General features: G+C 40.7%; 4 protein-coding genes and 1 pseudogene across 8 annotated transcripts; 2 read left to right on the top strand and 3 right to left on the bottom strand.

Annotated features, from left to right (window-relative positions):
* Nucleotides 1-26,128: 26,128 nt before the first annotated feature.
* On the bottom strand, nucleotides 26,129-39,875 carry LOC147302295 (insulin receptor substrate 2-like). 2 transcript variants are annotated; one of them, XM_086281759.1, is made up of 3 exons: nucleotides 36,869-39,875; nucleotides 36,202-36,683; nucleotides 26,129-29,047 (listed from the first exon to the last, which is right to left on the bottom strand). In XM_086281759.1, the coding sequence occupies exons 1-3, from the start codon at nucleotides 39,538-39,540 to the stop codon at nucleotides 29,043-29,045; spliced, it is 3,159 nt and encodes a 1,052-aa protein (XP_086137885.1). In that variant the 5' UTR covers nucleotides 39,541-39,875; the 3' UTR covers nucleotides 26,129-29,042. The 2 variants fall into 2 exon arrangements, with proteins under 2 accessions (XP_086137885.1, XP_086137886.1); XM_086281760.1 differs by having other exon boundaries at nucleotides 36,202-36,680.
* A 5,625-nt stretch (nucleotides 39,876-45,500) lies between these two features.
* On the top strand, nucleotides 45,501-57,657 carry acp2 (acid phosphatase 2, lysosomal). The gene is made up of 13 exons (XM_086281653.1): nucleotides 45,501-45,685; nucleotides 47,566-47,661; nucleotides 47,990-48,076; nucleotides 48,335-48,395; nucleotides 48,486-48,577; nucleotides 48,666-48,764; nucleotides 50,205-50,294; nucleotides 50,902-50,985; nucleotides 51,078-51,126; nucleotides 53,517-53,605; nucleotides 53,781-53,887; nucleotides 54,005-54,180; nucleotides 54,290-57,657. The coding sequence occupies exons 1-13, from the start codon at nucleotides 45,596-45,598 to the stop codon at nucleotides 54,433-54,435; spliced, it is 1,266 nt and encodes a 421-aa protein (XP_086137779.1). The 5' UTR covers nucleotides 45,501-45,595; the 3' UTR covers nucleotides 54,436-57,657.
* A 248-nt stretch (nucleotides 57,658-57,905) lies between these two features.
* On the bottom strand, nucleotides 57,906-72,910 carry gpr137c (G protein-coupled receptor 137c). Its single transcript, XM_086281652.1, has 8 exons — nucleotides 72,167-72,910; nucleotides 65,165-65,214; nucleotides 64,753-64,860; nucleotides 64,462-64,600; nucleotides 63,636-63,785; nucleotides 62,065-62,190; nucleotides 61,849-61,973; nucleotides 57,906-61,759 (listed from the first exon to the last, which is right to left on the bottom strand). The coding sequence occupies exons 1-8, from the start codon at nucleotides 72,539-72,541 to the stop codon at nucleotides 61,477-61,479; spliced, it is 1,356 nt and encodes a 451-aa protein (XP_086137778.1). The 5' UTR covers nucleotides 72,542-72,910; the 3' UTR covers nucleotides 57,906-61,476.
* Nucleotides 72,911-74,573: 1,663 nt separating this feature from the next.
* On the top strand, nucleotides 74,574-91,183 carry txndc16 (thioredoxin domain containing 16). Of its 4 annotated transcripts, none has more exons than XM_086283368.1 (20): nucleotides 74,574-74,994; nucleotides 75,261-75,431; nucleotides 76,710-76,792; nucleotides 76,875-76,948; nucleotides 77,950-78,024; nucleotides 78,246-78,367; nucleotides 78,859-78,949; nucleotides 80,958-81,126; nucleotides 82,751-82,920; nucleotides 83,004-83,064; nucleotides 83,155-83,266; nucleotides 83,388-83,534; nucleotides 83,885-83,944; nucleotides 84,311-84,509; nucleotides 84,732-84,868; nucleotides 85,869-85,947; nucleotides 86,270-86,411; nucleotides 88,304-88,491; nucleotides 88,600-88,790; nucleotides 90,562-91,183. In XM_086283368.1, the coding sequence occupies exons 2-20, from the start codon at nucleotides 75,275-75,277 to the stop codon at nucleotides 90,750-90,752; spliced, it is 2,448 nt and encodes an 815-aa protein (XP_086139494.1). In that variant the 5' UTR covers nucleotides 74,574-74,994; nucleotides 75,261-75,274; the 3' UTR covers nucleotides 90,753-91,183. The 4 variants fall into 4 exon arrangements, with proteins under 4 accessions (XP_086139494.1, XP_086139493.1, XP_086139492.1 ...); XM_086283367.1 differs by having other exon boundaries at nucleotides 83,155-83,299; nucleotides 85,872-85,947; XM_086283366.1 differs by having other exon boundaries at nucleotides 83,155-83,299.
* A 38,128-nt stretch (nucleotides 91,184-129,311) lies between these two features.
* LOC147302291 (zinc finger MYM-type protein 1-like) lies at nucleotides 129,312-130,839 on the bottom strand (annotated as a pseudogene).
* Between the last annotated feature and the right edge of the window lie 10,083 nt (nucleotides 130,840-140,922).

Genomic DNA, 140,922 nt, shown 5'->3' with positions numbered 1-140,922 from the left:
CTGTAATTAATTACATTTAAGCATGTGACTTCATTGCAGCTTAACCACAACGCCTTTACCTGACTGCTCTTTTTTTTCTATTACAGCCACAGTAATGTGGTTGCACAAGCTCAGTTTCAAAGATAAAAGTGAAAATAAGATAAAGTGGGTAGGTTTCCAAAGGCTGATAGATTGTTACTCTTTAGTCTTACCTCAAAATTCTTACGAATTTCTGTGCTGTTATATTTTATATACGGCAGGAATAGATATCCAAAAGTCACGTTCTAGTCCATTATCTGTGCTTACTTCATGTTTTTGGTGCTGCTGCATCACCTGAAATTCCTCAAATTCACTGTTGTTTACACTGTTGTTTGCACCGTTAAATGAAGCATGTTCTTGAAACCCCCGCGTCTAGTGCACCCGCTGTAAGCAGCAGCCCAAGGGCTCGGTCTGATATACATCACAGGGCTTACAAGCGTACGTGTTTTTCCGTACAGTATGTACCAACACGTACAAGTGCCTAATTTGTGTTCCCAGCAGTGGCTGTCTATACAGAGTGAGCAAAAAATAATCCACGCTTGCCAAAGCCACGTTTGATGTTGTGCCGCCGCCTCGAGACACAAATGAAATCCTCACCACATAATCTTACATAAATGTCAGGAGAGATGAGGACAGTGCGATCCTGTTTGTCAAAATTGCAGAGCACAGAATTTTGTGCGAGGCCTTTTTTCTCTCTTTTTTTTCAGCTGGCAAGGCGAGCCAGACAGAACCAAGAGATATTAGGATACATTAGACATCACTGTGATTCTGGAACTCTTTGATATCTGTCTGTCTTCCCTGTTTACTCCCCTTCATAACATGCTGTGTCATAACAGCACCTCCCCTCTCCCTCTCTCAGTTGTTATGAAATGCCATTCCTGTGAAATCCCTGACTGGACAGCAGGCTAACCTGTAACCTGTGATTATGTCATGTAGCATAATAGCATAGGGTTCAAGGGGTCAACACAGCAGCACAAACCAAGAGACAACAGCTAGTTCAGCCATAAAACAAGGCAGATGCACCCCTGGTAGCCAGGGTTAGATTATTAGAATGTGAGACTGTGAGACTTGTTTTTAGGAGCTAATTAAGTCATAGAAGTCATTCAACAACACTCGTCAGGTCCACTATCAGCACAGTAGACTTGTGTGAGTACATTAAAGGGAGGTGACGGGTTAATGCCAAACTCTCACTGATGCCTTTTATGCCTTAAACTTAAGCCCATTCAGACTAGTGCTTTCTCATTGTGCTGCTGCTTTTGGTGCCGCCAAATACATTATCCGAATTTATTAATAAAATTCCAGATTTCACACGTCAGGATCTAAATTAGATAGCTTCTCTCCTCTGTCTGTTCTACCGGAAATTAACTATGATAAATCACTGAAAATCTAGCTGATTTAGCTGATATTGACTCATCAGTGCTTCGAGGTACGATCGCATTCAGAGCAACAGTGTCAGGAAAGACGAGGACAGGGAGATTCTGCTTTGCTAACTTTCAAAATATTATGTTAAGTTTTTGTTTTCCAGCTAGTGGTGTGGAACTATGGAACTAGTCTTCAAGCGAGAAGTGGTGTGTCTATAGTACAGTGGCCCTGAAAGGTCAAACGCATTGCAACTTAAAAAAATACCAACAAATCCCACCCCCAAAAGAAAATGCTGCAAAAGCACACAAAACACATCAACTTTGAATGAATGGAAATAAAAAATTTTCTTGAAAACAAAAGTACAAACTTCCTGTAAAGTTTATTCCACAGAGCAAACCATATTATGGTTCTCAGAGGTTGTCATAAAGGGGAAACTAATTATAAGAGCCCAAACCATTTTTTTGTACCGCGCTGTATATCAGTCTAGTTTCAGAGACTTCCGTAGAACTGAGTATTGAAGGTGCTCAAAGATGTGTTTTTAACTGCCGACTCTGGAAAAAGTACTGTTTTAAACCTTTTAGGCTTCTTTTAGATTCAAGTGAGCTTTTGTTAGCTCACTTGAATCTAACAAGGTATCTGTGAAAGGTATCACATTCAAGTGATACCTTTCAGCCCAAAAGCATCACTTGAATGTGCCTCAGGGCTCGATTCTGGGGCCTATTATGTTTGTGTATGTTATGTTTGTATCCTATTTGTTTTCAGCCTGGGCCCTCACTGTTTACAACCTTGCATTTATTTTTTTACTATTTCAGTAAATGACCACGAAGGAAGTCTTTGTCAATAGTAAAAGTTGTAAAACTAACAAAAACACAGTTAAAACTCCAAAAATGTATGCACTTCACCACATTTCTTTCACGAGGGGACTCAACTCAGCTGGCTGCCAGCTGGTTGTATTCTGGTTATTTTCCTATAGAACATGAACGTTGCTTAGCAGAAATCTGATAGTTAAGTGTTTCTGTCTATGTAGAGAGGAACAAATGTTTGATTTTCAGTGATTTATCATAGTTAATTGCTGCATTATCAGTAACAGATTGCATGTACTTTTCAGCATGACCCCATTCAACTGCAGACACACTATTTCTTATGGTAATATTTATGGCAGGTTAATAATCTCATTTTGCAGCAAAATGAATAACTACAGTGAGATAACTTTATCTTATTGTATAAAACAGATACTGACAAAGTTGAACTTTGAGGACATATTCGAAATGTTATAGATTGTGATATATCTTCCTGCAAAACCAAGAATATCAGAAGAATGTAAAAATCACAATGATATTGTATTGCTAGTGAAGTGTTGTGACAATGTTGTATCATGGGGTGTCTGGTGGGTCCCACCTCTAGTATTTGCATTGTTATTCTGTCCATTTCTAATGTAAAAGCAACACTGTACGGAGTTCCCTGTATTCTCAACCAAGGCTCTCTGCAACATACATTTGCACTGTTGTCATTTATAATGCCAGGCTTCTCCTCCCATAAGGTGATGTTGTTGATCTCACTGACGCTGCTGTAATTGTTATCTGCTGCAGTCTTACTATCTGAATGTTTTCTATGAACTCAGTGACTTAAAGAGCTTTGTCGTCAGGAAGAGCTGCTCCCATCTTGACCTTCAGCCTAAACATGACGCGCTAACCTTCACTCGCTGATAATACGCACAGTATCAGCCACCACAAAGAAGTCAAGACATTACCCTTTAATACATCTTATGTAACCTTATACTATCACTGGTCCTTCTCTAAAGTACGAAGCTCTGCACAAACAAGTCCTTACGTAACATTCAAATTAATGACATTTCTGAGGGACAAGGCATCTTGTTTGGTGAGGGGGAAAAGCTCTGATGCGAACGCAAGGGGTTGTTCCAAGACAGTAGGCTGTACACTTTGAACTTACTAACATACTGTTGGCTACTTCACTGCTGTGTTGTTTACTTTTATAACAATTTATTGTGTTTAAACTACAGTTCCATCATAAAAACATGAACCTAGATATTTACGCTCCTGTGAAATGTTACGATCAGCTCAGGATTAATTTATATAATAATTATATATAAATTGCATATACGTCGCTCTGTGTTATTGACATGTTTTTGTTTTCCTCAGGCCGGCACTCTGGCCCTGCATGTGTGATACCAGTCTGGGACACTTGGCAGTGGCTGTAATCCAATGAGCAATTGGAGCGACTACAATCTGGTCATTTGTAAACAAACATTTGCTCGCAGCCTGTCTGGGTGGCCCAGAGCAGCACTGTCTCAATGTTTACACTCATTTGTATTTTGAAAATGCCAGACTATGCATGTCCAGGTCTGTGATACTGTTAAAGTCAAGCAATATTATAGAGTTAAAGACTTTAATCATATTAACATGTGAGCAAACCCTCAAACAGCCCATTAAGAGCAAGTCAGATTCACAGATCCTATGCGACATTACCTGCTAAATGATTTTTAGTTTGTGTTTAATGAAGTGATTTCTATCAATTACTAATGCTTTGTAGACTTATCTATAAAAACCCATTGTTGTTTCTCCTCCATATTAATTGAAACTTACTTAACTTCTTACCTTAACAGCATCTGCCTAAGCATGCTGTTAATGTAGCATTTTGAAACACAGTAAGTCCACTTCCTGAAATGATTTCTCATTCCTTTTTTCCACTGAAACTGATAAAGAACAACCCATTAGAATATTTTTGACTGTACAAAGATTGATTTGATTCAAACATGTAAAGGAAAATGGGAAAAAAACGCAAAGACTGTATATATATATATATATATATATATATATATATATATATATATATTTATTTATTTATTTATTTATTACAATGAGGGAAATACTCCAACAATGCAGCAAATCCCAGATTTGGAGGTGAACAGGGTCCAGCATTCTTGAGTTAAATCATTTTTCTTTCTCTTAATGTATAGTTCTGAAAATATTTTCATAGTTTGTGTTGCATGTGTTGTAAAAAAACAACCCAGTTATCGATCACAGCACAGTGCGTAAATTCTGACTTCCTGATTCACTAAGCAAACTGCTGTTCACGGGTTTGGACATTTCCATGGTAACAGTGACCTCCACCAGTCAGTGACATCGCTGTTTCAACTCTGCTGTAGCTCTTTTTCATGACAAAGTGAATCGAACGCTCTTTTGTTAAAACAAGGTTGCTATCATGCAGACTTGTGTTTCTACGGGAGCACAGATCATCATTTCACAATGTCACACCTCCCACTAAATCTGCTTTGGATGGCTACAAGATTATGGCTTATACTCAAAATTCCTTATGGAGAGCCAGAAGTTTCCATAATTAGGTAAGAGGGGGGAGTGCTTTCCGTTCCATTTCTGCATTTGTTTCCTTAATGGTGTTTTATTTTAAATATTTCAGGCATTTAAGTATTTTATGAATGCAAACTTATATGTGAGGTCATGAAAAATAACAATTTTGATGTGACAAAAGTCAGTCCTATTCACCCTATTGTCATGTGTAAAATAATTATTTAGTCATTAAGTTGTTTTGTAAAAATTCATAAAGTTTTGACCTATGACCATCTTCAGCTTCAGAGCATTGCAACAGTGTGAAAAGCCTTTTAAGAGTCAGGTCCATGTTTAGGTAGAAAATAACATAACTGTCATGGTCCTGGGTCGTTGACCCAGCGTTTTGTGTTTTGTGATTATTTCCCTCTGTTCTAGTTATTCTGTGTCCTCCCCCCTTGTGTCCGGTTCGGGTTCTAGATTTCCTGTTTTGTTCTGAAAGTCTGTGTCTGTTGTCATTGTGTTCAGCTTGTGTCCTCCAGTCATCATGTGTATTCAGATCAGCTGTTCTTCCCTCCTGTGTGCGATTACCCGATTACCTTGTGTGTGTGTGTGTGTGTGTGTGTGTGTGTGTGTGTGTGTGTGTGTGTGTGTGTATATATAGTGGGTGTCGGTCTGTGTTCGTTGTCGGCTCGTCTGTGTTTCTTGGTATCCTGGTCCTTGGTCTGCGTCTCTCTGCTCCGCTCTCCGTTTTGTAAGATTTCAGGTTTGCTCTTTAGTTTCTCCCAGTTTAGGTTTGTCATTACTCATGCTTCATTGCCTGTTTTTGCCACTGCCACCGTGTAAATAAACTTCACTCGTATCATCAGTTTGCTGCATTTTGGGTCCTCCTTTTCCTCCACTCCACACGGCTCACTCCGCCAGCCGTGACAGTACGAGCCGACCAAACATGGACCCAGCGGCATCCGCACCTCCCGAGGAGCTTCGGGAGGAACTAATTGACTCTGTTTCCAGGTTGGTTAACCTATGGCTCGAGCATGAGGGGGAAGAGTGTCTCCGCGCTGTAGAGGCCAGGCTACAGCAGCTCATCTCTGCTCACTCCTGGCTGCTGGACTCTCTTCACCCGCTCGCACAGAACTTCATACTCAACGAACTGCACCTTCACCCACCAGCCGCTACCGCTTCCCAACTCAGCCCGGCGGCGAAGATTTTGCCCGGCCCGCCGGAGGTTTTGCCCGGCCCGCCGGAGGTTTTGCCCGGCCCGCCGGAGGTTTTGCCCGGGAGGAAGCGACGATCGCGCCGTCGGCGCATCACCCCACAGCCGAAGACTAGGACTTTGGAACTGCCAGCTGTGGTGAGTGAAAAGGACCCTTTTTCTGTTTTGGACTGTGTGTCTGTTTATTCCGGGGCTGTGTTTTTTGAGTCGGCTGCCCTGCCGGTAGCTCAGTTAGCTGCCCAGCAGCCACTAGCTCAGTTAGCCACTCAACCGTCACCCCCATTACAGTCACAGCCAGACCTATTAGACACTTGGTTACAATCCATAGCTCAGTCAATAGCTCAGTTGACAAGAGACTCATCCGCCTTATTATCACCTATTCAGCCATCGTTGTCACCAACTCCTCCTGCACAACAAGTTAAGTCCATCCAACCCGGAAAGAACTATTTTTCACCTGTTCATGTCAAGCAGAGAGACACACCACATAATATTGTAATCAGTCCTCAAAAGCTGGCCAGCCCAGAGACTGTGACACACTCCAGGGCCTCCCCAGAGGCTGGGTCCCAGCCCCCGGCCGACTCTGGACCCCTGGAGATTAAGAAGCCAGCTGAGGACTGTATCCGGCTGTCGCTGCCCGAGCTGGGTCAATGCTCTGTGCAGCTGCAGTCTGCCTTGTGTTTGCCAGAGGCCCGTGTGCCTGCTGGTTCTGACCCGTACCTGCCAGAGGCCCGTGTGCCTGCTGGTTCTGACCCGTGCCTGCCAGAGGCCCGTGCGCCTGCTGGTTCTGACCCGTGCCTGCCAGAGGCCCGTGCGCCTGCTGGTTCTGAACTGTGCCTGCCAGAGGCCCGTGCGCCTGCTGGTTCTGAACTGTGCCTGCCAGAGGCCCGTGCGCCTACTGGTTCTGACCTGTGTGTTCCAGGGGCCCCGGTGCCCACTGGTCCAGAGACTGTTTTCGCTGGGGGGCCCGAGGAGCCCGTCCAGCCTCCTGCTTCGCCTGCTGGGGGGCCCGAGGAGCCCGTCCAGCCTCCTGCCTCGTCAGCTGGGGGGCCCGAGGAGCCCGCCCAGCTTCCTGTCTCGCCAGCTGGATGGCCCGAGGAGCCCGTCCAGCCTCAAGACTCATCGGCTGGAGGTTCAGGAGAACCTAGCCAGCCTCCTGCCTCGTCAGCTGGGGGGCCCGAGGAGCCCGTCCAGCCTCAAGACTCGTCAGCTGGGGGGCCCGAGGAGCCCGTCCAGCCTCAAGACTCGTCAGCTGGGGGGCCCGAGGAGCCCGTCCAGCCTCAAGACTCGTCAGCTGGAGGTTCAGGAGAACCTAGCCAGCCTCCTGCCTCGTCAGCTGGAGGGCCCGAGGAGCCCGTCCAGCTGCCAGCTGCAGCCTCATCATCCTCGCCAGCTGCAGCTTCATCCACGCCACGGGCAGCAGCAGCTTCTTCCACGCCTGCAGCGCTACAGTCTCCGGCTTCCACGCCGTCGCCTGCTGCAGCCTCATCATCCTCGCCAGCTGCAGCCTCCGAGCCTTCATCCTCGCCCGGTGCAGCATCGTCATCTGCCTCGCCTGGCCCGGCTGCAGCATCGTCATCTGCCTCGCCTGGCCCGGCTGCAGCATCGTCATCTGCCTCGCCTGGCCCGGCTGCAGCATCGTCATCTGCCTCGCCTGGTCCGGCCTCTGCTTCAGCCTCGCCTGGTCCGGCCTCTGCTTCAGCCTCGCCTGGTCCGGCCTCTGCTTCAGCCTCGTCTGGTCCGGCCTCTGCTTCAGCTTCAGCCGCGCCTGGACCAGCCGCTGCTTCGGTCTCGTCTGGTGCTGCGACGGCCACGCCACCTTCGGGTCCCGAACTGCCGCCTCGACATCGGCGGTCATCTACCAGGCCGCTGGTGGAGCGTCATCGTCAATATGGACGACCTCCTAGACGCCGCCGCTGCCTTCCGCGCGGTCGGCCTCCAGACTTGTGTCATCGTCGCCATTGCTGTCCGCACGGTCGGCCGCCTGAGCGGTTTCCTCGTCGCCGCCGTTGCTGTCCGCACGGTCGGCCGCCTGAACGGTTTCCCTGTCGCCGCCGCTGCCGTGTGCACGGTCGGCCCCCTGAACTGCCTCCACTCCGCCACCGCCGCCTTCCGCTCGGTCGGCTTATGGATCTACGTCGCCGACGTGGCTGGCCTCAGAAGATGAACTGTCCTGGACTTCTGAGTTGTCAGCCTCCGGGCCGGCCTCCTGAACTGTGTTTTGTTCTCGTGCTCCAGCATGTGTGTTTTTGTTTTGGACAATTCTCTCGGTTCGCTGGAGCTTGTGTTGGTCCCTCCGTCCTGGGCCCCCGCCGCCCGCCCTGGGTTGGTCGTCTGTTTTTGTTTTGGGCTGTCTGGAGCCAGCCCTTGGAGGGGGGGTACTGTCATGGTCCTGGGTCGTTGACCCAGCGTTTTGTGTTTTGTGATTATTTCCCTCTGTTCTAGTTATTCTGTGTCCTCCCCCCTTGTGTCCGGTTCGGGTTCTAGATTTCCTGTTTTGTTCTGAAAGTCTGTGTCTGTTGTCATTGTGTTCAGCTTGTGTCCTCCAGTCATCATGTGTATTCAGATCAGCTGTTCTTCCCTCCTGTGTGCGATTACCCGATTACCTTGTGTGTGTGTGTGTGTGTGTGTGTGTGTGTGTGTGTGTGTGTGTGTGTGCGTGTATATATAGTGGGTGTCGGTCTGTGTTCGTTGTCGGCTCGTCTGTGTTTCTTGGTATCCTGGTCCTTGGTCTGCGTCTCTCTGCTCCGCTCTCCGTTTTGTAAGATTTCAGGTTTGCTCTTTAGTTTCTCCCAGTTTAGGTTTGTCATTACTCATGCTTCATTGCCTGTTTTTGCCACTGCCACCGTGTAAATAAACTTCACTCGTATCATCAGTTTGCTGCATTTTGGGTCCTCCTTTTCCTCCACTCCACACGGCTCACTCCGCCAGCCGTGACAATAACTGGAAGCACAATAGCCCGCTTACAGCCCCACTCACACCTGCAGGCGTGTCTTATTTAGTAAGCATTATGACAGGAAATAAAAGGTCATGCTCTGTTTACAACCATCTTACATTAATACAAAAATTGTCACGTTTATGATGTTCGTTGAACTCCTTGTTGAAGCTTATCACAGATTCCACCCCACCTCCACCCTACTTTATGTTGTTTCTACAAGCTGGCTTCAACTGTTTCGCACCTGCTGGTGATGTCAGAGCGATGGGGCATAGAGTTGTTTACTGGATTTGATCAGCAGGTTGCGTGTGCAGCTTCTTTGCGTGCTGCCGACCTCCATTAAGCCCCTCTGAATGTGTGTCTCCGTCTTACTCGGCCCTGTCTCTGTAAGCTTTAGCCGTGTGGCTGGGATGTTTGACAGATGATTTACTTGGCTGCCATGCAGGCAAACATGCCCCCGATGTTACCTCGGTTGGGTGTTGTCGTGTCACTGACTAGGCTTTCTATAGGCACTAACCCATTCAGAGTAATGGGATTGTTTCAAATTGTGGCAGACAGCCATGTGTAGAAAGATCATATGGGGAATATGGGAAGCACTTTCACCACAGAGTTCTCTTACACATATAAACATATCTGTATATAGAGAACTCATATTTCAGGTTTTATGTATGTTCATGTTTGTAGCTACTGTATGGACATTAATAGTGAAACAACTAGTAGCACAGTGTTCCAACATTTGGAAGAAGTAACTGTTATCACAAATGAGGTACAACACAAATGCTAAGGCAAAAGGAAGCCTGGATGTCAGGTCAGGGGGTAGATATCATCACCCCCACCTGAGATTAGGCACCAAGCCCCAAGTCCAACAGAAGGAGCGTTGAGTGCAAGAGCTGACCTGAAAGATAGCATCACGGTGAAGCCCCACTAAGACTGGGAGAGCATCTGGGAAAAGGACGCAACACATAACAGCAATGCTCAGTGGCTAGTAAAGCTAAGAGCAGACCATAGTAACCTCTCTGAACAGGGGCCAGTAATCTTCACAGTGGCAGATATGCAAGAATGAGTCTCCAGTTTGAAGACTTGGACACAACTGACCATGTGCTTAGTGAATACTTCAGGCAACAGAAACCCAAGAAAGAAGAGGAGCAAGAAGAAGAACCATCATAGAAGGACAGGCCTCTGCAGGGTGTGTACCACCGGCAGAGAGAAGAAGTGGCTGAATCCTAACAGCTGGACAAAGCTGGACTGAAAGACAGCACAGAGACACTAGTTATGACAGCACAGGAACAAGCTCTAAGTACAAGCTCCATAGAGGCTGGGGTCTATCACACCAGGTAAGACCCCAGGTGCAGGCTGTATAAAGCACTTGGTGCTGTGAACCCCAAGCTAGGCAGGTGGCTCCAGCAGATCCCAGGACAACAACCGAGATCTTCATCCAGAAGAACAGAGTCCTATATATATACATATACATGGGTTCTGCGCTATTTATGCATTTATTTTCATCTGTAAACCTCATGAAGTACAGTGCATTGATTCTAAAAGTGACATTTAAAAGGGTTTTCTGTTCAATCTGACCCAATACTAAATTCTTTGCAGGGGGGTGGGGGCATCCAAGAGCCTTTGGAAAGAAATATCGACTTGCTGTGCTCATCAATAGCTCCCTAACATATAACAAACACGTCAGTGGAGTGTTTTCAGCAAACATGAGAGGAAATTTCCATAGATTGGTCAGAGTATAATGGCAACACACACACTGGAACTGGTCAACAACTGCCCGAGGTGCATGTGTTTCCACTGTGTGTGCTGTGTGTGTGTGTGTGTGTATGTGTGTGTTCAGAATGCGTAAGCTAAGTGGGCCTTTATCTTTGTTGTGTGACCTTAAAAGCCCGGTTATTGGTCATAAAAGCGCACGCGTCAGGACACTGTGCGCAGACAGAGTGTAAGGCCTCAGCACCAGTGTGTGCAGTATGTGTGTGTGTTGGAAAGCTTAGCAGTGTGTACACAGGGTTTCTTTATTTGATCACTGTTTAGATATGCTGTGCGTGACACCAGAAAGGCCATATCATTAAAGCTGTTTGTTTGTGTGTGGGTCAGTGTCTGTGTGTGCTGCCCTGTGAGCCAGGTAACAGGGGAAAGTGTACTTTCTGATAGATTAAGCCTTACATAACTCCGCATTCCACTCAGCAGGTAAACAAGCACCAGGACTAAGGTCAAAAACAGTGAGGTACCAGCTCAACTGTGGAGCCAGACGCTGGAGCCTGAAGCACATCCCAGCCTCAGTGACCCACATGCTCACAAACCCAAGCTGTCATTAAAATCTGTATGGCTTAGAAAGCTCAGTAATCAACAGGAACTGTAAGCATCCATTTGCGTAGTCACTTAATTGCCACTGTAGTGCAGTGACAGTCTCCAGCAGAGGTCGAGGAGTGCTTGGAAGAATGTTTGGACATACAGAAAAAGCCTTTATTTACACTGACACACTCAAGCTAGGAAACGTACGGCAACTTGTTACATTGGGAATAGATAGAAAGAGAGTTGCTATAGAAGAAATTCATAGTTAGTAAATCTTGGCTTCGAATTTAACAGAGTCTACGTGCAAGAAAAGTGAGATCACAATTGAACTAACGCTGTGAGGTCTAAGTCACGATTGGTGATGATCCTAAACTAACTTGTTAGCCAAAAGTCACATGAAAGGGCTGACACCGCTCACATGTCTCTTTATTTATAAAACTGGAACCCGGAGAGCAGTTAGCTTAGCATAATGACTGAAAACATGCAGGTAGACTGAAGTTTATAAACTGTGCTTCTACTTTTCTTGAGTAGAAAGCACATTTTACACTTCACCTACACACACATTCATACTTCAGCACTTTTAGTCTATCACTGAAATATCAGTGAATGCATCAGGGTTCAGCATCTTGCCCAGGGACACTTTTCACATGAGGCTCTTTGCTGTGTGTCTTCACTTTAGGTTATCTAATCTTCTCCAGGCTTGGGTAGTGACTGCAGCACTCTGAGCAGAGAATCCCAGACTTCCCTGACCCCGGCCACCTCTTCCAGCTCATCAGAGAGGACACAGTCTTTCCCAACATGTACACATTATGCTTACGTGTGGACGACTTTAATGCACAAGGCTAAGAGGCAGGCATGACCCTGGATTCACATGCACGAGCCTTGCTAATAGATTCACGGAGATGGAATTAGAGGAAAGTATTTGCAGGGAGGGAGGTTTTAACATGATTTGTAACAGGATCAAACTGCATTTGCATCACTGACCAAAACATTCAAGTCCAATCTTCTAAATATATAAATTCATTTATAAATGGTTGTTCTGTGATGTACGTTTATTGTCCCAGTGTTAGCTGTATATATGTCTGCGTGTAGAGCTTTTATGACCATTTATACAATGCTTAAATAAACATTGTGTGATTGGTGTTTATCTGTGCATATGAGCACAAAATAAAGTATCCCAGTGGTATAGTAGCACTGAAATTTAATTAGCTCATGGACACTTTTTGGCAATAGCCTCTACTCTGATCCTTACCAGATGTACCTGACTCCTCAGACTATCAGATATTTTACTCTCACCTTAGGAAACTCACAGGCTTGATGGGTAATTTTCAATGCTCACTATACAGTTATTTTTCAAGCTGTTTGGAGAAATCCAGGAATTAAACTGACAGCTTGACAAATGAACAAATTCAACATAAATCTGACTTTCTGACCTTCTTGGCTTCGTAAATTTCTGGCAACATTCATCGGGCACCAGTTCAAGAACTTTAAGCACTGCAGGATTACCATGGACAACTCGGTGCTGTCATTTAAGTTTAATGTATAGAACCTTTTTTGATAGGTAACTAAAACCATTAAGGTAGCAGTTAAACAGTCTTCACTTTTTGTCATGAGCCTTAGACTGCATTGTAAAGAGAACGATCCACTTCAATAAAAGACAGAAGCTGAACAGCTGAACGTCCTTTGTTAAATACCACATAATAAATTCAGTCCACCAACCAAAGTTGTTGCATAAATGTGTAAACCCCCTTACCCTCATGTTATCAGTTTGAGTCAAATGGCGCACAACCACACACAAGTGCAATCTGTCAGGAAGGTCACTTTACTATTTCCAAGATTTATTTGCTTACATTTAATGTCTTTTATTATTTTCTAATGTAAATAGGTGCAGCTAAAAACCAAAGAAAATGGTCCAAGTAATGCTTGAGGTAAACAGCGAGAGCCTGTGTTGTGTTGTACATGCGTGTTTGCCGATTTTAGGTCACCAACAGTATCATTGTGTGCTAAGGCTGCCCTCAATGTTAAACTGCCATGCTCTGCATTATAGGCTTAAGCTAATGCTCATTAGCAACAGCGTCTCAGTGGATGGGTTACATGCACACATTTTTTGATTGAAAATTTCAGGTCAAATTTTACATGGAAAGTGATTATGATGATTCTAATGTTTGTGTGCATTTGTCTCCTGCTTATCTTTCTTTGATCAACTTCCTAAAAGTTCGCAATCATTGCAGTCCAGTAGTTATTGCAGACTGTTGTTTACAATTATATTTAAAAAAATTTAAAAATGCATTTTTGGGAAGACAAGAAATGTATCAACACATTGATGCCAAGACGAAGAGTGTGTTCAGAACAAAAAACTGCACCCAGAAAGTAATCAACTATTCAATCCACAAGAAGTGGGCTTCATGTAAAAGTAGCTATATGTAGTAAAGACAACAAACTAACTTGAATTGCATTGTCCTCCATTACAGAAACATACGAGGCTAAAGAAACGGGACAAAGATGCAGAGTGCATTAGCAATAAAGAAAGAACAGTATCACACATGGACAAACCTCTACGGCATTCTCCACATTATAAAGCTCCTTAGGTGTGTTCAAATTCCTGAGCATTTACCTCATGTGCATGAAAACATATGCCACCAAATGACTTCCCACTTGAACACTATAGCTTGGTAGTGAAACATTCTGCAAAGACGCCATAGCTAAAGGATTAAGCAGCGATAAAAAAGACCAACAGATTAGGCATCTTCAGTAATAGTGATAGAGAAAACTCTTTATGATGCTCTGCGTACAGCAGCATGGGTCTTTAAAGTTGTTTGCCCTTGGGCCAGTAAAGGTCGGAAACACAGATGGAAAACGTGGATAAGCCGACAGGATTTATGTGCCCGACTGTATGTGTGCACCAAAGTCACCATTTCTCCTAATCTTGCCTTGTGTGTTATGGTTTCTGATAGCGGCAGAGAACTCCACACTTAAAAATCCACTCATGTCATGCACACGCTGTGTTTCCTGACATGAGTGGATTAAGTAAACTGTGCATGGAAGCTGTGCTTTTACTCTATGTTGTGTTCCGTGACTTTAAAGACAATTGCATAATTACAGTGAAGGAAGAAGGAAGAAGAAGCTTGCTTTCATGATAAATAAAGGATTAAATGGGATAAAACAAATGTAGTCTTTGACCTTTTTAGCTTAGCTAGTGACATTACTCTAGGGATGCTACAGTGACTTCTGTCAGCCTAGACTCAAATACATGGATCTCAAATCATCTCCGATAGAGTGCAATTGTATTTTGGACATATATTTATTCATTGTACTGAAGATGACTTCTGATGACTTTCGTGTGTGATCAGATTTGAATTGTCATGCCACCACGTTGACATTTTTTGGCCTTGACTTTAATAGCGCAAATACTTTTTTCCAACCAATTCAGGATGAAAACATTGATGCTAACTTTAAAATTGTTGACATTCACTAAGATGGCATGCTAATCCAGAGGTTAGCTGCAGCAGCAGCTCACTATTGCAGGGAATTTATAACCTGAAACTTTAGCTGGACTATATTATCATTATATGAAACATGAAAAAGCACTTGCTGCTTTATTTTTCAATAATATATAAGAATGAAAACATTGTGGCTAACTTTAAAATTGTTAACAGCCAGTAAGATGACATGCTATCTAATCCAGAGGTTAGCTCTAGCGGCAGCTCACTGTTGCAGTGAATATATGACCTGAAACTGCAGCTGGACTGTATTTGTCACGGTTCTGGGTCGGTTCGACCCAGTAGTTTGAGTTCTGATGTTTTGGTTTATTTTTGAATGATTGTTGTGTTTTCGGGTGCTATTATTGTTATTAGAATTCTTTGTGTCTGTTTGTTCTTGTTTAAGGATTTGTTCTTCGGTCGTGTCTGCTTAGTATAGGTCTAGTTCCATGTGTCATTTTCTGTCTGTCTCTCAGTGTTGAGTCTGCGTCTTTGTGTGATGATTTCTTGTTCCTGTTTTATTGTGAAGGTCTGCGTCTCATGTGAGTGTGTTCAGTTTTACCTCTTGTCTCGTCTCGTTAATTACTCCCGGCTGTGTCCCCCACCTGTGTGTAATCTCCCTGTGTTTCTCTGTGTGTATTTAAGTCGTGTCTTCTGTCTTTGTAGTTGCTGGTCCGTCTGTGTATCTACCATGTTCCTTTCGTGTGTTCGCCCTGCTGTCACTGTCATGTACCATCTTCCGTCTTCCTTCGTGTTCAGGTTCGTGTTCTTGTTCAGGCTCAGTAGTTTAGTTGTCCCAGTATAGTTTAGTTCTCCGTTTGCCGTTTGTCTATTCTTATTTTTGTGTTCAATAAACCACCTTCACCACTGCCTGCGATTGGATCCTCCTTTATTATTTCCACATGGCTCATTTCACTCACTGACAGTATTATCATTATATGAAACATGAAAAAGCACTTGCTGCTTAATCTTTCAATAATATATAAGGCACTTTAGAGCTTTTAGTGATGCTGTATTGTGATTGTTAGTTTTCATTTTCTTCAGTAAGGTACAGTGCTCTCTGTTTCCAACTTGCGATTCCATGTACACATTTCTCTATATCTGCTCAAAAAAAGATAATCAAAATAAATGATGGGCACACCAAACATCTGTATGCAGGGGTCTGTAACTTGATGATCCAGGTATGTATTGTACCATCTTGCTAATTGCAAAATAGGAGGCTAAACCATTCTATGTTCACTTGCTCAAGCCAATGAGCTTATGCTGTTTTCTGCCTTCACTTAGTCTGGTTTCAAAATATATGAATTAAAATGACTATGGCAAAAGTGTTCAGCTTGAGGCTTCAAACTGAGACATGACTAATGAGTAACACTGTGGTGCCTTTGTCTATGTTTTACAGGCTATATGGTTCATGGCTAAACATCTACATCCTAGCATTACTACGCTTGCATGTTGGTGTTCTTGCGCACAGTTTCAAAGATCCCCTACTGTTGCTGTATACACTTAAATTGGCACAGTCAGAAACATTACAAAATTCCAAAAAGGAACCTGAAAACATATTAAATGTTGTCACTGGTAACAACATTGCCACTCTGGAAGTCTTGAAATGGAGCATTAATAGAAAACATAACTGTTATCTAACCCTGATCAGATGGTGTTGATCTCTTAAACTGATTAAAACAGGAGTGAAATGAATGAATAATGGTTGAAGATAATACCTGAAATGAGAGTGGAAGTACTGAACTTCACACTAAGGCTGATGTAAATAGTCACTGCAACACACACACACACACACACACACACACACACACACACACACACACACACACACACACACACACACACACACATTCAGTATCCAAAAAGCAAAGAAGGTTCAAGGTCCCACTGAGAGTTTAAAATGCTATAATGAGAAGTGTAATTACTTATATATATAAATATATTCATTATGAATAATAACATTTGTGCTTTTGTTTAATTATTTAAAAATTGAAAAGAATATATCAAACATGTGTTCATTTTGTCTCCAATCACACTGAATCATGATGCAACAGCTGGAAAAACTGAGAAAGTACAGACTGTAACTAAAGATCTCCAAAACAAAAAGCCATCTAACTATTTTTAAACAGCTTGAGTAAAGATGAAACTTTTGTTATTTGCATGTTACCTATTAGCAAGAATTTGCAAGATAAATACGTGTTCACCTGTTCAGCCTAAGGCCTGCAGTGACTCATAAGATAAGATAAGATAATCTTTATTAGTCCCTCACGTGGGAAATTTGTTTTGTCACAGCAGGAAGTGGACAGTGCAGGCCCGTGTGCGTCAGTCAGAGAATTCCAAGCTTTTCCAGGCTTGTTTTTCCCATATGAAGAACTTGCAAAGACGTGAACTTGACTGAGGTCAAATTTCAGGTAAATTCTTTCCAATGGGCTTTTTTTTCTTTTTTTAAGATCTGAGGTTTAAAATTCCAGAAGTATAAAATGTATATTTAATACATATATAAACAGGCAAACAGAAAACTGACTTAGAGATATTTATACAACATAATGGGAATGTGTGTTGCCATTCAATTTCAGCTTCAGTACATGTGCGGTGCTAACAGTGCTGCTACAGAATTGTAAAGATGCTTGTTACTTTCTGTTAAATGCTGTTAGCACAATAATTGGTGTTTTGGGCAGAAGATTTTTTTTGACTGAAGAGACTTATATGTATTTAACTGAGAACTTGCCTAGCACATCTGCAGTTGCCCTCCTCTTGAACTCCAAAAAAAAACCTCCAAAAAATGTTCAGTAAAAAGAATAAAAACCAAAATTTCTAACTTTTCTAAACTTACTGTTTGTCTGCAACATTTCCACTGATGTAGGTGCTGCTGTGATCCAATCATAGTTAACATTGGCTAATGTTCACAAGTTAGAAATATGACTATTTCTAATTTTCTTATAATAATATTATTATGTCTGTTCATGCTGTTGGCAAAATGATGAACTTAACCACACTCAGAACAGTCAAAATAATGGATGTTGCTTATATAAATAACTAGAAGATAAATATGGGACTCGTTGTTTGTTTTTATACAGCAAAATACCATCCATCCATTCTCTTCCGCTTATCCTTTTCAGGGTTGGTCTGGAGCCTATCCTCTCTTAGGGCAAGAGGCAGGGTACGCACTGGACCTCGACAGAGAACTCACGCAAACACGGAGAGAACGTTCAAATTCCACACAGAGAAACACGGCCTGATTGTCCAGTTGAACTCAGTGAGGCAACAGTTCTAACCACTGTGCTGCCCTTTGCAAAATACATTTATGTAAAATTATGGGACTGCATTGGCTGTGCTTTCTCAGCCCTACACTCACCAGCCAGACACTGTTGACACTCCTGAAGTCTATAATAAAATACTAGTACACAAGATCTTCCTCAGTTAAGATGTTTTTTAATTCTCTTATAGAAAAAAAGAGGATTTCATAACTCAGCTTTCATTATGTTTGCATATTCCTTATAGTTTAACTATAGAGGTCAATGACATACATGTAACAATACATGATGATATGGAGGAAAAAGGGTGATTAACATGTCTTGAAGTCTCATTGCTTTAAATACATTTAAAAAATTATTTCTTCGACTTTCTCTAACAGATAGAATTAGGAAACATTCATTCAAACTGAAATGAGGAGTGTAACCTTGTCACTTTTTAATATTTTATAGCTCGTATTCACAGCAGAATGATGTTGGATGTTGATCTTCTGGGTTGCATGTTAGCTGATCGAGGCTTTATCAGCAAATCTTTCAGCTTGCCAGAAATTTGTCTTCACTTCCTTGTCAGCTGAATTCCCTTTTCCCAAACGGGACTAACACTTCATACACATCCGTTTTGCTTCTGTGAGACTAACATTCCAGCCTTAAACAAGTTTCAAGCATGAGGTAACTGGGTACAGGTTATGTGTTGGAAGACAAGAGGGGAAGAAAACCAGCCTGGAGGCTAGCAAGGTCAACCACAACGTATTCTGTTTTAGCTGAATCCAAAATTAGTAACATCGTAATGCTGCAGACATATCGCTCCCATTCAGCATGTCAGCCACTGAAGGTCACCAGAGATATAAAAATATATAAGCCTAGTTATGTTTGGCTTTTTTACAACTGTTTTCCCTGAGAATTCCCTCTGCAAAACATGTTTACAAGCTGTGAGAGTGTGTCGGCTGATAAGACAGCATGTGGACAAGCAGGCTGGAGTCTTCCACTCTGCTGCCAGCATGGCAAACACCAGTGGGAGTGTTTGTGAGCAGTGGGCAGGACCTGGACTCCACATGCTGTTCAAACACGTGGATTCTGAATGCCGTGGAGCAAGAAACACAGAGCTGTGGACCATCCCTCCCTCCCTCCACCCACACGCACACACACAAACACATGTATGCACAGGCTTCTTCACAGACATGTGCTCCTATTTATAAGAGTAAGACAGAGATGTCTTACTCTTATAAATTCTAAGAGAAATCCAAAGGTTTTAGACATAAATGACTAAGCACAGAATCCAGAGTTTCCTACCTGGGAATTAACTATTAAGAGATAAATAAAGCCAACTGACCTGCTGACCTCCCATTGAGATCACAAGACTAGCTAAAAACAGACTCAGATGACCTGATCACATGACCTCTCACCACTTTTTTCCGTGAATCAGCCTTTAACAATTTAATACCTACTGCATCAAGTTTTTGCTTCTCCAGCCTTTCTTTCTGTGCGATTACCAAACGAAGATCTCAGTTTGTTCAGTGGATGATGTCCACATATGTCCAATATGATTTATTCCCAACAGCCACTCCTCTTTATTGTGCTTTGTGTTGGATAAACAATAATGGTGAAAGCTGTTGTCATGGTGCGGCTGGCTGGGCTCAAAATCCTTATTTTCCTGTTTCTCTAACCCTTCTTGGTTTTAGTCTCAGGAGTTTCTCCGTTGCTGCTTTCTTACACCTGCTGTGCATCAGGTAATCAAGTGTTTGGTGTTGGAATGTTTCTCTGACAGAGCATCATTGCCATTATGGTGAACCTTCAGCTCCCTCTCTTACCCATTGCTTATCTTTGTTTGCCTGCATTAATCCAGCCTCTCCTCACCTCTCCTAGTTGTCAGCTTGATGCTCCTGTTGAAAACTAACTAACTCACCTACTCTGTTACCCACTCTCTGCAACATGTCAGGACTTTTCTGCTTATCTGCCTGCCCACTCTCCACTTGTCACCTTTTCCAGTTCTTGAATTACTGCCAGCTGTTTATATACTCCCACCGAGTCTCCATTCCTTGACAACGCAAGTAACATTGTCTCAAATTATCATGTTTCATCCTGCAAACAGTATTTAGTTTTATTTATACAGCGCCAAATCACAACCATCACCTTAAGGTGCTTTATATTCTAAGGTAGAGGCCCTACAATAATACAGAGAAACCCCTAACAACCAGACGACCTCCTATGAGCAAGCATTTGGCGACAGTGAGAAGGAAAAAAACCCTTTAAACAGGAAACCTGCCCTACTGTGAACAGGTAGTGCTGTCCAATGTTTCAATGAATCATCTACTGATTATATGCTGTCCCCCTCCAACCCCACTATTAGAAAATTAGTTGCCCTCTGACAATAAACACAGTAAACTTTCCAACTGTTCTTTGAGTCTGCTCCTCGGGTCGGCTTTTTGCCAAAACATGATAGTTCTATTGTTCTATTTAATCTGAACATGGCCCTAAAAAAGTCAGTGACCACTGTGGAACTCTCTTGGTTTTTATTACCACTGTTCATTTTAAAGCTCAGTTTTTAAAACCTTACGATGTAACTACAGCCCAGCCCATGCAGCACTATATTAATGATTGACCTTGATTAGCTTCACTGTTTATATTATGTCCACTTTTCACGTTCTGTCTGGGGGGATTTTCGAGATTGATAAAAATGTCTGGGTTTTCCTATATTCCGACAGAGGACCCATGTGTGTGAAGTCATCCCCGAACTGCTGCTTTGTGAGCGCTTGTTCTGCGCTCACAGACGGGAGAGACAGCGTGCAGCAACGCGCCTAATGATGTTTAAAAGATCCCAAAGCGCAAGTGCATCTTTTCAGACAAACTGCAAAAGAAATTTCCCTTGTACCAACCATAGCTGGATTGGCCATCGGGCATACCGGGCATCTGCCCAGTGGGCCGACGGTGATTTTTCGTTTTTACGGCCAATGGTTTTGTTGTTGTTGTTTTGTAATGCTATAAACAATGAAAGGTGGTGGATTGGCCAGATGCTGGCCGGTGTGTAACAATAACTCAGTTATTTGGTGGTGTCTGTGGCGGCGCTTCCACAGAGGCCAGCAGGTGGATGAGTGTCAGGTGAACTGAACTTCAGGTAAGAAGTTATGACCTGCAGTCTATCTGGGTCAGATATAACCCAAGTTTAGGTGGAGTTTATTTTCGTTGTGCTGACATTTTACAGTCAGTTACAATAACTCGTACTGCGTACTAGCTAGCATGACGGAGTTTATATACAGCTGGGCGGATGCTATGATGTTACTGATAGTGATATGATGTCGGTTTGGATATCTGGTGAGAGAGAAACTTGAAGATGAAACCAGGAGATGTCCTTACTGAATCATCAGAGCTGAACAGGTGATGGAGAAACAGGTTTACCTTTTAGGTGACATGAATGAGTTGAAGGGAAGTTATAAACTGTTTCTGAGAGACAAATAACACCAGGATCCTTTTCTAAGTAGCTGACAGCTGGTAACTGTGCAGGGGCGGGTCTAGCAAAGTTTTGCCAGAGGGGCCAGGTAGGGCATTAACAGGGAAAGGGGGGCAAAAATAAATACTTCCTTATTCTCATTTAAAATGTCTGGCTGTTATTAATTAATTATCTGAAGCTTACAACCAAAGTTTTTATCTGATGTAAAATGTACAGAAATCATACATATACCAACAAGACTGTACATCACTGTCACCACAGCGTTTGTTTTCATTCAAAGGCTTTATGGCTTTTCATATAATACCTGGTGGGCCGGTCTCTAGTCAAAATTCCCTGGTCAATTTTTTGTTCCAGTCCAGCCCTCATACCGACCCAGTACTGGTAATTTTTTTTTATGCAGATGAGGCATTATTTCTGTACCATTATTTAATTCCAGAGGTTTTTAAGTTATATTTTTGCACTTGTTGACTTGTAAAAGCCTATATGACATATTTTATTTCACAATTAATTAAACACACAGAGAAGGCATCATTTAAATATGTTAAATATGTTTCTTTAAGCAAGTTCTTCAAGACTGAGCTAAGTGTCCTCCTTTTTGGAAATCAAAATATGGTCACCCTAAGATAGCCCAACTTCAGTAACCCTACAAACGTCACTACTGTCTAGTTTTCTGTCTTCATTTATGTTGGAAGTGATAGCAGAGCTGTACGTTTAATTTAATTTAATTTAATTTTTCAGAAATCTTTCAGTCTGAAGCTTACAACCAAAGTTTAGATGGAAACTAGTGAGCTAACTTCCTGCTAACTTCTAACTCCGTTAAACTTCATAAATGCTGTTTTCATGGATGCCTGGATGTTAAACTTAATTGTTACACCTGGTAGAGCAGAACACTGATCATTTTATTAAAGATGAAAGAATTTAGACAGTTTGTAACTCTCAGTGATGCCACAGTGTTTGTTTGATTTTGGGACCTGAAGCAGAGTTTGGACCTAGAAACAGCTAATGACATCAGACTTAAAGACCTGATAGAGATGGCCACCCCAGTGTCCAGTTTGCACTCAGTCAAAAATGAGAGCAAGAAGAAATTGTTTTGGGCAGAGTGAAACATTAAAAGACCAGGACTAAAAATTAAGCTAACACAGAAGCATGAAAAAAAATTGCAGCTTCTCTAATGGCCACTTGAGGCTTGTCCAAAAAGTGAGTCAGCATATTAAAATTCGTTTTAGACAGTTATGTAAAAACATTTAGTGCCAGGTGCAAAAAAATGTTTGGGCTTTATGGATAAAGTGCCCCTTTTCTTCCCTGTTTGTGGTGGTGGTGGTGGCATTTTTCAATGAGTCATCTACTGTTTATATGATTAGCACTAATAAACAGTATTCACTGGCTTCAAAATAATAAAATAAACAATATGGACTTTTTTTTTAAATCTTCAAGAAGCTTTCTACGTTTTTAATTTTCAAAACATTTCTTGTGTGTTTTAATGCAAAAAGAGTTGTTTTTTCGTGTGGTATTTCTAAAATATATGTCAGTATGTTATGTTTTCATGCGTATCTGCAGTACTATGTGCCTTTATTGCCTCCTCTACGAAGAGCCAGGGCTGGCCACTGTAAGTGGGTCACAGCTCCACCCTGCTGCTGCTGTGCGGTGGAGCTCAGTGAGCCCGGCTGAAACCCTCCTTAGGCTGATTCAGGGAGAAATAATGGGGCCAACGACTCCCAATCCCCTCAAGAGCCATGGCAAAGCACGGCAGCAAGCTGGCAGGGAGGCCCAGTGGAGCACAGGGTGGAGGAGGGTTTCAAAGGAGCAGCTACTGGCTCACTAAGACCCTCTCACATGTTTGTAATCTACAGTGTATGTCACAGAGGCCGTTTTGATTTACAGTGCAGCAGGTCTATACTGTAATTAAGCAGAAATGCCTTTGAAAGTACTACCTGATATGATTACGTCCTATTTGGCTGCATTCTGCACATCAAGGCACTTACTAGTCAGGCCTCAGATATGAGTTTTATTTCACTCATGCTTTCCTTCCAGTTTCCTGTAGATCCCAGATGGAGGTGGACATACATGCCCCTTAAACTTATAGTACTATTTGTAGGCTGAAAATTAATTATCATTTTTGTTGCAATATTCTACAGTCAAAGATCCCAAAACTGATAATCAGTAGCTTGTCTATAAATACAATACATCACAAAGGATCATGTCACATGTACATGTTTGTACAGTACTTTCTGTTGCTAATTCAGCTAACATGCTGCTGTCTCTACATGACTCCTTTTGGAAAGTAATGTCAGCCATGTCTGTTGAAGTCAGAATTTTTGCCATATTCAAAAGAATCTGCAAAATTGAACATGTGGAGCTAGCCACTGGGGCAACCCTTTGTGAAAAAGGGGGCAGCTGAAAGTAGCTTCTTCCTCTTCTACCATCTTCAAAGATATCTACACACAGTTGAGGTTGCCAGGCTACTAAATCAAAGAGAAAAATGATGTTCAGCTTCAACAGCCAGGCTGAATTCTTTGCTGCTTGTCCGTGTGTGCGTGTGCGTGTGCGTGTGTGTGTGTGTTTACATATCTTTGTGGGGACCAACAACCTTATAGGTCAGACTCAAAATGTGGTTTTAGTGTCAGGCTAGGTTTAGATTAAGAGTTGGTATTACACATTCATTTTTGATGGTTAGGGATACGCGGCTAGGGAAAGCCTTATGTCAATTAGATGTCCCTACAAAGATATGAAAACACGGTGTGTGTGTCACACACACACACACACACACACACACACACACACACACACACACACACACACACACACACACACACACACTTTTTGAGAGCAGCATCCTGTAAACTGTATTTAGGAAGCCTTAGCTGTTGTAGCACAGGCTTGAGAAATCCACTCTGTTTAGGAAACTGTTTAGTCCCCTTTGTTGAGCACAATGACAGAAGCGCTGCAGAGCAAAAACCTGCTGCTTTTCTTTCCTTCTCCTGTGGTTTGCCTTTGGATCAGAAATGCCCATAGAAAGATTTTTAAAGAAAAGGGAAAGGAATGATGCTGATTTAAAAAAAAATAAAAATTCAGTTTCAGACAGTCAGTGTGGAGAGGGGTGAGGAACACTGTGTTCCTGCTGGTGGCTTGCTAGAGGGGTCTTATGTAAGGCTGGTTTCTTTCTGGCAGCAGTGCAGAGCCCCCGATGACAGTGTCATACTGCTAATTAATACACACCAGCTAGAGGTGAGTCCTCAGTGGCTGCTTGTGTGTGTGCTCATTTTTGTGTCTACATGGGAGACTTAGAAAGCAATGCTGATTGATTATTAAAGGGTCACAGATGCATTTTAATTACACTGTGAGACCTAAGGTGCCTGTCTGAAACTAGATTCTTATTGGAATATCAGTGTAGTCCAGATGTAATCAGTTTTAATGAAAGGCATTTTCAGTGGTGGACTAATGAGATCACCCTCAGCACACCCACTAAATGTATTGTTGTGGCTACAGGAAAGCTATACAAATACACTATTGCTAATATATTTTAGTGTAGCAACTCCACTGGGGCAATTTCTTTTGAACGAAATCTTTAAAAATAAATGGATTCAAGTTTGAAAGAATAGACATTTCAGGAAATTATTTCTTATCATGTGGAGAGCAAGAATGCAAATTGACACCACTCTCGTGTTGAATCTCCTGACCTTCCAGCTCTGACTACACAGTCTTTTCTGGATCCAGTTGGCTTGGCAGGAAGTCATTGGCTCAGTATGAGCTTCCTGCTTCTGCCTCAGCCTGAAATAAAAACACAGAGAGAAAGTTCTGGCTGGAGACTCCAGCTCTTCACTCTCCACAGGACAGAGAAAGGATATCCTCCTCTCTTCACACACAGTCAGGGAGCTGTTTGACAAAGTGCCAAATATACGATGATATCCCCAGTGTTTCTTTCTTCTTCTTTTATCTCATTAATTTCTTCATTTAAAGTTACGCTTTCATTTAGAGCTGTTAAAGATGTTTCTTAGGATCTATAAACCTTCCTTCCTTTTCCCTTAAAATAAAATGTCTAATAAAAGCATAGTTATTATATGAATTCGGTCACTTTAATGACACATATTTGCAGATATATTTAACATAGTTTTGCACATTTGAACTTAACTTAGATAAATAATGCACTGTGTAAAATAGCAGCAAAAAACATTCTTTGGCATTGTCCATACCTACATAGTTATTTTTACTCTCCATTTTGGCCTTTCACGCACATGTAAACAGCATTTTAGGTCGCTGGAAGTAGAGCTTTTAAAAACTGCTTTTTTGGAAACTCGGTTTGTGTTTTTACTTGTGGAAAAGGAAAATAAGATTTTGTCTTGCAGCATCAAAGCTGTGTACTTTTATTTGGTTTTTAGTCAGATTGTGTGTCATCTTATTGGCCAGTTTTTCTATATGGTTGGGGTTATATCACAACTTGTTTCTTTGGCATGCCTTTGACAGGACTTGATGTTTGTGTTTTCATATAGACAGGGATATTTTCTAAATTAAATTGAGAATACCGTGCCTTAAAAAGTACTGTTGTGAGTGTGGGTGTAATGTTACAAATCATAAGCAATCAAACAGACACTTCTTTCTGGATCAGTTCTAGATTTTGCTGCTGCAGCCTGTCTTGGTTTTATTATCAGCTTGTTAGCTAGCAAACTGTAGATGTAAACAGATATTGCCGTGCAGTTTGGCTTCATAATGATGCATGTTATGTATTATGTATTAAACATATGAAACAAAGAAAGAAATTAGTAATTACTGTTATGATGTAGTTTGCAAGAAATACAACTTATGGTAATGAAAAAATAAGGACAAAAACAGTAGCTCTTTAAATAAATTCATTTATTTCCTTAGGTTTGCTATTCATAATTAATACAGACAAAAGCAATACTCGACTACCAAAATTTATAAATCATTATAATCATCTCTTGTGTGCATCACAATAAACAGTATATTGAATTATGTACACTGGAAGACAACACATTCAAACTGAGTGAATCAAAGATGAGTGGATAAAGAAAAATCTGTCTATGGACACAGAAATGGGGAAAGCGCATTTAGACATGTCGCGAACAGAGTTCCCAGCCATGGAAAAACAAAAACACTTGGCAGAAAGAGAAATGTACAAAGAGCTAAGCAGCTCCTGCTCATCACAATAAAGAAAAAGAAATCAATGCAACATTACATTTGGTTCCACAGTTGTAAACTAGATTTTATTCATGTCACTATTGCATATGCCATTAGGTAAAGTGTGTCAACAAGGCAAAGAGATTTCTATAGTAAAATAGACAAAGATAATTTTTTTTCCCATATAGTCACTGTGAGGGAGAAAAGAATAACATAAACTGTATTTCCCAAAACGCCCCCGTCCCCTCTTTAAAAAAATCGGTAGCCAAAGTCTTTACAGAGGAATATCATCGCAACATATTTTAAATCTAAGTACTTTATGTATATCCAATAGATTTTTTTTCTTTAGTTAAACTCTATATACATAATATACACATTCAAGATTATGAAGATAAATAGATACCACGACTTAGTGTGGTAAAGCTCCAATATTATTTCACTCTTGTCAAAACCATTTGCACATTGTTTCTGAGGTGTTTCCACCAGCTCAACGATACATTCAGACATAAAATTTTACAATCTACTGTACACTAAAGGGGTAGAGAGCCAGTTGGAGTTGCCACAGCAGACGGCACAAAGACCACAGTTAGGATACCGATAGAGTGCTTTAAATTTACCTTGAAAACAAATACCCTAGCGGCCATTTTGGAGGTTCACAGAAAGAGTCTTGATTCAGATTTGTTTTTTCTTTTAATAATTTCCCCCCAACTGGATTCATCAAATTAAAACAAGCCAGTTTTTCTAAAGAGGAAATAACAAATTTTTCCTCTAGCAAATTAAACTGTGAATATTGCAAACAGTAAAGTTAAAGGTTTTGTGTCTACGAGTTAACATTAGCAACATTTGCTAACAGTCCTAGCATTACCGAGCTTTTGATAACATTAGCCAGTTTGCTTACTTCTGAAATTTCTTTAGACTTATTAGCTTTACACAGTATGTTAGCATGTTCAGAAACAGAAAAACATACACATACAGATTGTTCTCTTAGGAGTTCAGACATATATTGGTCTGGAATAAACAGTTGCTAATGGGGGGGTCACAGGTAGCCACAGGCTAATGGTAACTAATAATAGCAAACGTTAAATAGACACATTTGTGTGATACATCTTTGTTATGTCCATTTAGTTATCATTATATTTATTACTATTGCTGACTTCTACTCTTCTTTGCTTGGGCTAATGCATTGTACTGTCACGAAATAATTATTACATAATAATTCAATTACAACGGCTTGCTTTAATTCGTAACCTTATATAATTTTCTTCAGCTAGCTCTAATTTTGTTATACTGTCTGCAAAGTAATCATATTTTCCAGACAGTTGACTCTTCCGTGAGCCTCCGTGGGGGTGTCACATGTGGCTGTGGGCCTCTCTTGTGCTACATTTTCTTTGCTGCCCAGCCCTCCTCCCCCTCGGTGCCCCGTTCCCCTTTTCTTCAGCTCTCCCTTGCCGACCAGATATCGGCTCAACTGCGCTCCCCAACCTCAACAGCTATCGTTGGCTCCACCCCTCCGTTATCACCTCGCCTAGACAATTGTACAGTCAAACGATATCACAGCAGGGCGACCTGCATCGAGCTAAACAGCAGGCCGTAGGTTTGAAGGTAGGAGTGTGTGAGGTTTTCAGGCTCAAGTGACTGAGGAGCTGTGGGAGGTACAGTGCATTCAGATGCCTGGTGTTGTGGGGGTCTGAGCTGAGTTATATAGACATGCATAACTCTTGAAGACATTTAGAAATATATTTCTTTTAGTCCAGCACTTCTGATTGGACAAAAAATAAACTAAGGTACAATTAATAAGAAATTATTAATTAAGAAAATACTTTAATATCAATACAATAAATCAGCTCTCAAGCAGCCCCACAGTACTGTACATTTCTTAAATAATATATAGATTTAATGGTAAACTAGGCATTTTACTTTCCACAAGAGAATAACAATATAGAGATGTAGGTCCAAACAAACATACAATAATAGAATATTTATCACTTGTTTCATAGAAAACATAAGGACAGTATAGACATTAAGGCATTGTGTAGGTCTTTTCAGACATTCATCATCCAAAAATAAATAAAGTATCTAATCTAAGTATACTCAGTGTACCTTAGTATCCTCTCTCCCTTGGCCATTTCTAGGTTTCATTGTTCACTGGCATAACTGTTGGTCGTATTTTTGTCAGAAACACGCACACACATGCAGGCAGTCATAAAACTACCCTCAAGTAAATAAATAGTATTTGGGTACCATTAGACTTCTGTTATTGTCTGACTATCTTTGCTTCTGTGCTTGTGCCAAAAACTGGGTCACAGGAGAAATGGCCTCTAAAAGTGCAGGAGACACACCGATTCACAACACATTAACACACCCATCCACACAAACACACCTGCCCTGCCATCAGCAAATCCATGACATGCATAGATGGTGATCTGCTTGTGTCCCAAGTGTGTATTTGTGATGCCGAGGGTCCACACAGTCTTTTCGGGCTGCAGAGCCCCATAAAAGGGCAAAGTTTGGGTTTTTTTGTTGTTTTTTTTCTGTTGTTTTTTTTTTTTTTCTCTCTTCCTTTTGAGCAGCAGGTCAGTCAAGATGCCAAGTCAGAGGACAGATCAAGTCCTTCAGTCTGGAAGAGATTACAAGAGAGAGAAAACAACAGTTAATAAAAATATTTAACATTTTCATTCTTACAGTGGCTAAGCCAAATAAACTAGTACACCTCAACTTGCACCCTCTAACGATCATATGCATATTTGGTCATTTGCATCCAACTGTCAAGCAAAGCACACTCAAATTCTTGGCATGTAAATCCACGCAAATAAGCCTCACTTTAAGCAGTTTAATGAATGGAGACTTAAAGCCTCAATTTTCTTTGTTTGGAAACAAAATGACTAAATCTTGTGCGAATATCATCCAAGATCTAAGAACTGTTTTTTCATAAAGCACCTGTAAGGTCAGCTGGCCAAACGCTGCTCTATAGCACCACTAGTGGCCAAAAAGACCCACACTGCACCTTTAATGCTGCAAAACATCCAATGACTTGACAAATCTGGTTCTTCGACAATTCAAAACACAAGTTCTTTAACTAGAAAACTGTAACAGTCATCCTAAAAGGAAATGACCCGTGTTAGTAGTCTGATAGTTTCCCCACAAACAACACTGGTGCCAATTAAGCAGCTCTCTTGAGGCAACAGACATGAGGGCCTCTGAGAGAACAGTGTTCACTCTGTACTGTACAGAGTGAACTCATTCACAGGCTCAGATTAGGGTTTTGTGTGTCACAATAACAAGGAGGCACAGGGAAAAACAGCTTAAATATCAAGTGGGTGCCACACACATGGGACAGTTCTGAACATATAGTTTTACACATCTAAAACAACAACACGTTTGTTTTTTTTACATCAATATCACACATGTTGTATAATCTGACTCTAGCCTGGTTATTGATTTAAAGGCACTTTGGTATTTGAAGCTATGCCTCTTATCCACAGAGCTAATGTTGGGTCATTTTGACCTCACATTTCTAGAGCTGCTACTGACTAAATATGAAGATCTTTTGTCCAATAAAAAGTATCCTGCAGCTGAAGGTGTTAAAAGTGTGTTTGTGTGTATGCTGGGCCTTATTGGATAGTAATGTTCTGATCTTAACACACCAGCTGTTTAGCCCAGGAAAGACTTGAAGGACAGTTTGTTCGTGGTGGGGCAAAGGGGCTCATCCACAGCAAGCATAATTACATAATCTAGGATGCAGAAAGATGAGGAGGGGGTGGGTGTTCCTGTCATGCTGCTCTGGACACACGCTTAGCGCAGCTACAAGCGGTACAGCAGCATCTCTAATATTAAACAAACGGAAAGGAACTGTGGCTGCATTTATGCTGCAATAGACGATAAGAATGGAACATTTGTTTTCTTTCTGTGGAAATGCAGCCGCGGTAGGATCTGAAAAAGACAGGGAGCATCAATGTCCTTAAACAGTTTGAGCTAAGAAAACTTTAGCACTGTAAGGCTGATGAAACCCTGGGGAAGAAAAAAAAAAGCCAGCTGAACGACCTCAAATATGCGCAGCGATCAGGCTGTTTGTGTTAGTTCCTGAAAAGCTGCCATTTTTGGATCTGTCATTCAGCGCTCTTATAAACAAGCAGCCCAGTTCTCTTTCACAGAACCACACGTTTAGATCTTTTGAAGATATTTTAGGCCCCATAAGATGATAGTGTAGCTGAGGAGGATGTTAGAGATGTTAATCACTAAATCCAAAGATAAGTCCCTCGATCTTATATGATTTTTCAGAGATTGACTATAATGACGAGATCATTTTACAGTCAGGGTCAGATTTCTGTTGAATTCAGCTTTATAAACATGTTCAAATTCGGACAAAACATCCTAAATGCCCGCACCTTACATTACGCATTCCCCAGCTCCTCTCCATGGAGCATCCACCGGCTCTTGCTGATCTACCCTTGGCCGTCTAATCTTGAGGCTATAATCTCATCTGGAGCCGTGGCTGGTTAAATGTGGGGAACGCTGGCCACGCAGTTATCTAGCAGCTAGCGCTTCTGTCTGGAACATCCCGGCCTACTTTAGCCCCCCTCCTTCTCACTGAGCCGTGACACACACACACACACACACACACACACACACACACCATTGGAAACTCTGACATAGGAGCCTTTGGCATTACGTGTTTGTTCTCCATATATCATGTAACATGGCATTTCTGGAGTTCCTGCTTTGGTTGTTTGCCGTTCTTTGTTATTTTAGTAAGATCCCAACTTCAATTTTCCTCTGATGCAGGTGTAAATAAACTATTTAACAGCCGGCATGTGTGTGTGTTCAAGGGTCAGGGTATAGCAAGAATGGATTGTGCAATCAGGCTAATGGGTACAATCAGGTGTCATCTTTAGGAGTAAATCCACAAATTGCGGAAAAAAAAATAAATGTTTTTTTAAATGTGGCTGTAAAATCCAAACAGAGCTCTTTGTTGGGGTAAACATTTAAAGAGGATGCAATAGTTCCAATGCAACCATTAAATGCACAATTTATCTGCTAGTAATTGTGCCATCAAGTTTTAATATTTCGAATGGAGTTTGAATTTCCTGTACAAAAACCCATTTTTAGCAAAAAAGCAAAACAAGATACTTTTCCCCCCTACCATTTATCTCGTGACGCATAACACAAATCTCAGCCCTTACTTTGGGAACTGAATAACAACCTGGTCTACTGGGCATGCTCTGAGTAACTTAGTAATGCATGGCTGGGCAACTTAGACCGCTTTTGCTTGCTTCCCCCTCTGACATCAAGGACACGAATCAGTGGAAATTTGTGTAACAGATACACAGTGCATGCAGTGGGTGCATTTACCCACTGCATGCACTTTGCAATGACATCACTCACAATACAACCAACCGAATGACGTCAGGGGGGAAGTGGGATTTGAGGAGATGGACGCGGATGTCTCTAATCTGGCCAACAAATTACACACACACACACACACACACACACACACACAGAACTGATACACTCTGTAGCCTGTGGGCGCAGCAGATGGTCTGGGTTGGGGGTGGGGGTGGGGGGGTTAACCGGTTTGGAGTTTGGGTGTGTACTGCAGAGAGAAATATAGCAGGATATATGTACGTTTACCAGGTAGTTTGTATGCATGTGTAAGGGAAATCAGTGTAATGACAGTGTGTAAAGAAAGAACAGGATGGCAGGTGTTTAACCCCCCCCCCTTAACAAACCCATGCGCACTCCGGAAAATGGCCATCTGCCACTAGCACTCAGGAGGGACTTGAAGTGACACAGCAGGGCTCCTTTTGGACTTGCAGCCCCCTTAGGCCTCAGTCTATTTCCCACCTTCTGCTAATGTTTAGTTAAAATTGAAGCCCACAGATAAACACCGCTATTCTAGGTATAGATTTATAACACGTGCATGTTTCCAGTTTTTGGAAAGTTTCACTAGTTTGCTAACTATTTCTGTTTTCAATAAGTGTCTTTCTAGCAGTAGTGTTCCAAAGGTTTCAGACCAAATTACCTTGCTATTATTACAAGTGTGCCACAGAGCTCCATTCCTGGACCTCTTTAATTCATCCAGTACACACACACACACACACACACACACACACACACACACACACACACACACACACACACACACACTATCACTTGTGCAACCCAAAACTGTACCGTGTATCTTAAGACAAGATGACATCATTTCATACGCCATTATTATATAGCTTCCCTTGATCTGGCTATTGCAGTTCTGTTTTGGATACATTTGAGAAATCTCTTGCTAAACACTAGGTTTTTTTAAGCTCAAGGGAGCTCAAGATTGTTATATCACAGTCCAAGCTGATAATAAAGTATACAGAGATGGATGCTGCTTTTAAAAGTTAAATTGTGCATGTCAGAAACTCATTCTGAAACTCATCAGAATGGTGAGCTGCTATGTTGTAATTTGATACAACTGTACAGATGACTGTTATGTCTATTCTGATAAGTATATTAACAGCAGAGAAAGAATTCTGAATGCCCAGTTCCTTGTATGCATACACATACACGTGTACTCAATAAAGCAGATTCTGATTCTGCGCTTTCCAGACTGGAAATAGCAACAAGAAGCTGAGGTTTCAGAGGCAACAGTGCATGGCTTGGTTAGCAGCTGCAAGAAGGGCAAACTTCACCTTTAACAACATTTTGGAAATTATGCTTTTGTGATCACTGCAGTCGTTTTGCATCAGCCCAAAATATGGATCTCTTGTTTTGAATGCATGCAAAGTGTCCAACGTGAACACAAACACATCTGCACCATGAGCATTTAAGCAGGTTATTTCCCCAAAAAGTGATACAGAATGCACTTCATCCATTCCTGATGCTTGTTTTTTTACATAAAGATGCTTGCATCACAACTTTCTGCAAAAAAGATGTGAAATCCACCTAATTTTAAGGAAAGTGTCTGACAGTCAAACAGATCAGGTCCAAACCCACTGCCTAATGTGTTCCCCTCAATGCTTAAACAAAACGTACAGCCGTAAGTCTAGTGAAGGACAATCATATCAATACAGCATTAGGAATGATCTCTTCAATCATCACAGGAAGCAGGAGCTGATTGGTGCCGTCAGATAAAGGTATTAGTCAGAGGTGGTGGAAACAGAGACGGCTGACTTGGCTAATCTGAGTCTGGTACAGAACATCCACCTGGCTGAGCTGCGGCTAGCCAGGGCCGCAAGTGGAGACAGCCTACTTGGGTAAGCGCGGCAGTAAACACCGCCTCTGAGTCACATGGCCTGGCTCCCTGACAAAACAGGAGGTAAACAAACTCCTGATACTTATGCCAGGCATTTAAGCTCACTGGAGGTGGAGCATAGAGAAAAACAAACAAGAAAAAACAACAAACCAGGAAGCAGCACGTCACGTTTTTTTTCAAAATGCAAGGCTGTCACATGGAAGGAGGAGCAATTTGGGTGTTTAGTTGCTTTAATCCTCACTTTAGAGTGAAAGTTACCCACCGGGCCAAACTGCATTTACCTACGAGTATAAAATTAATCAGCAGGGGTGTTTGGCTGTATTGAAAACCTGCAGACTTTTGGGTCAGAGTGGCACACGGTCCAGGAGCCCAGTGTGCCGTCCCTATAAACACGGGATCAAAGCCCTCCGCCAGCGGGGCCAGGTGCCAAAATCCTCCCTTGCAGAATGCTCTGACCTCCTTCACCCTGCTTCACCGCGCAGCAGAGGAACCGGGTAAACAAGGGCTCCCGCTCTCCCAGAATGTACCTCAGTGGAAGAGGGGCCTCACAGATGAGTTTATTTGTTCCTTTAAAAAGCCAGAAAGCCTCCCCTCCCCTTTCTACCGAGCACTCTGCCGCCCCCGCCTCCTTCTCTCTCTCTCTGCTTACTTCTTCTAAGTGAACAGACTAATGAGACAGAAGGGCAGCGGAGTGCACGTGCCATCCTGCCCCATTATGCACGCATTTACTCGCTCTCCCGCAAACAGGCAGGCAGCACTGGAAAACAACACAGCCTACACACTCTCTCTCCCTATGCACATCTTTGCCAAGCATTCAAGGATACAGGCTCCACCGCTGGAAAAAAAAAAAAAAAAAAAAAAAAAAGGGAAAAAAAGAAGAAGAAACAGAGAGAAAAAAAAAAAAAAACACCCTATGTGTACGTGTTAGAGTCCACATGTATGTTCCCTCCCCCTGTCCCCTTCCTCTCCATGGTCAATTCAAAAGCTTTATTAGTGTCATAAAAATATTAGCACTTGTCAAAAACATGAGTTGGGGACACGTGCAAGCCTGCAGAGACAAAAACAAACATGTCACTGTCTCGGTATTGTTACATTCCGCTTTATTTACCAGAGTGCCACTGACTCTCCAAATACTAATAACTTAACAGAACCCCCCCCCCCCTACCCATTTCTACATCCTAAAAATCAAACCTCCTCACATGAGGGGGGGCTTTGTGGTAAAATAAAAGCCACCGTCTGTTCAATCGGCCTGGAGCCAGAGAAAAGCAAACCCCCTCTCACAGCAACTTTTTCTAACCAGCTCAGCCAGGAATGCAGACCATGACATCCAGTTACCTGATGGCCCTGCTTTGTTGTTTTTCCCCTAGTCATTGCTCACAAGGACATGCACATATATCCACTTACACTGGGCCTCACATTGGGGGGTACAACATCCCTCCACCCCCTCCGACCTCTACGTACTTGCAAGCACATGTGAGCTGCATGTCTCAGTTGGATGGCAAGGGTGTCAAAGAGTCACACTTAGCTTTAAAGTCAAAACTGTGCTGCCCCCCACTCCACAGCACTTTTTGTTTGCTTCCCCCATGATCCTTTCGTCTACTGCCCCACACTGGGGCTTTTGTTTTGCTCACTGGGATATTCTGGGACGCAGTATTGATCACAGGATGGTGGGAATAAGGGGTCTGTAGAGGTCACATTGATGTGCAACACATCCTAATGCCTACCCAACTGAAAAACAACAGCCGGAAATGCCTGCGGCTCAGAGAGACATTACAGCTGACAGGAAGCCTCCACTAGGATTCCCGTGACATCGACAACTGGGTTATGCCTGCTAATAACCATCCACAGTAAACCAGTTACATACACTTCACAGATAAATATTTAATGACTTATTAGTTGCTCTGGAATTTTTTTGCATGAGGTTTAAAATGAATCTCTAATTTGGAATTTCTGCCCATTTTTGCAACAAACTTCGACTCTTTATAAGCGTCGGTGGAACTCTGAGCTTGTATTTTCGGTATCATCAGCCCACGACAGCAACAGCGAGGCAGCATCCTGCTCTGTCACGGTGCTTGTTTACTTCACAGCCCTCAGCCTGGTCACGTTTCATAGCAGTCACATGGTGTGTTCACATGTTGTGGGAAATACTGCAAATTCTCTGATAGTGATCTTAAAAGCAGTTAAGAGTATCTTTAAAATTGCTGCTGCTTTCCTCGCTTTATTTGGGCACTCCCAATTCCCAGTAGCACCCTAACATTTAAGCACAAAGAGATTAACTACTCACAGAAGAACTCAAAAGTAGAAGCTTAAAATGAGCACTTGAAGGCAGCATCCGCTGCTGAGGGCCAGTTTGAATTTGAATCTAGAGGAAATTCAAGTCTCTCATATTTTTTTTCCTCCCAAATTTTTCATCTGTGCAGTACCGCTTTCTTTTTAATTAAAGAGATGCCTCCCACATTCCTGAAACCCTTCATTCCCTGTGCTAAAATCTGACTGTTTGGATATTTTATTCAGCAGTATCTGACATAAACCTGACCCACCTTTGGCAGTGGTTGCAGCCTCCTTGAATCCCAGGCAGACATATGGTGAGCTGTGCAATCCATTGATGCCCCCTTTGCAGCTGCTGGTGGGTTTGAAGCCGACCAGGTCCTCACACTTCTCAAGGTTCAAGGCAATATAGTTGAGTCCATTGGGGTAACCCTCTGAGCTCTGCCGGTTCTCAGGGCTGCCGTACTCCTCGTCAGAACCTTCGCTGCTCCGTGACGAGATGTTCTCCACTGAGCTGTGCCTCTTCACGGCGTCGCCACGAGCAAAGGATGCGAAGACCGGGGTCACAGTGGCAGTAGATGAGAACGTTTCAGAGCTGTGGCGCCGGCGTCCCTGTGGATTTGCCCTGATTACCTTGGCAGAGCAGTCAGGGTCCACTGTGGAGGAGGAGTTTGGACCGAGCAGGAAGACCCCAATGTGCTCTGGAATACCCTGGTCTTCCATGGAGCGCATCTTCTCTCTGCTGCCCTGACTACTGGAAAACAGAAGCAGAGAAATTAAGATAAAAATAACTAAAAATGTGACTAAAACTAAATATGAATTAAATTTAAATGACGTTTTGTTGCCACCTGCAGTGAACCAGGATTTTTACCAAAACACACAACCAAATACTTTAAATAAATAATAATTAGTGATAAAACACAACAAACAGACACACACCTTGCTGCGTTCAGAGGTACGAGCTGTGGGGGCAAACTGGTCATCCCAAATGTCATCTCAGTGTAATCATTTTTCACCTCATCACTGAGGCCCTGGGAGTCTTTCTCACTATCCACATGGTATACGCCATCCTCCTCCGAGCAGGGGCACAAGGTTAGCTCTGGGAGTGTGTCCAAGCGCTCAGCAGGAGTGTCAGCATCCTTGGGCGAGTGTGATCCCAGCTCCAGGTTTATGTAGTCTGCTAGAGATGACCTCCCAGGACCCCCACCGCTGGAGCCCAATGATGAAGACTGGCTCTCTGTGGATACGACAGAGGGCGGAGAGAATCTGGCACCACTGAAGTCGATGTTAATGTACTCCCCAGGGCTCCTGGGCTCCCCTGGGAGGGGATGTTCATTCATGCTGGGCAGGGTTCTGAGTGTGTCCAGAGACAGCCTGTTAGGCCTGCCCAGCCTCCCCCTGTAGGAGAGGTTCTCAGCCCGGCTGTGTCTGATTGGGGAGGGTGCTGAGGGGCACAGCGGTGAGGAGTGAGCTGCACTGGGTTGCATCACTGAATAATAGTCAGACTCCCCAGGTCTCTGCCTCAAACTCTGGGGACTCATCAGCACATACTGGCTGTTATCTTCATTCTTGGAGGCCTGCAGTTTAGCAGGTAGTGTGAGGGAGCCGGTCTGATATGCTGATCTAACTGATGTGGGTTCAGCAGCCAGCAGGCCCAAGCAGTAATCTGGTGGAGTCTGGAGAGGAGGTGGGTTTCCAGGGGACATGTTCATGTATTCACCATGCTGATCTGGGCTTTCCATGGAGGATTTAGCGCCACACCACATTCTCATGTATCCGTTGTCTTCTAGGGAACTGGAGGAAGGGGAGTTGGTCTTGTAGCTGCCACTGGCAGCCGCCTGAGGATGCACCCTAGGGTTCACAATCTGCTTCGGTGCAGAGACGCACATGGGGCTCATAGGCACGTAGTTGTCTGCCTTGCCAGACTGAGGTGCTATACCTGGTATCATGGGCATATAGCCATCGTCACCAAGGTTGCTGCTGGAGCTTCTGGATGAACCGATTTCAATATCACCGTAATCCTCCGGGTAACACACTTTGGGTGAGGCAGAGTGGGAGTTCTGTCCGTGGGTCATCTTCATAAGCGTGTACTCATCCAGAGAGGCTGAGGACAACGGCGCTACCACCCTCTGTTGACGCGGTGTGGTGAGGGAGTGTGTTCTTTTCCTGTAAGCCAGACTCTCACCCCTGTTGCACCTGCTCCCATTTACTCCCTCCATTATCATGTAGCCACAGGGGTCACTAGTGTCACGGGAAGGAGGAGTGCTAGACAGGGAATCGGGGGTGTCACTGCGAGTAAAGGGGAGGAACCGGAGTTCACCTGGACTGGAACTGTAATCATCACACAGCATGAAGCCAGTATCGCTGAGAGAGCCCGAAATGGAGGCACTGCAGCTGAAGGGGCGCCTAGCTTTGTCAGGAGTAGAGATCCTGCCCCCCCCTCGTGGAGACATGCTAATGGGGCTGGAGACAGCGGGAGGGGAGTTGGACACTGGCATCGAGCGGCTGTGATGGAGGTTGTATGTGGACTCCAGCATCCTGCAGGTGCGCCCATTGCTGAGGGTGTAGGATCTGTTCAGGGGATTCCCAGAGTTTGGACTGGTGGGACTCCCGTTTACAGATATGGACATTGACACAGGCCGGGTCACACTTCCGTCTCCCTCGCTGGACGTTCTTATCCGACAGGGCGTGACCTTCCTTCCTGGGGATGTGGCTGCCATGCTGTCGGTTCTGGATCTCCTCACCAGGCCCGTCTGACTTGGGGGGGGATTGTTCAGGTTGCGCCGCGTGGGCACAGAGATGGGGTTGGTGCTAGCAGACTGGCTTTTGCTCCTCGGCCTGAACTCAGACAGCTCCTTCATGGCCTTCATGGCATCCAGGATCGTTTCGTGGATGTTCTGTGCCACCACCGAGTCCTCCGCCTGCATCCAGAACTCCCCGGGCCCCGTGACCGCAGAGCGGCCAACCTCTATGAAAAAGAAGCTGTCTGAGTGGCCACATCTCCTGATATTCATGAGCTGTAAACTGACAGCAGCTGTTTCAGAGTTCAGTTTCACAAAGCTGATGGTCCTGCTGGACAAACACAGCCTGTACACTCCAGTGAGGTTCTTCACCTGACCTAAACCTTTGGATTTCAAGTTGACCTGCCATACCTCCTTGTAGGTAGGTGTTGCCGGAGTGAGGAGTCCATAACTGGCCTCTTCAAAGCCAACTAGAGAGGAAGTGGAAGCAGGACTGTCATACACTTTCCCCTCAGCTATTAAATCAGTCAAAACCCTGTACCAGCTCTCCTGCTCCTGCTCGTTGTCTGCAGCTACGGCGAAGTATTCGTCCTTGGTGTAGAGGGCGATGAGGTGCTTGTGTTTGGCGTCGGCGCGTTTGTTTACGCACAGACAGGAGTCCAAAGTTATAACCCGTTTCGCGGCGGACTTGTTTCTCCATTTCTTCTCGCTCTCATAATACTCCAGGCGGGCCGGGCAGCGCTCGATCGGCTCCCGGAGCACAAAAAATCGCCTGTGTCCGTGCTTCTGCTTCCTCAGGTATCCGCACTTCTTCACCCCATTCGTCCCATTAGATAACAGGTGTCCTCCCGTCGCCGGAGGACTTGCCATTTTCCCTCCGCTTTTCTTTTCAAGTCCAGATCGGCAAATTCCTCTTGCTTTTTTTGTTCGAAACTCACAGCAAAACGCAAAATAAAGAAATTATTTATAAATATATAATACAAACCGCTAAAAGAAAAAAAAATCTCTAATCCATTGCAGGATATGTCCGCCACGGCAGAAGCAACAGTGCAGTGGGGACCAGACTGATCTGATCCAGGAGAAAAACAACATGTGACGCTGCTGCTCTAAAAACAGAATAAAACACACAGTCATAAGGGGGCGGGGCGTCCTGCAGGGGCCGTGCCTGTCCGTCACGCCAAAGCGTCGCCGACTATTGGCTGTTTTACTCACTTGAAACAAACAAACCCCGCCTCCCTCCCTGCTTCTCCAACAGCAACCTCTCTCACGCAGAAAACGAAAATACCAGCGAGTCCATTGAGGAACGTGAATTCCTATTTCCCACTGTAAAACGAAAGCGTCACGCACCCCCACTACCTCATCCCGCCCCCTCCGGGGTGTTTTCTTTCTTTTTTTCTGTTTTTCTTTTAAAACACCGACACCTCACTTCAAAATATATCCATGTTTGTCGATGTGATTGGCAGGCCAATTGAGCCCGTTTGGATTAATGGGGGATTTGAAATGTGCAGCATAATGCTGGATTGTAACCCTTTATTTCTCAAGCGGGGACGCTGTAAACAAGCCTGACGTCCCACTTATTATATAAGGCGTGTTGTGGCCTATTTTTATACCTGTGGGTATTCCTATCCAACTGGAACCTCGTGTTTCCTATTTGAGCGCATCTCCATTTATGCTCACATCCAACTGCCCGACTATATTCGGTGATAATTAGGGTGATTAGCTCTTTAAAAACTGTCTTTTTTTAAATGATGGGGAATGAAAAAGCAGAGAATGGTGGGGAATTCGTTGTTTTTTTTAGTCTTGGGTTCGGTATTCCCTTATGCTTATGTTGTACTTTATTTCCAAAATGTTCACACTGAATGAAAAACAGCTATCTCACAGAGAATAGTAGGAAAGGCTGAAGTAAACACCTCAGAGGCTTATGTACGAGCAAATTCTGCGGAAATGCTGCCATCATCTGTTTTCTTGGGCTCACTGCACAGCGTGTGATTCGGGGAAAACAAAGCAAAACTTTCCCTGGATCATATTTATAAAGTGTACGAACAGGAGCAAACCTGCACACAACATTCGGCATTAGAAACAGCTGCAGGCAGCAACAAATGGGACTGTTGTTGACATTTGACTGGCAGCCTTGGCGACAACATGAAGGGAAGGGTGCCGAATACGGTTGTTTTGCTGTTGATGGGAACGACACGTACAGGGTTTATTTAAGCACTCATTTGGATGCCTTTTTCGTGGGCTCTTCCATCTTTAGTGTAAGCTCAGTTAAAAATGCAATAACACCAATTTTACACCTTCTCCAAGTATCATAATCCAAAGCCTAAATTTTGATTTTGTTAATTTTGTCTGATGCACCTTTTAGACCTCAGTACTAATGGATATATCATAGTTTGAATAGCAAAACTATATTCAGTGTAATGCGATTATGACATAAAGAAACATGAAGAATGATTTATGCCCCTAATTTACGTTTTCTCATAACTCACCGTAGACAACTTCGGAAAGCGTGCTCTGGGTAAATATTTGAGAGGTTTCACTTTTATCTAAATGATTTTACAGCCCATCATTAGTTGTGTTTCAAAATAATGTTCTAATGAGGAATAAAAACCTTAATAATACTGACTGAGTGAATACTATACATGTAAACAATGTGCCAAAGGTGTGGTTTACAGTTTTAACTCGCTTGCTCCTATTTCGCTTTCAGTTTATGTCTTAGCTCAGTAACTTTCACTTCATGTTAAAAACAAGCTGCCTGTTTTGTCATGAAAGCAGAGTATGATAACAATAAAGTAATAATGTCATTAACGTAGGATGTTTGAGGATTCTTTCCGGCTCAGTGAACTTTATTCTAGACCAAAAAAGACTTTAAATGGTCCCGATACAACTGAAAGACCCCTTACTTAGTAATTATAGGGTTTTCAACTGCCAGTATTGACAACATTAGGGATAAAACAGAGTGTCTCTTTTAGTAAACATCCACAGCCTACACATCCCTATACTCAAATTCTGATTGTAATTCATTTGCCAAACACATCAGAAACAAAGTTTAATTGATACTAAAGTTATTGTTCCTCATGTTTTCTAGCTATTGTGATAATATTAATTATTCTGAATTCTTTGGGTGAAATTATGATTTTTTTTTTTTACAGTAGATCAAAATAAAGTTTCTTAAAATAAATGTGTTTATTTTTACATTTTTTTAAACCAGTAAAATCCAGTGTTAATAGTCATAGTTGCACTAGTAAAGTAAAACGGTGGCAAATGGAAGACTGAAGGGAGTGTGATACCAGATCAGTACAAAGCTTTATATTTAGCTCTTTTAATCAGTACCATGTGGTGACTTTACTGAAAGGCAAGCAGAGACTGTGCCCCCACCACCGCCACACTGACACAAACATACAAAAACATCTTTTTCCACTGTTAAACAGGACAAATCAGACCTCAAACATAATGTGCTGCCTTTCTTTTATCATCTCGCCAGCTTGCCTGTATGAATGGACATTTTCACCTTTCTGGCTGAAGAATTGCAAAGACTTGTGTAGTTACATAAATATCAAATATATTCACCCAAAATATTTATCATTAGCTCGCAGTGGAGACTGGTGGAGGAATTTCTTAAAAACCATTTTTAAAGCAAAAGAAGCAACATGTAAAACTGCATTACTGGCAAGTTGTACGTAAATGATCAAAACTTCAAATAACTCTTCAGTAGAATAAATGTCTTATATCAGTGTGACAGGGATTGAAATGACTGCTGAAGGTGTTAAAACTGATGTCAAACATTTCATACTTTCATACTGTTTAATCTACAGTGATGCATCATATTCTATAAAGTCTTATGTTTGTATTGGCTAAAAAACACCTTTTAATGCTCTTGGGAAAATACCCCTACACCTTGATTTAAATAGAAATGCATTAAATATTTATTAATAACGAAAAATAAAAAATAAAATATCTGCGTGTGATGGTTAACTGTCAATTTCTGCAGCGTGATTAAAATGGACTGAAAAATGAATGTAGCATGCAGCAGAAAGGTTAAACTTCCAACATTCATTCAACAGAGTGATTTCTCATAGCTGTTATCCTGAACCTGTTTAGTTTGCCTGTTTTATTAAACTGGATTTGACATCTTCTCTTCGTCATTAGGAGGCTTTCTTTGCTAATGTACTAAAGGAGTGATAAGAAGTTTTTCACACTGCACCTCGTCTTCAATACGTCACGCATATTGGCAAAGGTGGTCTTTAAAAGAAAAGCCATCTATTATGATGCTAAACCCCAGACGCTCGTCTGTTTGCTAATGGTTGCTCCATTTTGACACAGTGCAGTTCAAATAAATTTTAGTTATATAGCACCATCACAATAACAGCAACCTAATGGTGCTTTATATTGTTAGGTATAGACCTTGAAATATTAGAGAGGGAACCCAAACAATCTGGTGATTGCTTATGAACAAGCACTTGGTGACAGTGGGAAGAAAGAACTCCCTGTGAAAAGGAAAAGGCCTGGGTTATCAGAGGAGCTTTTTAATCATGAAGACATGCAGCTAGCAGGGCTAAAAAAAGATGCAAATATTTCTCTTGTAGCTGTATGACTTGTTCCATTAGTTATTTACAAAAAAAGCTTAGAAATTTTCAAAATAAGACTTAAATAATCAGAAGACTTTTGGGGGAAAACCTGGTTTTGTTAGAAGACTTTGCATCCATCCCACATTAGAAGGTGCAGCTCTGATTTGTAGAAGTTAATTTCCAAATTTATTAAACATTTAAATTTACAATAACAGACTACACAACAGTAGCCAACAAATTTCATTACAGTAGATGTATTTCTGAAAGCGCTGATGTTTAAGGAAGTTTTTCTCTGTTATCTGTTATCTTCTTCATTGTGGCAATCAGGTCATAAATTAATCCTCTAATTGGAGGTTGGCGGCTCCCTTACTTGGACACTGGCCTTTTGGCGGCACCTCAGCCAACTTGACGATTAAGTTTGTGGCCCACACAAACAGGTGAATTGAGAACTACAGGCAGTTATGATGCCTTTCCAACCAGTGCCATGATGTTACTGTCCTTGAAGATGCCCTCAGACAAAAATTGTTGTAATAGTAAAGGATGAGACTTTGGACCTTCTTAAAAGTATAACAGCTGGACAGGGATCTTTCCATTAATTTGTATGGGATCAATCCATGGGCATTGGAAAGATCCAGCTACAGTACTGACACATCCCCTCTGCTCCCCCGAGTCTCTCTTATCAGCTGGTTTACTACAACCGTGTGCTCTATGGACTCCTTCCCTCCTCCTCAACTGCTGTGCCAACATAGGAGTTCTTCAGAAGCAAATCCATGAAGCAATTTGTAACAATCTTGAACATGAAGTGTAATGCATAATTGTTGTTTATGTTACGAGTTTCGTCCTACTCTTCTGTTGTACTGTCATGTTTGTACTGGTACAGCTTCCTACAAGTATTTTATATACAACTAAACCCACAGATAAATACCTGTTAATTTGCACAATTTTAAGGCCCTCATTTTACTTTACTATTGTATGATGACAAAAGATAAAGAAAGCCCTCCAGCTCTTTGAGCCCTCCTGAGGATCGGTAGCTGTGGTGTAAACATCTTTGAGCTTTGCACTTCTTGCTGCCAACAAAGAAAATGAGAATGGCGCAATTGAATAACAATCTTAGGAAAAGACAAAAAACTCCTGTTACACACAAAATCTAATAATGAACAGATAAACAAACAAACAAATATTAATGTAACTCCTGCATTTGGCTTCCACGTTGCATTTCCAAGTTCATATAAATCCCTGCGCTCAGTTCTATTTATGTAAAGCTATAAAATCCTTTCTGTTGTCAAAAAACACAACGTACAGCAAACTGTATAATGTAAAATAATCTAATATATAAATTGTATAAAAATTATATAATCTATTTATATCACTGAAACTCATTATGTATACTAAATCTAAATATACCTAAGAAATGTCACCATATTTGCGGTGATACTGTACTTTATCCAGTAGCGGTTTTTGATACGGGCGACACGGGCGGTTGCCCGGGGCGGCATAGTGGTGGGGGGCGGCATCACGGGCATCGGCAAAAAAAAAAAAAAAAAAAAATTGCTCGTACTCATGCTGCCCCGACGTCATGCCAGCGCATACTGGGGATGGCATAGGCACCGATCGGTTTTCTATCGCCCATTTGCTGGGAGTAAGGGCGAGGTGCCTGCTGCTTGCGGCACAGGGAGGAGAGGGCGGGGTGGCGGGGGATTCTCTGGCTGGCTGGAGCAGCATCTAATAACCAACTCGCAAAATAAAACAAAATAAAAACAAACCAACAAACACGAAAACACCCGACATTATGATACAGACTTATAATTTGCATGTTTTTTCGAAATTCTGTATGCGAAAAGTGAGCGCGAGAGCCCTCGGTGCGCTTCCTCGCTGCTGAAGTCAAAGTAAACTTTATTGTCATCTCCGCTACATACAGTCCAGTATATAGACAGACGAGACGACGAGGCTCCAGTTACAGCAGTGCAAGTAAACAAACAATAATTATAAGAAGAGCAAGAAAATAAATATACACTTTAAGACTAGGGATAAAGGGATCAATAACAACTTAAAATTGCTGCTCTGTCACTTCCGTTTATCGTTTCGAAATAAAATCTGACCCAGTAATTATGGAGCAAATGTGGATGAAAAATATCATCGTCGGTTTTATGAATACATATGAAAATAGCAGAAATACGCCCACCTCAATGGTTCCTCTTTTTAAATTTAATTTCCTTTAAAAATATTGCCAGTTTATTTTACGACTTCCGATGTAATTCGAGTCTGCTGCTGACTTGACCCAGCGCGCACAAGAGAGGAAATCGAGTCAGTTAGCAGCTGAAGCCAAGACAGGTTAGCGCTCTGCTGACACAGACAGAAACATGGTGCCAGCTGCAGTGCTCTTTGTTTTCACACTGACCTGTGTGTGTGGACGAGCCGCGGCAGAAAGAAAACTAGTGTATACGACTGTGGTGAGTAACGTTGAAGGTGTTGAAACGCCGCGAAAGCTGTGCGGAATTCCACAGTGTGTAGACGGTTGCGGAACTACATTTATAATTTAGGAGGTTTTCTGTAACCATCGGTTACTTGTCAACATGTATAGTTTCCTGTCTAGGAATGACATCTGGCAGAAGTCTTTGGAGTCTTTTAGAAACATCGGCATATAAATAATACATTCACGAATAATTATCATTAGGAAATTAGTAGGTAGGTTAAGTGTTTTGCCTCTCACCAGTAGCTAGTATGGTATTGAACTAGAAGGCTGCAATGCTAACCCGTTCTAAGACTGCACACTGAAGGAATATGTCAACGTCAAAGTATTAGAAATTGTCAAATGGCACGGTGTGCACTGACTTCAGACGAAACCACTACAGGAATCCTCACTACATGCTAACTCTGTTAGCAAGTGTCTATCATTACTTTAGTAAGAAACCTGAGGTGTTGTGGGCTGTAATGTTAATGTCACCGCTGGCACCAGGAGCTGCATGACAGGCCTTACCTTTCTGACGTGACAACTTAGCGAACTTAATGAAGTTGGAATGAGCTCTGTCGATACACACAAACACTTAAAAAAAAAAACCCGAACAATAAATGTGTAAATGTAGGTCACAGTGATGATAGTGTAGAATGAGCCCAATAGTCAAAGAACAGATGCACAAACTACAAAAGAGCCAATATTTACAGATGATCGGGAACACCGGCATGCCTCATTAAAGAAAAACAAAGTGTTTAAGGATAAGGAAGTTATTGTCTTCAAGAGGCAACAATGAGCTATACACTGCAAGATGTACTGTTTTCTGTTGTCTTCCAGTCCATATGTGTTTTGCTTGCTCTATGGGTGGTGCACATTAGGATCTTTTTTTTGCATGTCTAAGACTACCAACTGAAAAGGGAAAATTGCCTGTTTTTTAACACTTTGTGTATTGGGGAGAGCTCCAGGTCACATGTTCCCAATGTGTTTTAACAGGCATTGGCAACAAAAATGTTGCCATAGTGTGAAATAGGAGATCAGGATATACCTGGATTCATTCTTAGAAACTTACATGGAGAGCCAAGACTGTATTGTAGAACAGATAAGATTAGAAAGGGATAATCCACTCTTCAAATAGACTTGTGTAAACTAGAAAGCAGCATTTCTCTAGAGTGGTTTGAAAGCTGAAATTTAAAACCATTTGATGTGTACTGTAGGATGTTTAGGTGGAACTGCTTGTAATAGGATCTCCTTCACTTGAAACTGATCGTAATCAACCCTCATACCAATGTTAGGGTTCATAAAAGACCTGCTTCATAAATACAGGTTTCACTGTAGCCTTCTTATTATTAAATATGACACAAACTGCATTTAGTCGTTATCCGTGCTGTTTTTAGGGGACTGGTGTTAAAGCCATTTGTCCTAATGGTTTGACATTATAGTGTTTGCTAAGCAGTTTCAGGTGTCTGCTGACTGGGTATTATGTCCACCAGTGATACTGATAAAAGTAGAACAAAGGTTTTGTTGTCAGTATATGCAAGATAAGCTGCAGATGTTGCAAACAGTGATGTGCACTGTCGGGCAAATATTTTTCCTAAAAAAAAAAAAAATCCAAACACACACATTTTTGACCTGTTTACTGATTTACAGTTTCAGAACCACCAGGAGTAAGAGCTTGTTTCGTTATAATTCATGCAAAGCACCTTTGGTAGACTTTAAAAATATGTTTATGAAGATGGAAAATAATATTTCATGATTTGTGCGTATAAATGAGACACAGAGCACACTTTGTGCAGCTTTGAATATTTGAAAATATTAAATTAAACTGTTTTAAATGCCAGTTTTTCATGACACTCTTTCTTTAACTTCTGTCCTTTCCAGTTGTTTCGGCATGGCGACAGATCACCAGTCAAAGCCTATCCCACCGACCCCCACCAAGAGAGCGACTGGCCGCAGGGCTTTGGTCAGCTGTCACAGGTATAACCAAGACTGCTTTTTATTCTAATGTAAACTGTTAAATCTACATTTACTACAGCAGGCAGTATTGTGTGTAGTAGAGCTGTCACACAGCTAAAGCTGATACAGAAAAATGTGTTCAGGGTACAAGCTAGATTACTGTTTTCCAAGTTTGTACAAAAAATAAAAGATAAATGAGATAAATACAGGTCATGCAAAATGTTGCAGCCAGGCTCCTGAGCAACACCAACCAGCTGGCCCATACTACTCTGATTTTTAACATACTACATGATTTTACAGTTCTGCTACTTTAGCCAGAGTGTAACTTATTTCATATTTGTCGTTGTAGATAGGGATGCAGCAGCACTTTGAGCTGGGCCAGTTTCTGAGGACTCGATACGAAAAATTCCTCAATGCATCCTACAACCGGCACGAGGTGAGATGGAGCCTCCTTTTCACTTTTAGTCCACATGACAAGTCGTCATGAAGCTTTTATAGTCAAACTGTGACTCTTGTTAATATTTGACAGAAGAGGCCTCTTCAGAGTTCGCACCAGCGCACAAATTCCTGTAATATGACGGAAGAGTGCCTCTGTTTTTGTGCAGTTTGTTTCTTAATATTTAACTTTTGACTGTTGATATCCTAAATTTCAACTATAATACATCTTAACCTGCTTAATGCCTTTTGTCTTCAGATCTTAGTTCGCAGTACAGACTACGATCGCACCCTTATGAGTGCCGAGGCCAACCTCGCAGGTCCGAAGACCTCTTCTTTCTAATATTCATACTGCTGTTTCTGGTACTCTTCTCATTTGGCGTGCCATATTTTTTTCCCCCCTCATCCAGGTCTTTATCCTCCCAGCGGCCAGCAGGTCTTCAACCCTAACCTGAAGTGGCAGCCGATACCTGTCCACACTGTGCCGCAAAGTGAAGAGAGGGTTAGTGTATGAAGTCACTGCTGTTTGAAGTTGTTTATGTTTGCGAAAAGTTAGTCGGTGTCTGAAATATGTCTTTTTTGTTTTTTAGCTTCTCTCATTTCCTTTGAAAGACTGTCCTCGTTACCAGCAGCTGATGAATGAAACCGAACACACGGAGGAATTTTTAAACGTTACTGCAACGTACCAGGTACCGCTTCTCTTCTTTAGTATATCTATCCATTACTGTTGGGTCAGACGTATAGACTCAGCTTTAATTCAAGCGATTTAATATAAATAGTAATGTATTGACTGTTTAGAAATGCACTCAGTTTCATGTTTTTATGCTTATATAATGATAGCTAATTATAAATATAAGGAAATTAAACAAATGGAATTAACTTTAGACGTTTTCTCTCATCGAATGCTGTGAAAATGAGCCACACCTGGCCTTAAAACAGATCATTGGCCAATCACCTTTAAGCATAAAAAATCGACTGTATATGTTTGGTTTTTTTTGTTTTGTTTTTTAAGTGTAGTTTTCCTAAATGATTTATATTTTAGTTTTGTTAGAGAAAAAGTGAAAGCCTGCTTTTCAGTCATGCTGTGATTGCTTTGTTTTCATTCAAATCCTTTATGGTGGGATACAAAAGGGGAAATCGTGCCATTGTCCCAAACGTTGTATAAAGAAAATTTTCACAGAGCAGACTTGTGAAAAACTCAAGTGCATTCTTATGGCTTTCATCGAAATTGAGAGGATTAGCAGCAGCTCGGTGCTGCTAATGAATTAATCAAGTGTGATCACCCCTATAAAAGCAGAGGTTTTGGCAGTTGACTGATCTGGAGCATTTTAGCTATTTTAACAAAATGCTGGAATCTTCCCAGCAAATTCGCTAACAAATTCAGTTAGCATGTTAAATGTTAAAGTTCAGGAGGGTAGAAAAATGGTCATAAAAATGACTGAACAAGTACGGCTTATTTGGAAAGGTTGCTAGAAGAAAACCTCCTGACATGGCAGCATGACTTAGGTTTGCAACACTGTGTTTAAATACATCACAAAGCTTTGACCAAAGTACTAAATGAAGATGTTTGACAAAAACCAAACGCAGTATATCAGCAGAAATACCTCATATCAACTGTTAAGCATGGTGGTGGAGGGGTGATGATTTGGGCTTGTTTTCCAGCCAGAGGACCTGGGACCAAGAACTTCTTTGTGTACCAAAGTACTCCAGAGCTTGGCTGAAACAGGTCTTGTTACAGTACAATTATCCCAGGCACACTAACAATCCTGACAAACAAAAGAATCAATGCGTTGATACAGTCGTAGTCAAAGTCCAGACCTCAAACTGGCTGAAATAAGACCTCAAAGGGCTTTAAGAGAGCTTTGCGTAAACAAATATCCACAAACAAAATGAACTGAAGCAATGTTGTAAAGAACAGCGACCCAAAGAGAGACAAAGTCGTACAGAAAATGATTACTTCCAGTCTAAAAGCTACTGAATCATGGGTGTACTTGGTTTTTCAAAGAATGCATACAATCCTGTGAAAATGTTCTTTTTCACATGACTGTAAATGACTTTTTATCATTGGAGAATAAAGAGTAAGAGTTGGAGGTACACTGTTCACAAGTCTGCTTTGTTCTTCTCTTCAGGATATCATAGAGTTGGTGAGGAACAAAACGGGGCTGAAGGACACCACTGTGGAAACTGTCTGGAGTGTGTATGACACTCTCTTCTGTGAGGTAAGAACACACACACACACACACACACACACTAAAAACACCAAGGGAAAGCCAAATTCTCTGTCAGCCGGTTTGTTGAGTTTTTATTTACAGCAGCAACATGTCAGAGCAGAATAGGCCCAGTTTTAAATGATCCAATGTTTTCTACTGCTGTCAGATATGCAGCTAAAAGAGGCCGTCACGTTGCTTTAGTTTCAAAATAACAGCACCGTGCTAGTCAGGACAAATCTCATATGTCACATGAGTTTTATTCTGATAACTCAACTGACCATTTTGAGGAAACGATGAACAGTTTTGGTAACACAATGTTTGAGGAACAGCAAAGTGCTGCTCACAGCAGTTTCACATTTTTCTTGTCTCACTTCCTGCATTTCAGCCTGACTTTAGGTGGACCGCATGAGCAGTGGCGTGCCACTGTTACACTGTTCACACTTTTACTCTTAGTGAGAATAAAGTAAAGTAAAAGGTGCCATTTATACACCAAATGGTGTTAATTTTCATTTGAGCAGAGTACAGCTGGGACACAGAGTGCAACCGCTGAGTAACTAAGTAGGAAAGTATGAAAAAACTCGTCTTTATGTCTGTCTGTGTTGCCCCCCCCTTCCAGTCTCAGCACAACATGACGGCTCCTGATTGGGTCTCGCCTGACGTTATGAAGAAGCTCCAAAAGCTCAAAGACTTTGGATTTCAGGTAAAAGCTGTGGTTCCATCTCAGCTTTCATTTAAAGTTTCTGATCTCAGTACTGATATTTACTAATATTATCTAATGTGACATGTTTGCAGGTCATATTTGCGGTGCACGAACAGCAGGAGAAGAGTCGGCTGCAGGGAGGTGTGTGTCTGTGTGTGTGTGGCTACCAAAACTAAATTTGTTATGTTTCAGCGTCAGCCTGACAAGAAGATGTGGTTTGAAAAAAAAACAAAACCCCAATAACCCAAGTATGTGTTTGGGTGTCTTGTTAGAGTTTTTAGAAGAACGAAATGAAAAACATGAGAACACTTGTTATGATCAGTGTTGGGTAAGTTACTTTAAAAAAGTAATTAATTACTAATTACTCAGTCAATATTGTATTTAAAATACTTATCTAATTACTGTGTCAGAAAAGTGACTTAATTACTAAATAAGTAATTTAACTAAATACTTCTTAAAATCCCTATACACCTTGAGTGGGCAAACAATAGAAATTAAACTCTTTAAGTAATAAATACATTTTTTTAAAGACGGAGACTCTACAGTACGCAGCAGTAGCATCTCTTCCACAATGTAGCCTGCAATCATTGTTTTAAGCTCACCTTCAGACGCTTTCTGTGCTGCTGAAGTAAAATCAGGCTTTGCCTGCTTAGCAGGAGTTGCCGCGGTGTTATCCATGGATGATGAACAAAGATCACTCAGAAGTGTTCGTCTATGCTCTCGTGTCAGGCGCTTCTATAGATTACTCGTGCTATTAACAGCGGCCGATAGTTTTTTCTCCCCAGGACATAGCTTACATATTACTCTAATATTCTTGTCTGCTTGTTTCAGAAAAGTGAAGAGTCGGGAATATGTCCATTTCAAAAAACAGCCACTCGCTTCAGCCAAGTCCGACATCTTCCGCTTTAGAATACGACTATGCAGCAAACTGGCGCAAAATGACGAGCACCTGCACTGCAACGATGTTAAAGCAGCAGAGTTTACTTCTACGTTTAGAAGACAAATTATTGAAATTAAACAATGATATTCAGCGAGTTTAATTATTTTACAATGTAACGCAAGTACATTGACAGTAACTGTAATTAAAATACCTAAAAATGAACAGTAATTAGTTACTCTACTTTTTCAGTGGAAAAGTAATTTAATTACAGTAACGCGTTACTTAGTAACACATTACACCCAACACTGGTTATGATGCAGGAATACTCGACTCCATCTGCAGTAAGTACAGATAAATAGCACTCTTGGATTGGATACTTTTAAAACTCCCGCCTCTGAGTACAGTGGTATTACAGTTGCTTTGTGTTCGCTCTACAGTACTAAAATATAAATATAGTATTAATAATTTAGCATTAATACACATGAAAAATGATATATTGACACAAAGAAAGCCATTAAACAAATTTTGGAGTATATTTGTGAATTCTGTTTCTAAGAACAGTAATTAGTTCATTTTTAAGGAGAAATCTGTGAACTCTGCACCGTGACTTGGCAAGGGTCTTCTGTATTACTTTTGCATATGTGAAACGTGCAGTTTCTGTAAAATTCAAAAACGGAAATGTGATTAAGATAAGAGCATGCTACAGAAACAGTACGTAATCTGCTCTTACTCTCTGGTAACAAACATGTAGCACTGAGTTATAGAGACAGGACTGTCGAGCACACTTTTAGATTAGATATAATGAAGATTTCTGCTTTCATACAGAGTCAGCCTGTGGTTGTTTACAGCCCAGTTCTGTGTTTTTTAGAATTTAATTTGTGGGATAAGTCACCCTACGTTGGTGTTCTGGGGTTAATCTGGCAGTAGGTTGGAGTAGCATCATGAATGCGATAAATTAAAAACAGCGGTGCTGTTGATTTTCTCATGGTTTTTATATATGTAAAAATATGTTAAGAGTAGGTGAAAAAATCCAACACTAAAGGGAGTATTTGTGACGGCTTGATGATGATCTGCAGTGTGTTCATGTCTGAAGGCGCATGTTGTCCTTTTTTAATCATTTTTTGAATAACAATGGATCTGTGTTACACAAAGTCTTTTTTTTCTGTTCAATTTATTTATACAGCACCAAGTCAAAATAACAGTCACCTCAAGGCGCTTTATATTGTAAGGTAGACCCTACAATAATACATACAAAGAAAACCCAACAATCATATGACCCCCTGTGAGCAAGCGATTTGGCCACAGTGGGAAGGAAAAACTCCCTTTTAACAGGAAGAAACCTCCGGCAGAACCAGGCTCAGGGAGGGGCGGGGCCATCTGCTGCGACCGGTTGGGGTGAGAGAAGGAAGACAGGATAAAGACATGCTGTGGAAGAGAGACAGATTAATAAAAGATATGATTCAATGCAGAGAGTCTATTATCACATAGTGAGTGAGAGAGGTGACTGAAGAAGAAATGCACACAGCACTCACTAGAAGGAGCAATAATTGCAAATGCTGTTTGTTTTTTCAGGAGATTTATTAAATGATTCGAGCTTTCATTCATGGCTACAGGATTAAAGGGATAATAGTATCTACTGTCTGTCTTTCAGGGATGCTGCTGGGTGAAATCGTGAAGAATCTTTCCAAGATGGCCGTTCCAGACCCAAAACAGCAGCTGAAAATGATGATGCTCTCAGCGGTGAGCTAGTTTGAAGACTTATTAGTAACTTTTTGAATTGTTGGTAAAAGATTGTTTTGTTTTTTGACTGAGCCATGTTAGCAGTCTCCCTGTTTCTGGTTTTTGCTAAGCTAAGTAAGCTAGCTTAAGCTGTCCTATACTATTCTTTATATGTGTGTGTCTGTGTGCCTCACAGCATGACACCACTGTAGCCGCTCTGCTGGCCAGCTTGAGCGTATTTAATGGAATACAGCCGCCATATGCCTCCTGTCTCATGATTGAGCTCTACAGGGAAGACAACGGGTAAACACACACGCAAGCATCACAGTAAAACAGACTCCATTGAGTTGATAACAGTATATTTAAGTGGGATGATGGGACTTGTAAAATTGTAAAAGTCTTTGTCTCGTGTCCACGCAGCTCTGCTTCAGTGTCCATGTTTTACCGGAACAACACCAAGGAGCCCCCGTACCCGCTTCAGTTACCGGGCTGCTCCCTTGACTGCCCCCTGGATGAGTTTGTAGCAATTACAAAGGTCTTCATCTCAGACGACAGAGACAAAGAGTGTCAGCTCCCTTCAAAACACACAGATAAACGTGAGCACTTCACACATAATAAAACATGACACACTTGACTGTAAACATTAAAAAAAAAATAGACTAAAACAGTTTTGCACCATTTTTGCATTCTTCTTCATATTTGCAGTGGTCATCACCAGCCTGGCTGTGACCGGATGTGTGCTCCTCGTCCTCATTGTCATCCTCCTCGGCGTTCTTTGTCGGCACAAGGATCCAATAAACAGCCGGGGATACCAGCATGTGATCAACCAGGAAGGCGGAGAGGATTCCTGACAGAAGCACAAACTCCTTCCTCGGAGATCTCCAAATCTTGCATCTTGGGAGACCAGCGATGACGATGAACTTTGAACTCTAACCCACCCGCTCGCAGAAAATTTCAAACTCAACCCAGAGAACAACTCAGCAAGACTTTAGATCCCGAGATGAAAGCGGAGAACATCCTTGGTTTTAACATTCCTTGAAAAAAAATTTTTTTAAATTTGCATCTTTATTGCTAAAGACTGAAAATATAGATTTTTTTAATTGAACGTAAATGAGTAGATTTTAATGAAACGTGTGGAGGATGGGGTTGGGTGTTGCGTTTTAAGAATCCAGATTTTTATAATAGCAGTTAAAAAGACAACAGCTGTGCTGTGAAAAAATTTTTTTTCCTTAATAGGTCAGTCAGAGCGCGGCCTCATTCTGGGCATTTGCAAAATGAGTCATTTACAGATGCTGCACTTAATAACTCCGCGGTGACGTGGCATTACATGGTTAATGGTAAGGACCCATCACACTTACCATAGTTGCCCTCACAAACAGCAGTGCACACCCATCTAGTATACACAGTGACAGGGCTGTGGTCGCGCCACAGTTTGCGCATAATGCTACCAATACAGCAACCATAATGGGCAGTTTATGCACTGTAGCATCATGACTAACTGCTAGGTAAGCTAACCATGTCTTGTCAGCTCCTCTCCAGCACATCACATGTTACATAACCCCACTTGCTTGTTTAGAGTACGTTCAGATTCACCAAGTGCCACACTGGGAAAATATATGCCTTACACAGTCATTTCATGTAGCCATACATTTGGTCTCCATTAGCCCTTCAGCCAGTTCACAAAGAGTTTATTAGCCTTTGTTAAACTTAGTCAAGCAACATGCTGCATAATGATTACAGTTCTCAAAGGTGGCAGCAATACAACCCATTCACAGCATCATGCTTCACAAGTGTGAATCTGAGCAGTAATGCAAGTATGTGCCGCTGAATAAATCCAAAATATATCCTGATGGGAAGTAATTAATCTTACACAATATTAGTGCAAGTCTTACTTAACAACCTGTTTCTGTGTTAAACGTGACAACTTGATGACTGTTGAGGTGTGGAGGTGCACTTATCTGTTTGCTTTGGCATTTGCATGGTGCTTTGCAGATCTGTTAACACAGGATGGGGTAAAAGCTGCAGCTTTTATTAATTTACTAAAGAGGTTTAATCCAGCATATGTCTTCTTGTAATTATATCATTGCATTCTCCTGGATATTTCTAACTGCAAACCTGTGTGTTTGTGCCAGTGCTTTCATTCATTCTGCCTCTCAGTGTGTGTATGTGTTGCTTTTGCACACTGGGGGTAAGGTTGATTCATTTCAGCTTTGGATCTGTTTTGACTCCAGCACCTAATGATCAAGATGCCTTGTATGTTTTTAATAATATGGTGTTTTTTATGCTGTTTGTAATTTCAAATCTTCCATCTGTGTTTGATTTAATAAAGGGAGGTCTGTCACTGAATGCTGCCAAGCACATTGGCAGCTTGGCTTAAGCCCAATGTTTAATCTCTTTGCAGCAAGAAACTAAAATAGTATTCTTGGAATTACCAAGAAGAATCATTAGGGTTTTGGGGGGTTTTTTTGTTTTGTTTTTTTGTTAAAGGTGTAATCTGAGTGGGGGTTTTTTGCCCCCCCCAGCTTCGTTTTTAATCGATCCATTTATGAAAATCTGAGAACTTGGGAACACTGGAAATGCATCTTTGACTCTCTGCCTTATTTTTTTAATACTTTAAGTCATTAAAACCCATTAATGGTATCTCACAATGTTTTACAAAAAGAAAACACCCAGTTTTGGATGAGATTTTCAGACTGCATATAAAAGATGGCCAGAGCTTCCACCCCACCCACCTTTGTTATAGCATTCATGTTACATATTAATTACATTATGGACACCCAGACGCATTTCTACAACAACAAGCATGCACACTGGGTTGTAATGAAAAACCAGTTGAGTCGTAGCAAGTCCATCGGAGTAGGTACTAATGGAAAAGTGCCTTTAGAAATACAGTGTGTAAAATCTCACCACTAGATGTCAGTAGACAGCAGTCGACTAAATTCTGTTTTCTTGCCCCTCCCAGTTCAGTTGCATAATCCTAGTTTTGAACTGGTTGCTGGCTTAATCTTAGTTTATAATTCAATTCAATTTTAATTATATACTGCGACAAATCACAACAACAGTCGCCTCAAGGTGCTTTATATTGTAAGGTAGACCCTACAATTTGTGATCTTTAAATTAATAACTTACAAGGTGCACTACATATATGGCTGTTCTCCAGTGACATACTTGAAACGCAGTCAGGTGGAACGGCGATGTCCATGTTGGTTTTTTTATTCCAGATGGTGGGGCAGCATGGCAACTTCGATAAATCTGTGCTCACTCCTGTGTCTTTTTAATTGATTAATCCTAAGTTTATGAGAATGCGTTAGTTTGTTGGGAGACATAATTACACACTAATCAATGAGTAAAAATGTTTTTCTGTTAAATGGGCTAAAATAGGTTAAATTGTTTTTTTCAGGTAGAAAACCAAGTGGTATAAAAGTCTACTGAAAAACAAGTTTAAGTTCATTTAAAAAACGTTATTCATAGTAAAGTATTTGAAAAAAACAGTTTTAACCTCCTAGGACCTGGCGTCCACATATGTGGACATCACATTTTGGGTTATTTAGACCAAAATACAAAATTTTGCTCTACAAGGGCCTGATAGCCACTTACGAGGACATTATACTGCTACTGTTCTATCAAAATTTTAAACGAATATCCTCATGTGTGGCTCTTATTTTTCTTAAAAACAAAAATAAGGTAATAAAAAAAAAATCTGGTAATTCTTTGTTTTTACATTCATTGGGCCCCAATATGCCCAAATATCAAAGAGAAATTAAAAATGCATACCGTGGAAGAGTTCGGGTCTTAGGAGGTTAAGGCAGCTGAGTGAAAATACACTGGGTTAAACAACGAGACTTCAGTAACCAATAGGTGATGTAACACTGGCTATGTCCATGTTATATTGCAGTCTGTTTTGCATAAGTAAATTCAGGAACCAAATTTAAGTCTAAGCCACGAGGATGTGTACTTTGAACTTGCATTTTGCAGTTATCACAAATCAGTTTAAAAATAAATAAATAAAAGAATGGACATTTGCTAAATGAGCCAAAATGTGCTGTTATTTTTTGTGTGCACAACATGAAAAGAAATTACATATTCCAGGGAAAATGAGACTTAAATCTAATCAGAAATCAAAGCTGTTATGTTTTCTGGTGCTACATCTTGCAGCTCTCTGAGGAATAGCTAACATCTCACCTTCAGTTCGGATCATTTCCATAATCTTGTTAGCTGGTCAATTCTGCTGTGTGTACTCGTAGGCGAAGTCAGAACTGGTCAGATCCATGTTAGCAAACATAATGAGGACCTTCTATACATGAACGATTTCCATCTTAAAAACAGTGCAGTAGGCCTTTATTCAAACATGGTAGTGTTTTTCTTGCATACATCATTAGTGATCTCTTGCACAGTAGGTTACATTCATTATGGCCACAGATGAAACAATTCATAACATGAAACAGTTATCACTGCTTTTTTGTAGCAGGAAGAGCAAACACCATTTTTACACAAGTATTACTAGCTTCAAACGAAAATAGGAAACTGAGTTGTTGTGCACCGTTTCAGAAACATGCATTCTCCACTGCAGCTGGGCCAAAAAGAAAAATGAGAACTTCATTTCTTTCACTGTGTTTCAGAATATCCAGTATAACCTGCTGAAGAAGTGATGAAAGCATGAAATGCAATTGAAACGATTTTATTGCTAATTTGTTCCACAAAAGTGAACCAAACAGACACTTTCTTGCTTCCACCCCCCCTTTTGGTGGTATGAAGTTTGCATGGTCATTTACAAGTCTGTTGAAGTGTTCCAAAACCATGTGGAAACATTTTTTCTTTCAGTCAGAAGAGATTGAGGGATTCTGATTTGTGAGCCAGGTCATAAAGCAAAAAGGTTCCATTAAAAGTGAAGCTTACAGGCTGCAGTCTGTTATGAGATTTGGAACATTTGAAACATTATGAAGAACAATGGGGCAAAAAAAATTAACTGCATAATCTGTTAGACAGTAAAAATTAATGTAGAATAAACAGTAATGTAGAAAAGCATAACACACAGACTCAAATTACTTCACACACCAATTAGAAATTACATAGCCAGACACAATTAACATCATCATTCAACCTTTTCTTTTGTGCAAAAATATTTTCCTTAAGGAATGAAACTATTAGATATGATGACGTGATGGCACATTGATGTTTTCCTTTCCAAAAGGATAAATGGTAAAATACAGAATAAAGATGATTACTGAAGAAAATACAAGGTTTGAGAAGAAAAACCTACATTCAGGCCCTGAAAAGGGTTTTGTTTTTTTTTTTGTTTTTTTTTTGTTTTTTAAATTGAAGGTGAACTTCTTTTCTAAGTGCAAATCGTCGCCTCACAACTCGCAAAGAATTAGGTACCATAAAAGTTTTTGGTCACGTTTCACCGAACCTTTCCCTTCCAAACGAACAGTAAGGGCCAAGTTATAGTCCAATACTGGATGTAGGCCACATATTGATGATATAATCTCCTATGTATGATGTGAGATTGTGATTGAGATGAAGCTATGATATATTTTAATTCTTCTTCTCACATAAGAATATGTGATAGAATTTTTGCTCCAGTCTTACATTTTCACAAATTTTCATTGTATGATTTTGTCCAAGGTTGCCTGGATGTAGCTGTTAAAATTTGTATCCAAAATCAGCAGTTTCATCAACATCGGCATTCTCTAGAAGCCAAGCAGATTTTGTTGAAGTCTGGCTCGGGCAATAATCTGTTAAACAGTCTTCCTCAACCGGGCTGATTCTGTTGAGATTGATACCCATACAGCTGCTACATATAAATCTGACTGTTTTGGGGGTTTTTTCCTGGACATAACTCTTTTAAAAAAAAAAAAAAAAAAAAAAAAAAAAAAGGGGTGCCTATTACAAGTTAAAGAATCAATCTATGACTTCATGTCCACAACATATGTGACTTGTGTTGAAGTAATATCAGCCAAGTTGAACTAGCCCATATTTTTGTAATACCAATGTCAAACACAAGAGGGCACTCTGAGTCAATCAGGCAAGTCATTAAGTATGCATTCGTTTTAATGGCAATCTAGATGCCTCTTGAGGACACAAGGGTGTGGCTAAACAGAAATGTGAACCTAATTCAGTACACCTGTTGTTAAAATGCTGCCTCCTGGTGGTGAAAGTGCTGATTTAACTTTTCAGAGGGTAATGACAAAAAGTACCTTTAAATGTAACAGTATTTTGCAAGTTTTGAAAACTGTAAACTTATTTGACCCAACCAACATTACGTGCCAGTAAAGAAGTGGTTCAGCAGCTTAAAGTAGCAAGGTTTTTGATAGTTTTTGTACACCTTTCTGTTTGTGTGGTACAATTTAACGGAAACATTTTAACAAAAGTAATAAATTTGCCTTTAAAAACAGATTCCTACCAATCTGTTTGGTCAAGGAATTGGTTATGAAAACACATGAAGCTAAGGAATCATTAGCTTCTTGCATTTTCTTGGTCTCTGCTAATTTTCTTGCTAAACAGATTAACAAAAGTGTCAGCACTCTGTATAACCTAGCACTCGCTGAATCAACAGTCACTGGCAAATTAGCAAACGCTAATTCCTGTCAAAACTAGATCTTAAGAGTGATAAACATCTTGAAATGTCTTTTGCAAAAGTACATAATTTAGTTTTCATAGTGAAGAGATACTCCTATGTTTAAAGGGTTAGATTTTAATGGCCTAGCTTATAATGGTATTATGACAAAGGTTTGAACTTTCCCAAGAACATTCTCTATAGCATAAGAGGATTGTGAAAAACCATTCCCAGATCTCAATTGTGGGAACAAATCTCTGTCCAAAAAAAAAAAAAAAGTATGCATATGTAGGAATGTGTAGGCTTACAAGATTTCTGGTTTCTGTTCATAGTCCATTAGCCAAATAGCACTGGCCAGTTTAATTTGATTAGGCTGTTTTTGCATTCAGGTGAACCATCTGCGTGGCAAATAAAACAAGGAATGATAATTAAACTTTTTATTAGCTTCATCTTTTTTTTTTTTTTTTAATGTAACTACATCAGTACACAGTGGCAGGCACACAAAATATTTTTTCCTTGTTAGCTGCTAGCCACACCATTCTCTCCTGCAGCTAGCTTGTCAAAAGGTTTTAGCTATGGCTACAGCTGATGACTCTTGTGTTTGCGTAGCCATTTATTTAATAACGCTTAAGAAATATTTCACTTTCAGAAAAGTGCAAAGAGGTGTTAATGTGCGATAACTGCATACTGAATTGGTTCTTCTTTTGAAAAAGCCCACCTGCAGTGCTGTGCCCTTTCCCAACTTAGCCTACTGCCAATTAAAATAATTGCATTTTTACAATTCTATTGCAAAAACCGTCACATGATCCAAACAATTTGACAAGACGTCCCAAACTCGTCACTGTCATACTGTTGCAGATTCATGATTAGCCACTTTAGCTTACATACCTGCTTGATTATCGTATATATGTCAAAATAAATAGTGTCTGAGTGGAATTGACCAGGAAAGGGTGATGATTTTTCCCAGTCGATGATTGGTTCCAATCTCAAGAAGTTATTGACCAAAATATTAAACAGCAAAAAAGCATCTTCATTTGTAGGCATATTAGCCACTAGTGCTGCAAATTGTTCCATGGTTTCTGTTTAAAGATGGCTATCAAAAAGCAAGTAGTCATGGTGTGCCAACCTTATACCCCCACATTTCTCCAAAATTATTTGGCAAACCAATTATGATGCACAATTTGGTCCAGAGAAAAAAAAATTGTACAAGTACAAGCTATGACACTGTTTGTTAAGCAGAATGCAGACAAGGAAAAAACAAAACATTTTAAGTAATTAGTCCCTCTTCTTTCTTCCCCCCCCTTTTTCTTTTTTTTATCTTTATGACCACTCCACCTTAATTCTGTGGGGTGGTGAAATATGTCTGTGATCCGCAGTGATAATTCTGTGGCGTAGAATAATAGTTACTGTGATGGTGATGGTGGTAGTTGTTCTGGGGGGTGGAGTAGTAGTTGTGATGGTGGTGATGGTGACTCTGGATGTTTCCATAGGCAAAAAGGAGCGGCGCAGTGGAAGATGGTGGCTGCTGGGCAGATGACACCCCTGCTGCTAAAGGTGCATTACATTGGATGGAGCCATACCAACTAGATGCTCCTGGTTGGGGTGTGGTGGACAGGAGACTGAGGATGGGAGAGAACACATTTTTTTAAACGACGAGCTTAACATGATTTAAAAATGGTGACTTTTAACTTCAAATGTTCATACCCACCTGGCCCGATCAGTCCTGTTATTGATGCTTCTGGACAGGTCGTCATCGCTGTCGTACCGCCGGGGATTGTCAAAGAAATAAGCCCTGGAGCTGAAACTATGGCTGTTGATCATGCCTCCTGGAGCCTGAGAGATACAGACATATTTAAGTTTTGTCTCAAATTTACAACTTTTGAAAAAGTTTACATGAGACAGTATTTTTAACTTCTTAGTTTACCAGGTTTTGGTTGGGTCTCTGGACTCTAAAGAAAACCACCACTAAGCTGGTAGGCAGCAACTCCCAGAAGAACAGAATGATCCCAAACACAATGTAGGCTTCACCGCTGATCTCCTGTACGTCAGCCTTTAACAAGAACACGCTGTATTACAGATATTTTCTTTGACCTATAACATATTGAAGGCAGCAAATAACTGAAAAAAAATTAAAAATAATAATAATAATTTAAAAAAAAAAAAAAACTTAAAATATTGAAATAATAAAGAAGGCTGAGAAGCGATGGATACCACTCTGATATCAAAGTTCCAGTTTGTAGCTAGCGCCATGTAGCAATTATCGCAGCTTAGCCTAAATACTGGGAGCACGGAGAAACTGCTAGCCTTTATATATTTAAAAATATGGCTTCCAACTACCTACAAATTTACACATGTACCTTTTTTGTAGACAAAAAAACTCCAAAAGAAACAGTTAAAAATATTTACTAAATTACCAAACCTCAAGTTTCTATTCCTTTCAGTTTGTATGCTAAGCTAAGCTAATCAATTCCTAGCTCAAGCTAAAATAGTAGGTTTTAATTTTATTAATTATCTCATAAACATACGTTTAAAAAAAAATTTCCTTGTTTACGTAATATTAGAACAGATGGGTGGGGTCTCATGGAACTTAAAGAGAGGTTAAAACAGCATATTTCTGTCAGACAAATATCACTCATGAATCATGCAAAGCCTCTAGCACCCAATATGGAATGATATTGTCGGCCAAGATTAGGTGCATGCTAATCTATCATTATCAGCATTTATAATATTAAAAAAAACAAAAACAAAAAGGAGGTGAACCACCACCACAAAACCCCCCAATCCAAACCAAAACCCTTCAACCATGTTTTGACTGTTGATGTTCCATGCTGTATCCACCAGAGGGCAACCTTGATCATCATTGACAGCAATGCACATGTTTAAAACTAAGGAGAAAACAAGCTGAAACAAGTACTGGATTGGTTTATATCAGGTGGGCTATACTTAGTACACACTTATCGAATAGTTTGGCTAGTAATTTAGTGGCAAATAATCTTCATAGACAGAAATACCAAATAATACATATTATCATTAATAATAATAATAATAATAATAATAATAATAATAATATTCACACAATTGTTGTCTGTTATGTGTATGCGTATATCTTCTCGTGATGTAAACTGAAAGTGCTCAGACGCTACACAAAGGGATAGAAGAATATTAGACTGCCAGATTAAGGAAATAATATCAGATTACACTCCTGTTAGAGATCTGTTACTGTTTGTCGTGTGCAGTACCTGCCCACAAAATACACAATGGAATGATTTAAAAAGCTCTGTCCATCTCAAAGCCTGAACTCAGATGTAGGTCAGTTTACACAGACACATAGTTATTTATAGCAAACAAAGCCCTTTACCCCATTAAGTATCATCTTACCAAATCTCCTTAGATGGACTGTCCACACACACACACACACACACACACACACACACACACACACACACACACACACACACACGATATATCTATAACTTAACACACATGATACAGTACCTGATCAGAAACACTGTACCAGCCATAATTAAAGGGACTGAATCGGTCCTGTGGGGTCAGGGCCACCACCACCAGATTATAACAGGCTCTGGACATGAAGAGGAGAATCACCATGGCACCGATGGCTGTCGCTTGGCACACGGATGTACCCTAAAAGAAGAATTTCTGCACTTATTACAAGCTCACGCATCAGCCGGCCAGCTTTCCTGTAATGTATTGTCAGATGTGGGCCACCGATGTGATCCACCAGTACAACAGATGCTTTAGCGTGACAGAAATGTCTGACTACAGCCAAAGATTGAACTATAGGAGAGATATGATATTTTCTCATTGGATTTCTAAGGTTGTGTCCAGAGAAGCACCTTGTTCATTCATTCACTATTCCCTGTGTAAAGGTTACTTTATAGTTTTTATACTTTGGTAGTGTAAAATAATTTCAAATTTTGGGACTTTTGGGAAAGGAGGATAAAATATCTCAATCGCCCCCATGTGGCTGTTTGCAGAATAGCTGATCATATTTTTTTTCCCCTGATAAATTGTTTTTTTACGTTATAAAGACAGTTTATATCATAAAAACAATGGCAGACTCCTGCAGATGGGACGAAAATATGCAGGTTACAGTTTTCTTCACTTCCCAAACAGTGCTGTTGGAAAGTGGATGATCTGAAGACACTGAATGATCAGCATCAAAATTATTAATTCCTAATATCTCACATTGTTGAGTATTAACTGTATTTATTGATTAGAAGAAAGTAATATCAGTGTATCTAAAGAAAAAGCAGCTGAACAATTCATGCTTTTTTCTTTTCTTTTTTTCCCCTTCTACCTTTGACTCGAGATAAACGTTGGCAGATGACATCTTGGCGATCTTGAAGATGCACACAGCCAGAGATATGGCACACAGCACAAACAGACTGTCGTTGATCAGGACCCGGGCCAAGACTGCATGTCTGACACTCCCATCACTGGAAACACAGAGGTTATGCTAATGTCTTTAAATACTGGGATAAAATTCAGAATTAAAACTGTGCTATGAATGAATGTTTTCTCCGTTATTTTCAAGTAAGTAGAAAACATTCAATTGACTGTTTTGTTTTGATTAAAGGTTTTTGTGTACCTCGGGGATTCAGAGTGTTCAAGAGCTCCTTGCACTAACAGTGCACAAGTCAAATTCACCACCAGGAAAAATATACTGAGACACAGGAAGAACAAACGTAGGGGAACCCTGGAGAGGGAAACAGACAAATACAGACAGGCAGTAAAAGGATGGCCAAAAATGTGACGTTATTCACACACAACTTATTAATATTCATAGTGTTGAAGCTGCAATCCATCTGCGCGCGCGCACGTGTGTGTGTGTTTGTATAAAGAATAAGAAAGACAAAAGAGAGACTCTAGCCATTGGCAGAAGAAGGATCTTATGACTTATTCTGAATTCTGTCTTAAATAATCAAGGTTAAAGGGAATACTGCATAACTAAATGCAGTTTACTTAAAAACACAAATATTACAGATTAAAAAGAGACTTACTTGTACTTTGTGAGCTCTGGTGAATACTTGGCTTTAGCTTTAAACATCACCTGAGAAAGAGACAATGATATCACTTTTATTACAATTATAGGGCAGATACTGTACATTAACAGTGTACTTCCAGTCCATACTGTTATCATTGGCATTTAGTATAATAGCTTTGCATGCTGTAGCCCCCTCAGTTCAGCCCATGTCTCAGTTTAGCCCCTCAAGCTGACTTTCTTCTCATTGGCTGCCCCAATGATCGCAAATAAATGATTTAAACAACAGGTAGGTGGGGCTTCAGTGTTCACAGCTAGACATCTATGCCTGACCCAGCCATATTAGGGATACCCACTGTCAATTATATTATATAGAGCCAAGAAAAAGGTAATCTGTCTAAAACCGAGTTTAGAGCAGTTATAGTGACACCTTTTGGCTGAGCCAAAGATAAAGAAAAACATCATAGGGGCAAAGATGTTACTTCCACAGAAACCACTAACAGATATATGGACATATGGCAAGTCTTTTAATCCATGCACTGTTAGCTTTTCTAGTAAGACATAATTTGGACTTTCTAGCTGAAGGTTAGACAGGATCACATTGTGTGCTTTTCTTTTATATATTGTTGATTTTAGAAATTACATTTCTGTATGTTTGGGCATTTTATGACTCACTGATTATCACAGACTGTCCCTATGGAGCAATAAAACTGTTCTCTGACACAAGCAGAGCCAGTACAGCTGCACTTGCAAAACCTCTACTGGTTGGCAAGACTGTCATGTTGCTTTAAATATTATCAAATTGCAACATTCACATTGTAAAGGCAAACTAGATGTTAGCCAGAAACTAAATGCTAATAACAACTACTAACTGCTCTGCTGTATGCAGATGAGTAAATGAAAAATATGTCTATAGCCATCTCCCCCCCCCCCCCCCATTGACACAACAGAACACACTGATCATATAATTTAGAGAGTAGCAACACAAAACATAGACAAGTTCTTCAGGTTGGTCTTTAAAGGTATTTTTTTCAGTTACAGTGTGCACGGGTTAATAACATTTTCACCACTAAGGGTGATGTGTGCCGTTTTTCTTCTAACTTTTGATATTTCTTTGTTCTCTACCTACATTTATGTGCCACCAGTGCACATAATGTGCTCCCAATTATTAGCCTGTTTAACTCTTATGGTTCAAATTGGTACTGCATGACAGTATGACCCAGCCCCAGCTTAACTTGAGTCGATTACTCTCTACAACAACAGAAAGTTAAAGAGCCCCCCACCCCTACATGTCTTTGACTTTTACAGCTCTGGCTAATTTTATAAGCTAATTTTAGATAATTTTTAAACATAGGAACCCGTTAAAATACTTCACCTGTGACAATCATATTTTTGTAACATCATAAAAATTTGGAATATTCTTTAAACAGTAAAACAGCTAAAAATGAAATAAAATGATGTTAGCTGCTATGCAATGCTATGCTATACTATGCTAACTGCTGCACACAGCACAAAAACGAGCTAATAAACTGCTGAGACCTGCACTACACAAGCTATTGACTCTCAGCCACCTTGTTGCCAACATCTTATCAGTAGCTGCCTAAAAAACATTAACCTGTGCCCAAGTCCAGCTTAAAGGTACAAAAGCTGGAACACAGACATCCACTGATCAAGTTCACTCGCTCCTTGGAATGAGTCCCTTTTCATAGATATTTAGCAAAACAGTCTTTATTCAGCGATTATGAGGTACAAACAGGGAAACGCCAACATTTGCCTTTGAGCAACGTTAAATGAAATCATCATCCATTTCTGACATTACTATATGTTACATTTGCACTGGACACACAGGACACTGACCAAGTCAACGCTGAGTTTAAACACACACATGGACACGTACACACATTATCAGTGAGCCTTTTGTGTGAGAATGTAGGCCAGGAGGAGGTAATTGGTAACCTAGAAATGAAGCATCAAGGCAACAGATTACTACCAGGGTGTATACTTTATGTGCACTATGTTTCTGCATGTATGTTATGGAATTAAAAAATAAAAAACCATCTATATAAAATGTCCACTTATCAATACTTTGTCTTTATTAATAAGTAGACAATGAGAATAGTTCAATTTGTTATTGTGTTTTCTCTCAGCATAGGAAACTCATCACTACATTACACTTTTTGTAGGAAGCAGAAAAAAAATGTATAATAATGGGAAGTACATCACATGCCAGGAGTCACAGCTAACTCATCAGAAAGACACTATTTCCACACATGCATGTCACACAGCAGTTGCATGATAATATATCAGACCTCAGCTAAAGAGGCAAGTGAACATTAAACAGTGAGGTGGAAAAAAAAAAAAAATCATTCAATACTGTTTGAAAGAATCGGTCATGTGTTTCAATAGTAAAGCCCTGCAGATCTAAAGGTCTGTGATGATACTATGAAGCTCTTTTTAATGCATTTTCAGAAACGAAGTCAAGTTAAGTCAGAGTATTTGCTGAGAAATGAATGCCAGTCTATCGGCATAGAAAATACTGGGTACAATTTTTAGGCTCGCGTGCAGCTCTGTGCTCTCGTACAGGAGTTCTAACATGAAAAGCGACACAACACACATTTTTAAATACTGCTTTATGTTTAAGAACTGCCTTGCAAGATGGAGAAGTAGTATTTAGACTCTTAAATAAAAGCAATGACTCTGCAAAAGTAGAAATACACAAGTATTAGCATCAAAACATTAAAATACCTAAAGTTAAAATATTCACTATGCTGGGATATAAACATATCACTGGATCAGAATTCTTAATTTGGACCTTATTTTAATGGCGAGAGGATCTGAATTCCTCCTATTATGCTGCATATTTTCATAAGAATCTTATATATTAGCAGGTTTAAGTTTATAAATCTATAAAATGCTAAATATTTCAATTACAAATGTTACAGTAGCCCTGGGGCATTTGTCACGACCCTAAGAGGTCCATACCTGGACTCAAAGAATAATAAATTTCATTATTTTTGACAAGACATTTATCAGTTTGGTCATTTTTCAATAACAATAAGATTTTGTTTCATGTTTTTAAGTGTGGAGTTTTCTTAACAGTTTTTACAGTAAATGATATCGTTTTGTGGGTTTTGATAGTCAGCAAAATGACCCTTTATGAGTCCCTGTCACATGGTTAGTGAAGACGCTTCCAGTTAACCCTGAGTAAGTGTCTGCCATTGATTTCCAGCATTTTTGGCTTTTGTCCCATTTACACAAGACAATATTTGTCTGGGAGTTAATATTAACCAAAGCCATATTTCTGATATCCATTCATGCAAATTGTCACAAGGTAGTTTAATGCAGAAAACAAGCAATAAGCAATCGCAACCCACAAATTCCAATTCTTACCAGCTAACTCTGTTTTATTTTTTGTAACAAGCAAAGTGACAAATAAAGCTGAAAGTTTGTAAAATTATTCAATTCTTTACAAAGCACAGTTGAGTTCTTTGATGCTTCATTGCTGTGAGTAACTTTGCTTACATGCAGGCCAGCTGAGCCACCGCTGGCGTAGAGATAACAATGGTGGTCAAACAGAAGAAGTGAGCAAAAAGTGTTTTCTGCTATTACTGAGCCTGCAATAGTTTACTGCAGAGAGAGCTTTCAGTTTGAGCTGTATACACTATAAGAACATATGATTCAGATATATTACTCAAATCTGGCCAGACCTGGAAATGTTCATTCACTGGGCTGGCCTGTCACATGATATTCCAACATGGGTATATTTAAATTTAGATTTAAATCTATAGTGACAACAAAGCAAAACAAAACTATATGTGACATGATTCATTTTTGTTATTTCAACACAAGGAAATGTAAAGCTAATTTTATTCATATTAAAAAGGAGCATAGTTTGTGTGCATTTACACATAAGCAACAATGACTAATCAGCAGTCATAGGACACCATTGGTTTCATTACCAAACCTCCACTTAGCCAGTTGGATGGGCTTCCTTTTTACTCTCCCTGTATGTAAATGAGACATTAGTGAACCAGCCGAGAGTGTGGAGGTGCTTCTGACCAGACGTCAAACCACAAGCTGGAAATGTTTGTTCACTGGGCTGGCCAGTCATGTGACAATCCCAACATGCGTAGATGCATTTGGCATGGGCAGGTGTTAAACAACTGCGTCCGTGACAGCAAACAGGGACATTTTCTTGAGTCCAATCCACTTACTGCACAGGAAACACTAATGGAGGTTAGAAGCAAATGCAATCCACCTTCTGTCACCCCAGGACATGAACAGAGTCTATTTGCAAAGCTTTCAAAACCAACCCAAACTGCTTTTAACCAGTCCACCCGGAACATGTAGGCCAATGGTGATAACACTGGCCATATTTATTTAGCTGCGCATACATTTTTAGAGGGAACCCCTGCTATTTTAGACACCGCGTAATGAAAAACTGGCTATATCAAATTGATAGCTTTGATACTGTCACTTTATGACAAATATTTCAATAATAAGATTGAAGACACTTTTATATCCATCCATTAAGTATTGATGGAATATCACTATTACTATTTTTAGTAGTAGCAGTAATAGTATTGGCCAAGTATGACATTACAATTAGCAGCTGATTAGCTTAGCTCAGCATAAAGTGTGTTTAGGCTTATTAGCATAACAACTAAAACTGCAAGCCTTAGTTTCTCCAAAAGTAACAAAAACAATTAGGAAAGCTTAATAAACCAAATATACAAGAACATGTATTTTCCGCATGTAAGGTTTCCGCAATCAGAAATGTTCTTACATCTGAGAATGACCACTTCGCACTAATTAGCCACTTTAATAAGAATACCTGCTCTCATCCGCCAGTCACATGGCAACAACTCACTGCATACAGGCGTGCATGACGATCGAGACGACCTACTAAAGCAGGGGTGTCCAACTCCAGGCCTCAAGGGCCGGTGTCCTGCAGGTTTTGGATGTGTCCTTGATCCAACACAGCTGATCTAAATAGCGAAATGACCTCCTGAACATGTCTTGAAGTTCTCCAGAGACCTGGTAATGAACTAGTCGTTTGATTCAGGTGTGTTGATCCAGGGTGCTATCTAAAACCTGCAGGACACCGGCCCTTGAGGTCTGGAGTTCTCCACCCTTGTACTAAAGTGTAAACGTGAGGATGTATCCAAGAATGGGAAAGAAAGTGACTTTAAATGCTGCATGATTCTTGGTTTCCATATAGGCTGGTCTGAATATTTCAGAAGCTGCTGATCTGCTGGGACTTTCCAGCACAAACACCGAGTGCCACTCCAGTCTTTACCCCAACTTTAAGATAACAGGGTCTGAATTTGATGTAGACAACATGAAAACGTGGCTCAATCCTACCTTGTATCAACGATTCATGCTGGTGATGGGGTTTTAATGATGTGGGGATATTTTCTTGGCACTCTTTAGTCCCTATAATACCAATGGAGCATTGTTAAAAATGCTACAACCAACTTGGGTATTGTTGCTGACCATGTCCATTCCTTTATGACCACACCGTCCGCATCTTCTGATGTCTGCTTCCACCAGAATAACAATGATTTAAGCTTTGTAATAGGACAACTATGTGACAAAGCTGAAATACTCTTAAACTTGTGTCTTCGTCACCAGATCTCAGTGCAATGGAGCACCATTCAGATGCGGTAGAACAAGAGAATCTCATGACTTTGCAGCAGACAAAATCTTCAGCAACTTTGTGATGCAATCATGCCAATCTGAGAAATGTTTTCAGCACTTTGCTGAGTCTACGCCACAAAGAATTAAGGCAGTTCTGAATGTCAAAAGAAGATTCAAACTGGAACTAGTAAGGTGCACCTAATAAAGTGGCAGATGAGTCCAGCACGTTTTATCGTGCATTCAATGAATCTCTGAAGGTGAATTAATTGCTGCCTACACCTTTGATGCATGGTCCGCTAAAAAGTATTCATAATGTACAAGTATGTCTATGTGAAACACGTGATACTTGTTTATTGAAATACAAAGCAAACACTGAGCTACTGAATCTGATAAACTATCATGCAGCTCTGAATTCATGACACACAGAAGATGTATTATCTGTAAAACCTTTGACATACCATTAACCTTGTGCCTGTCCCTCTATGTAGCTCTTACTTTCTACAGGTGTGTCTTGTGATCTGTGCTTTCTGGTTCACCTGGTAAGTCTCTCTGTCTTTAGGCAAACCCAATCTCTTTCTAGGCTGTCCAATCACCCTATTAAACCTGCAGCACAGTTATACCTCTTTCCCCCCATAGAGACGACATTTGACGACCTCCACTGTACTCTCAATGACCAGTTTCGACACTTCAGAATATATCAATAAAGACTTGTTTTGATGACCATTTGAATGGTTTCTGGGTTTTTCCAAGCGTAGAGACCACCCTCACTAATTTCTGGTGCAAACAGTCATTTTGTTCTATATGCAGGCCTAAAATATAACAGCAACCGCTCAGTTCAGAAAAGAACTTCAAGCTACTCCTAATATTAGCTTGATGAGTTTGCGGTGTTAATATCTAGTTTAGAAAATCCAACATAATGCTCATTTTATGTATTTTGCTCCCCTTTAGAGTACAGAAGGCTCTCTTTAGGTTGGGCCTACCTACGGTTTGACTGTCCAGTTCCTCTCAGTGTCTCGGTCATATACACCCTGTGTTTGTAACATGTGGTTTAAAAAGTTAGCATGCCAATGTCCTTCAGCTCAAGCCTTCAAAGACAGGATTTAGTGACATCATAGTGGCAACAGCCATATAGTCTGTTATTAAAACTTTTCAAACTGGCAGCACAAGACCTTAAGAGCACTGGATCCTTCACTGATGATGTGTTTTTCCAGTCCCCTGTGACTGACATTTGCACTAGACAGGTGGATAAAGGCATCCCTGACCAACTGTAAGTGCTTATGCTTGCATTTAGGGCCAAAAGAAGGGAAAACTGCAGTGTCAGCAGTTTAATGAAATCTGGTATCTCATACAAACCCTGTACATCTCTCACACACACCCTTACCTGTGTGAAGTAGAGGTTGAGCAGGCAGAGGGTGAAGAACTGCAGGCAGACGGGGAAGCAGTAGAGCAGCCAGTAGGCCAGAGGCTGCAGCTGGTTGGCCTGCACCACATTTTTAAAGTAGAAAGAGAAGAGCGTCGTCCGCAGCGCTGCCCACAGCAGGCACAGAAACAGAAACACGCTCTGATAGCTGAAACGCTTGTGTCCGTAGTGCAAAATGAGCCAGAGCTGCAGGTAGACGAAAACAAACAGGAGGGAGTAGAGGACGGTGTAGACGGCAGTTAGACTGAGCTCCAGTGCTGGGGAGACTGCAGCTCCGGAGGACTCCTTCAGTGAGGTAAACAACTGGGAATGAACCTCCTCTCCTGCCGAAAACATCTCCGCCGGCGGCTCGCACTAACACATGAGGTGCAGTGAAGGCGAACACACTTCAAAGTGGGTCAGACCTGGGCTAAATTCACTGTGGGTGACAAAAAAGACGAGGGGGTGCGGGTGAAAAATTGCGAGAAAAGCAGTTTATTCTGAAAAGAAGTGGCATTGTGGAACTGCGCTGTGCTTTAAATTCGCTACGGGTCTGAAAACGGAAAAAAAAAAGGCTGGATTTAGTTTTTTCTAAAGCGCCAGGTTAGAATAACAAGACAGAGGAGAAAGAAAACAAGAGAGAGGTCCCCTTGTGATTCTCTGCAAAGCTGCTCTCTGCAAAAAAACAACTTGAGGGGGGGGGGAACCTCCAGATCAGCTGTGATGCAGTTATATAGACCCGCCCCCTCGGTCCCAATTAACAGGGAAACTGGCTCTTCGCAGGCCGCCATCTTGGCTCCTCACCAGCCTTGTTTTATTGGAAAACATCTGACTCCTGAGCCGGAGGTTGTAGCTGTTTTCCGAACACCCATAAGTGAACGTCAGTGGCACACCCACATTATCAGAACACCGCTTCATTGGCTCATCAGGCCGCCCAACCTCCAGAACTTCCTTCCTTCATTGAGTGACGATGATGTCAGCTGCGGAAGTTTCCGCCCCCTGCGCGTGTGTGATTGGTGATTTGCTCAAGTCAAAACCCTTCCACAATGTGTTTGGTTCAGGGATGCCAGTGGGTGTCTCTCGCAAGCAGATAGATAGATAACAGATAGATACTGTTGGCTGAAAGTTGGGTAAAGGAAAAAGTCAGAGGCACCAAAACGTCTGTGGTTTCAATATAAACGCACATGCTAGCTTTACGTTAACTAAAAAAAAGAGAGAGCAGCCTGTAATTGTTTTTCTATTTTGTTTTCAAGAAGTCACAGCTCCTTTTGTCTGTGAAGGTTCTCAGTCATCCAGGTCATCGTAGTCAAAGGAGCTTGCAAAGTTCTAAGGTCAAATGGTGGAGAGTCCCAGATATAAACCTAGTGGAAGTAACCCCCCACAGAGGGACAAAAACCCGAAACTCTGGCTGATTGGGACCCACACCCAGTTTCACACCTTGGCTCAGGGGATTAGAGGATCATCAGGGGGTCCTTTTGTCCCTCTGTGGGGGGATTCTCCCACTAGGTTTATATCTGGGACTCTCCACCATTTGACCTTAGAACTGAAGAAGCTTCTCGGATGAGAGGTGAAACGTTTTCAAGTAACTTAAAGAAGTCCAGACGCTTTTCTTTACAAGCTCCTTTGACCACAGCTCCTTTTCTTTTCTTTTTTAAATAAAGTGCATTCAGGCGACTGTGTTGTGATTTAGCGCTTTATAAATAAATTGAATTATCATTTATTTTCACTCCTGTCCTTGTCCCTGACCATTTCCAGAGGAATATTAATCAATATCACCAATTTGTACAGAGGTCATTAGAAGAGAGGTACAACAGCCAAGGTTTAGGGGTGCATTTCAACCAGTGGTGTTGGGTATCTTATCAAAATTGATTGAATTATAAACGCAGAAAAGTACCGTTAGATTCTGATCCGCCATGCAATACAAACAGGAACGCATCTGATTGGCAGCAGTTTAATTTTCCATCATCACACTGAGCCCAAACACACTGCCAAGGCAATAAAAGTATACCTGGATAGAAAAACCTAATCAGTCATTGATTTTTTTCGTCTCCAGAGTCTGAGCCTCGATATTATTGAAGCAGTGCTGGATAATATTGACAGAAAGCAGAACAAAAGACAGCCAACATCCCAAGAAAGAGCTTAAAATGTCATTCGAGAAGCTTGGGGAACCATTCCTGAGGACTGCTTAAAAAATTAGAAGAAATAGAGGCTGTGATGAAGAATATAGCTGGTGATACATGATATTGACTTTCAAGCTCTTTATAACTGTACAGTCCTTGTTTTTGGCTTATATGCTATATTTTCATGTTTGCTTGCACGTATAAATAAATTTAAAAATATATATATTATTGTGGTTTTATTTTGAAACGCTTCCCGGAAGTGCCGTCGTAACTGAGCATTTAACAGTGTTTTGCTAAGATTGGAGAGTCACATCTTGAACTATTTTCTTAGATTTCATTGTGTATCAAGGCGAAAAATAACATTGGAAACAGTTTTGGTTTGGGCCTAGATTCCCCGCGGACATATAGCGACATGCATATTCTAAATTTAAAACTAATATCAGCTAATTGTTAGCTATTTAAAGCCCTTAGCACGAATATCCATCAATAGGCAGCTAACAAGCCTAGCTAAAGAATTAGCTTTTAAGAAAATCTTAAAGCGGTGTTTTTGGACTTTATATTTGTAAGATAGTTTTTTGCTCATAATTATCGCTGTGATGTTTCTCCCTCCAACAATGCTTTAGCTGTGGTTTTTACCTCTTGGAAAGAAACAAGTTAAGCCTTAAGGTTTTCTGCAGTCTGCTTCTTCAGGTAACAGATAGCATGCTTTTTTTGTCACTTCTTGCGTGCTGCTGTTCATTTGATTGAGCCGAACAAGAAATATTAACCAGTTATAGCAGATGGTATGGGTCACATAAAAAAATAACGAGCCTTAATCGTCCCCTTTTCTTGTTTAGGACTCAAATATGACAGCTCCCCTGCGCAGTTTGGAAATTTCAGAAGCTGAGATTATTACAAACTCTATATATATATATATATACAATTGTGCTCCTTTAACAGTATTGTTTCTTCCAAAGAACACACCTCAGCCATGATGTGGATGTGTGTTACTGTCTTCCTGCTGTGGATGAGGTCGGGACGGTGCACAGACAAGGCCAACACTTCAGACCTGATTGAATACACAGCTGCGGACTTTTATGAGAAATTGCATTCTGGGAAGATGATGTTCATCTATTTTGAGCATCAAGGTAGGCCGCTCACTGCTCATGCTATCTCAGCTGTGCTGCTGTATATTTGTCATAGGTCCCACGCTCCTCATTATCAGGCTTGTGATGTGAAACATGCAAGCGTGCTGAACAAGTGTATTTTGATGAGTTCAACATGCTAATGAAATTAGCAGCCATGCTGACGTGACGTCAGTTTACTGAAATAAGGAGCTGTGCGGCATTTTTGCAGGAGAGCCATCTCTTCTACATGAAGAGATGAAAAAGAGCTTTGCAGAGATTCTAGATGATGCTGGAGGGTTAAAAAGACCAAAATGACTACCAGAACATCAATGTGTTGTTTCTGGCTGTGCATAAATAGTGAGTGACATTCTGTCTGCTAGGGCCCTATTCCAGGAAGCAGGATTAGCTAACATCTCTGGGTTTGCTTTCACCATAAATAAGGGAAACTCTCGCTTTCTGTTCCAGAAAGACGATTAAATTAAATTCTGAGTCAGTTGCCAGGGTAACAGACTCTGTGAACTAGACCTGCTGGCAGGCTTAGTTCACAGAGACAGTTTCTCTCTGACTCCTCCCCTCCTGAACCAGGTGACTGATGCTTTGATTCCATTCCAAGGTAATAAAGTTGCTGTCAAAGCTCATGTTATGTTTTTACAGACACAGAAATACCAGTTTTACGGGAGTTTGCTGTTTTGTGTACTTAACATGAACACTTTCCCAGTTATTGAGTCATAAATATATAAGGACAGAGACAGCGATCACGTTTATTCATAACCAGCTCACAATCAATTCTGTAGAGTCCACAACTCTAACTCTGTGTGTGGGCAGTACTGCAAACATTTACTGTATGTTACACACTGATCAATGATCAATTATTAGTCGTGCTGTAATCGGTCACACTAATGGAAAACTGTCTGTCACAGCTGGATCTTGCAAATGATGTGTACTTTTGAGTGAAGCTGAAGCTGAAATGACTTTAAGGCTCTAAACTGAATCAAATGTATTTAGAGTGACGTTTTCAAAGCAGCTACAGTCTGATTGTAATCCAAACACATTTAATGTTGAAATGTGTTCACAGATTGAGATTCAGTCATTAAATGATGTCAAACAACATTTTTTTTTAAGGTTTAGTTTTTTAAAAGTTCAGTTTAATAAAAAAAATTAAATCTTTAATACATGTGAATGTGTAGCATAAGATGAGTAAGAGAAAATTCATCATACATTAAAACGTGTGGATTCAGATTAATGGAAAGCAGTCCGTGTCTGAAAGGCGTTTCTCTTTGTCGCCTCCTCTGTTTCCAGTCTCTCCGACCATCTCTCTGTTCCTGGTGGAGTTGGAGAAGTCTGTTGAAGCTCTTCAGGATTATGGAGTACTAGTTGGTAAGGTAAGTGTAGACCCCTGTGAGCACTGCGCTTCATCAGTCATTGAAGTTGATGTTGAATCACTTTTTTGTCGTTGCTTTTTAGGTGAACTGTAACAAAGAGCTGGTTTACACATACTGCGCAGAGGAACAGCTGCTGCACACTGCTTTTTTGTTCAGGTGAGTTGTAAAGTCTCAGTATGTGTTCATTCTAAAATGACCAGAACATGGAGGGGCAGCCAATCAGAAGAAAGATGTTTTAAAGGATGGGCAAAGTGAACTAAAATAGCTTGTTTCTGAGCGTGGGTGAAGTGGGACCTACAGCAGCCAAAGCACAATAAGTGACGGTTATTTTAAAGTGTGAATCATGCTAAGCTACAGTAACAGAATGGAAGAATAACAATTCAAGTCTGTAAATAAGGATAATAAATCTGCTGATTGTCTCTTTCTCTGTGATTTCCAACTTAATTCACTGGCATTTGTTCACACTGGGAAGTGATGTTCACATTTAATGTAAAAATTGGTGTAATTTAGCTCTGTGTTTGAATTTGATCTCTGACTCATCAAGAAAGAAAAGACGTAGCTTCCCTTCAACCTGATTCCTGACTCCATGAGCAATCAGATCCCAACTCTGTTGGCTGTGTTAAACAGGCAAAGTTATTCCACCAAACTATATCTAACTGGTCTCTCCCCCACTTCAATTTCTGTTGCTCCTCAGTATGAAAATATCTGCTGCCACCTGTTGGCATCCACCCTAAATGCTCTGCATCAGAGTCCAGAGGAAGTTCTAACTACATGTTGGAAGGGCTACTGCTCATATTAATGAAAACTTTACTCTCATTGTATTTCTAACAATCAACACAAAAGGTATTATCCCAGCTATCATCACTGAGATACACTATTAATGCTACTGTATCAGCCTTTTTACCTACTCCCCTAATATATAGTAATGAAGTGGACAAAGTATTATGGAAACTGAAATGTAATGCAGTAAACTTCTTAACAGCTTCCCTTTAAAACTAGAATTTGTAACTGTAAAAAAACATTCAGTGTCCATAAAGTTTCATCAATGACTTTCAACAGCAGTGAGAATAAAAACTGAACATTATAACCTTCATGAGGGTTTTTGTGTCTGCATGGTTGCAATCTCGTTGAATCTGCCCTTGTCTTTCTGTTGCTAGAGGCGGTAAGGAGTTCTTGAGTTTTGATTTGGAAACTATCTTTGACGTCAACTCGATAGTCTCCGAAGTCTTGTTGTAAGTAAGGCTTATGCTCTGTGTTGTAGAGACCTTTGTGAAACTTTAACTTTTGAACCCTTTAGGATCACATACATTCAGATGATCCACTGAGATTGAACCAGAACCAAAGTCACTCATTATTTTTTGTCTTTTGGTGAGCTTTGTTGGGGGAAAAAATGAAAGGAGGGAGCCAAACGTGTACTTCTGGCATTTAACTGAAGACGGCTTTTCTCTTCCAGCGCCATTCTACGTGATGAGATAAAGTATGTCCACACAGACGCTGACCTCCTTGCAATGGAAAAGGCAGCCAGAGGGAAGAAAGACATTGTGCTTGGTTATGTTTGCAGTCTGGGAACACAAGGTATGGGAAGAAGGACAGGAAGGATAGTAATTAATGTAAGGCTGGGCAGTTAATTCAAAAGGAATCAAAACGGACAATCACAATCTTGCCCGTGTCTGTTATTTTTGTTTCTTTGTTTTTCATTTCTGTTAATACTTATATAAACTATAAAACATACCGTTTGTGTTGTCACATGACTCAGAGCGTAATTCGAACACTGAGCCGACTGTAAAACTCCAGCAGATGGTGATTCTACATTGCCCACAGGTGCGAGTGTTGTCCGTCTCTCTGTGTTAGCCCTGCGACAGGTCACCAGCCTGTGTATGTGTATGCATAATCATTCATCGATCAAAATTCAAAATCATGATGTTAATTTGAGGTCATATCACCAAGTCCTAAATTAAAGATGGTAAACTTTTTAGTAGCTACTCATAGGTTTGATCGTACTTTGTAAGACACACATTGTCCCAGTGATTGATTAAATGTATCATCTTTGTTTGTTTTTTCTTAAGAGCACAGATCGATTATGGAGACGGCCTATGTGTATGGATCCAAATATCAGTTTATTCTCATAACAGGAGGACCCGTTTTGAAGCACCTAGGGTATGTTCTTTTTGGCCTTTCTTTGTGTACAGAGCAGGAGTCAATGACAACACTTGTACCTGGGAAGTATTCACAGCGCTTCACTTGTTCAGCATCTTGTCACGATACCGCCTTCTTTCAAGTTAGATTAAATTCAGTTTTCAACTAAAACATTCTACACACAATACCCCATAATGACAAAGTGACATTAGTTCGCTTGAATTTCTTGTAAATGTATTTAAAAAAAACCACACAAATATAACATGTACATAAGTATTTTTACAACTTGATTGGAGTCCACCTGTAGTAAATTCATTTGGATGTCATTTAGAAGACACACCAGGCTATGTCCACACTAATGCGCTTTGAAAACGCATCTTTAATTCTCACTTGCTTTTGCAACTTTGTACTTTTGTGTTACTCACAGCAACAACTCCACCTCATTGTTAGTCCATTTAAAAAACTCAGTGCTTTTCCTCAACATTTTACTGCGACGTTTCAAAGAGCTGGAAAGTAAATAAACGGCAGACAAAAATGAGGCAGGTCGAATCGTCTTGCTTTTCCCGCATGCACAGGACTGGAACATAAGCGTTTTCGGACGTTTCAATGTGGACGCAGAACTCTGTGAAAACGACTGAAAACACTAGTGTGGACGTGGAGCGTTTTTCAGACGAAAACAGTTTTCAAATCTATCCGGGCTAGTGTGGACGTAGCCTTAGTCAGGGACGTAACAAAGAACACAATAGTTGCTCTGACAGAGCTCCAGGAGAACCTTCCAGAAGGACAACCACTTATGCAGCACTTCAGTAATCAGGCCCGTGTGGTAAAGTGGCAAGATGTAAGCCACTGCTCAGTAAGAGACACATGACAGCCTACGTGTAGTTTGCCAAAAGGCACCTGAAACAAAATTCTCTGGTCTGATGAAACAAGGACTAACTTTGGTTTGGCCTGAATACTGTGGGCCGTGTCTGAAGGAAACCAGGCATCACTCATCACCAGGCCAATACCATCCCTACGGTGAAGCATGGTGGTGGCAGTATCATGCTGTGGGAATGGTTTTTTGGAGCACGAACTGGGGGACCAGCTATGTACAGAGACATCCTTAATGATAACCTGCTGAGTTATCATCCAACAGGACAACAACCTAAACACACAGCCAAGATAACAAAGAAGTGGCTTCAGGACCTCTCTGTGAATACCTTTGAGGGGCCGGCCAGAGCTCAGACTTAACCCGATTAACCCGATGGCTGTGCACCAATGCTCCCCATCCTGCCTGAGAGGAGAAACTCCCCCCAAAAAGTGTTTCTTGTTGCATCATACTCAAAAATACTTGAGGCTGTAATTTTGCCAAAGGTGCTTCAGCAAAGTATTGAGCAAAGGCTGTGAAAAATTGTGTACATTTAGTTTTGCTTTTAATTTTTAATGCATTTGCGAAAATATAAATCAAATGTTTTTCACCTTGTCATTATCGGGTATTGTGAGTAGAATTTTTCAGGTGATAAATGAATTGAATCCAGCTGAGGATAAGGCTGTAACATGACAAAATGTGGAACAAGTGAAGCGCTTTGAATATTACGTAACACAACATAGAAAAGAAGAAGCTGAGATTGAGGCTCTTTGCAAAGTGTCCTACAGCTGTGCAGCAAATGTAGTTCCAGCTACAGCAGCTCGTGTGATATTTACTGAAAGTTTAAGATGACAGCTGATGTCTCTGCTGTGGCCTTGTGACCTCAGAGATACATGCTCAAAACCTTAAACTCACATGGCGTGAAAACCAAAGGGACTGTCATTCGAAACAGGCTTTTAACATACCCAGGATAATTTTTGCTTTTCTGGTCTGACTCCAAATACTTGGGAGAAAATATGAAAAGTCTGACATCCTGCTGGAAATGCATAGACAAACACACAAGTGTGGATACAAAGAAAAGGATTCATGTAATTTCTCATGTTATAAACTAAAGACCCGACAGTATGAATGTGTTTGATGTTAGTCTGTGTTTTCAGGAAGTTGTCTCTGTGTGTCTTTCAGTGTAAACGAATCGTCTCCTTCGTCTCGAGTGTGGTTCCTCCACTGCAGAGTTCACAGTGGGTTCATGACCCCAATGACCTCTGAGCGCTGCCCTTTGACCCGCATGAGGAAACCCCTATCCACCTTAAGCCTCCACTCCTTCCTGCAGCTCATGGAGGCTCCACTAGTTGTAAGCTGGTACAGGATTACTTTGTAAATTAATGCAAAATTTATCAGGTTATTTGGCGTATAAAATGTCATCGAGCTGTTGGCGTCGTGCGAACAGAGTGAAGTTCATGGTTCAGTTTTCTTTGCGTTAGCTGACTTGACAAAACCCCAGTCAGAGATAAGGGTTGTTATCAGTGTTCTTTCTGCTTTAGGCTCAGTGTCTGTGCTCATTTGGTGATACAGATCTATGCAAATAAGACAAGACAGCGGTGCTGCAGTTGGTTGTTAATCTTCTCAATTTCTGATCTTCACAAACATGCCAAAAAAACAGAATACTGTCTTGAGTTGTTTAAGTGTTTTATTTCTCAGTGCCCTCTCATTCCTGCTGTTTGTTACTAATGTGACAGCTGCACATCAGCGCTCTGACACCTCAGATACATTAAAATATTTAGTCAGTGTGTTCAATCTCCCACAAGCTCATAGAGGAAAAATTGAGAACGCTTTATTTGTTGCCAGGTCAAAGTGAAATTTATTTTAATAAATGAAGATTATTGGCAAGAAGTGGCCAACAGATGTAACTGATCACTTTTCTAATCTGATCTCTGTTAGGTGCAATTCCAGCTGCTGTAACTCTTTGGCTGGGCTTCAATCAGTGGCATTAGTAAGGTACGGCTTAACAACTTTCATGTATAAAGTGTATTTCTTCAGCAATGAGTCTTTATAGCTCTAAAGCAGGGATGTCCCCGCCGTAGTACATTTTCCAGTTGACCGGATTGGACACTTTGGCAGGTCATTTCTAGCCCCCGGGCCTCACAGTAGGCATCCCTGCTCTAAAATATATTTTAAGTGAAAGATTCGGTGAGAAGCTGGGCTTCAGCATAAGTTACCACAGTGATTTAGCAAGGGTAAAATAGACCAACCTTCATGACACTGACAACTAAACTAAACTAACCTGTTAAACTCAGCGGTCCAAAACAAAAGAGCAAGATCAAAAAGAAATTCAGGAGTTCAGTCATTAAGAAGCAACAAGAGTGTATGAAATGATGCAAGAGACAAAACTACTGATGTGTCTCTAAGTGGAGATGTTGCTGATGGGGCTAGCGAACATAAGAAAAAGGAGAACACAGCCTCCTGTTCTCTTTGTGTATAGTAGTCACATATCATGACGTTTCTTTCAGTTACCTGTAGGCTGACGTTTCTGAGGTGCGAATAAAAGTTGGACTTACTCGATGCTTCCTGTAAAAGCAGCTTTAATAACAATATAAGACTCACTACGCAAGCTTCTTCACAGTTCACAAGTCAAGTCAATTTAGTTTTATAGTGTCAAATCATAACAAATGTTTTATATTGTAAGCTAAAGATCCTCCAGTAATACTGAGAAAACCCAACGATCAGATCACCACCTATGAGCAAGCACTTGGCGTCAGCGGGAAGAAAAAACACCCTTTTAACAGGAACACAGCATATTAGATCATGTGGTTATTGTGCTGTCATTGCAGCTGTGTTTTGTAAGTAGACCTTTAGAAAAAAGCAACGTACAACTTACCAAATTTACAAAAAAAGTAACCATGAGCATGTTGTGCACAAAGAGCCACCCTACCACCAGGAGTAGAATCTCTTAACACTTTGTGTCTCTTCCTTACCAGACCGAGGTGTACGACGACCCCTCCTCAGTCCAGCCCCCCCAGTTCCCCTACCAGCAGACTCCCCAGGTCTTCCTCTTCTCTCATCCCGCAACCGAGCACCTGGACCTCGATACGGCCACCACGCTGGCCTGGAGGCTGCGAGGCCTCGCCCTGCTGCTGCTTGTACACAGGTGTGCAACAGCTCCAGCTACGTGTACGAGCATGGATATGAAGACATTAAGATAATTTCTTTTATGGGTTTGTGTGTTTCCAGGCAGAGCCCTGCAGTGAAAACCCTTGATGAGTACAATGCTGCTTATAGGCTGCCTGAGAAGGTGTGACTCTAACATGGCACGAGATAATACACAGAATGAGAGTACCTGTTATTCTTACCCACGTTTTTGTTTGTGTGTGTGCACCTCCAGAGTTTAGAAGTAAAGTATTTGACCTTAAACAGCCTCGATGAGGTGTTGGTGCTGTTCGCAGATCAAGAAAAAGATGAAGAGGAGGAGGAGGAGGATGAAGAAGACAATGAAGGTGTGGTTGATGATGAGGAAGATTCACATTTTGGTAAAGGGACTCAAGAGTGAAAGAAGCGTGAAGAAAAGGAAGAATGAGAACAGGAGATTAACTTTTTTGTGTCTGCATCTGTCTCCAGGCAAGCTGGACGATGAAATCGCAGCAGCAGTTTTTGAAAACAGAGGCACCTTATCGGACATGGATTCAGTTACCCAACTGACGTCTGACAACTTTCACAGTGCAGTAGCACAGAGTGGCCTCACAGTGGTGCTCTTCTACCTCAAATGTAAGACAGAGTCGCTGCTTTAGAGGCGTCTTGGCACTTTAGGCAGTTAATACAACAAATTCAGTATTTACCAGGAAAGAGAAACTACATGTATAGAATCATCAGAAAAATCTGATATAAAACTCTAACAATGTTGCTCATTTACCGTACTTCTAACAGTCTTTATGAAGCCTTTTTCCTCCCCATGGAAGTTATACTTCTACCACCATATTTACTGTTTTGGAATTCATCTCTTTCATATAATGTCTCTTATATGAACCAGGCATACTTTATGTTTAAAAAAAAAAAAAAAAGTTTTCCTCTTGAACATGAAATGCAAGTAAATTGCAGTTTCTGTTTTCTCCCACCAGGGGATGCTGTTTCAATGGCTTTTCTCAGCTCTTTCATTGAAGTTGCAGAGAGACTTGCAGGTAAACAAGCAGTTTTTTTGGGGGGGGGGGCTATGTTTCCACTGTTTATTTTAGCAGACGTCAAAACAGAGATCTGTATTTGAACAGAAGAGTGTTTGGATGGCAGTACCACGTCAGTTATGACTCCTATTATTGTGCTTTACAGTTTGTCTAAATTTACAAAAGATGAAACCCCCTTGTGAACCAACATACAGTCGTCTAAATCCATGTACTGAATGAATTGCCCTTTTGCCTTAACCACAAAGGATTGTTATCTAGGCAGATGTAATATTCAGGCCTCATTTGCACATTTCAAAACTTGATTAATAGCAACAATGGATAGAAAATTCACTCATCAACACATGATTTGCTCTCACTGACCTTAAGACTCAGAGGTCAACGAAGTTCAGATGAGTGTGGTCGACTGCAGCGAATGGACCGACCTCTGCGCCGCTCAGCCAGGCAGTGCTGTCCCCTTCCAGCCAATCACTGCCTTTCCCAGTGTCTTGCTTCTTCACCCCCAGCATCCGGCCCAGCACTTCAGAGGAATGCTGGGTAGTGAGTCACTACATCGCTTCATCATGATGTGAGAAAACATGAATATAACTTTGAAGTCATATATAAGCCTTTAACCTCAGTCGGGTCCAAATCAAGGACTGATGAAATAGCAGTTAGTGTACTTGTACAATCCTTTCCCTTTAACCTGAAATAGAAATGGAGGTGTGTTTAGTCTTGTAGCGCTGTCTTTTTAATGTCAGTCTACTTACATGTACACGTGTGTTTGTGTGGACTTGATTTTTTTAACCAGAAGCCGTGTAGCTTCTCCTGTTCGTCTGTCCACTCTAGAGGAAGCGCAATCATTCCTTCTGGAAGTGCCTCATCCTGAGCTAGCAGGGTACCAGCTTGACAGAGTTGTGGGATTGTTTGAGGCCCAGACACAAACAGGTAAGATGTTGTTATTGTGCATTGTTGTTGCAAGGGAAGCCTCAGTGCAAATGCTAAACTTCTATTAGTTATGGTTATACTACTAAGGAAGATCTCCCAGTAGCTGCAATCAAAACAAGAACTTTTAAGGGAGTGGGGGAGAAATACTTGGAGGTGTTTTGTAGCTGTTAATTAACACTTTTGTCTGTACTCATTCACATTCAAAGCTATCTCAATGTTAGCATTGTGTTTACAGTAACAGAGTAGGTGTAATCAGCTAATACTTGCTCTGGCTAATATATAAAAGATACATTTAGCTACTGTGACCTCTGTTGGTTTGTGAACTCCTGTTTTAAAGCGATGAGATGAGTGTTTTTACTGTTGCTATCTTGGTGTTTGGAAAGTGGGGGTGATAAATAAGGGGAAGATCACTACACATGATCACTATATGAATGGGAGTGGGAAAGTAGCTGTCTGTCTGCTTTGTCACAATAAATTCAATTTCATTTATATAGCACCAAATCACAACATCAGTCATCTCAAAGTGCTTTATATTGTAAGGTAGACCCTACAATAATAGATACAGAGAAAATATACTAGATACTGGAACCAATGAAGGGAAGCTCTCTCTTTCATAGGAGCTACAGTATTGAGAGTCGTACGTAATGAGGAGGTAAAATTATTAACAAGATAATCTTCCAGAAGGAAGTCGCCCAGGATTTTCACATTGATATCACTGAGGCTGCTTGCTTGGTACATCCACTGCGACAGTTGAGCGATCGGTCAAAATAAATTGCAGTGTGAGTGTTCATGGTAATGTGGAAATATATCACCTGATCTAACAATGCAGCTCGTTGTTGTGCTTTCATTCAGTTCTGGACAACACAAACGAATGAGTTCAGATTCTGCTCATTGTTGATTTTAGTCTTTTCCTCTTTGTTATTTTAAATAGACGGTGTGTTTCCAGTATCTTGTATTACTTACTCTTTCTTTCCAAATTTTTCTTTATTGCCATGTTTAGCAGCGTTTACCGAAGCAGCAAAGTCCCTGAGAGGAGACGCACTGACTGGACTGCTGACAGATGAACTGGCAGAGAAATGGTACGAGCTCTACCATTTCAAGGTTGAGGCAATTTGGCAAACTGCTTCTTCGAGTTTAAAGTCCTAAATTACTGGAAGTTTTGAAAAACACACTGTAGCTGAAGTTTGAAAAGCACAAAATATATTAAAGACGCTTTAATCAGTGTTGTAGTTACATTTTGTAAAGGTTTAGACATACCTGTCATTAAAAACTTAGCTGTGATTCTAATGTTTAATATTTAAACTTTAACCATTTAAAATATTGTTTATTAGTTTTACTTATATTGTGCGTGTGCGTGTGCGTGTGCGTGCGTGCGTGCGTGCGTGCATGTTGACTATGCAGGGCTGCAGACCACACTGTAGACCTTCCCGCAGTGTTAGTGTTTCCATCTTGGAGGACACACACTCATCCTTTCACACTGCCTGCCTCCTCGTCTGCTGAAGAGCTGCTCACACACATTAACACTGCGCTGCTCCACCCAATGGTAAACCATAGTGTGTGTGTGTGTGTGTGTGTGTGTGTGTGTGTGTGTGTGTGTGTGTGTGTACACTTGTCTTTATCATTTTTTGCAAAATTAGTCACAAATTCAAGTTGGATGACTTGTTTCAATGCAATCATCCAGTCAGGAATAGTGAGTGAATAACTAAGTCCAGCTTGATTTTAATCACTATAATCCGTCCGTCTTCTTCCTCTTATCTGGGGCCGGGTCGTGGGGGCAGCAACTTAAGCAGAGAAGCCCAGACCTCCCTCTCCACGGCCACCTCTTCCAGCTTCCGAGAGATATAAACTCTCCAGTGTGTCCTGGGTCTGCCCCAGGGCCTTGTCCCAATGGGAGATGCCCAAAACACCTCACCCAGGAAGCGCTCATGTTGCTCATGGAGGAGCAGCAGCTCTACTCTGGGGCCCTTCTGGGTGGCTGAACTTCTCACCCTATTTCTAAGGGAGAAGCCAGCCACCCTTCGGAGGAAGCTCATTTCCACTGCTTCTATCCGCGATCTCGTTCTTTCGATCACTACCCACAGCTCGTGACCATAGGTGAGGGTAGGGACATCGATCGGCCAGTAAAGTGAGAGCTTTGCTTTTACACTCAGCTCTCTCTTCACCACGACGGACCAGTACAGTGTGTCCGCTTCACTGCAGCCGCACCAATCTGTCTGTCGATCTCCCGCTCCCTTCTCCCGTCACTCTTGAACAAGTACCCGAGATGCTTAAACTCCTCCACTTGGGGCAGGAACTTGTCCCTGACCCAGAGTGAGCACTCCACCCTTTTCTTGGCCTTTGAGGACCTCCTTAATCCCACTTGAAAATACATTACAATACAATATACAATTCTTGGATGTTTATAAAAGCCACTATGGCGTGTTCATAGTATCATAGTCTCAGGTAATGGGCTTCACATGTGGTTTAGTTACGGCTTTCCAAATACAGAGGTCATGCCAGGTCAGAGTAATGCTTCGGTAATCCTTGATGGATGATAAGATGGGTTAAGGGTCTGATTCCTGCTGTGGAAATGCTTCCATGGAGCTTGGGATCAAAAGTCCAGTCAATGACACATTCTCCCCTCTGGCTGTGCTGATGACCTCACACCAATCAATCACAGAATATGACTTGATACAATGAGTTAAATGGAGACATTAACACTTGCTTCTGTGTTATTTATGATGGTGAGAGAGTGACCTGGACTGAAATGTGTCATATATAATTCAAGGAGAATTGCACCCTCAGAAAAATCCCTGCTAGTGTTAAAAGCTGCTGACGGGACTGATGAGGCGCTTTGTTTTATATCTCTTTGTTTCCTTTTAACTGTACAGAATTCGGAGAGTATTTAAACAGAAACGTGACAGTAATTTGTGTCAGTTATAGTAGATTGCACAGGTCAGCATTAAATCAGATTTGTGCATTGTCAGCAGATGACTCGCAGTACCGTCCACTCTCATGGATACGTTTATTTTGCAGTCGCAGCCTTGTACCCGTGCTCTGCTTAGTAAATCTTTATCACTTAATATTGGCTCAGCCATCTCACTATTTAATTGACAGACCCTCTTAAAATTCCACCTGCAGTTTTCTTCACAGGAAGTAAACAGCTGCTTCTAACATGCTTGGTGCTGACCTTTGTAAGCAGGTTTTCTGCAGGATGTTGCAGGTGCAGCAAAAACCAGTGATGTGTAAACTTTGGATAATTAGCCGAAACTCAAGATTTGTGCTGATTGTGTCAAAGTCAAACCTTCTCTTTTTCATTTGGGATGTTGTTCATTTCACTGGCCTGTGTTTTATCTGGTTTGTAGTGTGATGACTGAGTTTGTGAAAATGCAGATATTTGAAGTCTTTGTGTTATTTGGCACTTCTTCGTCCTCTTTTCATGATTTCTATCCCCAGCCTGAGCTGACTGTAGAAAATCTGCCATCCTTCCTCTTGCTGGGCAAAGCCCTACTCCTTCTGTTTGTGGGAGAGGAGGAGGACAAGATTGGGCGAAGGCAGAACCAGGCGCTGGTGAAGGAGATGAGAACATTAGTAGAGTCGGAAGGGGAAACGATGGAGCGATATTTGGCCTGCTGGATCCATCTGTATGTTTCTGTTTCTGCTTATTTGCTGCTCTATTTTTCCATCGTGTACACAATCCAAAATCCCCACTTTTTTATTTATACTTTTTTTTAAAATATATTTTGTTTTAGTGGACGCACTCCAGCTGGTATGTCCGTCCTGGGGTCATACGTAGGCTCTATGCCCCCTCTTCCTGCACTAGTCCTCACACACTTGCCCTCTGGAGACCAAATATACCAGTACCCACCCAACACCCCCATAGTGGCTTCCTCAGTCCTTCACTGGCTGCAAAGGGTCGAGGATGGTACTGAGTCACCAACAGGTAAGGAGGAGAGAAGAGAAAGCTTAAAGCTGAGTTTACAATCCCATAAATTCCAAGACAGCTATGCTATACAGCTATAATTCTGCCTTATTACAGACAGTTAATGAACCGGTCACTCTTAAAAGCAGAATTGAGAGTAGAAATGTGCAAGATTACCTTAAAGATTGAAATCTTTAAGGTAATGTTCAGGTCACCTTAGTCTGGATGGAATTTCCAGTCAATAAAAAATCAATAATAAACAATTCAACTATGCCTCAGATTTACCTTTAGCAGTTTGTAGATTCTAGTCACCTGGAATTTATTTGAGTTACAAGCACATTTTGAAAATCTCGCACAAAGTCATCAAATGAGACTGGATGCAACGACAAAAGCAGACATTGTGTGTGATTGTTGACTGACCTTTGTGATCAAGAGGCTGTCCTTCTGTCTGTTTACATTTGCCTTTCTACATACAACAGTTAGTCTGAGAAATTACTTGTACTGGTGATATTTCTAAATGGAAATAATACCTGTGGTCAGCACATTCCCACCATAAAGACTGACTACACATTCAGCAGTCTTCTCTATCAGTGAGAGAACTGTTAATATAACTGTTGAACGTAGTTCAGATATGAAACCCGAACTATCTGGAGTCCTCTTTTAGCTCTGGAGTGTATAAAGGCAAGAGCCGAGATAAGATGCTGGTCTCCATCACTGAAATGCACAACGTTTAATTGATTCTCTGCACACAAACTGCAGACTAACAACCTTTTTACTAATGCAGCAGGACTTAAGGTTCTGTTTTTGACTTGCTGTAATCTTGTTTTAACCAAAACTCTTCTGCTGGATTGCAATGTATTCATTTTTACTATTCATCGATTTGGAAATGCTGTTAAACCTGTATTATGTTTGCAGACTCGCATTTAGTTTACAGGTAGCGATGGTTGTCATATATGAGTGAGTCCTAAAATTATTATTTGAAGTCATTTTATAAAAGTGAAAAAAGTTGTTGTGACGATTATAAATTGAACTTCAGGAACAAAAATGGTCTATAAATAAATAAAATTGTATTTAATTTATTTATAGAAATAAATAGAAGCAAAACTAAACACACTGAACATGGAACGCAAGACTATCAAAATAAACCAGGAAACACTAAGACACAGACTAACTCATAGCATGACACGGGAACTGAGAGGAAAGGACACACAAGGAAACAAGATGGATTAGGGAGATAACGGAGGAGATAACGAGGGGGACGCAGGAACAGATAATGGAGACGAGACACAGAGAGTGAGAGGAGAGACATGACGGTCTGGGGAAACATGGGATAAAAATGACAGGCAGGGGAGGGATGAAATGAGACATAAGGAGGAGAACATGGGAAGAGAAAAGGGAAAGAAGACACAACGACACACACATAAACAGAGACACACAGAGAGGGACACAGAGGACAAAGACACAAGGGAAACCTAATAACCAAGGAGCTAAAACAGGACAACCTGGGCTATATAGAATAAACTCAAGAAGACTGGAGAAGTTAAGCCCGACTGATATATCGGCCAATATTAGCTATTTGCTGATATATTGTTATTGGCATTTAAAATGACTGATGAGTAAAGAAGACACAAACGAAATTGATGTTACAGCACTCTGACACCAGGTATCAACATTCCTGTGAAAATTCCTGTGTTTTACTTTCTAATCTTAAGACAAATATGCTTTTAACAATATGATTCATTTTAATTCTGTATGAAACTTCACATTATAATAAAATATTTTTGTTCTGTAGGTTTGCTGGATGAGGATAGCTGGCCACCTGCTTTTGAGTTCTATGACTTCTTGAAAATTATGGACATGCAGGAACCTGATTCTGCCCAGCAGCAAACTCCTAAGGAGGAGGAGGAAGAGGTTAATGTGAAAGAACATGTAGTGGTAGAGGACATGACAGGTGACAATCGTCACGCTCACTCTGAACTCTGAACATCAGATGGAAAGAACACTGCTGATCTGATTTGTCTGTTTCTTTGTTTAAGTTTTCTTTTCTATTAATAATATACAGCTTAAATGTTGGGTTACTGAGTATTTAATGAGAGATTATTATAATAATGTAATAATAGTAATAATAATATTTTTGCCATTGTGTTTTAATGTGACATGCTGGCTATTAAACCTTTCAGTTGTTCCTGGATGTTATTTTTGGATTTTTTTTTTATTGAGACTGTTTCATTGTCTGATTTCTTACTGCTGTGATTTTGTGACTCTTTTAACTTTGTAGATGCATCTGATTGGCTGTTTTTGTTTGGTTTTGTTTTTAAAGCTGCTCATGTGCCAGTTAACTGAACTAATTATGTGTCAGTCAGTAAACTGTCCCTTAATTTCGTTGTAACTCATAAACCTTTGGAAAACAAAAAGTGTGTTTAACTATTTTTATGAACGCATTCATAAAAATGTGTTCATTCCATTCATTAACTCAAAAACCAGTCTTATGTGTTATCATCGTGTCATATCGTCTACTTGGTGAAACAAATATCTGTACCTTCGACAACATACGTTTTCAAAACAGACTCGTTACATTAGGTTCAGCAGTTTCATTTGTAGTGTTTATACTGAGGAGTTAAAGTGGGCTGGAAGGAGTGCAGGTGTCAGAATCTAGCTCGAGGAGGAAGCATGAAGACAGTGATGTTTATTTAGTTGCAGCTAATTTCAAATTCAGCGTTTCTATCAGCTCAACAAACACCAGCAAACACACAAACTCTGTGTGCTGTTTGTCACACTGTTTCTACTAGCTAAAGCTTCAGCTGCTGTATTTCCCAGGGACAGAACAGAGTGTGAGAACTTCACTCAGAGATGTAAGAAAAGACAGGACAGGAACAAGAGAGGTTAGATTTAAAGGATTACTCAGTGATGCCTGATAAACGGCAGATTTAAAGCTTACATATTTGCTAGGTATTTAATGGTTTCAGCTTAGTTTATTTTATCTAAAACTTAAGTGCACGGTCCCTGAGATTGACTCATACAGATCCCAGAGCACTCCAATGAAGTAATCAGTGAAGCTGATTACAGCTTAACAACCAGTACTGGGCAAGTTACCTTGAAAAAGTAATTAATTATATTTACTAGTTACTTCTTCAAAAAAGTAACTAAGTTAGTAACTGAGTTACAAGATTCTAAAAGTAATTAATTACTTGAAAAACAACTATTGCCTTACTTTAAAAAAATGTTTAACCCTCTGGTTATGTTATGTACAGTTATGTTTTTATTTTGACACACTGTATTGATCTAAAATCAGACAAAAAACATTAGATCCGATTAGAAAATGTTATATTTTTTACTGTTTCAACCACAAGCATGTTTAATGAATCATATTTCATAACTTTAAATGCAAATATAAATGGTCAATTTTAAAATTAAATGCACAAGTTTTGCAAACCACAAAGTTTTTTGCAGCCATTTACCTTTCACCCCTTTTTCAATAAGATGCCACACAAATTATTTGTGGCACTCCAAAAATTTCTGTCCAGTATAAAGGAGAACATCACAGCCTGATACCTGCAGGTCTGACAGCAGCAGGTGCATCACTCCCGTTTCTACCTGGAGACAGCAGTCACCTTATTGTTCTGACACACAACACAAAACTATCCTCGACACTACACACTAACTACATAAGACAACACATTACAAACACGTTAAACGTCACAAATCTCTCACATCTCAAAACTCGCTCTCTTTCTTTTTCTGCTGTCTTTCTTTCTCTCTCTCTCTCTCTGTTGATAAATAGTAACACGACCGCACCACATTTTCTTCTTAGTAAGGGTAACGGCGTTGTAACGATAGGAATAGAAATTAGTTAGATTACTCATTACTGAAAAAAGTAACGCCGTCAGTAACTCCGTTACTTGTAACGCCGTTATTCCCATCACTCTTAACAACTGACTGCAAATCAACTCAAAACCAAAACAAACCATGAGAGGAAAACCAATAGGTCAGCAGGTAAGAAGGGAACCACCTTCTAACATAATACAGCATGTGTGTTTTAGTAATAGCATTTTTACTTCAGCATAGCTGTGCACAGTTACCAGTTTGTCCTTGGAAAGTCCACATGAGTCCAGTTTTCATTCAGTCTTTTATTTATAGCATCTTTTAAGTGATGATATGGTCTGGGAATATATGTGAAGCTTGCTGTACTCATCAGTGAATGAAGAGCAAACAGTGTAGTACTATTGTCATGGGAACATGCATGTATTAATTTAGTGATTTATTAAATGTATAAATGTTATTATACTTGATTCTAATCAGATGCTGAGTCTTTTACGCTGATGGAAATGCAGATAACACCGATTTGATCTGTGACAAACTGAATGATTCGTCTCCTGTGCTCTTTTTAACAATGTTGCCTTTGACTGGTATATTTTTATGCTCTTTATACTGCAGATTTTTACGTCTCTCGAATAGTTAGTGCTAATAAGGATCATTTTCTATAGAAGAACACGGATATGATCAGTGAATTAGATTCATAGATGACCGCTAGATTAATTTGATGCTCAGTTACCCAACTGATGTCTGACAACTTTCACGGTGCAGTAGCACAGAGCAGCCTTACAGTGGTGCTCTTCTGCTTCTACTCGAAAGGTTTGCTTAGCAATTGTGAAAAACTTGAGGGACATAAAGTAGGGGATGCTGTGTTTATTGCTTAAGATAGCTCTTCCTTTTGTTTAAGCAAATTGTTAAAATTTAAATTGAGACATGTTAATTAAAGCTACAGAGGAGCACAGAAAACTACTGCATGTGTCATTCTGACAAATTTATTTTTCAGAAAGAAAGCAAAGAGCTGACCAGCTGAGTCAAATGGTCAAATGGTGGGGACTCTCCACCATTTGACCTTAGAACTGAAGAAGCTTCTCGGATGAGAGGTGAAACGTCTTCAAGCAACTCAAAGAAGTCCAGACGCTTTTCTTTGCAAGCTCCTTTGACTACGATGACCTGGATGACTGAGAACCTTCACAGACAGATGTATGATAAGATGGGTTAAGGGTCTGATTAGTGCTGTGGAAATGCTTCCATGGAAATTGGGATTAAAAGTCCAATCAATGACACATTCTCCCTTCTGACTCGAGTTAAACGAAAACATTAACACTTGCGTTATTTATGTGTTATTTATGGTGGTGAGAGAGTGACCTGGACTGAAATGTGTCATATATAATTCAAGGAGAATTGCACCCTCAGAAAAATCCCTGCTAGTGTTAAAAGCTGCTGACGGGACTGATGAGGCGCTTTGTTTTATATCTCTTTGTTTCCTTTTTACTGGAATTTGGAGAGTATTTAAACAGAAACGTGACAGTACAAATATGCAATGCATATCGTGCAAATGATAGAGAAAACAAATTTGTGATGGTTTCCAGTGTTCTGTGGTTTTAGATTTTTTTCTATGTTTTTCCTATTGTCACAGAATGCAATCCAGGAAAATGCTTGTTCAAAAGTGAGTTAATTCTTTCATTTCCTTTGAGTTTTTTTTTTCCATCCTTGCATATGGATCCAGTTCCACATATTTGTATGAGTGATCGTATGCTTGTTCAACTTTGGCATGATAAACAAATGAACACAGCCGAATTGTTAGTTGAAAAGATAATATTGGTATTGGCCAAGATATTTAAAATCAGTACAATTTGGATTTGTTGTTATTTTATTCAGCCTTCAGTTTCACAGTTCACAAATGTACTAGAAAGACATCAGACTGATTCTTAGCACTTTTCTACTCTCCCGGAGCGCTCAAAGTGCTTTGTACAACATGCCACATTCACCCATTGACACAAGCACTTTCTTCTATGCGCGGTGCTTCCTAGCTAACATTCACACTCCTTTGGGAAGGTTACTGAGTTAGTAAGACAGCTATGCTAAGGATACTTGGGATGCAGACTGGGGGAGCCAGGCATCTACTAACCTTCGGCTCAGTAGATGACCTACTCTACCTCCTGAGCTACAGCCGCCCATTCAACAAGTACAAAAAAGAAATTAAAGATCAATCAGTGAGAGAAAAAAGTTATTTAGATTTGACCTTCTTTGGCCTTCAGCATTGCCTTAATTCTTCATGGCATCGATTCAACAGATTCAACATCAGATTTTGGTCCATACTGACACGAAAGCATCACGTAGTTAATGATTTGTTGGCTACACATCTATGATGCAAATCTCTTGTTCCATCACATCCCAAAGACGCTCTATTTGATTATGATCTGGTGATTGTGGAGGTCATTTGAGCACATTAACCTGCTGGAGGCAGCCATCAGAATATGTGTACACTGCGGTGATAAAGGGATGGACATGGTTAGCAACAATATTTAGCTAGGCTGTGGTGTTTAAACGAGGCTCACCAAATATTTTCTCTTTTTTGGACAATTCCCTGTAAAAACCTTGAGATGTTTTTGCAGGAAAATCCCAGGAGATCTGTCGTTTCTGAAATACCGAGAGCAGCCCATTTGACATCAACAACTATGCCATGTTCACTTAAATCACTTTTCTTCCCCATGCGGATGTTGTATTTAAAGCATCAGCAGGTCATTTTATCTAAAGGTGCCTGTTCTTTTCTAAGAACACTAAAAAAATAAATGAACTGTTAATCATTCAAGATTATGATTTCTTGGAAAACGACCAAAAAGAAAGACTTTTAAAATAAAAACAAAACAACATCTCACAGTGAAAAACGTCGACCTACTAGATCTACTAGATCTCCTCCCCTTTTTTCCTTTTTAGCTCTTCCAAATCATTAGTTGTGCGCTTATACTTAAGATTCATACTTTGTGAATATGTAGAGGCCGCACACTGAAGAAACAAAGAAAGAAAGAAACAACAGACACACACATGCCTGAAAAATGTTAGTTTTAGAACATTTAAAATAAAATCCTCTGCCTCTTTCATATTTAATCAGGAGGGATATGTACGAGAGTTTTAAATGTTAGAGGACGGTTTCATTTTGTAGAGCACTCAGTGATGACCAGGTTTGAAACCAATCTGAAGTCTGTATCACTTCCCTGAATTACATTTGAGCTTTGCATGGCACAGTGACTCAGCATAATCACTCAAAAAGGAAATGGCCGTGCATATTTCAGGTATATAACTAGATTATGGTCTAATCACACAGCCCCGTGATGACATTAGTGTCCCCAGACTGTGTGTATCATTACATTTGTGGAAATTAAAAACACACACACACACAGACCACATTTCTATGTTGCCTGCGTGTTTGTTTGTTCTCTTGGTAGTACTTAAAAGAAGTCATGTTTTTTTTATGCTCACATCACCATACAGTACTTTGAGTAAAAGCAGGCCATAGTTGTAAAGGAAAAAATGGCTAATTTCATGTGCTGTTGCTTCAAAGTATTTTTCTGGTTTGCATAACATCGACCACAGCCTGTGGTTCCAGCTATTTGCGCGAAAAGGAAGAATCTGGCTTGTTGTGCAGGACATGCTATGTGTAGTCTATGGCATAGTGACAGACAGATGTAAGCATGTAAAAAGCCAAGGAAAAAATCCAATGATAGAGACGGAGAAATACAGAAGAAGAGAGAGGAGGATGCTTTTTATAAGCTTAATCTTGTCTGTTGGAAATAGGATGTGTTATCTGTGATTGTATATTTTCCTGTGTGTGTGTGAGTAAAGTTTATCTGGCTGGGAATATATACTCCCAAGTTTGTGTGTATCTAAATCTCAACCATAATTGCACAAAAAAACTCCTATGGGAGGTCAGATAATCTGTGTTCTCACAGACACAGATCCCATTGCCAAAACCACACTGCATACAAGATGACGCGCATCACCCCTCCCCAAGCTCAGTCGTGATAATCAGTAAATCTTTATTACTGCAACGTTATCACTGGATGACATTAAAGCCTTTATCACAAATAAGGGACTGAACTGGAACCAAAGACAGCTTCTTTCTGTGGCATGCGGTTTTACAGAAAGGCAAACACAGACACAACTTGTACCACATTAAAACATACTGTTCTGTACTGCCTGTCTTTTATTCTTTTAAATACACGACAGCCTCCTGCAGCTTGCTGTACTCTTTCCTGTGTGAAAAACTGTAATATATTATTACTTATGCAGTTAAATAAATATCTACTGTATTACCAAAAATGATTATTTTTTAAATATTTTGATGAAATAGTAAAAAAGTAATTGTTTTCTGTCAGACTTAGGATACATGTATTTGTTTAAGAAATACAATTGTCCCCTTATTGCTGGCAGAGGCAGGAATTTCTCTGTTCTACATAATCTGCTATTCAATTAGGACACAGATTTCAGGTTGCATTAAAACACATTATTTCCATCATGTGTTCAGATATGAATGCTTATTTATTTTTACCACGCAAATCTATAATAAACTAAGAAAAATGAACAGCACGTGACACAATTATTGTGTGTCCTTGCCCCAGGGTTGTTGTTGCAGTCTCCACTGTGTGCAGTGCTGCATGGGAATGCTCCAGTCACTCAGAGCTAAACGCATGGCTGTACAGTCATCCAACTGACACCACAAAGTGAAAAATGGCTTAATTTAAAAAATTACTCTTAGATATGGATTAAAACTATAACAAATAAAAAATGTAAACATATCATATAATTTTTTCTTTCAAAAATCAGTCCATTGGGAAGTGTAGCATTTAGTTTATTGAAAATAAGTAGCAGGTAAAGCTTGGTAGGGTCAGGGAGCTGTCTCAGTGCAGAAAGTCCTCAGGCTGAGACAGAAAGGAGGAAAAAAAACGTAGTCTTGGGCAGGTAAATGCATTAGGAGATGAGGTGTGGTCATTTATTTAGTTTACTTTATTTGGTATAATTGGCTAGTTAGCCTTACACAATTACTTTTTTTCAACTGGTGGCTTATTTTAAATTTCTATTTTCAGTATTTTCAGTCTCATTTGAGTTTTCCACCTCGTCAGACAGTCACGGTCAAAAGGACAGCAAAGCCTAGAAAAACTATTTACAAGACTTCTTAAATGTGCTCTCTGCCTTATTTATAGCCATATTTCACAGATGTATTGGTTAAGCAAATAAACCTGTTTAAATAGACCACAAAACCACATGCCATAATGTTATGTTTTATTTGAAATTTCACTCAGTCAACCAACCAAAATGTTGTTGGATGAAAAAGCACAAGATAAAATAATTTACAATTAATTATTTTTTCCTGGTTCTCATTATGTGTTTGCTAGCATCACCAGGCATCAGTTAGCCTATCAAAAATCTACTAATTTATTCATGAATATGCCAACATGTTTTACTAAAGAGGTGAGTTTGACTCATGTGTGCTGATGACATACATTCTTGTTTTGTTTTTAAAGAAAAACAGCTTACCTTTTAAAAATGCACTTCAAATTTCTATGCTGCTATATATCTATGGCATGATTAGTGTGCATTGCTTACTTGTGGCCACAATTGCAAGTTTTATCTTTGCTATGAAGAAAACTGGTCCTGGGATCAAGGGAGATGACTCCAATCAAGGACTCAGAGGTCCAAGTACTCATACACATCCATTAAATGGAGTCAAACTACAGTTTTCAACTGGAACCAGGGCAAGCAGAGCTTTATATACGGTCTGGTTATTGTCCACAAAGACGCATCCAAGGGAGGTGAAAGACATTTTTATGTTGGCATACCATACCCCAAAGCTTTAAGAAAATGTGTCTCCTTCCTGGTTCATTGTTCATGTTGCAACCCCCTAAAGTCATCCTCATGACCCATTTAACACGTGCTAATCTCACGTATTATCATATTTAATACAGTGATGGTTTGTCTTACAGTCAGGTCAGACTGAAAGATGTTACAAGGCAACTTTTCTTTGGCATACACTTATTTTTCCTCTGTTCTGTTTTGGATTTGTTTCCAATAAATACAGGAATATCTTCCAGATCCTGGGTCCTCAGGGGCGAAGGAACGAGCCGGGGTGTATTTTTGTTACAGCTGCTTAGCAGAACTGTTTTCTTGGGTTTAAATTGTCATATAATTCCCCTGCTTCAGGGTGCGGCTATTGAATGGCTGTGATTTAAATTTGTATTTTCATTCTGTAATCTATCTTTTTGTGCAGACCTATAAAATTGACTGTTGAGAACGATTTTATTACACACCATAAACTGAAATTCCAAATAATGTGACTTAGTATGTTTATCATGAGTTTTCCAAGGAAATTCTTTTTTCTCTCTTGGGGAATTACAAAGGTATGCATCAGTGTTGAATGTGTTTTTTTCTATTTTAAACTCCATTGAACATTACTAAGATTTGTTGCAATGTCACTGGTGACGCATGTTACCCTGGAAAACACCTACCACCATTTCCAATCTTTAAGCCAAGGCATAAAAAGACTGACACAATGGCGTGGTAACCCTGTTGAGTCAATTTTAGTAAATTCGGACTAATGACATAATGAGTTGAGTTATTTATTTTGCCTATTACACTGACGCAGTCATGACTGTTGAATAAAGGTGTAAATTCTCTTTCTGTCTCTGCAGACTAACTCTGTAGACAACTCAGAGAAGCTTTGTTGAGAATATAATTTAATAGTGCATGTTAAGCACTATTTTTATTCGTTTGAAGTAAAATTCTATTTTTGTCCTATAAAAGAGCAGCCTTTCCCACCACTAAGCTCCTTGGCTTAGCTCTCATAATAAAACAGATCATTCATCTTAACAAATAATTTAGATCTGAAAATATTTACACAGTCATTTTATATTTGAAATAAATTACTTGTACTTCCTGACCTTGGTTTCTGTGATTTGTCCAAAATGCCCAGAAACCTGACAACATCAACTATGCAACAATTTTCTAAAACTGGTTAGTCGGTTCAGCAGCATTTTAAATTATCTTTAGCAAGCAAAGAAAAAAGGTGGTGAAGAGAGCATAATTAGTATACTGCTAGGAATCTGGATTTGAGCAAGTGGTGTCTCATTGAGGACAAGCAAGGCAGACAGTGCTTGTTTGCAATTTTTACATTGCTGCCAACTCCAGTTGGCTGTTGTTGCTGAAAGCTACACTCATTTCATTCTCATAGGAAAGTGTAGTGGTGTCTGTAGTGGTTTTTTATGGATGTGTCTGTCTCCCATGAACAGTGACTTGAGCTGGGTAAGCTGAGAGGCCAGCAGCTTTCTTCGGGCGGTTAGTGCATGCACATTGTGGATTGACATCTAGTCACTGACTCTAAATTGATGTGAGACCAGCATGCAAGGCAAGCTGCTGCTGGCTTTGCTTTAACTGCTGTGAGATCAGTTACGATCTGCTCTTTCTGTGGAACCACCACATGCAAGCTTAGCAAGTAAACAGGCTTTAGGGATTTATCACAGTAACAGAGGAGTTTCCTCTTGCTAACCACCTTATAGAGTCAGTAGAAGAAGAAGTCAGAGGATAAAAAAAAAAGTTGTTAACTCCTTTAATACATGATCAATGAAAGCACTGACAATGATAGAGAGGGGACAGCAACTCTGACTTTTTCTATAAAGGTTGACCAAATACAAGCTCAGAAGAACTTTCAGATTAGCATCTGAGATTAGCATGAGAGCTCACTAGAATACCTGAATGTATTAACTTTAACCATCTGCTCTGGCAACACTCCACTTTCATTTTTCAATAATATTTTGAATCTCCCCTGTAGATTTTGACAGTTAACCGTGCCACACACTACTCACGTCTTTTCATTCAACTGATTTTGTCACAGTCTGAGCTGGCAGACCGTGTAGAGTGTAGAATGGACCCAAAAGCAGACACTTGCAGAAAAAAGTAATATTAAACAAAAGGTGAACCATTTATTAAAGGCACAAAGCAAAATGCAAAATGAGAATTGACTAAATAAAATAAACTGAGCAGACTAAACCTCAAACTACCACACAGGAAAGATGGAAACGTGAGACCTGACGAGGAATCTAGAACATGGAGAGCTATAGGACACAAGGTAACTGACATAACATAAGCACACCAGAGTGATTACGGAGAGTGGAAACACATGGGGGAAAAGCTGGAACCAATAAATGTAGTCATATGGGGAAGTAAAACTGAAGACACTGGACACAGGACTGTCAAAGTAAAACAGGAAACATAAAAACGCAGACCAACTCACACAGCTTGACACGGGAGCTGGGAGAAGGGACACTCAGGGAAACTAGACGGACTAGGGAGACAATGGGAGAAGACACAAAGAAGGGAACACGGAAACAGTTACGGGAGACGAGACACACAGACATGAACAGGACACGAGAGACACAAACACAGATGACATGACAGACACATACCAGCAACACAGAGGAGAGACCAAGACACAAGGAGAACCTTAAATTCAATCCAATTCATCCATCCATTCGCTTATCAGGGTTGGGGGGGTGTCACTGGAGACTATCCCAGCTGTCATAGGGCGAGAGGCGGGGTACACCCTGGACAGGTCGCCACAGTTTGTCGCAGGGCTAACACACAGAGACAGAAAGCCATTAGCAATTGTGTGAATGCCCCGAAAAGCGCTATATAAATGCAATTCATTATTTTTATTATTATTATTATTCACTCCCGCATTCACACTTACGGGCAGTTTGGATTAATCAGTTAACCTATCCCCACAAACGGCATGTCTTTGGACGGTGGGAGGAAGCCGGAGTACATAGAGGGAACCCACACGGGGAGAACATGCAAACCCCACACAGAAAGACCCCAGCCTGATGGTGGAATTGAACTCAGGACCTTCTTGCTGTGTGGCAACAGAGCTAACCACCAGCTGCCCCAATCAATTCAATTCAATTTTATTTATATAGCGCCAAGTCACAACAATAGTCGCCTCAAGGAGCTTTATATTGTAAGGTAGATCCTACAATAATACATACAGAGAAAAACCCAACAATCATATGACCCCCTATGAGCAGCACTTTGGCAACAGTGGGAAGGAAAAACTCGCTTTAAACAGGAAGAAACCTCCGGCAGAACCAGGCTCAGGGAGGGGCGGCCATCTGCTGTGACCGGTTGGGGTGAGAGAAGGAAGACAGGATAAAGACATGAAACAGGATAAAGACATGGTGTTCATGTGTTTTTCAAATCAAAATCATAATCATATGGGTGGTCCTGCCCTGTAGCCACTCCATGCCAGTCTCATAACAGAATATGAAATAGTTGGAAAAAGGCTTTCTGTTTGTTTGGGAGGATCAATTTCTAACTTATCTATTTTGACAGAAAGTTTTTTTGATATCAGAGAAAGTTGGAAGGTGTTACCATGGTAGCCAAGAAAACAAAATGCATTTTAACCCAAACCACGATCTTCTATTATTATTCTTACCTAACCCAGGAACTTGCCTAAGCCTAGTTGTCAGTGCCTAATTGTTCACGAAGGGACATATTTTTTATTAATAAAGAAGAAATAAGAGCTGCAATAAAGAAGCTCACGTTCTCTGTCTCACCTGACACTGGTCGCACAGCCGTCCAGTGACTCCCGGCTTGCAGTGACACACTCCTGTCCTGTCATCGCATGAAGAGGTGCCACATTTGTCACACTCGCACTCTGGAAAGAAAAAAAGAAAAAAAAAAGGAAAAGAAAAACAGTGGGAAGGAAAAACAGGAAGAAACCTCCGGCAGAACCAGGCTCAGAGAGGGGCGGGGCCATCTGCTTTGACCGGTTGGGGTGAGAAAAGAAAGACAGGATAAAGACATGAAACAGCATAAAGACATGGTGTTCATGTCTTTATCAAATCATAATCATAATCATAATACATAACAATCATAAAAAACACAAGAAACTCAAGAAGCTTGGTCAAATACCCAGAACATGACAGATTTTTTTGTTTTTAATTTATTGTAATTGACCCCATCCCCCCCCCCCCCCACTTTTTTTTCTTTTACATAGTTTCAAAACTCTACACCAATACCTCATAATGACAAAGTAAAAATGTTTAAATTAAATAAAAAACAACAACAACAAAAATATAATATATACATAAGTATCAACAGCCTTTGCTCAGTATTTTGCTGAAGCACTTTTCAGTGTGAGTATTTTGCAACAAGCTTGACACACTTATTTTTGGGCACTTTCCCAAGTAATGATATTTTATGGTTCTTTTACAATTCTTCAGCCAGGAATGAGTGTGGAAAGGTGAAAACCTCCATGTAGACTGCAGCAAGCTGGTAGCATATTTGAAGACGATGATGTAAGTTTGTAGCATTAGCTTAGATAAATGTGTCCATTAACCCTGCCGTCGATAGAAATCTAGAATGATGCTATTGATGTTATTAATTATTGTTATCTGCAATTACTTTTACGCTTGTATGTGTGTGTGCAATAGAGAGAATGTGAAGATAGATTTGGCTGCTACATTATGACCATGGATACGCTCATGCAAGAGTTTTTTCTAATGAAGATTATGTGCATGGAAATGGCCTAATTAGTGGTTTACTTTGTGGTTAATGCCATACCATCAAAAACAAGCTGGACAGAGACCACTAGAGCAGCTGATGCCTGGGACGTGCATGGAAAACAGAGTGTGTCGATCTATGTAAAATAGAGAAAGTAATGTGATTGGTGGTAATTAAGATGTTTGTTTAATTGAATTTTATATATGGTGGGGTGGTATGGTGGCGCAGTGGTCAGCACTATCACTTCACAGTTAGAAGGGTTCAAATTTAGCCTGATGCCTTTCTGTGTGGAATTGGCATGTTCTCCCTGTGTCTGTGTGGGTTCTATCTGAGTACTCCAGCTTTTGTCTAAAGAAAGGCTATGTGATTCTAAATTGGCCATAGGTGTACTTCACCATAACAGGCTCCAGCTTCCCCACAACCTTTAATTGAATGGATGATTCTTTTGAGAGGAACAAAGCTTGTGGATGAGCAGAACATGACACCAATTCTTTAAAAAAGCAGCCTCTCAATAAAATAACCATATTCACCTAAATAGCTCCCAATCACATAGAGATAACACATACAATTTTATGCCTACCAGTGTATCGAAACTTGTGACAACACTGTACAAAAACAGTGGTCTTCACAAAAAGCCACAGCTTCAGCTGAACAGTAAAAGCATGGTAAGTACGTATCGATTTTTTCATAAGCCCTGAGAGTAAATTACTGTCTTTAGATGGCATTAGAGAAAATGCTGACAGACCAGAAGACTGAATGACTTCAAGTAAGAATGATAGAGGCTCCTGTTGTGGTATTTCTCGTAAGTCACATTCTTGGAGTTTGCATATTAAATGTTCAGTATAATATCTGATAGTCAAAGCCAGCTGTATGTATTTATACTAGCTCTCACTGTAGTACTGTCATACCTGTCATATCTATTCCTGCTTAATTTGTGTAGCAATTAATGACTAACTTCTACAGTATTATTCATTCTGTTGGTGTAACCTATAAGTGCTTTATTAGAAGCACACTTTCTGCTGTTTATAGTATTCACTCACGGGGTCTAAAGTGACATGCTAGTTTAATGTGACTATTAGCCTAGCTTAGCTCCTAATTGCACCAGCAGCATGGCAGCAACAACTGTCTCACCAACGCTTTTCAGCTAAGTTGTCACCAGTGTTGGTCAAGTTACTTGAAAAAAGTAATTAGTAATTAATTACTTCTCCAAAAAAGTAATCCAGTTACTTTACTGATTACTTATTTTCAAAAGTAATTAGTTACCTAGTTACTTGGTTAGTTAGTTACTTTTAAAAAACATGATACACAACCTGAATGGGTAATAAAGGAATAGACATTTCAGCCCAGTTCTATTGCATAATCCATCATATAAAATTGAATCAAATGAAAAAGTCTCTTAATCTTTTAACTTTATGCACATTGCATCAAGCAAAAATTAAATTATATAGAACAGTCTTTGACTTGAAGAAATTCTTTAACATTTATACATATTTTCTGCATATTCCAGCATATAAAATAAAATAATGTTTTGTGTTTACATTCACTCTTTCAAATAGATGCAAGTAAAACAAAACAAATAAAATCAAAGATTCAGCGGCACTAAGTCCTGTCGCTCTTAAATCTATCTTCACCTGTGTAGCAGGAGTGGAGCAGGTGGATGTTTGCCTGGTGCCGCAGCGGTCATGTCAGTGTCTGGGTTTCTCTGTGAATTTCACATTCCCTGTGGCAGCCTGCTCGGTACTTGCTTTAATGGAGTCAGCCTTAAATAAATGGCTCATCCTTATTTAAATCAAAGTTTTGTTTTGAGTGTCTGCACTTGGGTCCTCCTGCTCACTCCACACAGTCATCTTCAGCCCGACTGTGACAGAAGTCTCAGCTCCACACCATTGAAAATAACCAGCTAGCCAGGCCCCTGCAGTCCGTGCGGGCATTGCTTAATGTCATTTAGATTAACAACAATAGCTTACACAGCAATGGGGAATATGTTTAACTACAGTAAGGTGCGCTTCTGAAATAGTTGTGAATTCACCATATATTTTATAATACATCATCTCAATGTTCAGTCCATACTCTTATTTTGTAAGTTTTAAAAATTAACTATATAAAAATAAACTAAGTTGAAAGAAACATGATCTATAAATATGCTTTCTGTGATTTAAAAAAAAAGCCTTTCTACTGAAGTAAAAGTGTTCCTGTAGCACCACCAGGTTTAATTTAAGTTTTAGTGATTTTTTGTTGTTGTTAATAATGACAGTTTTTACCATGGCAGTCATTGACCAAGAAGGTTTGATGTGAGATATTTATCCTTTACTTCATACTCACATACTCATGCTTATTTTGACCACTAGTATTTGTTAAAAGATTAAAAACAAAGAGTACCAGACCTTACTAGATTAAATGTTTTAGTTTTTTTTTTAAATCCATCAATAATTACCAAGGAAGTGATTACCTGAGAAGGTATGAAATAAATTAAGAAAAACACAAATTCACAGATTCTAAATTTCAATATTAAATTGTTTTGATGACCTGTTGTGATTGACACCATTCATAATCTGATTGTGCCTGCCCCTCTAGTCTCATGAATATGATACTGTGTGTGTGTGTGTGTGTGTGTGTGTGTGTGTGTGTGTGTGTGAAAGAGAGAGAGAGAGATATCTAAGAGCTTTTATTGAGTGTGTCACACGATTCTGGGAAGAGAAACACAGTAACTGGCCTTAGAGGAGAAGAGGAGGAAATCTGGTGTTTTTGTGTGAGCGTCTGGTGAGAAATAGAGAGAAAAACAAAGAAATAGAGACAATACGGCAGACGGTAACTCAACTTTGCATAAGTCCTCTCTCACCTTTCCAGAACTTGATGCATTTTTATTCCTGTAATGTTACAAATACAGTGTGGGTGGTCATTTTTCACATTTTGTAGTACATTAGTTTAACAGTTGTTATTTTGAGTTGTGATAGCATCTCTGTAACATGGTTAAAGAGTTCTGGGGCCGAAACAAAATTGTAATGTGCACTGCAGTTTTTCAAAGCAGACCTTTTCGGGAGGTTTCCTTTCAGGAATTCAGCTGCAGATAATCACTCATGTGGTGCTTCATGCTTCATGTTTTCAAAACGAAATACAGGTTTAAGACTTTAATTTCAAACAGCTGACAGAAAATGTCAATAGATACAATTGTGATTTATATCATAATGATATTTGTCTTAATGGTTAAATGGATAAAATAACCACTTATTGGCCAAAATGTCCATTTGTCACGGTTTGCGGGGCAAGCCGCGTGGATTTGTAGTAGGACCAAAAGGACGGCAGTTCTGGTGCAGGTGGGTGTTTATTTATGATAGTGGGTCAATACAAACAGCAAGGGTGGCAAAACATGAAACTAGAAACCTAAACTGGGTAAACTAATAAGACAAACCAGAAACGAAGCTGCAGGGAGGTCCGGGGAAATACATACGGGGAGACCGAGGGGAAACAACACAGACGAACCAGCGATTACTGAGACAGAAAATACAACTTAAATACACTCAGAACACAGGGAGATTACACACAGGTGGGAGACACAGCTGGGAGTGATTAACATGACGAGACCAGGGAGGCAAACTGAAAACACTCACATAAGACGCAGACCTTCACAATAAAACAGGAACACACGGGGGGGAACAGGGTAACACCAATTAGAGAACAGAACCAAAATCGCGAAGAGAAAACACAAAACGCTGGGTCAAAAGGACCCAGGATCATGACACCATTTGTGGTGTTAATGATTCGCTTCTTTGACCAAATGATTTTAAATATTATAAATCTAATATTCCACCACGCTTTTTGTATTGGCATTGATATATAATGATGAATGGGGAATTCAAAGATGAATATAATGTTGGTATTAATGATTCAATAAGGGTAAATACTTGTGGACGCAGATTTCCGTACAAAGTAGAGGAAGCTTCTTTTTCATACGGGATCACCTCAGCAGATGGAGCCCATGTTTGAGTTGGCAGACTTTTAGGCTTGATGCCCTTTCTTATGCAACCCTGTGTTGATGGCAAAGAGGGGATTACAAGTACAGAAACACAATCTCGAAACATCTATCAGCTGATGCAGTCATAAAAAATGACCTGCCCTCAGGAAAATAAGACTTGAAATGGTTCTGTTTCATCTGGTTTTCACATGTCTCGGTTATATCAGAGGGCTCAATAATGCTGGCTGCCATCCCTATTTATTACTGGATAGCCTGCTGACTGGGCAGCATGATTGTGCAGTCATCTCACAGCAAGAAGTTCCCTTAAATCCAGTCTGGTGCCCATCTGTGTGGAGTTTACGTTCTCCGGGTACTCGGAGTCAAACTCATCCAATGTTCAGTTTTAGACAAGGGGTAGATGATCTATGGCAGACCTTCCCAAAGTGTGGGGCCCGCCCCCTGGGGGGTGGGGGGGACGCAGAGCCATGGCAGGGGGGGCGCGGGATGAAAAGGGGGAAAAAAAACCCCAAAACGCTTGGACACTGCTAGCACGGCCGCCTACAGAAACGCAAAGCAGGAGATGAAGCATCGCTGAATATGTTTCCAAACCAACTTCATTCTAAGCCAAAGACTAGAAAATATAGTGAAGCATGTCTTCCCTTTGGCTTCACCTGCACAAGTGCCGAGGTAGGTCTCCCCTGCAGGATTGGTTTTCCCTTCGTCAGAAGCAGCGCTGGGCTGTTTAAATCATGGACAAACACTATCCCACATTCTTGATTTTTAGTTCACAAACACTTCTTGTAATGACTAACTACTCCTGACATTTTGGAAATATACATACTATACTATACTTTATACAGTAAAGTTACAGTGGGATACAAATAATATCAGGCTGATCCTGCCACGATTTGTCCCCCCTGTTCAAATCCCGGACAAACAGTATCCCACAGCTGTTTATGTTTTTAAACCTATTTTGCACAGAGAGGCATTTTTTGAAAAATGTATTGATAGCAATGTTGACTATTATTACACAGGAAAAAAACAACTACATGTAAAATAATCACATCGTGATGCCTCTGTCTTTGTAAATGGAGGGACAGTAACTGCATGTGTATATGTAAGTGTGTAAAACCTGCAGATAGTCAGATTAACAGTAACAGTATTTCGTCTCTATCTGCCATTCTGCAATTCATCTCATGTAAACAATAACGTGGTGCACAGCGTGACGTGAAAAAAGGCACATAAATTTGACGTTGCGTGACGAACTCTGTATTCCTCGTCCACACGTAAAAGAGTTAGTAGTATTTTCTTACTACCTGTAATTTATTGCAGATTACTTGTATTTGCTTAATTGTTTACTAAATGTTTGAGGTGTGAAATAAACCGCAATGGAGCAAAATATGGGTGTGTGTGGTTGGAGGATGTGTTTGTGCGTGTGCGTGCATGTGCGTGCTTGTAAAACAAAGGGGGCCCCAGCAAAAAAAGTTTGGGAACCACTGATCTATGGTAACAATGTGCCAAATACTGTCAGGAAATACAAAATTGCATGAATTGGTTAAGAGGTAAAATATCATCCGTGCTCCAACACAAAGAAATGCTCTGCTTTCTCCAGCACTTGGCAGCCACACAATACACCTTTTAGCACCCACTGGATTAGCTGACAAAAGTTCTATTATGTGTGTGCGCGTGTGTGCGCGTGTGTGTGTGTGTTTGAGTTCAGAACAGGGAAGCAAAAGAAGTGTTTGTCAGTGGCACAGAGAAGAAAGTCTGGCTGGCAGCTACTCTCTAAAGCTTTTCACAAAGATTTTCAGAAGGAACACCCTAATACAGAATATTTGATACACCCCCCCCCCCGCCCCCCCCCGCCCCCCCCCATTCTTTGTCTCGACCAGAGAAGAAAAACATCGCCATCCATGAGCAGTATTTTTTTTTTGTTGCCTGTCAGCAAGTACTCAGACATGCCTAGAATTGGTAACACATCCCAAGTTCAACTCCAGGGGAATCTGGGAGCTGTTTTATTTGATTAGGAGATCCAATCTGATGGAATTTTGAGACAATTAATAGTTGAGAGTTACATCAGGTTTAAATTTATCCATGCTTATCCAACCTTAGATTGCAGAGGCTTGGAACCAGTCCCAGCTGTCATAGGCTGTGAGTCAAGGTACACATTTGTTACCAGTCCATCACAGGGCCGACACATACAGACAAATTAAAGTGGGCCAGTATAACAGTGGGAAGAGGACAGTTCAATAAAATGTCTTAGTGTTTGTTAATTACTGAGTGCAGGTTTGAAATATTTGTTAATGGGAGAACAGATGTAGTCTAAGGAGCTTGGTAGGAAAAGCATCTGGACTTCTTTAAGTTGCTTGAAGACGTTTCACCGAGAAGCTTCTTCAGAACAAAGGTCAAATGGTGGAGTCCCAGATTTAAGCCCTATGGGAGTGTCCCCCAAGAGGGACATGGGCCCCCTATTGATCCTCTACCTAATCACACAAGCCAAGGTGTGAAAATGGGTGTAGGTCACAATCAGCCAAGGTAGAGGATCAATAGGGGGTCCACGTCACTCTTAACTTAAAGAGGTCCAGATGCTTTTCTTTCCAAGCTCCTTATTATACAAGGTGTGAAATATTGACTGTATCTGTCCTTGGGCAGTGGAGCTGAATATTAGAGAACGTAGACGTAGAGGGTGGTCAGCATTATCTGTGATTGATAACAGTTTGTTTAGTGACCTTCACAACTGATAGAAAATCTCTGACATTTTGCTTTCCACATCGAAGGATCTCATTTTCCAAAGGAAATAGAGCACACTCATCCTTTCTGTATATAGTCTCTGTGCTGGTCTTCCACTTACGCCTGTTGATGATGTGGACAATCAGGTACTTCTCCTCCATCACATCAACATCCTGTTCCAGGATAAACATGGGTCACGCAGCTTTCCTCTTCCTTCTCAAGTTAAGCACTATCGCTCTGATATTATTCACATTCAGGAGTTGGTGAGTCCTTCCAGAACACCCCGCAACATCATCATTAGTGCTCTGTACTCTTCCTGTTGCCCATCATTAATACATCAAAGCACAGCAGAATCATTAGGGTATTAGTGTAGGTAATGACTGAAAGTAAGATTTACACGATGAACAGAAGTGGAGACAGCACAGTCACCTGCAAAGCTCCTCTACTGCACATGACCGTTTATAATCAGTAAAACTTGTGCATGCAACAGGTGATGCAGCTACTGTATTGAGTAGCTAGCTCAATCTACATAGTCTACATATCTCAGTCTATACGTTAACCAAGTGCTGTGTATCCTGTTTGCTAGGGTAGAAAAAGTAATTACAATGAATTGAAAGCCCCAAGATTCCAGCTGTTAGCTCCATGTTAGCCATAATTCTTGACATTTTTATGAGCTGCCTTAAATATTATAGACACCTGAAATAAAAGTAGTCATATAAATAGTATTTATATAAAAAACAAAACAATTATACTAATTATAATAATAATACAAGTAGTTACAAATTTGTTGTTTAAATTCATATGCACATGTATTAGCTTCTTGCTGTGGGAAGCTAACCTTGCGGGATATTGCTGCTGTGAGGCAACACTGCTAACCACCATGCAACTGTTCTGCGAGATAGGTGATATTCCCCAATAAAATACAGCTATCTGTCCTCACTTCGCTCTCAGTGTCACTACAAAGGCTCTGTAGTACTGGTGAGTATTCCAGCTATATTTTCTTTAGCTGTTTAAATCATGGGCAGCACGGTGGCACGGTGGTTAGCACTGTTGCCACACAGCAAGAAGGTCCTGAGTTCAATTCCACCATCAGGCCAGGGTCTTTCTGTGTGGAGTTTGCATGTTCTCCCCGTGTCTGCGTGGGTTCCCTCCGGGTACTCCGGCTTCCTCCCACCGTCCAAAGACATGCAGTTTGTGGGGATAGGTTAATTGGATAATCCAAATTGCCACTAGGTGTGAATCTGTGAGTGAATGTGAGTATGAATGGTTGTCTGTCCTTGTGTGTTAGCCTTGCGACAGACTGGCGACCTGTCCAGGGTGTACCCCGCCTCTCGCCCTATGACAGCTGGGATTGGCTCCAGCACCCCCCGCGACCCTGAAAAGGATAAGCGGTAGCGAATGGATGGATGTTTAAATCATATTTTGGGGTTTTAAATGATGATGATGATGTTTTCTCTCCCTTTCCATCAATGAAAATATAGCAAAAAACCCCCAAAAACTTCTTCCCAAAAATTATACAAATATAGCCAACAATATTTTTAAAGGCTGATTTTTTCAGTCCTTTAAACAAATCAAGATTTGAAGTGATGTCTGTAAAATGATCCTAGGAGACATCAGCAGTCAAAGGCTGACTCTACGCAGACTTCCTGGATCTTTTGCAGAACTTACAAACAAAGCCAATCAAAGACAGCGCGGCCTGAACGTCAAGCATCGATTAATGGCAATGCTTTTTGGAAATTACTCAACTTCTCTTCAGTGGGACAACAGTTCAACCCCAAAGTGTGCTGAGGTCACTTGCACTTCAGCTACTGAAGCAATGACTTGAGAGTTTCGCTGTTGATATACTGACTCTCCTACTCTCTGAGACATTCAGCTCATCCAGCCTAATTACATTTTGGCCCTGTATCTTACAGGTTTCTCAGTTTTGATTTGACGCAGAGCTGAGACACAGTTGTGACATTGCACTTATTTCACACCCAAGGATCCACTGGCGAGACCACCGTATCACACCTGTATTCAGAGTTTAAAGTTTTTCCCATGTCACTCAGTTAGCCAATTCCAAATCCTTTTAGGCCACTTACAAAGCCCTGGGACTGTCTACCTTTGACTAATTCTGGGATCTTTACTCCCTTCATAAACCAAGTTGTCATCACATTGGCATGTCAGTGCACTGAGGGAGACCCACAGCGTGAGTACATGCATGTTGTCTTTACTTATGCATGTCCATGTCATGTCCTTGTGTTACAGAAATCACTGTGGGGTCACCGTCCCAAACAGCATAGTGATTTAAGAATGTGTGGGAGAGGGATGCTGTCCAAGATCTGTTAAGTGAACTTTTACTGCTCCCACGTATACAGGGAGGCTGCTTTTTTTTTGCTTCCTTTGTGCCTTTATTTTGCAGCATAATTTCGGTCAGTCCTTAAACAGTGTCTTGTGGAGACCAACAAAAAATAATTTGCTTGCTCAAAAAATATGTATTAGATAACCAAAGCTAACATTGTGATGACTAAATGTAAGTTTATATTCAACCAGTATATTTATAGACTACTATCATCCTGTCCAGGGTTTAGCCTGCCTTTCACCCTGTGCAACCCCTGCAAGCTCCAATAAGTGATTAAGAGAACTTATGTATGTTTATATAGCCTGCTGTGAAAGAACACTGTTATTCTAAACCTGAACACTATTTTTGTTGAGCATGGAGCATAGAGTGAGATGTAGCACAGTGAAATTCATAAGCATTTTTGTTTTCAGCATTCTGGTGAATTTTTATGCACTATTTTTCTATTTTTTCTGTAGCGATTTATGGTGGTAATGTCTTTGTTTATGTGAAAGAATACACATTAATAAGCTATTGTGTCCTGCCGAAAATCTGCTCCTGTGTTTCTGTACTATGTCCTGCAGCTGAACCAAGATGTAAGGTGGTGTTAGCAATGTTGTTATACTGTTATTCCTAAATTTTAATGTCCTCTGATATTTCAGTACTATTCCAGATATTTATTATTACTTCTCAACTGCTAAGTGGATTATATTCAATTTAATTCAATTTTATTTATAAGCACCAAATCACAACAACAGTCGCCTCAAGGTGCTTTATTTTGCAAGAGTCATATGACCCCGTATGAGCAAGCACTTTGGCGACAGTGGGAAGGAAAAACTTCCTTTTAGCAGGAAGAAACCTCTGGCAGAACCAGGCTCAGGGAGGGGCGGGGCCATCTGCCAGCTGGGGATTCAATAACAGCTCTTTTTAATTAAAGCAACACTTTGATGGCCACTGTTTGGTTAGACTCAGTCAGCAGGAACATTGGAAGCCTAGTTAAGGTTATGGAAACTTTGTAGTTTTGCTTAAATGTTAAATAGAGTCTTAGTTTCTGTAGAGTATTATAGTATTATAGTGGTGAACAGTGTTTGCTGAAAACACTGTATGAGAAACATTTCAGCCTAAACCTTTACTGATGAGTGACTTACTTTTATGAGTCTCTCAGGCCCTTTGTTTTATCTGACATCTCCGTTATTGTTCCTAAGGGACCACTTCATTAAAGTGCTGGTTTACTCGAAATCAAATCAGCCCTTTAATGAAAGTTTATACATCAAGTTTGAAGAAGCAGGAAAGGTAAGAGGAGCCCTGTAAATCATTGTAATAAAGTCTAAAAATGGAGAAGTAACCTTTTTATCTTCTCCAAACATTTACATTCGTTTTGTTTCAGAGACGTCTAATTTGGCGTGGCTCCCTGTTAGACAGGAGGTCTGACCTGAGGCCTTGCTCTGATGGTCTGAATGTCCATATTGTAAGTCCTTTGATAGTGAGCTTCCACTGAAGAGAATGATAAATAGCACTGAAAACCCTCGTATTATCCCAAGAACTGAAGGTCAAAGACACTATCGCAATCATTTTGGTGTCTTTGTTCTCTTGGTTACATTGCTCCAGTTTATTTCTCCGTGGCTGATGTTACTCCCTCAGCTGCAATAACAGTATATGAACCATGACAGATTAAAATCTCTACTGCTTGAAGCTCTCCAAATTCAGCGAGGATTAAAAAGCCTGTGTTTTTATTGGAAACTCATTGGAAAGCAAGGGAGGAGGAAACCCAAATGAAGAAGAGCAGAGGTCAGCATTCCTGCTCATCCTCAGAGACTCTGGAAAGAATCCCATCATGAAACAGAAGAAAACAAGGGGCATGCTATTCAAAAGAAGACTTTCAAACCACTTGGATGAGTAAAATGACTGCTCAGAGTCATCCAAGATGGATCCAAGATAAACATCCAAGATAAACCCCTAAACTTGTTAGCTGAACTGTTTTAGCACAACAGTTTTTTAGCATTTAGAGCAGTGAAGTTGTGATGCATTAGTTGTCTGTTGTTCTGTAGTTTAATCTCTAAACTGATTATATGCTGTCAGAGACACAGCCGTCACTCCTAAACTCAGTTTAGTTTCACTGACTGTAAATGGTGGTGTGGCTAAATTACAGTTTAGAATTGGCCTCTGTTCCAGATGACATAGTGTCCTGAATGTTGCACTCCCCGCACAATGAAATTGGTTATGACACAGGCATGAAAAACATAATATTACCATCCAGGCTTCTGGCCAGTGTATCCGTTTTATAATTACAAAGTGGCCAAATACATCCATTTTTCTTTGCTTGTTATCAGCTGACAGGTCATTTTATACCTTAATTTGTGTTGGTCCATAAGCACAAGCTTGTGATTAGCAATTAGTAATGAATGCGGATCCAAATGCGGACTTAAAACATGACTATCAAATTAACACAGGATGTAACACAGCAAAAGAACACTAAAACCAGAAGTGAAGGTTTAACAAGATACAAAGAACGTTACTGAAAGTAAGATCAAATGTAAATAATAACTGCAAGCAGCTATAGAGCCATTCTCATCAGATAAATACAAATAAAAACATAAAAAAGAAAAACTAAACTCAAGACTCAACCGAGTCCAACAACACCAAACGCTGCGTCAAGACCCATCAGGGATCAACTGTAAGTGCCATTGTTGCAGTCTCGAAGTGTTTAAGTGGGAGACCATATAAACTTACAGAGCTGAGAGCTGAGGCACATAGTGCCCATCACCTCCAAACAGTCGTGGGAGACGGCTGCCCCTCCCTTAGTCTGGTTCTGGTTAAAAGAGTTTTTCCTTCCCACTGTCACCAAAGTGCTGGCTATTAGAGGGTCGCATGGTTGTTGGGGTTTCTCTGTATTATTATATCTTTACCATACAATATGAAGCACCTTGAGATGAATGTTGTGATGATTTGAACCTAAAAATTGCAATTGAAATTGTAAAAAGTTGCCACGTTTTCTCCTGAAATTGCCTCCTACTTCACTCTGTAATAATTGCTTCTCGTGCCTCCAGCCTTTCTATGTACCACCTGTGTTCAGTAACCCAGTGTCCTGATTATATACACCGCCCATTCTTCACCTTCCAGTTACCACTTTATCTTTGGGCAGCTTTCCAGGCATTTCCTTTTGTTCACATTTAAAGTCTTTTGTCCTCATTCATGCCTTTTCCCCAACAGATTATCAGAATTGTTCACTGTGTTGATCGTTTACTTGATGTGCATCATCACGTGTCCTGAGTTTGGGTCCCCTCTTCCATCCTCTTTTATAGCTGCCATTGTTGCTAATAATAATGCTGCTTGATTTCCTTCTTCGTTTCTGATTGACAGGAGTCAAAATTGCTCCTAAGGCTACAGGCCTTTGTCGCTTTTACAAAATCTTCCATTGGCAGCTTTTGGCATGCGCAAAAATATCTGCAGAAAAAAACAAAAAGCTGAAATGAAGCCCTAGCCTCAGGGACACTGGGATTCAGTAATCTGTTTGCAATAAAATTGTGTTTCTTAAAAAAAAAAGTAAACCTCTGGTTTTCATGAACACAAAATCTGCAAGAAAGACCAAAAAAACCCCAACATCCACAGTGTGTCTCTTTATTATGACTCTAACATGAAAATCCAGATGTGTTAGAGCTTGGATGTTTTTGTTGGCGGATGAAATGCCAGCGATTTCACAGGAATACCAAAGCCAGCACAAAACAAAGCATCAACCTCAAAAAAGAGAAGCCCCCCCCCCCCCCCCCCCCCCCTTCACCGTTACCCAATCATTAGAGATTTTAGCGAGGTTTCCGTAAAACTGGATCATCAACATGAAACCCAAGCAGGAAACCTTTTAAGTGGTTGAATTTGATTTATTGATGAATGTTGTTTATAGTACATGCCATTTTCTATAATCGAAATGCTGCATTAGTATAACACATCTGCTCCCATTAAGAGGTTTTTGCTGGATCAATATGGAGGCAAGTCCTACATATTCTGACAAAAACTGCACTTTCATATATTATTAGAATGCATTTAGGTGGAAAGGGGGGGGATTGATAGTGTTCTCTGTGTGTGCCCTAGACCCTGCAGCTTTTCTTAGTATATCCCAGCTATATATATACCTGCAGTACAGAAAACATCCTCCTCTTTGTCCCTCTCTCTGTTTCCACATGCACAGCCTGGTAAACATCCTCCTCTTTTCTTGTTCTTCAGGAATGTCCTAAGGGGCTTATGTTCATGATTAGACAGTGTGTGAGTGTGTGTGTGTGTGTGTGTCTGTGCCTGTCATCCTTAATAAGCCCGGGCTACTCTCTCTTGTTAAATTCGTGTGTGTGGCAACTTTAATGATGTCAGAGCTCTCATCTCTCGTTTGTGTCTACATTCCAATTCAACCTCACACGCTTAGATGGTTTGATGGAAGTTTGTTGTGTTTCAGCATGTACTGCGTTGGCAATGGCAACCCGACAAAATCCTGTATTCCCACTGGATTAGTTAATCTATTGGTTGATTACATAAAAGTAACTGACAATATTTTTCCAATACATATAGCTCAGTGGATTATAGTCAAAGATGATTTCCTCCTGTTTTACAGCTGTAGGTCCACTAAGTTAAGTAAAATTAGAGAAGAATTTCAAAATGACCTGAAATCTTATGGTTACTGTGTTTTTATTTACCAATTTCTGTGCATGTTTTTCACATTTTTCCACATTTCATTTCCAAAAATGTTCAAAAAAGGTTTTAAAGTTTCTGAGATGGAGAACTGTCCATCCATCCATCCATTCGCTTCCGCTTATCCTTTTCAGGGTCGCGGGGGGCGCTGGAGCCTATCCCAGCTGTCATAGGGCGAAAGGCGGGGTACACCCTGGACAGGTCGCCAGTCTGTCGCAGGGCTAACACGCAGGGACAGACAACCATTCACACTCACATTCACACCTAGTGACAATTTGGATTAATCAATTAACCTATCCCCACAAGCTGCATGTCTTTGGACGGTGGGAGGAAGCCGGAGTACCCGGAGAGAACCCACGCAAACACGGGGAGAACATGCAAACTCCACACAGAAAGACCCCGGCCTGATGGTGGAATTGAACTCAGGACCTTCTTGCTGTGCGGCAACAGTGCTAACCACCGTGCCACTTTTAAATGGTAAATGGCCTGTATTTATTCTAAATGAGGGACCTCTGTCTACTCTATGATTATTATATTCAACCTGTTAACATTTAATACTGTATTGATAGAACCAACTGATTCTGCAGCAGAGCATCCCCTGTAGGGCTGGGCGATATATCGAGTTTTTTTAAAAATATCGATATATTTTCATACGAGACATAAGATGTGACAATATCGTTTATATCGATATAGTCTATGTTACGTTATAATTATACTCGTGGAGCCGCAGGTTTGCCTCTCTTTCGTCCACTTTTGTCTCTACGCAACGTTACTCGGCCTCGCCTCTCCTTCACTGAACACAACTCCGCCTCCCCCATAGCTTCACCTGCAGGCAATGACAAGATGAAAGCGGAAAATCTCCGTTAGCGAGTTACCGTGTGTGGGGCTGGATGGCGTCAACGTGTTAGCGAGCTAACCGCGCTAACGACATGCAGCCCGGAGGGGCTGCACGGCCTAAAATCCTTTCATTTTCTCAAAACTCGACAGTGCGCCTTATTTATGAATTCTGGTTGTGCTTACTGACCGCGAACCGATTTTATGTGGTACACAGCGCTCAGCAATCTGTCAAAAAATGTTTTAATATGACTTTCATTTCATTTATTTATTCATTTTCAGGCACAACAAATACCTATATTGAACATAAAATACACAAAACAAAAAACAAAAATTGCCTGAAAAAGGAGTGGGACGAAGAAAACTTATTAAATCCCACCCCTATACTCACTCATCAACAAAAAAAACAATAAACTTCCCGCAGCTACGCCCATCATTGCATACAGACCCATCAACAGCTCCGGGCACATACAAGCATCTAAGCGGCAGCTCGCAACCAACAATTAGAGCCTTCATAACTGAATACAGAATATATAAATTATAAATTGCATTACCACAGGTAACAGGTAGTAATAACTACAAGTAACAAACACACATACATATACATACATATATATCTACACACACAAGTACATATATGTACATACATACGCACACTTTATTTATTTTATTTTTTTTGGAATCCATACCAGCAATGGTAAGAGGACAGACATTACAGAGCACACTAAAACCCATCATTGAGTATACTGTGACCAGACCAACTGTTTGTAGAGAAATTTAAATCTATGAATATTTTTGCATTGTTTCAATTGTAAACTCAGACTGTTCCAGATTTTCACACCACATACAGACACACAAAAGCCTTTACGGGTTGTTCGAGTTCTGGGTAATTTGAATTCTCCAAAGCCTCTCACATTATAAACCTTTTCTCGAATTTCAAATCTAGTTTGTAAATTTGCCGGTAAAAGTTTAGTAAAAGCTTTATACAAAATTATGGATGTATTGTAATTAACCAGATCCTGGAATTTAAGTAACTTTGCCTGAAGAAAGAATTTGTGAGTATGATCTAGATAACCAGCCTTGTGAATAATACGCAGTGCTCGTTTCTGTACTGTGACTAATGGATTAGTTGTATTTTTATATGTATTTCCCCACACTTCCACACAATATGTAAGATATGGAAGAACCAGGGTACAGTACAGAGTACGAAGTGCATCTTTATCAAGGAATTGTTTCACTTTGTTCAAAACTGCGAGGCTTCTAGAAATTTTGGTTTTTATGTGTCTGACGTGGGGTTTCCATGAAATTTTGTTATCAATTATAACTCCCAAAAATTTGTTTTCACTCACATTATCAATTGGTACACCTTCAATGATAATTGGTAATTCTATATTATATTTTAAATTACCAAAAAACATTGCTTTAGTTTTATTTATATTTAATGATAATTTATTTATGTCCATCCATTTTTTTTATTAATTTTAGCTCCCTGTTTACGGTCATTACAAGATCAGTATAATCATCGCTACTGAAAAATATGTTGGTGTCATCTGCGAACAGTATGAGTTTAAGTACTTGAGAAACATCAAAAATATCATTTATGTATACATTGAAAAGTTTTGGTCCCAACACTGACCCTTGGGGAACACCACATGTAATACCAAGTTTCTCTGAATGGTAATGCCCTATGCTAACATATTGTTCCCGACCCGTTAGGTAACTTTTTAACCAGTTACCAGCTTTCCCTCGAATACCATATCTTTCCAATTTATCCAGTAAAATTTGCTAAGCTACGGAGCTGCACCGCTTGATGGATTGTCTTGGAGGATTACGGCTACCGGGGAGGAGCCTCGCGGAGTGATACGTACTGTGCTTCAACGTAATATTACCGTACTGTGTGTGTATAAGGACCACAAATGGCTGTATGTCTACTATTTAGGCTGAACTGGAATGACTGGCTGTTCATTTTGCAATTTCAATAAAGTTTAAAAAAAAAAAAAAAAAAAGGACCACAAATGGCACCTGTTCAGAGACGTGGTGCAGCAGTGAAATCTGTCTCTTTGTTATTATGCTCAGCGTCTATTAGTTTACATTTTGACTGCACAATTGTGAGCTTTTTGTTATGCACAAAAACAACATTGTTTTCTTTTATTTATGGACCATGATTATTTAATAAATGCTGATAATTTATTTTTGAGTAATTTCTTCATGTACATCTACGCTGTATGTAAATAAAAGTGCCCGTGTGACATCTGGGACACAGTGTAACTAGAACTCTCTTTTTGTTCTTAACTTATGGCTTTAAAAAAAAAAAAATCGAGATATATATCTTATATCGCCATCCAGCTAAAAAATATCGAGATATGAATTTTGGGTCATATCGCCCAGCCCTAATCCCCTGTTGCTTCTCCTGGCTCCCCAGTCCCTGAGCTCCTGCTGCTGCACTACAGGTATGGAATTGTAGCATCAGATGTACAGTAAGCACTGATAGCTTTTTACTCGGTGGGATTCCGTCGTGATCACCTTTACTAAATGTCTACAACCAATCTGATTATATCCTGTTTGGTTTTTTTCGATGTTGAAATTAAAATCTAGTAGCAGTCTTCTCATTTCTTTGTGTTTTGTGCTGTTTTACAGGCCCACAGAGGAGGACAGCTCCGAGGCAGATGAGGGACGGGTCCCAGGACGGTCCATCCGCGGTGGAGCTGGCCATCCTGGAGTCCCTGAAGAGGCCACACCAGTCTCCAATGGAGCATTTCCTCCTCAGCCTTGTTCCTGCTCTGGAGAGCAGCTGGGTCCTTTTTATTCCTGTCTCTCTGTAAATACTTATATTTTATATATTTATGTTTAATGTTTTTCTGTTTGAGAATTTTTATATTATTTCAAATAAATTTTTATAATGACTAATGTCTCTGTTCTACTACACAGCAAATGTTGGCACACGACTTGACACATGTAGAATTTATTTCATATTATACTAATGACAAATATACTAATACAGTGGGATGCAAAAGTTTGGGCAACATTGTTAATAGCCATCATTTTCCTGTATAAATCGTTGTTACAATAAAAAAAGTCAGTTAAATATATCATACAGGAGACACACACAGTGATATTTGAGAAGTGAAAAGAAGTTCACTGGATTTACAGAAAGTGTGCAATAATTGTTTAAACAAAATCAAGCAGGTGCATAAATTTGGGCACCACAAAGAAGAAATGAAATAAATATTTAGTGTATATCAATGTGTGTGTCTCCTATATGATATATGGGGTTCCTTTGGGCGTGCTTCCCATCCAGAGCTCCACAGCACAGAGGGAAGTTCCAGCGCTCCTGGAATCCCTCTGTGATGGACCGCCAGTCTCCAGGTGAAGGCACAGCCATGAAATCGTCCACTAGACAGTCCCAGATGACCGTCGCTACCTGGGGGATGATCTGGCTCACCATGGACTCACCAACTCGAAAACTGAACGCGATGGTCCTGAAGGAGTCCCCGGTGGCAAGGAACCTGGACAAAATTGTTCAAAATTAGTATTATGTGTACTGCAGTTACAAAATACATTATTCAAATTACAAAATACTTTTGTAATGCCTGATTTAAATCACAAAACTTAAATCTTCCATAAAACATTTTGTAATTATAAGGATAATTACAAAATGTATATTAGATAATATCTAAAACAGTTGTGTTTTGTTTTAACTTTAACATATCATAATTTGATTGGTAGCAACTTTTACCACTACAGTGTGCCAATCACTCATAATTCCTAAACATCAGGTAGGAATGAAGTAAGACATTAATAGAAATAAAGAGTTGTATGTTGACATGTAGCCCTTTCCTTGCTTAAATCATTAATATTTTTGAAAAATTAATCTGTGATAAGACATAGCTTATCAAGATAGAACCATGTAACTAAAGATGATCCAAACTGTTCAGTTTTATCTGTTTTAAGAAAGGCTGGTGACCCCTGTTATAGAGTCTGACAGCTGCAGGGATTATATACAAATATTCAACTATCCCAGAATTAAACCAGGTCTAAATAAAAAGGAGTGAGTATCACTACAAAGGTTAACTCAGTGGTCCTAATGCTACAGTTTGATATCAGCAAACACCGAGCGCATACATTGATGTGACACCACAGCCATGCTATCAATGCAAACACTGATAACAGCATAAATCGAATTAAATCGGGACTTGATGAGAGCTTCTGAGTATCACTAGAAATATTATAAAGAGTCGTCTCCGTACCACAGTTTGCTATCAGTAAACACCGAGAGCATTCACTGTTAGCATAGCACATCCATGTTAGCAGTGTATAGATGGATGGTTTAGCATATTAGCACAGGTATCAATAAAGGACTACCATATTAAATACTTTTACTAACCTCAGGCAGACGGACAGGCGCTCTGCAGGTGGGATTGAGCCCCTGTAATTGGTGTCTAGGCGGGCGATGCTGGGACCGACGAGGGAAAGCAGGTCCTCAAACTGGCTGACGGTGATATTGCTGAAATCGACCGTCATCCAGGCGCAGCTCCTGGAGCAAATGGTGAAACTCACCAAACTGCTCACGCCTCTGGAGCACCTGATGGACCCAGGTACGGCGAGGACGTCTTTTACGCTGCTGCTCTGCTCTCCACAGTACATAGAGAAGGGAGACTCTCTCTTCAAGCGCTAGCTCGACAGCTGCCATCTTGCAAAGATACCGGTCTGGCACAACTTCCTCCCACATTCCTCCCACATTTCCGGTTCACGCGCGATGGATTTTTCTTGGACACACGTTGAATGTGCACGCGTCAAATTAGGGGCGTTTGGGGCGTTTTGTTCGCGTCCATCGCGTTCGGTGTGAACACACCGTTAGTATTGTTATGTAGCCACCGATTGTTCACAATAGATGTGATGGAGATAACTGCATATAGATCAAAAAAGTGAAAACTCCGTGAAAATAATTAGTTTGGCCTTTGTCAACCTTTTCTTATCCCTGAGGACAAAGTTTGACTTTTGCAGTGAGGTAAAACACATGTGTGGTCAAAGTTCAAATCTAGCCCATGTTGTGACCAGCATGCATCAGGAGCCTGATGCCTAAAATCTGTGAGGAACTATGACCAAACTGTGTGCATGCACAAAGGCAGATGTATATGTCGCGCTTATGCGTGGTCATGTTTTGCAATGTAAACCTCTTGGATATGCACAAGTCTAATTTCAACTCCCATCTCTATACATTTATTTTATGTGGACACTCCTTTATTTTATTATTGTCATACAACATTACAGTCTGAATCTGGTCAGTTAAGAAAGGAGAAAGTGGTACATTGACAGAGGCATCAGTATGTAGCTATTTACTGGCAGATCTACTGGCTCTTACCCTCACCTATGGCCATGAGCTTTGGGTCTTGACTCAACAAATTACGGAGCCCCGCAGGGGACATGGGAGAAAAAAAATTAGGGAGAAAAAAAAAAATTAAGACGGACTTTTGCGAGATCTCGCAAAACAAACTCGGGATCTCGCAAAACTTTTGCGAGATCTCGCAAAACAAACTCGGGATCTCGCAAAACAAACTTTCTCGCGAAAGTTGAATTCTAACAATGGCGGCAGCTACTTAGTTGTAATATTACTCTTTCTGGGTCACAAAATACACTTTTAAGATATTTTGAGGCGTGAATGTAGTTGTGTAAACGTCAGATATCTGCTCGGTTTACAAGACATCACATATTTGCAAAAGTGCTCCGACGTTTTTGGAGATCTGACACCCACTAGCTCGAAGCTAACGGGAGGCCTACTACAGCCGGGAGGAACACCGCTTTCCCGGCACATCGTGCCTCGACCTCCCGGTCGGCTTCGAGCTGGCGGCTTCCGAAGAATGCGGCTAAAACTTTTGCGAGATCTTGCAATACTTTTGCGAGATCCCGAGTTTGTTTTGCGAGATCTCGCAAAAGTCGGTCTTAATTTTTTTTTTCTCCCTAATTTTTTTTTCCTCCCATGTCCCCTGCGGGGCTCCGTAACAAATGAGACACATTCTTTTGGATGCAAGAGATGAAAATGAGCTTCCTCTGAAGGCTGTCTGGGCTCACCCTGACAGACAAGGTGAAAATCTTGACCTTTTAGGGGCTACTCCTCCACATTAAGAGGAGCCAACTGAGGTTTGAACATGCACCCACATGTCTGTGTTTTAACTTCTGGTGCAGACATATCCCCCTCCCCCGGTCAATAGTACACTGTAAAACCTAATAAGTTCACAGAACTCAAAAATTGTTGTGTAACAGATTCCACAACAATTTTTTAGTGATGTTTTTAAAAGTTTTAAGTTTAACTAAAATAAAAATTGCAGTTGCCTTAAATTACCTCAATGTTAACTCATAAATGTTGATATTCCTCAACTTATAATTAGGGAGTAATAAACTCAAAATGTTCAATATTTTTCAACTTAATTAAGGTGGGAAATACACTCAAAATATTTTACATATTGCAACTCATACGATGTGGGAAATAAACTCAAACTTTTTCATATGAGAAATAACACTTAAAATCTTCAATATTTCTAAAATACTGTGGGAAATACACTTACAAATAATTCTAAACTGTTTGCCCAGTAAATTATAATCAGCTAAAAGTGTTAGAAAACATGAAAGTAACAACACTAACAATTTAACAACTTTTTATTAAACACAATGTGCTTTTAAAAAGGCACAAACAACAGAGCTCACTCATAAAAAAGTGCTTCATAAATAAAACAAGAGAAAAAGACTCCAAGGGTCTCCATCTCAATTCTAAAATTCAATAACATTTTCAGTATTAACAGCAATTGCAGCTATTAGAACATTGAGGCATTTAACACTTACTGTACCTTGACAGCTGCAGCTCACTTTCTTTTATAAAAATACATAAAAAAACAGTACTGGTTTCCACTGCTGTACTTATAGGGAACAAACATCAAGGCAGTGCATTTATGTATTAGGCAACAGAACATTAAACATGAATAGTGAATGAACTGAACAGTCATTCATCTTAAATGTGAGGTAGAAGAGGCAAATGGTAAAAAATGGTTAAAAAAAACGGTATAAATAAAACAAAACAAAACAAGAAAAACCTTTAATACTTAGCTTAAAGAGTTGTCTATTCCAAGTGATTCACTTGAACAAATTCTTCTGCATCAGTAAGTGACCTAACAGTGGTTTGTTGTATTCAAGGCACATCACAACCTTCTGGATACATGTGAATAAAAGCTCGAGTCTGCGTATTGTAGGTCTAGTGCACAGAACTACCCAAAAAGCAGGAGAAATGAGGCATCCAGATTTGTACTGGTTTATACAACTGTACATAACTGGGAACAAACATCAGGTAGTGCATTAAGGTATTAGGCAACACAACGTTAAACATGAATAGTCCACAAAAGGAGCTGTCATTCACTTTAAATTTGAAGTAGAAAAGCCAAATGATTAGGAAAAAAACAAACAAAAAAAAGTTTCCTCAATACTCAGCTCAACAAGTAGTCCATTCTGAGTGATTCACTCATTGAACAAATCATTCTTCAGCGTCAGTAGACGCCCTTTCAGTGGTTTGTTGTCCTCAAGGCACATCACAACCTTCTGGATAAATGTGAATGTAAGCTCAAGTTTCTTTGGGTATTGTAGGTCTAGTGCATAGATGTACCCAAAGAGCAGGAGAAATGACTCAGCCAGATTTGTGGGACCATTCACAAGTATTTCATCCTCAACGACAATGCAGACGCTTTCAGGACTGAAGAGGGCCGAATCAGTAGTGTCATCCGTGACAACTGTCAGCAGAGCCACAGGAGTGTCAGTGAGGTCTGGACCATCTGCTGACTGCAAAACAAAAATAATACAAGAATGAGTTCAGCCCCACAAGGACACAAATCATGCTATTGATTAGAGGTGTGAATCTTCATAAGTCGCACGTTTCTTTTAAGATTATAATGTCAACGATTTAATTTGATATGGCGATACATCATGATGCATTACAATAATCTTAATTTGGGTTTGGTTTCAAAACATATGTTTAAATAAATGTTTTCAATAATAAATATATGCCAAGATATTTGTTTTTGTTATTTACCAAATATTTGTCTGACCACAACATGGCACCTCCAGAAAAATAGAACACTTGAATTTTAAAAGGGAGATAGTTTTTATCTGTGAATTTGTTTTTGTTTAATAATCTTTTAACTATTTCCATGTTTTCTCGTTTATGCGTAACAATCTTCTTGCAATCTTATTCAACAATAGTTGATATATGGGAGAAAACAAGTCAGATGAGGACTGTGTTGAACCTCCTTCCTGATATACACCCTGGTTCTCCTTGAGTTCTGAGCGATGTCATATGTTCGACTGAACAGCTAGGCAAAGGGGTTGATGCTGAGGCCAGTACACTTACATCACAAGTCCTGAATAACGTGGCGGCATCTTCACACAGGTACACAGGAAGTGCACGAAGGACGAGGGCCCGTCTTGTATTTACATCATGCTGTTCCTAGATGAACATACAATATCTATTAGAATAGTATTTACACAAATGCAGAGTAAAAACAAAGTGCTGGATAGCCATGTTCTGATTGTCATTGTTATAGATCAGGGGTGTCCAAACTTTTTGTAACGGGCTAAACTTGTCAATCTAGAAGGGTAACCTTACCCTACCCTAGCCATAGATGGTAAATTCAGTATTTTGGATTTTTTTTTTGGATATTTTGATAGGATAGATTTTGTCAAGATGTCCATCTCCTAAAATGACAACCTTGTATCCATGGCATAATCACCAAGTTCGACCAGTGTGTAATGTTAGGCTGAATCAGGCGATGCATTTTTCCGCAAGCCTTGACTTGTAGAGCTCGCTGGAATACCCCTCTAAACTGTTAAAAGGATTTCGAGATTATCTCACAACCACACATTTGAGACTACGAAAAAATACAAACATGTGTCTAATTACCATCATGATAACACACTCATGTTGTTTATTATTGTTCGCTTCATGCTAGCACACACACACACATAGCTCAACAGCGTAAACTACTGACTGTGTAACACGGACACTTATTGAAATAAGTATACTCACAATACGCACGTGCATTACCGGCAAATACGTCAACCGGTAGAAACGGACAGTAGAAAGTTCAAACGCAAGGAGCTAGAACTGCCACTGCCAACTTCCCGGGCAAGAATACAATGCATTATGGGAAATGTTGTCCCCCACGGAAAACCGCCAAAACGTTACACCGTTCTAATTTGAAATAACATTACGTATTTGTCGCATTCAAAAACTTCTAAAATTACAATTACTTGGATTCGAATTTATTTATAACAAACATTCACTGTGCACAAAGTACGAATATATTTCCGGAAAAAAATAAAAAAGAATGTTTATCGAAATTAAATTTAAACAAAACAAAAACGCGTTAGACTTACCAAATTTAGGGCAGTTGATGAAAAAAAAAAGGTGGTGGTCGTGGTGGGTTGAAGTTGGGGACTCTTAATCCACATGGGCTGGCCAAATCTTCCCCGCATCAAGGTAAATTCAAGATGGCTGACTCAGCTTTCCTGAGGGAGCGACAAGACTCCACCCACCAGAACGTCACTAATATATGCTTCTTAAACTTTTTGAGCGTTCCAAACAAATTAGCTAAAAAATATTGAGCCCTATTCAATTAAAGTTGCATAAAAGCCAACAGAGCTCAATACTTTATAGTTTGCTCAACTACAAAACGACATTTGAGTGTTATGAGCTTATTAGTTATGAGCTAGAACAACTGTTAGGGATCTAGTGTATCTGTGAAATCAGCACATTTTTAACACACATTCTTCCAATAAAATATAAGTTAATATCTGGGGAATGACTGTGCATGTTTTTTTTTACCATTTCAGAAAAAAAAAAACCTCAGGAAAAAAAGCCACATGATACCACCCCACAGGCCCATAAACGCTCCTTGTTCTCTTGCATTCCAGAAGTATTTTTATCCTTCAAACTGAACGATTACAATGTACGCATATCCAGCAATCACAAACTCGGTAGGACTTTAAAACTCATAACTTGATGTGTGGCTTGGTTAGCTAACGTGCAAGAAACACGTGATATGATGCATTTATAAATAAGGAATGATGAACTGAAGTGGGAATAAAGCAATTTTGTCTTTCCCAAAAAACTGCAAAAAGACCTGTTGGCCGGTGAAATGGCGCGTTTGTGTGCAATCGATTGAGGATGCTGGTGCCTGATTGGTAATGTAGGTGTGCCTTTGCATACCAGAGCTGATGAAGTGGTCAGAGTAAACTGGTGCACATAAATCACTCAAGTGTTGCTGCTGCATGCAGAGCTCAAAGACACACAGTGTGACCTGATGCCCTATAAGAAGGATGTTTTGTTCTTGGTGTTCTTTTGTTCAGTTATGTTCCCCCAGGTGTTTCCACCCTTCGGTGTATTTGACTCCTCTGTCTCCCTCTGTTCATTGTCAGGTCGTCTGTTTAGTTCATCTCATGTTCCTGGATTTCATGTCATCTCAAGTCTAGGTTTTCTCAGGTTCATGAACATGTTTTAGGTTTGTATGTAGAGTTTTCCCTGTCTAGCTTTAGCTTTCCCAGTTTAGATTATAATTTAGTTTTCACCATTGCCATGTTGTTTCTACGTTTTTCTAACAGCCAGAATAAAAGGCTCACTTTTTGTTCAACTTCAGTTTTGTCCCTTATTTTTCCTGCTTCTGGTCTGCTCCTCAAACACACCAGCCATCCCAGATGTGACAAGTTGTCCTTTTGAAAGACAGACCATGATTTCTGGAATTTCAGGAACAATTAAAAAGTAAAACAGTTTCAGTTGGTGTCAAAAAGTTCCGTGTTTTGGATTCAGTTTGGTTAATGTGAATTAGACTGATCTTCTCTTGCACCTCTGGATAAAGTCACAAGGAGTCAAATAATCTATCCAGTGGTCGCATTTCGCGATTTGTGTACACAATTTCACAAACCTCAGTTTAAGCTTTTTCTGAATTTTCTTCCCCAGAAGACTCAGGACTATACATCAGTGCTTAGCTCTGAAGGTCTCACCTGAGGGTTGAATTCATAGTGCCCATGCCAACAAAAAGCACACTGGTTTGAGCTTGGAATGTGGATTGTCTGTCATAGTCAGAGACCGAGCTCTCACCTGAAAGAATGCTTCACATGGAGTGTGAAAAAGATTACAACAGAAGTTTGTTTGCTCTCTACACCCATTTTGTCTTCTTAGCATGCGTGTGTCTGTAAACTTGGCCTTCAGTCATCACATGCCCTTCAGTCATTTTGCACACTTGACAGCCAGATTCAAGTTCTGCAGCTTTTCTGTCCTACAGTGGCTTGCAAAAGTATTCGGCCCCCTTGAACTTTTCCACATTTTGTCACATTACAGCCACAAACATAAATCAATGTTATTGGAACTCCATATGAAAGACCAATACAAAGTGATGTACACATGAGAAGTGGAACGAAAATCATGTTTTATTTCAGTCTGTTTTATAGAATAGAATAGAATAGAATTCAACTTTATTGTCATTGCACATGCACAGGTACAGGGCAACGAAATGCAGTTTGCATCCATCCAGAATACAGGACAACAAGAAAACAGAGGAAATGTGTTTGCTGCATCAATAACAAGAAAAAAACTGAAAATAAAAAAGTACATCATTTTTATGGCTGCAATCACCAGTTACTTGGTGGGTGGAAGCATCAAAGGATGACGTCTGTTTTTAAGAGTGGCAAATCGGTCAATCACTCTGTTGTGTCTCAGATGCTGAAGCGTGTCTTTTTCAGTAGACATGACTGCAAGACTGTGAAGTCTTTTCTGACCCATTGTTTGACGCAGCCAGGAGTGCAGCCAACACAGTGCAGCCAACACAGTGCACTAAAGGATCTTTCGCACGAGCAGCTGCTGACAGGCACTGTTAGGGCAACTTGGATGGTTGCCTTCAGAGAGGGAAACATGTCTGAATCAAGGAGGTCGTACACAGACAACATATTTTTGGGTGGACATCCAGCCTGTATTTTCTGGGTCAGAAAGTTTCTAGCCACCAGAACCTCCTCTTTTTTCAGGTCAAGTCTGTAGTGCTTTGCAAGTTCATTCAAGTGAGGTTCACTCAAGAAGTTCTCAGATTTAGGACTCCATGCCTGGATGCCTTTTAGCAGCCCTGCATCTACACTGCAAAATCTTTGATCAAGCTCGCCAACCATCCGATCCACACAAGGGAAAAGTAACTCTCTTTTCAATGTGTCTGAGTTGTTCAATTCAGTGCGTGAACCCACAGTTGCCTCCAGGACAAAATCCTCCATTTTCCTCTGTTTGTGCCTTGTCTTGGCACCTGGTTCAGAGATACTGTGGGTGTTGCACAGGGCCTTGGTTTTCTCATACAGCTCTGTAGCAAATGCATCTGAGTGTTTGCCCTTAAGTGTGTCACACACAGCTTGTTTGCAGATAAAAGCTTCTGCCAGGTCTAAAGTCTCTTTCTGCAGGAATTGGTGGAGTCCTTCGGTTACAGACAGAATCAACTGAAACATCAGTAGTGCATAGACTGCTGAGAACTTGTAGAGCTTTGCTCTGAGACCAACAGCTATGGGTGCAGATGGGCACTCCAAAATGGCAGGCAATGTCTCAAGAACTGCACTGATTGATCACAACTGACATGCCCAGCGAGTGTTTGAAAGTTGCACAAGCTCAGTTTTTGTCAATCCAAGCTTTGCCTGAGTCTCCATGAACTTATGATGATTGACTAGGGAGGTGCTGAAGAAAGAATACACACACTCCAACAAGCTGAAAAGTTCCACAGCCTCTGGGACAGCCTTGCAAGTATTGCACAAAAGCAGGTTGAGTTGATGAGCATAACAATGCACATAGCTAGCCTCAGGATGGAGCCTTCTAAAATGTGCTTGTACACCTCCAGTGGAGCCACTCATAACGGCTGCACCATCATATGTTTGTGCTACACACTTAAGCTCTGCAAGACCATTGTTTTGGATCTGCTGCTGAATCTCATTTGCAATGGACTGGGCATCAAATGATTTTATCTCTGCTAGTGCAAGGAAACGCTCCTTCACTGCCCCTCTGACACGTACCTGACACAAACAGCTAACTGTTCTGCCTTTTCATCCCTTGCCTCATCTGCCATGATGGCATAGACTTTAGACTTTGTCATTTCAGATACAATGACACTACTAACTTCCTGGGCACAACAGTCAATCATGTCATTCTGGGATGTTGGCAAGATATAGGCAAGGCAAGGCAAGGCAAGTTTATTTGTATAGCACAATTCAACAACAAGGTGATTCAAAGTGCTTTACAGAGACATTAGAAACAAGAACAAATAAAAAGCATGATTTAAAATTGATTAAAACAAGCAAATAAACTAACTAACTAATTAACAAACAAACAAACAAACAAACAAACAAACAAACAAACAAACAAACAAACAACAGTATATAAAATCAAAACAGATAAAATCAGAACAGTAGATAAAATCAGTAGTTAAATGTGAGTTTTGAAATTTAAGCTTAAAAGTGTGGATTTGGTGCTTTATTCAAATGCAGCTGAGAACAGGTGAGTCTTCAACCTGGATTTAAATAAACTGAGTGTTTCAGCTGATCTGAGGCTTTCTGGGAGTTTGTTCCAGATATAAGGAGCATAAAAGCTGAATGCAGCTTCTCCGTGTCTGGTTCTGACTCTGGGAACTGATAAAAGTCCGGATCCAGATGACCTGAGGGATCTGGATGGTTCATACTGGGTCAGGAGGTCATTGATGTATTTTGGTCCTAAACCATTCAGAGCTTACTGTGCATTTGATGGGGGGATTATGTTTTTGAAGAAAAGGATCAAACTGCTTCAAAAGCTCTATGCATGCAAGAAAATTCCCTCTGTTTGGGCTGTCTTCACCTTCATCATGGCCATGATAAGGGAGTCCCTGTCTCCCTAACATAGAGGTGACTGCAACAATTCGTCTGAGATACTCTCTTCTTTCGACTATCTCACTCACATTTGCAGTTGCTATCATCTGTGCAACGTTTCCCTGTTTGCTACTTCCCTGCTAGCCGATCCATGTAACAACACTGTCCTTATGTGCTTGAGCCATCTCATGCTTGCCAAAGATGACTAAAGCTTTCTTCCAGTTCCTGCAACCGCTACTGACCAAACTATCATGTTTGATGTTTTTGCCAAACACTCTACATGGGAAGCAGAAAGCTGCATTCTGGTTGACTGAATATTCTAACCAGTTGTGCTTTTCAAACCAGCTGTGGTTAAATGCTCACTTCTGTGTACCAAAAGTATCATGTGGACAGCTCTTCAGCTTTACCTGTCTGGGCCCTGTGTCTTTGTCACCTAAATCAAACCCTGTAGTAGAATGAGTTGCTGCAGCTGCTTCATCATTTTCCCTCTCTTGGCCTGTTTGCTCTCCTCTCTCTGTAATAACTTGATCTTCCTCTGCTTCTCAATCCATTTGCTGCATCTCCTCTGTCTCTCCTTGCTCTCTCTGACTTGAACTTGCCTGTTGACCTTTTTCTCCCTCAGCCTCTCATTCTGCCTCACCCTTCAAGATACATTAAAACATTAAATTTATATTACTGAAATGTAATGTAAATTGCTAATATCATGACTTCTGCTCACATGCCACAGTAATTTGTTGCTCCCAAAAATAGATCCCTCAAAAATATGTGTTGCACCGTGACTGAAATGTTTCATATTTCATATCCATATTGAGTTCCATAAAATTCTAATCAGACTATCTGCATCACAAATGACTCCATCCTGTGAAATCTTTGACTCACCTCTCCAGTAGCGGTCTCTCCCCTCTCACTCTCTGTGTTCCTCTGCCCTGACTCCTACAGGTTGATGGGGATGGAGGAGTGATTATTATTATTTCCACTGATGATAACCTGAATGAGCTCAGCTCGATTTTTCAGAACTAAAACGAGTGACAGAAATTAACATTATGCTAACAATTTAACTTAGTGCACTAGCCAGGTTTTTATTTATCAAAATGGGAAGCACCTGGTTCATTATTTACATGGGACTCTCTGCTGTTAGCTGGAGCTAACTAATTGTTACTACCAGCCAGTGATGAAGACTTACTTTCTTGAAAAACCTGCGTATATCCATGTTTTCTTGCTGTTTGCAGCATGTACGCTAGTGTGTCCGCAGCGGAGTGTAAAGTAGCAGTGAAAACGAGGACTGGATTTTCAGTAATGTGGATGTCCCCTGTGAACAACTGGAACGGATTGGATAACGAAGCACTGACGCTACCTTAACAGTGTAAAGTGAAAGGGACCAACCGAGTTATGATCATATTTATGTGAAAGCGACAGGTTTATATTATTATTTATTTAAACTCATATTCCTGCATCTTTATATTGAATTTGTCTGCAAGTTCTGTAAAAAAAAAAAAAAAAAACAGAAAAAAAAACAAAACACCAAATTATTTAGGGGGGCTTAAGAATAGTTTAGGGAGGCTTCAGCACCCCTAAAATAGGCCTAACGACGCCACTGCGCTGATATAAGTCACAGTGGGGAAAACTGTCTGTTGTAATACAATTCACCCTAAATGTTTTTATGGGTGTTTATCTGTTCTACCAGGACTGGCCCAATTGCAGGCCTGAAGGGTTTTAGATGTGTCCTTGACAGTGTTGGGTAAGTTACTTTAAATTAGTAAGTTACATTACTAGTTACTTCTATCAAAAGTAACTCAGTTACTTCTCGTTACTTTCAAAGTAACTAGTTACTAGGGAAAGTAACTATGGTTTTACTCAGAATTCTCTTGTTAATGTGTGCTTCCATAACTTTGCCAGTCTTCTAGCTTGCTTACTTGCCACAAGTGCACTGTGCCACCTACCAATAGAAAGGAAAAAATAATGTGCATATTTCCACGAGAGAAATCCCACGCCTGGACTGTCGTTGACCGCTGCCATGATTCTAGCCTACGTCACAGCGTCATGTGCGCTTTTTACATCCAACACAAAAACTGCAGTCGTGGTGCTTTCGATTGTACTCAGAACTCGGAAATTCTGCCTTCCGAATAGGAAGATGTAGGTAACACCAGACTGCAGATGAGCTGCATACAGGGCTGGACTGGGACAAAAAAATTGTCATTTTGACTAGAGACCGCCCCAACATTATGGGAAAAATCATGAAGCCTTTGAATGAAAATAAACACTGTTGTGACTGTGATGTACACTGTTCTGATGGTATAAATGCATCAATCTATCAATCGTTTGTTGTAAGATTCAGATAATTATTTTTAAAAAGCTAGATATTTTAAATGAGAATAAGAAAGAAAAGTATTCCTTAATGCCCTCCTTTCCCTGTTAATGCCCTACCTGCCCCCCTGGCAACACTTTGCTAGACCCGCCCCTGCACAGTTACCAGCTGTCAGCTACACCGAAAAGGATCCTGGTGTTATTTGTCTCTCAGAAACAGTTTATAACTTCCCTTCAGCTCATTCATGTCACCTAAAAGGTGAACCTGTTTGTCCATCACCTGTTCAGCTCTGATGATTCAGTAAGGACATCTCCTGGTTTCATCTTCATATTTCCCTCTCACCACATATCCAAACCGACATCATGACCAGCAGCATTTACAGCTGTGGCTCCAGCAAACATCAGCTGATACTAGAAAGTAATATTAAATAAATTCTAACAACAGCTGACCAAGCTTAAACTTGCTGCTGTTGTTTACCGCGACCTCCGCTGGTTTCTTCTTTCTGGCGCAAAGTGGGCGATAAACAAGCAAGAGAGAAAAGCCGATCAGCTGATCATTGATCAGTTTCATGATTGAAGTAGAAACGGGAGAGGGAGGGGGAGAGAATGAGAGAAGAAGAGGCAGCTGTGCAGCAAAGACACAGAATAACTCCAGCTTTGTATCTTTTTCATTGTAGCTGAAGTCCGGGACAAACTGTTCCTTTTCACCTCAATACGAAACGTGTAATATTTTCTCTGAATACCAGACGATTCCGTTTTTTAGGGGACGGTTGGCAACTCTAATAATTAACCTTTTGAATAAAATAAAGTTCAACATCAACATCATAGCATCCACCCAACTGTATAGAAACTCCGTCATGCTAGCTAGTACCCAGTACAAAAAATTCAGCATAAGGAAAATAAACTCCACCTAAACTTGGTTTATATCTGACCCAGATAGACTGCAGGTCATAACTTCTTACCTGAAGTTCAGTTCACCTGACACTCGGACCGGCGGCCGCTTCGGGTCTCTCCTCCTGCCTCCCCTTTCCCTCATCCATCTGCTGGCCTCCACCACTTGCTAATGTTACTGAATCTGTGGAAGCTCCGTGATAGCCACCACACGAAGTAACGAATAACGACCCTATCTAAACCCCAGTAACAATTAACACGTTCCTGATTTTGGCATAATAACTAGTTACCGTGCTCATTACCACAATAATAACGTAGTTACTGTAACGCGTTACTTAATAACGCGTTAGTCCCAACACTGGTCCTTGATCTAACACAGCTGATTTAAATGATCAACCCAGGTTGATCTCTAAAACCTGCAGGACCTGGCACTTGAGGCCTGGAGTTCCCCACACCTGTGCTAGACCAATGCAATGATTTACAATTAAAGCCTATAATTTGGTGAACAGTTTGGGGATGTTCACCGTACTGTTCCAACATTACTCCGCACCAGTGAGCAAAGCAAGGTCCAAAAACATGGATGAGTGAGTTTGGTGTGGAAGAACTTGACTCATTCAACTTCAGTGTCTGACCTCACAAATGTGCTTCTGGAATGGTCAAAAGTTCTCACAAACACTTCTAAATCATGTGGAAAGTCTTCCCACATAGCTGAGGCCAACATCATATTAAACCCCTTGGATTAAGAATGGGATTGCCACTCAAGTGTGAAAGCAGATGAGTGAATACGTTTGGCAATATAGTTTAGATGTATCCTACTAACATTGTAGTCTACATCTACTTATTTCTATTTTATTTATCTCTCTTTATTTGCCTGTCTTTGTGAATAGATTCAACTGATAGATCAGTGTCCATTTAACCATTAAAATCTCCACATAACTCACGTGCACATATTTACATAACCTGACAAATTCTAATTTAATTGTCTAAGGTGACTGGACCCTTTCAGGGTTAATTAACTTTCTTGTCACGGAGTCGCAGGAAACCATGAATAGAGTGCGTTCAGTTCTATAGAAATGATCTCCCAGGAGCCGTATGACAAAGGGCACTTCAGTGTATGTCCAACAGCAAAATTAAACAAATTGCAGAATCAATAAAAATGTTTCATCTAAAATAAGATTTCCAAAGATTTCTACTCTGACTGAAGTGGATTTAGGTTGCATGAATCTTTTAAAGCACCTTACCATTGATATGTAAAATAAAAGGCGTGATCTGGGCATAAAGTGAACACTGCACATTAATGGTAAATGGCCTGTATTTGTATAGCGCTTTTACTAGTCCCTATGGACCCCAAAGCGCTTTACACATCCAGTCATTCACCCACTCACACACACATTCACACACTGGTGATGGCAAGCTACATTGTAGCCACAGCCACCCTGGGGCGCACTGACAGAGGCGAATGGTTCAGTAGGTTAGTTTTACAAAATATTCAACTATATGACGGTAAATCAAAGTCAAAATGCAATATTATTTAAATATTAAAATCATCATCTTATTTTATATGAATATCTCGACTTTTATTTGTGATTATTTATAAAGTTTTTAAGTCATGTTTAGCTTTTTTGTATTTAATATTGTTTAACAAGGGATGGACAACAATAAGATACTCCTCGTTGCAATTCCTTAATGATTATTTTCTTGATTTCTGATCAGTTTTCTGTGTGGACGTAGTGTAAAAACACAGTCATGCTTTCATTATTATTTGTGTAACTGAGGTCGTTGATGTTTGACATCATTGTTTTGCATCTGATAGAAAAATACGCTGGAACTGACAAGCTTGTAGATATATGATTCAGATGGATTGGACAACATGGCACTAAATACGTATCTTAGATTAAACCTCATTATATCACTTCCTGTCCATGCTGTGATACTGTGCCGGGAAATAGCTGCAGACGTATCTTTGCAAACTCCGACAGCAGCTGGTGGTTCAAAGGCTGCCACCAGTAAAATGTTTTTATAATTTGCTGACACAGAAACATGGAAGCAATAGCAGCTTGCAGTTCTGAGCTGATTGTAAAGTCTCATTACGTGATTGTTTTCTGGTGGTGTGAAACAGAGCGTGGGAATAACAAGCTGGGCTGTACGGATGTTCTGCTATCAGGGAGATCATCTGTGATGAAAATGCTCTTTGGTTGCTTTTGCACTGAAATAGTAACTAAATCTGTATCATTTATAAGTCCTCTGAAATCATCATAAGATAAGACAATTACAGAATTATTTTATTGTCTTTTTGATATTTACTAGGGTTGATCCCTGACTTCATGTTTATTACTATTGTATATATGTATACATATAAAAACACCCAGCACGCCCCTGCGGGCGGTTTATCCTTCAAGCTCGGGTCCTCTACCAGAGGCCTGGGAGCTTGAGGGTCCTGCGCAGTATCTTAGCTGTTCCCAGGACTGCGCTCTTCTGGACAGAGATCTCCGATGTTGTTCCCAGGATCTGCTGGAGCCACTCGCCTATCTTGGGAGTCACCGCACCTAGTGCTCCGATTACCACGGGGACCACCGTTACCTTCACCCTCCACATCCTCTCGAGCTCTTCTCTGAGCCCTTGGTATTTCTCCAGCTTCTCGTGTTCCTTCTTCCTGATATTGCTGTCATTCGGAACCGCTACATCGATCACTACGGCCGTCTTCTTCTGTTTGTCTACCACCACTATGTCCGGTTGGTTAGCCACCACCATTTTGTCCGTCTGTATCTGGAAGTCCCACAGGATCTTAGCTCGGTCATTCTCCACCACCCTTGGGGGCATCTCCCATTTTGACCTCGTGACTTCCAGGTTATACTCGGCACAGATGTTCCTGTACACTATGCCTGGCCACTTGGTTATGGCGTTCCATGTATGCCTTGCCTGCTAGCATCTTGCACCCTGCTGTTATGTGCTGGATTGTCTCTGGGGCATCTTTACACAGCCTGCACCGGGGGTCTTGCCTGGTGTGATAGACCCCAGCCTCTATGGATCTTGTACTCAGAGCTTGTTCTTGTGCTGCCATGATTAGTGCCTCTGTGCTGTCTTTCAGTCCAGCTTTGTCCAGCCACTGGTAGGATTTCTGGATATCAGCCACCTCCTCTATCTGCCGGTGGTACATACCGTGCAGGGGCCTGTCCTTCCATGATGGTTCCTCGTCTCCCTCCTCTTTCTTGGGTTTCTGCTGCCTGAGGTATTCACTGAGCACTCGGTCAGTTGGGGCCATCTTCCCAATGTATTCTTGGATGTTCGTTGTCTCATCCTGGACTGTGGTGCTGACACTCACCAGTCCCCGGCCCCCTTCCTTCCGCTTAGCGTACAGCCTCAGGGTGCTGGACTTGGGGTGAAACCCTCCATGCATGGTAAGGAGCTTTCTTGTCTTTATGTCAGTGGCTTCTATCTCCTCCTTTGGCCAGCCTATTACCCCAGCAGGGTACCTGATCGCGGGCAGGGCGTACGTGTTGATGGCCCGGATCTTGTTCTTACCATTCAGCTGACTCCTCAGGACTTGCCTGACCCTCTGCAGGTACTTGGTGGTTGCAGCTTTTCTAGCGGCCTCTTCATGGTTCCCATTCGCCTGCGGGATCCCCAAGTACTTGTAACTGTCCTCTATGTCTGCAATGTTGCCTTCTGGTAGTTCAATCCCCTCAGTTCTGACTACCTTCCCTCTCTTTGTTACCATCCGACTACACTTCTCCAGTCCGAACGACATTCCAATGTCATTGCTGTATAGCCTGGTAGTGTGGATCAGTGAATCGATGTCTCGTTCACTCTTGGCATACAGCTTGATGTCATCCATGTACAGGAGGTGGCTGACAACTGCTCCGTTCCGTAGTCGGTATCCGTAGCCAGTCTTGTTAATGATCTCACTGAGGGGGTTCAGGCCTATGCAGAACAGCAGTGGGGACAGAGCATCTCCTTGGTAGATCCCGCACTTGATGGTGATTTGTGCTATGGGCTTGGAGTTGGCCTCTAGTGTTGTACGCCACATCCCCATTGAGTTCCTGATGAAGGCTCTTAGGGTCCCATTGATCTTGTACAATTCTAGGCATTCCAGTATCCAGCTGTGGGGCATTGAGTCATAGGCCTTCTTGTAATCAATCCAGGCAGTGCACAGGTTGGTCAGTCTGGTCTTGCAGTCTCGGCTGATTGTTCTGTCTACCAGTAGCTGGTGTTTTGCGCCTCTGTTTTTCTTGCCAATTCCTTTCTGTGTCCCGCTCATGTATTGACCCATGTGCCTGTTCATCTTAGCCGATATGATGCCTGACAGGAGCTTCCATGTAGTACTGAGGCAGGTTATTGGTCGGTAGTTGGAGGGGACCGGTCCCTTCTTGGGGTCCTTGGGGATCAGGACCGTCCGGCCTTCAGTTAGCCATTCCGGGTGTCTCTCGTTAACTAGCAGCTGGTTCATTTGTGCTGCCAGACGCTCGTGGAGTGCAGTCAGCTTCTTCAGCCAGTAGGCGTGAACCATGTCGGGCCCTGGTGCTGTCCAACTCTTCATACTGGAGACCCTTTCTTGGATATCTGCCACTGTGATGGTTACTGGACCCTGTTCAGGGAGGTCGCTGTGGTCTGCCCTCAGATCCTCTAGCCACTGAGCATTGCCGTTATGGGTTGCGTCCTTCTCCCATATGCTCTTCCAGTATTGCTCCGTCTCCAGCCTTGGTGGTGCTGTTCTCTTATTGTTCCCTTGCCACTGAGAGTACACCTTTGCTGGTTCTGTGGAGAACAGCTGGTTTATTCTCCTGCCTTCTATCTCTCTGGTGTACCTCCTCAAGCGGCTGGCCAAGGCTGTGAGTCTTTGCTTGGCAGTTTCCAAGGCCTCAGGTATGGACAGCTTGCTGTATTTCTTAGGCACCTTATTTGTCGCACCTTTCTGCAACTCCGTTAGTTGGCTAACCTCCCTCCGTGCTACTTTGATCTTGCCCTCTAGCCTCCTTCTCCATGGAGGGTACTGCCCCTTGTTGCTGTTCAACTTGTAGCCAAGCATCTCACTGATCACTGCTGCCGTAGTGTAGATCAACTTGTTAGTGTTGGTAATCGTGGTTGTAGGTATTGCCCGTAGTGCTGCATTAACATCATCTAGCAGACCTTCTGAGGGTACTTCACGTAATCTTGGTAACCGGCTACGGGGGATCCAGGTTTCAAGCTTGGCCATGATCCTATTTTTCAGGTCAGTTCCTCTCGCACTCAACGATCCTTCTCCTATCGTACTTGGGGCTATGTACCCAATCTCGGGTGGGGGTGATGATATCGCCCCCCTGACCTGGCGTCCTGACTCCTCCTTGCCGTAGCATTTGTGTTGTACCTCGTCAATCTCTAGCTGTGAGAGCAGTCCCTTCTTTCGAATGTTGGAACACTGAGCTACTAGTTGTTTCGCCGTCATTGTGGATGTTGGGTATCGAAGAATCCATAGGTCCCTCATCCTATTCATGTAGCCCCTTCCGCCAGGGTTACTTGCAGGGCTACTGGAACAAGAAGGCATCGGTGGGCAAGAGACGAAAACAGGGCATTGTTGGAATGCTACTACGCAAGTAACCCTGGCGGAAGGGGCTACATGAATAGGATGAGGGACCTATGGATTCTTCGATACCCAACATCCACAATGACGGCGAAACAACTAGTAGGACTTGCCATGTAATGTGATTATTTATGTGATGGAATAACAAATCTGCAGTATTGCTCATATAATTACCCTTGAAGATGCTGATGTATTAACCAACCAACGTATCTGTAACTGAAAGATAATTCATTTCTGAGCTAAAATATCAGTTTGCTGTGGAAATCTTCTTCCAGTTGCTGTCGTGTCACTAGAGCCCTCATTCCTCAGTGATTTAGACTGGAAGGGAGACGTGACTTGCAATCAGTAAAATCCACTGAACCTCAGCGTGGCCACAAAAACACGAACAAAGAAATTGTAGCAGCATCCAGGCACCATCAGGATGGCAAGTATCACTGTCTGTATGCATGATCCTAGTTGAGCTTGTTTACCAGGATCACTTAGACCGCAGTCTCTTATAACAGGTCCTGACAAGGCTCACTCTTGGCGTGAGTGCTAACACAATTCCACACATAAGATTACACCCACACCCTAAGACTGTGTATCGAGTGTCCGACACTCTATGTGCCTCACAGAAAGTCATAAGGAAAGAGTG

The sequence above is a fragment of the Aulonocara sp. 'chitande type north' Nkhata Bay genome, linkage group LG23, assembly GCF_057382095.1.
Source record: "Aulonocara sp. 'chitande type north' Nkhata Bay isolate Kocher_YH1m ecotype deep benthic linkage group LG23, A_spYH_male_GT1.1, whole genome shotgun sequence".
NCBI lineage: Eukaryota > Metazoa > Chordata > Actinopteri > Cichliformes > Cichlidae > Aulonocara > Aulonocara sp. 'chitande type north' Nkhata Bay.
The sequence above is the reverse complement of the archived record's forward strand: the minus strand, read 5'-3'. Positions and strand labels throughout refer to the sequence as shown.

Coding starts and splice junctions, on each gene's coding strand:
- LOC147302295 (XM_086281759.1), bottom strand. CDS start 39,540: ATGGCAAGTCCTCCGGCGACGGGAGGACACCTGTTATCTAATGGGACG. Junction 36,684..36,868: donor GTACCTCTGAACGCAGCAAG/GTGTGTGTCTGT, acceptor TCTGTTTTCCAG/TAGTCAGGGCAGCAGAGAGA.
- acp2 (XM_086281653.1), top strand. CDS start 45,596: ATGGTGCCAGCTGCAGTGCTCTTTGTTTTCACACTGACCTGTGTGTGT. Junction 48,077..48,334: donor CATCCTACAACCGGCACGAG/GTGAGATGGAGC, acceptor TTTTGTCTTCAG/ATCTTAGTTCGCAGTACAGA. Junction 53,888..54,004: donor CTCTACAGGGAAGACAACGG/GTAAACACACAC, acceptor GTGTCCACGCAG/CTCTGCTTCAGTGTCCATGT.
- gpr137c (XM_086281652.1), bottom strand. CDS start 72,541: ATGTTTTCGGCAGGAGAGGAGGTTCATTCCCAGTTGTTTACCTCACTG. Junction 64,861..65,164: donor CCAGAGCTCACAAAGTACAA/GTAAGTCTCTTT, acceptor TTCCCTCTCCAG/GGTTCCCCTACGTTTGTTCT. Junction 62,191..63,635: donor GGTACAGTGTTTCTGATCAG/GTACTGTATCAT, acceptor TTCTTGTTAAAG/GCTGACGTACAGGAGATCAG.
- txndc16 (XM_086283366.1), top strand. CDS start 75,275: ATGATGTGGATGTGTGTTACTGTCTTCCTGCTGTGGATGAGGTCGGGA. Junction 78,368..78,858: donor TTGCAGTCTGGGAACACAAG/GTATGGGAAGAA, acceptor TTTTTTCTTAAG/AGCACAGATCGATTATGGAG. Junction 88,791..90,561: donor TGGTACTGAGTCACCAACAG/GTAAGGAGGAGA, acceptor TTTGTTCTGTAG/GTTTGCTGGATGAGGATAGC.